A 125,532-nucleotide genomic window follows, 5' to 3' on the forward strand; every position below is an offset into this window, starting at 1 on the left:
GCAGGCAGATTTTTTACCTGGGAAGCCCAGTTCCCCTAAACTAGTCTCCCACTGGAAGACCTCATCTCTCGGCTCACAGTCCTCGGAGAAATCCATCAGAATTTGCTCCCCGACGGGGGTAGATTCCGGAAGACCCCACGGGTGCCCACTTCTCACGCGAGAGACTCAGGATTCCGGGGGCTGATTCTAATGCTGTACCGAGCTCCAGGTCCCACCCCCGGACGGTACCACGACTCTACACCCTCCCACAGGATTGGCCCCTTCTCAAGGCCCTGTGTTTCAGGGGTTCCAGGCTTGATAAACAATAGCTTGTTCCTAGGAAGGTTGTAGCCTCTGCCTCTCACAGGACCATGGCTGGGCCCCTAATTCACAGACTCCGCTTCCTTTCTAGAGGGCTCCCCCTGGCTCTGCTCCCCTATTTGCACCCCTGTCCACTCCCCCTCAGAGGGTACCACACCCACTTCCCTGACTGAATTTTTTAAAACTAAATTTTTCTCAGCTTTAAAAATTCTCAGCCCACTTCCAGAATTGCAGACTTTTTCTCCTTAAAGAATTCTAGTCCCGGGACTTCCCTGGTGGCTCAGTGGTAAAGAATTTGCCTGCCAAAGCAGGAGACACGGATTTGATCCCTGATCCAGGAAAATCCCACACGCCTCGGAGCAGTGAAGCCCGTGCAGCACAACTATTGAGCCTGTGCTCTAGAGTCTGGGAGCTGCAGCACTGTGTCCATATGCTGCAACCACTGAAGGTCGCAGGTATAGATCCCGTGCCTCACTAGAGAAAAGCCCATGCAGCAATGAAGACCCAGCACAGTCAAAACTAACTGAAATTAGAAGAAACAAAAGAGTTCCAGTCCCCTCCCTTCCTAGGGACCTCTACCGCCGGGAGCACCAAGCCACAAGGGGCCTTAGGTCCCACCTGCTCCCACTTTAGTGGGTTTAGGGGACTCCAAGCCCTGATCACAACCCTCCAACTCAGAGGGCCCAGCCCAGTCCTTTCATTATAAATCCAAGGCTCCACTTTTCTTGGAATTAAAAACCCTCTCTTCTCCCAAAGGCATCAGCGCTTTAGAGCCTGAACCCCAGTTCCCCATCCCTTCTCCTCTGAGTTTCAGACCAAATCCTTTCCCACAAGAATTAGGCTGAGGCCCCACACTTAGGGTGCCAAACCCTACCCACTTCTTGTTGCCCCTCCAGGGATTCCAAACCCTAAGCTTTCCAGTTCTGTAGCCTTAGCCCCACCCTGAGTAGATCCCTGGCTCCACCCACACAGGGTACCAGGCCTGACCAAAGGGCTGACGCCAGACTAAAAGCAATCAATTCAGCTTCGACCTCATCCCCAACTCCTGCTCCTTCTTCCAGGGGGTATGCAAGGGGGACAAGGGGTCTCTTCACCCTCCCTCCTTACCTTGAGGCATACAGGCTGACTCACACAGCCACACGCACACCGTCACCGCCACCCACAGTCTCCACCCAACACTGCCACCCAGAAGTCTGGGCTCACACACTGTCCAGGACACACAGCCTTTTGGAGCAGTAATGATGGCACTAAGGCCCCATTCAGGGACGTCCGTGGGCTGTCCCTGCTCAATGGTGGAGTGCCCGGCTCTGCCCACTGAACGTGCTGTGTCCCTGTCTTCGTGTGGCTCCCATGATCCCTGCTAACATGGCCCTGCAGGACGATGTGGCCCTGCTCCCGTTGCCCCCTCCCCATCTCCTACCCTGTAGCTGGAGCATTTGCTGGGGGCGCTGCCGAAATTTCTCCCTTCTGCTTGGGATTCAGGGCATCTTCAATGCTCGTTGCTAGGCAACAGCCTCTGGCTCACCACTGCAACTTCCGGGGATGGCTTTGGCTTCCCCTCCCCCCAGAATTTGGAGTTCCCAGCTCCCAGTCCCTCCCTATCAGCGCTACTACCCCCCAGGATTGTTTCTATGTCACCCCTAGATCCTAATCTGATCTCAATCCTTCAGAATCTCTCAGAGTTCTAGAGTCCTGGCATTCCAGAAGCTTCCTCCATTGTATGTGCTCACACACAGGGTTTTACCTTGGTATTAAAAACAAAAATAAACAAATCTCTTTAGTATTCTAGATTTTCTGACATTCTCACCCTCAGTTCTAGAATCACTAGTATCCCAAAACAGTGTTCTGGATTCCCTGACATGGAAAAAACTATCTCAATATTCCAGCTCTATGAGCATCACAAAATACTCGCATATTCTAGAGCACAGACATTCCAGAACACTCATGTTTTAGACTCACTCATCTTTTAGGGCTCCTCTTCATGTTCTAGATCCTCTGGCAATCCAGAGCCCATTGACATTATGGATTTCTTAGAATGCAAAGCAATCCTCTAGTGATCCAAAAGGGTTGACATTCCAGAATACCGCTATGCTCTATATTTCCTAGTAATCCAGATTCTTTTCTGTGTCCTACAATTCTCAGCATTCTAGAATCTCTGGCTTGTAAAACATCCCTACTGGGATAGGCATTCTAGAACACTCTTCTGTTCTAGAATCATCAAATTCCCAGGTTGTTTCTCAGAAACTTCTGCAGTCTGCATTCTTTGATAGGCAGGGGAGAAGCCTATTATTGTTCATCCACTAACACTACAGAATATTCCTGTGTTCTAGATCTCCTAACATTCTGCCAAGTTACAGTTCTGGCATCCCAGAAACTCTGGAATTCTAGAACTAGCACACTCTAAAATCCCTTGTTCTTAGTTGACCCACTTTCTCTTTTTTTCATTGACCCAAGGAAAAGATGCAGAAAACAGGAAATTTCCTGAGGAGCTAGCTGCCAGAGGAATAGGTATTATCTAGAGGAAAACCTCAAGGCTGAGGCGAGCTGATGCCATCCTACACACCTTCTCTGTTGTGAGCAAGAGAGGGGCAAAAACTGGGCAGCCGGGGATATGGATGGGCAAGGTGTTTGCAGCGGTGAGATTTGGGGCACAAATGTCACCTAGCCGACAGCTGTGTTTCTGCCAGCCTGTACCTATTCATCCCCGTATGTGGTAATAGTATCCTGATTCACCTTTAAGGAACTCTTCCTTCACTCTGTCAGCATGGGGCTGACCTCACTGCCTGGCTTGTGAGGGTACATGATCCCTGGAAGGACACAATGATTGCTTCAGGAATGGCCAGCCGATTCAGTTTAAGCCAGTGAGGATCAATCCTGTGATTTTGCTGCTACAAAGAGACATGACAGTCATCATGTATGGATATGAGAGCTGGATCACAACGAAGGTTGAGTGCTGCAGAATTGATGGTTTTGAACTGTGGTGCTGGAGAAGACTCTTGAGAGTCCCTTGGATAGCAAGGACATCCAACCAGTCAATCTTAAAGGAAATCAACCTTGAATACTCACTGGAAGGACTGATGCTGAAGCTGAAACCCCAATACTTTGGCCACTTGATGTGAACAGCGAACTCATTGGAAAAGACCCTGATGCTGGGAAAGATTGAAGGCAGAAGGAGAAGAGGGTGACACAGGATGAGATGGTTGGATAGCATCACAGATTCAATGGACATGAGCTTGGGCACACTCTGGGAGATGCTGAGGGACAGGGAAGCCTGGCGTGCTGCGGTCCATGGGGTCATGAAGAGCTGGACATGTCTTGGAGACTGAACAACAGAGAGAAAAAGTTGCTAAGGAGCTATGCGGAGTCATCTTGGCACAGAGCAGGGAAAAGCTGACTGAGAATGATCTCAGAGGAGAACAGAGCCAAAGGATGGAAAGACATTCTGGATGAGTATCTGAGCCCTGGATCCAGCCATGCCTGAAGCCAGAGAGCAAACCATTTCCCCTTCTTCACTTAAACTGAGAGGGACAGATGTCCCTGAATCTACAGCCAGGGACCTGATGGGGTACTGCATCTCTCTCACCCTTTCCCTAGGGGTCCCCAAGCCCTCTAAGAATGCAACCAAAGCATTGGCAGTGAGAACTTTATTAAGGAAGGGTAACTCTGGCTCCAGACAAGGGAGATGGTGGGGGGTCTTGTAACAGTAGGAGGCCCTGGCCCTCAACCCAGGGCTCTGACAGGAAGTGAGGGAGGCACCCGAGTCCCCCAGGACCTGGATATCCCAAGGCACCATGGCAGCTGTGTTCAGAAGGAAGTTTCATTGAGCTTCTTCTTGGGGGGTGCGAGGGGAGCTCCGAGACCCGAGGAGGGCCGGGGAGCTGGTGTTGGTGGCCGCCGGGGCTCTGGTCCGCTCCGCACCAGTTCCTGGCAGCGCTCCACAAAGCTGCCTCCCCCGCGGCGCCGGGCCTCGGCCTGTGGGGGGCTTGGGCTCCCCCGACGGCTGGACAGGGAGGTGTTGCTGAAGGCTGAGTGGAGACTGAGGGGGTGATGAGGGTCAATGAAGGGAGTCAGGGTGGAGCTGGGTCCCCCTCCCCTAGGGCCACCATGTTCTGCCCTCTCCCCCCTTGGTCATGCCTACCTGGTGAGAGAGGTCCGGGGTGAAGGGCTGGGGAGAGAGCCCCTGGAGGAAGCCAGCGGGGCTAGGTCACACTGCTCCAGCTGTTCCATCAGCTCTTCCTCTGTCAGGCCCCCTGCTGGGGGGCAAGGAAGCAGGGTCAGGGGCAAGACAGGGGTCATAGGCCAAAGGACAAAGGTCATGTGCAAAGACAGGTCAGGATAGGAAAAAAGGTGCAGAGGTTAAGGAACAAGGGTCAGAAGCTAAGAGAGACAGCTTAGAAAGCAAGGACAGGGGGGCTTCCCTGGTGGCTCAGAATCCGCCTGCCAACGAAGGAGACACAGGTTCGATCCCTGTTTTGGGAAGATCCCACACGCCACGGAGCAACTAAGCCCCTGCACCACAACTATTCAGCCTGTGCTCTAGAGCCCAAGGGGCTCAACAGCTGGAACCAGTAAACCCTAGAGCCTGTGCTCTGCAACAAGAGAAGCCACCGCGATGAGAAGCCTGAGCACCGCAGCTAGAGAGCAGCCCCGGCTCATCAAAACTAGAGAAAGCTTGCTCGAAGCAACAAAGACCCAGCACAGCTGAAACTAACTAACTAAAATTACATTTAAAAAGCAAGGGTAAGGAAGGGTTCAGGGTAAGGGGTCAGAGGGTCAGGGCTTGGAGAGGGCAGGCATGGCGAAGGAGGTTGTGGAGAGGGGTTCAGGGTGGGAGTGTGCGGTGGGAGTACCAGGGGCCTGGCCGAGGCCGTCCATGGCGGTGGTCAGGTCCCACATGGCCAGGCTGCCATTGGCCTGGCCGGTGAGCAGGTAGCGCCGGGGCCGCGAGCCAAGCCTCCGGGAGCCCTCACACTCTAGCACTGTGAAGGCGGTGGTGGGTGAGCCGTCCACGGAGCGCACGGAGCACACCCTGAGAGGGGAGGGTGCAGGGGTACCTTGGTCATACCAGAGCCTGGCCTGCTCCTTCTTCTCGTCCTTTACCCTTCTCAGACCTCGGTCCCCACCATTATGACTTCCCTTCCTGCCTCTCTGATGAGCACCCAAGCTTCTCCGTCACTCCCAGACCTTGGGTTCCAGCCCTGCGGGTCCAGTGGCCTCCTGGAAGTCCCCAGCCCCACACACCCATCATGGGGCCTAAATGGGACTCTCCCCAGACCTGTTGCCCCCCCCTGCTCCTGATTCAGGAGAATGGTGCTCCCTCACTTCCTGGTGCCCCTCACTTGCCAGCATTACCTACGGTGGGTCCACTCAGCCTCCTGCCTCTCTCCCTGGGCTCCTTCCCCTCTCCCCATCTGGCCCTGGTCAAGCCCTACCCTCTCCAGCCAGCCATCTGTCCCAGCCTCCTCTCTTCCAACCTCCAATCCATCCCCCTGAGCACAGCCTTGGCTCCCAGAACATGCAGGACAGTCTTGTTTGTTCCATACGATCGGCAAGGCTCCGCCCTGCTGCAGCCTCAACGCTCACCTCTAGTTCTGTGCTCCAGCCCCCAGAGACCACAAGCACGTCTCTGGTTACCTCTTTGGCCGTTCCAGCCTTGGCACATGCTGCCCATTCAGCCAGGCACACCTGTCCCCTTCCTCCTTTCTTCTCTTTGCCCCTATTTATCCTCAAGGTCTTTGTTCAGAGGCCCCTCTTCAAGAGACCCCTGTTCCCAGGCTGACGCAAGCACCGCCTCTGGGTTCCCATGGTTTCCCATCCTTCCCCCATCCCAGCCCTCACCGCCACCGGCCCCCATCCAGGCCACAACTACACAGGTACCTGGGGTTGTTCCAGCTTCACTCCCATTCACACCTGTCACACTTTTGATACCCCCAGGCCCTACACCTAGGACCAGGCTTGCGCTCCTTCCCAGCCTCAGCTCCTGTAGTGCCCCCTTGGCTAAGATACCCTTCTGACCCCTGTGACCTGGCTGACATCCTGCCTCTGCACTGACCACCCTCCCTGTTTGACGGGATGGTCCTCACCGCTGACCAGTGGATGAAAGACGCACGAAAAGCTGGCTGGCACTTGGCACCACCTTCTGAATGAACACTTGCTGCTCATCTCGCTCACCGTAGGGGCCTAGGCCAGGTAGAGGGGGGCTGTCAGGGCCAGCTGGGATCTCTGGGACCTCTAGACCCTAAGACTCTGCCCCTTTCCCCACAGTTGAATCTCCCAACCCAGGACTAGGTCTCCATCCCCAGGATGCTGGAGCTGGGCAAGGTCAGAGAGGGTTGAGGGTCAGCAATAGTCAGTGGAGTTCAGGCACATCAGGGGGAATGTCCTGGATCGGCAGGGATCAGTGGGGGTAACAGAATCCAAGTGGGGCAGCTGGGAGTAAGTGGCGGTCAGGAGGGGTCAGGTGGTGGTCGGTGGAGGTCAACTCCATCAGTTGGGTGGGTCAAGAGAGGCCTTCAGGGGTGAGGAAAGGGATCAGTGGAGGTGGGTGGAGGTCATGCAGGGTCTGTGGGGATGGGGGCCAGGGGCTAGGAAGCACCAATATCATTGCCAGCACTGCAGCCGCCATGTCCGTCGGCCGACTCCAACGCCAGGATCTTGAACGAAGCGAGCGGAGTGGAGCCGGGCTGGGTGGAAATCATGCCGCGGAAGCGAGTCACGGACCATGTCCGCACGTGGTTGCTGTCGGCACAAACTGGGGAGCCAGAGGGCAGCAGCAGGTCAGGCCTGGCTGGGGAATGGCCACTGCCTGACCTTCCTGAGCCCTGAGATGATCTCCTTTCCAAGGTTTCGGGATCCCAGCCCCTCTGAACTCTTCCCTTTATTTATCCTCTCTTCCCCAGAATTCTAAAGAGTTACCAATCCTGTTGGCTCTGCCTCCAAGTCATTCCAGAGGCTGATCTTGCCTTTCCCTGCCCACTGACCCCAACCCGCCCCCACCCCGGTCCTGTCTGCCTCATTTTCTGCCTGGACCACCGCAACAGCCTCCTCCCTGGCCTTTCTGCCCCCCAGTCTGTCCCCATGTGCAGTCAGAGGGACCCTGTGAGCACCTGCATCAGGCCACAGCCCTCCTCTGCTGGGAGCCCTCCTGCGGTGCCATCTCACTCAGGCTTAAGGACCAAGTCTTCTGCAGGGGTTACAAGGTCCCCCTGACCTACCCCATCACCTCCCACCCTCGTCCTCGCCCACTCTACTCTGGGCTTCCTTAGGTATGTCAATCGTCCTCGTGTCTGACAGCCTTCACAGTGCCTGTTCCCTTTGCCGGGAATGCTTGTCCCCGTTGATCTGCGCTGCTCATTTCTGTTCAAAGCACTTCATCAGGAAGGAATTCCCGAACCACGCACTCTCACAACCCTGGTGCTCTCTAGTCTCTCACACAGCCTTGTTTTTATTCACGGCCCCCATCACTGTCAGTGATTTATATTTGTATTGATTTATCATCTGATGCCCCAACTAGGGGGTTTCCCTGGTGGCTTAGAGGGTAAAGCGTCTGCCTGCAGTGCGGGAGACCTGGGTTTGATCCCTGGGTCGGGAAGATCCCCTGGAGAAGGAAATGGCAACCCACTCCAGTACTCTTGCCTGTCACCTCCACAGGGTAGGGACTTGGCCTGTCTTGCTTATCACAGTATCCCGTGCCTGGCAATGGTGAAATTGATGAATTCTCCCCTCTCCTGGCAATTCACTCTCCCCACAGACCGCTCCCCTTCACGGAATTCTCTGGAGGCCACTCCCCACACCACGTCCCTCCCCAGTGGAGACCCTCATCTGCCTGGCCTCATGCTCCCAGTGGAGCCATCCCTCTTGCAGGGAGAAAGAGGCCCGGGGCAGCGGGGTGAGACTCACCCGAGATGAGGTGCTTCTCCGAGAGCATGATCTTGGTGACAGGGCTGCGGTGCACGGTGAAGGTCTGGAAGAGCTGAGGCCCCGAACCCACCGTCTCGGGGTGCTGCACGATGACCCGCACGCCCCCTGAGCTGGTCCCGTAGGCGATCTCAATCCAGTTTCCACTGTCACCTGGCGAGGAGCCGGGGAGGAAGAGAGGGACAGGGTCACAGACAGACAGAAACTGGGGCAGGGAGAGTCAGCAAGGAAGACACGGAGTCAGAAAGTAAAAGGGAGGGGAGAGAACAAGGCGATGGAAGAGAGAGGGATGGAGCAGACAAAGAGAACCAGAGACGGAGATGAAGACACAGAGACAGAGCTAAGAGAAGTCGGGGGAGAGAGAGAGAAACAGAGAAAGTGGTAGAAAAGCAGAAACAGGGAGGTTTATAGAAACAGAGACTGACAGAGAGAAAGACGGAATTTGAGAAAAACAGGAAAACATGGAAAGGGACATACAGACAGATAGCAGTGACAATTCCCTGGCAATTCAGTGGTTAGGACTCAGCACTTTCACTACCGTGGCCAGGGTTCCATCCTTGGTCAGGGAACTAAGATCCTACAAGCTGCACAGTGGGGAAAAAAGTTTAAAAAAAAAAAAGGCAGCAAGACAAGAAAATGCAACCCTGTATGCCTGAGGGACTCCTTCCTCATTGTCAACTTTCCACAGGGGAAAAGGTATGTTGTAATGTCACACACTTAATGGACCATCCTAAGGAATGTGGGTAAAAGGTGGTTTTAATATTTTGTGCATGAGTTAAAAGCAATGAATTCAGGCGATGCGTAGCAACATGGATAGACATTTAATTTAAGGCGGGATAAGTGAAGTGAATGGCACCCCACTCCAGTACTTCCACATCCATGGAAAACCCCATGGATGGAGGAGCCTGGTGGGCTGCAGTCCATGGGGTCGCTAAGAGTCAGACATGACTGAGCGACTTCGCTTTCACTTTTCACTTTCATGCATTGGAGAAGGAAATGGCAACCCATTCCAGTGTTCTTGCCTGGAGAATCCCAGGGACCAGGGAGCCTGGTGGGCTCCCGGCTATGGGGTCGTATAGAGTCGGACACGACTGAAGCGACTTAGCAAAGTGAAGTGAAAATCGCTCAGTCGTGTCCAACTCTTTGCGACCACATGGACTATACAGTCCATGGAATTCTCCAGGCCAGAATACTGGAGTGGATAGCCTTTCCCTTCTCTAGGGGATCTTCCCAATCCAGGGATCGAACCCAGGTCTCCGGCATTGCAGGTGGATTCTTTACCAGTTGAGCCACAAGGGAAGCTTAGGCAGGATGGATCAAAGTAAAGTATAGAAACTGAGATATATACTCAATACTGTTTATGCAAATTAAAAAACATGTCCATAATACGCATTTTTTAAGAGCACATATAAATGAAAAGATAAATATTATTATTATTATTATTTTAATTTATTTGGCTGTACCAGGTCTTGGTTGCAGCATATGGGATCTAGTTCCCTGACCAGGGATTGAACCCAGGCCCCCTGCTTCAGGAGCGTGGAGTCTTAGCCACTGGACCACCAGGGAAGCCCAAATGAAAAGATAAATATTAAACATGCATGACAGAACAGTGGCATGTGGTGAGGAGAAAAGGAGTAAGTCAGTGAAATAAGAAAAAGGCCCTTGGGAATTCCCTGGCAGTCCAGTGGTTGGTGCTCCGAATGCTCCCTGCCAAGGACCTGGGTTTGATCCCTGGTTGGGAATTAAGATCCCACAAGTTGTGAGAGTTTAAAAAGAAACTTTTTAAAGTTTAAAAAGAAAGAAAGAAAGGGGATTTATGTGATGACAGGCTGTGAAGTTAAATGTTATTAGTTTACTCCTGCTAGAAAAAATGTACTGTGACCTCTACCTCACACCGCACACCAAAGTTAATCTGAAATGGAACAGAGACCTATGTGTAAAAGCAAAATATGCAAAGCTTCTAGAAGAAAATATAGGAAAAAAGTCTTTGCAACTTGCAAGTAGGGAAAGACATCTCAAACTCCAGAAAGCACTAATCATAAAATAAAATTAATCACTATGCAAAGTGAAAAAAGCCAGACACAAAAAGCCACATACTGTATGATTTCCTTTACATGAAACATCTAGAACAGGCAAATCCATAGAGACAGAAGGCGGGTTAGAGGTGCCCGGGGCAGTCAGGAGTGGGGACAGGCGTGACTGCCAATGAGCATGGGGTTTCTCTTTCAGTGCTGAGAACATTCTGGAGTTAGATAGTGGTGATGGTGGCACAGCTTTGTGAATCTGCTAAAAATCACTGAATTGTGGACTTTATGGGATGGAGATTGTATCTCAATAAAAACAAATAAAAAATTAATCTATTTCTCTGCATTTGCGATCAAGAAAACAAAACACAAAGACTGTTCCAAGTTGGAGAACTCGGCTTCACCCCATGTAAGACACACATCCTCTTTTTGTTTGTTTTTATTTCAGATTTTTTTTTTTTTTTTCTGATGGGGGCAGTATAGTTTGGCCACACCCTGAGGCTAATGAGATTTTAGTTCCCTGCCCAGCACTCAAACCCAGACCCTCCGCAGTGAGAGCACGGAGTCCTAACAACTGGAGGGCTAGGGAATTCTCAAGTCACACATCCTCTTTGTTTTAGCAGCGTGCAAGCATCATGCCCTAATCACAGAGATGGGAAAGAAACACAGTGAAGAGCTACAAGAGGTCAGCTTTGCCCTTGGTGGAGAAGCCTGCCATGGCTAGCACCTAGCACAGTGCTTACGTATAAGTTGTGCTCAGTAACCGTGGAATGACTGAATGAGTCGAATGTGTCTCCCTCTCAATATATCTCACTGGCCCATGCTACGCAAGTGTCAAGTGGTGGGGAGACTGCCATGGGCTGGGGCTGGCTGCTCCTGGCAGAGGGGCAAGGCTGAGCCATAGCTTACTGGTCTTGGGGGTGAGGTAGACGCTCAGGGCTGTGACCCCATCCTCCGCTGGGTCCCGGTAGAGCTCGCTGACCAGGAGGTCATTGTCCTTCATGCGCAGGGGGAATTTCTGCACATCTGGGGGCGGCAAGGCACAGAGGATAAGCGGGTCAGTTCAAGGTAGCCCAGCCTTTCCCCTCCTCTCCCACCTCCGAGGGGAGGCTCTCGGATAGCTGGGGTGTTGGCCGCTGCTCACCCACATAGTAGATGGAGCCATTGTTGCAGCCCAGGAGCAGGAAGGAGCCGGCAGCGTCGTAACTGGTGATGGGTTGCACCTCCTGGACCTGGGGGTGGGGAGGGCTGTGGCCAGGGTGGCCCTCGCTGCGGCGCCCCTCGCGGTGGGCCTTCGCCTCTCTGCTCCAGCGCCACCCACCAGGCAGGGTTTCTAGGCTCACTCCTCCCTAGCCTTGCCTGGCCCAGGTCTGCATCTCTGACGTCTGTCTCTGAACGACTCTTGCTGGGCGCTATTTCTTAGTCTCTCCTTGACTTTGTACTTCTGACATCCCAACACTTCTTCTTTTTTTTTTTTTGGTCAGGCCATGCAGCTTGCAGGATCGTAGTTCCCCAACCAGGAACTGAACTTGGACCAGGGCACTGAAAGCGCACAGTCCTAACCACTGCACCACCAGGGAATTCCCTGACATTTCTTTTTTTTTTGTTTGGTTGTTTTCTCTTTTATTTATTATCCCTGACATTTCTTTATTCATCTCCATCTATCTCTCTGTGGTCCCTTCATCTAACACAATCATTTAGTCCCGGTCTCTCTCCATCCACCCTCTTTCTCGCTCTCTCTCTTGCCTCTGACTTCCTGTTTCTATTTATTTCTCTCCATTTCTGTTTCTTTCTCTCTTCTTTCTTTGCTTGTCCATCTCTCTCACCCAAACTCACACTTTAGAAAACAACGCTGTAAGTGTATATATATGTTGAACACACACATATTTTACGTGCTGGACAGAGCTTGGGGTGAGTGCAAAGAGAATGACAGACGTTTGCACATATGTCTTGGTTTCAGCCTCCTACACCATCTCCCCTTACCTGCTTGGCCACCCCAGTGCCTGAAGATCCCTCTCTTCCTTTCCAAAGCCACCACCCATCCTTCATGTCAGCTCAGCAGCCCCTCTTCCAGGAAAGCCTCCCAGATCCTCATTAGGCCTTTATCATACCCCACCTCACCCTGACACTGCATCTGGCCCACTACCAGATTCTTTGGTTCTTTCCTGGATAGGTGGGCCAGAAAGGAACCCCTCCTTAGGTCTGGCTTGCCTGGACGACTGGGAAAGAGGCAGCCAGGCTGGCCAGCTCCCTGACCTGCCAGTGCTTGGTGACAGCGTTCCACACGCCAATACGCCCTGTGTGGCTTGTGGCGATGAGCTGGTTCCCAACGAAGAACAAGGCTTCCACAGGCACCCCCAGGTGGAAGACTCCTGCAGAGGGTGAGAAGGGCTCTGCCAGGACCCCCTCTCACAGTGGGAGAAGTGGGGTGGCAGGGAGAACTCCAAGGGCCAGAGGATTCAATTCAGTCATGGAGTCTTTACAGACTAGAGGATTCCAGCAGGAATTACAGAGGATTACGATGGGCTAGATTCCTGCTGGGGTGTGGGACTCTAACGGGGCGTGGAATTCAGCTGAGATTTTCAACAAAGGGAAAAAACCCTACAGGGGGCAGAGGATTCTCACGAGGATTAAGATTGGTCAGGGAACAGATTAGTCTAAGGAGTCAGATTTCTTCTAATGGGAACAGATTCTAACAGGTTTGGGGATTCTACTGGCATGGAGAATTCGACCAAAGCAAAGAGATCTAACAGGGCCCTGAATTCTGACAGAGGAGAGAACTGTATGTGGGTGGATTTTTCTACCAGACCAAGGAATGCTAATGGGATACAGAATTTCAAAGGGTTGGCACATCGTAACAACACAAAGTCTTACAGGTATGAGAATTGTGTAGGGTGGCTGTTTTAACAAACCACAGGTTGGAGCAGAATTATAAAGGGTGAAAGGGTTCTAGAAAAAGCTTGGGGTCATACCTATCTCAGAGAGAAAGTCAAAGTGTTAGTCGCTCAGTTGTGCCCGACTCTTTGGGACCCCACCGACTGTAGCCGGCCAGGCTCCTCTGTTCATGAAATTCTCCAGGCAAGAATACTGGAGTGGGTTGCCCTTCCCTGCCCTGGGGGATCTTCCCAACCCAACGATCGAATCCGGGTCTCCTGCACTGCAGGCAGATTCTCTACCACTGAGCCACCAGGGAAGCCCAGGCTCCCTCTCTTACCTATCTCAGAGCCACCACCTTCTGGCTGCAGAGCCCACAGCAGGATCTCGCTGCCTGTGGCTACTGCCACCATCTTGTCATGCTCTCCCAAGGCCCCACCAAGCACCCGGGCTGTGAGTGCCAGGCGCTCAATGGGCCAGTCCAGGCGGGGACTGGAGAATACCATCTGCCAGCCGGAGGCTTCCTTCAGCCTGGAGGATTGGGGGACATCACCAACCTTCACCCTGAGCATCCCCTACCCGCATCAACAGGGCTCAAGGCCTCCTCCCACCACCCTCCCTGAGCACCTATAGCAGACAAGAAACTGGGTATAGGCCACGGCAATCCAGTTGTGGTGTCCACACACCAGGCGCACCATCCCCGGCTCCTCGGGTAGCCCTTAGGGGGAAAGGCAGGGATCAGGGCAGGGTCACAGGGCCCACTGGCTACCCCGATCTCCCATGAGACAGAAACGTACCTGACGGGGAGGGAGGGGATTTCTCATCCAGCATTCGGCCCAGCAGCCCTGCATTGCCCAGGTGGGGGGGCATCGTGTTGCTCCGTCGGACAGGGGCTGGGCGACCCCCTGCTTGCTGGGGCCCCACCAGGCTGTGCCGGTTGCGCCGCTTCACCGGGAACACTATGGCAGAAAGAAGGGGCAGAGCAACAATCATTGTGATAACTGTAAAAACTGTCACAGAGCAAACACTTAAAACGTGCCAGATACTGATTTTCCCACACAGGTAGCATCGTCTCCTAGAGAGAAGATTTTTGGTGGTGCAGAGACATGGCATTAAGTGACACTGAATCACAGTGAGCTGCTCCCTTATCAGTTCCTTTGAGCCCATCACAAAGAATCAGTTTGGGGCTGCGATGATAATGATATCTTTCCTTTTAAGAAATGGAAGCCTGTTCCCTTGGCAGGCAACAGCATCTACCCAGAGTTTACTTACACTGTTATGTTTAAGGATTATTTCACATCCACTTATTTATGGCATGAAAAGCAGTGATATAAAGCTTCTACTTAAAATAATAATAATAAAAATACAGGAACATAGTAAGAGAACAGTAAGTCTTCGTATTTGGCAAACTTCAAGAAGGTGACAGGTACTGACTGAAGTTAGGGAAATAAAGTCATAAACTGAACTCCCCAACTCTGTACTTTCTACCAATCAGCAAAGCATAGTAGACTACAGTTCCCAATAACCACTGGGGCATATTTTTCATGACCAGTGGGCTGGCTGCTCCTTGGGGATTACAGTCAATAACTCTCCTTTAATATTTCTCCCCTCCATGCAAAGGACACCAGTTCTCCCTAAGACTCTCTACAAGGAAATCAAAACTGGACTACAACTTCCATCAGGCTCCAAGGCAAGCTTGAGCCTCAAGGGGACTAGATTGGCCCATTGCCTCATTGGAAATGCAGTTTCCTACTTCCTCTCCAAGCATTAGTCAAAGCATCTGATGTAGAACTACAACTCCCATAGTGTCTCAGGGATCACAGCTGAGGCAGGCAAGGGCTGCAGCCTTATGGGAAATGTAGTCTTTAACCCCCCCACCCTCCATTCCCACCCTGTATTCCTTAGTAGTTCCCACCTGGTGGAGGCAGGTAACCAGTAAAGAGGACGTTTCCACAAGAAGATCGATCCAACTCTTCAAGAAGCTGTAGACGACGAACTGAGGCAGAAGGACTCACAGGCTGGGACTTGGAGAAGGCTGAGGCAGAACCTTTCCCCCTCCCCTATCTCCTTCTCCACAGAATACCACCACTCCCCTGAGACTCAGGACACTAAATCCAGTGCCCTCAGCTCTAACCCCACCTTCTTTCAGAAGTGAGAAGAAACAGAGGGTATCATTAGAGGGCTAGTTTTCTATGAGGATGCTAAGGGGGTGGGCCCACTTACCCAGAGGAGTCAGCCCATAGAACTGGGCTTCATGGAGGAGACTGGAACCGTGGACACCCCTGGGTAGTAGAATTGACTAGGTGTCAGGGTCTGGGGAGTGGGAGTGGGCAGAGAATTCTGAGGACCAAGATTCTGAAACTGCACAGAGAATCTCAAGAGGTAGCAAATGTTGATGGTATCAAGATTCTAAAGAAGAAATGATCTGGGTGGTGCAAACGTGTGTATGTGTGTGTGTGTGTGTGTTGGGGAGGGATATTCTAAAGAACTTAAGTGAACATTCTGAAGGGAAGAAGAGACTTCTCAAGGGGTAAAGACGTGGGGGACTCCCCATTATCTTCTATGCCCACCTAGGGTCCAACTCTTTGGTGCGCAGGAAGTTGAGGATGGGAGCAAAGACGGTGGGGTCCCTGTCGATGAAGATCTGCGGGGAAGGGAGGCAGAGAATAGATGGGGCAAAGAGCGGGGCCGAGTGGGGCTCCTGTCCCTCCTCCTACCAGCCGCCCCGTTTCAGCTCTCGCTCTACTCACGGCTCCGGTCTCATCTTTCAGTGTCGAGATGCGTCCGCTCAGAAGACTGCAGGGAGGGGACGCAGAGGTGTCACGGGCCGGAGTGTGTGTGACGGGGAGATGAGGTCTCCCCATACCCAACCCTCCCGTCCCCAACGCTAAACTCGCTTCCCCAATCACCTGGAGAAGAAGGAGTCTGGGATCCAGGTGAGAGTCTGGCGAGAGGTACTGAATCTGTGCGGGGACGGCGAGCGGACACGAGATGATGGAGGAGGATGAATGCGGCCCCCAGTCTCAGCACCGGGTAAGCTTCCCTCCCTCCCCCAGCATCCATCCAGGCTCCCGCGCCTCCAGCAGGGGGCGGAGCAATCCTTGATGGACAGAATTCCCCCCGCGGGAGAGGCGGGTATTCCCAGCCGGGTCCCCGGCCCCGAGAGTAATGACTCAAGGAACTCTTACACTCACCTCTTGCCTCCCACATTCAGATGAATCACCTCTCCAGGAGGCCCTCGACCCGGGACCCCGTCGACTGCAGGGGCCGCGGCCGCCATGGCCCGCGGGCTAGCCGGCCGGCCTGCACCCGCTTCCGGGTGTGTATCCCGCCCCCGCCCCCACCGCGTGCTCATTGGGCTTCAGACTCCCAGAGCAGCTGGCGATTGGGCAAAACCCTCGCCCATCGCGGTTCTCTTCTCCGCCTCCTTAAAGGGCCCCGCCTTTCCTGTCCTGGACGGGGCGGACCGAGCGGCTCCTTTGGGGAAGTTGAGTTACCACGGATAGCAGACTGTTCCTCATCCCTCTGGGATTCCCAATTTAGGAGTGGCATCTAGGTGCTTAATCGGGAACACGAGTTTGGACCTCGAAACTAGTCCACACCAAGAGGGACATCTAAATGTCCTCCGTAAAGCAGTTTCTTCCTGTCGCTCCACCCAATCCTCCTGGGCGCAGCCCATGAAACGCGAAGAAACCAGCATAGACCGTCAAAGCCAAAAGATTTATTATAGGTACATAGAGTGTGCGCCTGCCACACCTCTCCTCACCCCTGGACCCCAGCGGCTTCTCCAGGTGGCCATGGGGGCTGCCCACAACCCAGTTCCCCCGCTCCCCAGGGAGGTGCTCCAGCCAGAAGCATGCAGGGGGGAGGGCTTCCCCTCGCCCCTCCCCTCACGATGTCGTATTTACAACTGGAGGGGGGAGGAGAGAGGAAGAAAGTTTTGAGCTTTGACGCCCCTCCCATTAAAAGCCTTCGCGGATGCGGGGCGGGGGAGGAGGAGGTCGACGTTTTGCAAAAATAAACTAAGGAATTACCGCATGGCTCTGAGACAGCGGAGTGCGGAGGCTAGGGCCCCTTTCACGCCTCCTTCCCAGACAGAGATCAAGGCAGCATTGGAAGTGAGGTAAAGGCGGGGAGGGGGCGTCCCCTCCCCACCCCCTAGCACCCTGGATGGTCCAGGGGACCTCACCAGCGCCCCCATGCCCGTCCCTAGGGCGGAGGGGGGGGACGGGAATTATCGCCCCTACCACCCCAGCTTCGTGGGGCAGGGGGCTGGCTCAGCTGGCCCCTTACCCGCCCCCCGCCCCCCCAAGCTCAGTTATTGCATAAAAATAATAGAGCCCCAGCACCTGGGGTGGGGGTGGCGAGCGGGAAGGGGCCGAGATATGGCTATAGGGGCAGCAATCCCCCCACCACTTCTTGGGGTGCAGGAGAAGTCCCCTCCTTTCCAGTGCCAGTCATGGCGCGTCCTCAGTGTTGGTGGGACTAGGGGCTCCCGCCCCTGCGGAAGAGAAAGTGTCTTTGTGCCCACGGTGCAGGGAGGAGGGTCGAGAAGGTGGGAAGTCACTTCCGGCGCCCGCTGGCCCTGCGCTCCCCGGCCTCCCGCTTGGGGTTGCCCTCGTCTGTGGACGACGTTGTGGGTTGTGTCTGGCCCCAGCGGGCGATTTCGGCGTGTTCACCAACCGAGGCGGCCACAGCCTCCAGCCAGCCGTTCATCTCCTCCTGGAGAGAGAAATAGCGCACATAGTCGATATTTGGAAGAGAGGAGACTGAGTAATATATGAGTCTGGAATCTGACTGCCCACTCTGAACCTCAGCTTCCTCATCTATTAAACGGGGTAATAATAAAAATAACAACAACGATGATGATGATGTAAATAGTTACTTAGTTACTTAGTACTTATTTTGTGCCTAGCTCTTCCTTAGTGGCTCAGACAGTAAAGAATCCCTCTGCAATGGAGGAGACCTGGGTTCGATCCCTTGGGTTGGGAAGATCCCCTGGAGAAGGGAATGGCAACCCACTCCAATATTCTTGCCTGGAGAATTTCATGGACAGAACAGCCTGGCAGGGGGCAGTCAGTCCATGGGGTCACAAAAGAGTCGGATACGAGGGAGTGACTAACACACACACACTGTTCTAAGCACTTCTATGGATCAACTGACTTAATCCAATGCAATTGGATTATATCTAACTCCCACTATAGAGATAAACAACAAGAAACAATAATATCAGCAGACACTGTATTTTCCCAGCTCAGTAAGTATTCTACTTGTATCAACTTATTTAATTCTCACAATAACCCTATGATGGAAATCTATTTTTACTTCCATTTTAAAGATAAGTAAAAGAGAATAAAGGCCTACTTCATAGCTTCTTGGGAAGAAGATGAATGGGTAGCAAGTGTTACTATTTTTAACATCTCTTCAAACCACCTCTGTGCCTGCTCCTCCTCCCCTTACCTTTCCCCTTAGCCCCAGTCCCAAGGTCCACTCACATTCCTTTCTCTCATCTACCTCCTCGACCCCTCCCCACAGGCCTGTCCTGGTCCAGCCTTGTGCTCTCCCACCTAGGTCCCTGCCTTGGCCACCTCCTGTGCTTCCCTCTTCCATTCTTGCCCTCTCCAATCCACCCTGCACACTGGTAGCCAAAGGCAGGTAGCACACTGGTAGCCTTTCTTATGCAGCACTGTAACCTTCCCTTGCTCGAAGCTCTTCCACGGATTCCTCATGCCCTTAGAATTGCTTTTTTGTTTGTTGTTCTGTTTTTGCAGCTTGTGGGATCTTAGCTCCCTGACCAGGGATTGAACCCCAGCCAGCCCTCAGCAGTGAAAGCGGAGTTCTAACCACTTGACTGCCAGGGAAGTCCCCCCCTAGTGTACTTAGAATAAATGCTAGCCTCCTCTGAATGACCCACAGTGTCCTTAGAGATCCAGCCTCAGGGAATCTTTCTAAGAAATTTCTTCCTTGAACTGTCCTTCAGCACAGTTAACCCTTTGCAATTCTGTACCTCTGTTTCCTTGCACTTGCAGTTCATTGTTTTTTTATTTTTTAAAGCTAATGGCCTCCTAACTTTTCAGTCTCATCTCAGAAGCCAAGGCAAAGAAGTTGGACTTTATCCTGGGGCCTCCAGGCAGCCCTTCTGATCCTCCATCTTCCACAGTTTGGCTAGGAACTTCTGAACTCTCATTGCCATGGGCTTGCCCATTCAGCCCAGGTAACTCTGGCTTGCACTTTCCCTCTTCATAGCCCCATCACTCAGGGCCAGGAGCCAGCCAGCCAGCCAGTTGGTTCCTGAGGTTGGAATAGGGAGAGAAAGGAACGGATCTCACCTCATCTTTAGCCTGGAGCAAAAACTCACTGCCGTCCTGGGTCCTGTGGGAGAGGACACAAGACTTGGGGGCTCCAGGACCAGGGGCCCAGCCCACCCATCCACCCATCTACCAACTGTCCTCCAGGGGAGCACGGTATTGTTGGGAGGGGGAAGCTGGGTCTGGGAACCTCCCGCCCACCCATTGAGGGGGCTCACTGGAGCTTGAAGACATGCTTCTTTTTCTTGTAGTCACTAGCCACCTCGCTGGTGGCCTTGTGCAGGCTGAGCAGTGGCTCCCCGCCGTGTGTGCCCCCAGATGCCGGGCCCTTGGCGTCCTTGTAGAAACCCAGCTCCCCCTTGCTGAGCACGCAGTACAGGCTCACCCATGACCTGGGGCGATGAGATGGGGCTCAAGGCAGAGTCGAAGCACTCTGCTTGGGTATTCTTTATTGATACCCTTCGGGGGCCGAATATGCCTGAGCCTTCCTCCCTCTGGGCCTTTGCCCTAGTTGAGCCACACGCCGGGAGTACTCCTCCTTATGGCAGTTGTGGAGCTGAGAGGAGTGTCTGTCTCTGGGAACCAAGCCTTTGCCCAGACTGGCCCCTGCTGGAACTGCTCTTCCTTATCCCCTCCCACACTGAAATTCCTGAAGGCAACACTTAAGCTGTCTCCTCCACAAGCCTTTGCTTGGGCATGTTCCTTGTTACTCCACCCCTGCTCACCCTCATCCCCAGAAGGGCTGATCTACTGGCCTACGCCTGAAAAGAGGAATTCTTATTTCCCCATTCAACCAAAGCCCCAACCGAAGAGGAAGTCTCCCACAAGCAAAATACTCTTAAAGTGCCCCTTGGTCTCAGTACAAGGAGGAAAGGCTAACTCCAGACCCCACAGACAAAACCTCAATCTGTCCCGCCCAACTCATTCTGCTTGTTCAACTCTTCCCTTTTGGATTCCACCTCTCCCTAGATTCTGACTCCCAGTTGGACAATCCCGAGCTGGACTCCCAAGACTAGACACATCACTGTTAGGCCCCCCATCCAGGAGGAAACCTATATGAGGTGCCCCCCACTCGTCAGTTTCGGATCAGTCTCTCATCAGACCCTTCCGCAATCTGAAACTGAAATAAATTCACCCACCCTACTCATTGGCTGAAGGACCTCTCCAGGCTCCACCTCACAGATCTTGAGAACCCTCTAGACTAGATCCCATATCTAGTTTGCTGTTAGCTCTAGTTTACTCCTGGGTTGGTTGATCTGAGACTTGAGTGGCAATAACGCCTTCTTCAGGTCTCGTCCCATCTAAGCTCCACCGGCTCACCCATTGGACACACTAACCTTAAGCCCCGCTTCTCAGGTTCATTGCTTGACTCTGAAGTTAAGGCCCCCTTCTCAGGCCCCGCCTACCCCACCACGGGTTGGGCGCCCAGAGTTTTGCCCCACCCCTTCTCCAGGTCCACCTATTCATTCATTGGACACTGAGCTTGGAACCCGCCTTCCAAAACCCCGCCCACACGCTCACCGGTTGGACGACTTGCGGTTAGCGTCGAGCTCGCGCTTGCGCAGCAGGAAGCCCTCGTGCTGCACTGTGTGAGTGGGCGGTGGTGGAGGCGCGGGGGCGGAGCCGCCCTGGGCCGGGGCGGAGCGCGAGCGCCGGCTTCCCCCGCCCTCACCACCCTCTCGGGGCCGAGGCCGCCGTCTCGGCTTGGGCCGGTCCCGAGCCCGCGGCCGGTCCGGCCGAGGTGTCCGCTCGGGCAGCTCAAGCCCGTTGGGCAGGCGGCCGGGGGGAAGTTCGCGAGGCTGAGGCAGCGAAGGCTGTGTGAAGGGAGGGGGAAGAGGGGTGCTGTCCATAGTGGGGCGTGGGGAGCCATCTGTCTGGGGGAACTCACGGGCCTGGGGGGTCCCATCTGTCTGCAGGGTTATCTGTCTTGGAGGCGAGTCTGGGAGGACCTCAGGGTTGGAGTCCCAACGCTTAAGGGCTCCCCGGATCTTGGGAGTGGGCCTGTCAGGGCTCATGTTTGGAATCCCTCTAGATCTTGGGGGTATGGGGTCTGGTCCTATGGAGGTGGGGATACGGGCAGGTGGGTGTCCCATCTATCTGGAGGATGAGGAATCTGGGGCTTTCTCTGTTTGTGTATAGTTGTCAGGCAGGACTATTGAGACCCCTGCTGTGCTTAGAGGAAAGGGTCTAGGACAAATGTGGGAAGTCTGGAGAGTGTGTGTGTGTGTGTGTGTGTGTGTGTGACTGCTGTCCATCCCAAGAGTCTCTGCACAGTTCAGATAGGGGGCAGGGCTAGGCTCCTGTGTTTCTGGAATCCTAATTCCTGCTCTGAGAGGGGCCCCCATACCCCCACCCATGCCGAGGCTCAACTTACCCCAACAGGGAGCCCTGGGCCTGCCTCTTTCTCCTGCAGTTGCTCCACAATGTCAGCCAGGGTGGCCTTCCTGGGGGCAGGGGCGCAGAAAGATTCACTGGGACTGGGATGCCTTCTCCCAGAGACCAGCCTGGGTGGCCGGAGGAGCCTCCACATCTTAGCCTGAGAGGCCAGGTCCCCGTCCACTTCCGCAGCTGCCTGTCTTGGCTGTCTGCCTTACACACCACAGGTGCTCAGCACTGTCTGCGAAGTGGACGATGGAACCTCTCTGCCCTCTTGAGTTTTAAGCAACACAAAGACCAAAATGCAAACCGGTGCCCTCAAGCCTTTGAACACACCGTTGCCTTTTCCACCCATCCCCTAAGCTCTCAGGCTCCCTGGATTTGCCCCCTCCCAGCCCCTGATGACTCTGCATCATACTCTCCAGTGACAAGTCTGTTTCTTCCCCTGGACTGAGCCACATGAAAGCAGGGCTGGAGCTGGTTGGGTCGTTGCTCTCCCTAGCACACATCACACACAGAGTGGGCGCTCGACCAGTGTTCGTGAAATACAAAACTTAAAAGCGGTCTGGAAATCGCTGTCACTGAAACGTCTTTGACCAAAGGCCTCTTTCTGGGGACACGGCTGATTGAAGTGATCGACATAACACATTCTCATTAGTTCTGGATTCTGAAAGGTCTGGGTTCCAGTCTTGTTTCACCCAAACTGAGTGACTTGCCCTCTCTGAGCCTCAGTTGCTCCATCCATAAAATGTGTGATTACAGCCCCCAGTTTATAAAGTGGAGATGGTGGTGAAGGATCTTAACTTCAATCAGAGAGGTCATGGTTCCACTGTTAGCCCAGTGGAGAAACTGAGATGCAGAGAGGATGAAATCCTTGCTCAGGGTCACCCAGGGGATTTGAAGCAGGGGTCAGGACCCGGTACCTGACAACCTTCACCTGAAGGAAGCCACTGCCACTGTGGGTTATTGAGCGCGACTCCTACCCTCTTTCAGCTTCTTTCCACACCCCTGTACAACGGGTACCACGAATGTATCTAGGGAGCTAAGCCATCCTGAGCCTGGGAACCCTCGCCTCTGGGCCTGCGCGAGCCCAGGAGCGCCCCTTGTCCCCCTTCCTTCGCTCCCTAGGCCTCACCCCTTGGCCAGGTCTCCTCTGATGGGCATCTCCTGCTCGCTGGACTCCTGCCGCTCCAGCCGCCGCTCCCGCCGCTCCCGCCGCCTCTCCATCTGCTCGTAGCGGCCCAGAGTAAGGCTGTGTGCCACCTCGTGCTCCGTTGACTCCTGCCGGTCGGGCCGCCGCCTCCGCGCAGCCTCCTCGGATTGATCGGCCGATTCCTGCCGCTCGGGCCGCCGCCTCCTGGTCAGCTCCTCCGCGCGATCAGCTGACTCCTGCCGCTCGGGCCGCGGCCTGACCTGCTCCGCTGCGACTACCGCAGGGGCCCCCGGGGACTCAACGGCTTCTTCTGGTGCCGCCGGCTGGGCCGTAGGCTCCACCCTCCCCGGGACCTCGGGCAGCCGGTCGATGCGCGGCTGGAGGCGCTCCGGCTTGAGCTCCTGCCGCACGTACCCCACCCGGGTCCGCACCTCAGCCGAGAGCGTGTCTGAGGCCCGGCGGGCCAGCGGCTCCAAGCCCCTCTCAGAGCCCCCTGGCCGCAGCAGGGGCGCGGCCTTGGCCGCCAGTTCCGTAGGGTCTCCAAAGAACTTGCGCCCCAGGAGAGGGGTGGGCGGCTGCTTGCTCTGTTCTGCCTTGAGTTTCTCAATCTGGGGACAGAGGGGCCAGGCTCCAGTGGAGGGGCAGGGTGGAGGTGGGGGCTGGGAAGGTGGCTCTGGGTCGTCTGCCTCACCGCCCAGTTTATTGGTTCTTAACAGTGAAAAAGCAGGGTTGGCCAGAAGCTTAATTCCTATTTTCTCCAGCAAACACCTAGCGCTCATTTAATAACGGGTTAAATCATCACTTTCTGTAGGTGCCTTTCCATTCCCACCCATTGCCTCCTTCCTTCAGGATCTTGAGACTTTTTATTACAATGATCTCATCATTCTTCAAGTATCAGATCAGACTCCTCTCAGGCCAGGACAAGTGCTTCTGGGCTCTCACGTTCCCCTGTGCTTCCCCCAGCCTAGCCCTGGACTGTCACTGGTGTCTGTGACAGTCTGTCCCCTCTCCCTTCAGAGCTCCCCTCGCCCCCAGGACTGGAAACACAGTGATGGTCTGTCTCAGCCCTCATTCAGCACAGCGTGGAGGCTGTGTATTGGCCTGTGTGTTGGTCTCATATAGAGAGATGGACGTGGGGCTGTGGGGGGTGGGGTCTGGGGCAGGAAATGGGGTGCTGACCGTGGTCAGGCGCCGCAGAGAGCTGAACCTTTCTTCCCAGGCTGCAGCGGCTTTGCGGAAGGCCTCGTGCCGCCGGATAAGCTGTTCCACTTCGTCCACACTGCTGCCCAGCTCCCGGCTCTGCAAAAGCGGCTCCTGGGCCGTCAGCCAGGCATCGGCCACCACTGCCTCTTGGGCAAACTGGTGCACTTCCAGCACTGAGGAGAGACATTCAGGCGAAGGGTGCTGGGGGCACCCGGGGGCCCTACCTGGGGGCTGTTTTCTCTGGCCTTCCACACCCCCTCTGGCTTCCTCCATCCCAGCCCTGGCCACTGTGGGCTTTGCAGGAAGGTGAAGGGCTGGGCTATTTCTGAGGACACCAGCTTCTCCCCTAGGTGCTGGGAGTCAGTGCCAGGGCAGCCCCCTTGTCCACTCGCCCAGGCCTTCATGTTTGGGGATCCGGGGGTATGCAAGCATGACTCTGTCACCCTCTGGGCACTTCCTGACATGCTGGGGCGTGATGTCCTTGTGCCCTGGGCCCCGTGTGTCTGGGCCCACACTCACTCTGCTGCAGCCACTCCCAGTGGCGGTCCCACTTATCCGACACTTCCTCCTTCCTGGTCCCCAGCTTGTCCAACTGCGCCTGGATCTGGGAGTGGCAGGTGGTTGGGAGAGGCATCAGGGCTGGCCCCCCACCCCGATGGGCACAGAGGACAAAGGGGAACCCCCAGCCCCCCTCCCACCTCATCAGCCATGGCACTCTTGTTGAGCAGCAGAGAGCGCCCCAGCTCCTGGCAGGCTGTCAGCTCTGGCATCCGTGCCTCCAGTTCAGTCTTCAGGCCCTGGTGGTAGTTCATGAGCACCTCCACCGATGACACGTCCCTACAGTGGGTGGTGGGTAGGGATCTGAGCCACGGGCCACCTCCCTCAACCCACCCCATATACACTTGTGATGAGCCCAGATCCCTCAGGCTGGCGCTCTCCCCGTCCACCTCCCACAACCAGGTTCTGAGGGGCCAACCTTCTTCACTGATTCAATGATTCCGACTTCTCCCAGAGTGCTGAAATGTCCCACTTCAGTGATTCTGAGAATTTCAAGATCCAATTTTTCTAATCCTCTAAAGCTATACTTCTGAAGCTTCCACTAACCTATGATTCTAAGTCTATGCTGTCCCAGAGGGTAACCACCAGACATGCGGCAGTCAAGCACTTGAAATGTGGCTACTTTGATTTGAGATGTGTTCAAGGGTCAAGCAGACACCATACTTTGAAGATTTAGTATAAAAAAAGAATGAAAAATAACTCAATAATTTTAATATTCACTTCATGCGGAAGTAATCATATTTGGAGTATCCTTGGTTAAGTAAAGGGCTTCCCAGGTTGGGCTAGTGGTAAAGAATCTGCCTGCTGATGCAGGAAACTTAAGAAACACGGGTGATCCCTGGGTCAGGAAAATCCCCTGGAGGAGGGCATGGCAACCCACCCCAGTATTCTTGCCTGGAGAATCCCATGGACAGAGGAGGCTGGCAGGCTACAGTCCATAGGATCACAAAGAGTCGGACATGACTGAAGCAACTTAGCACACACGCACACACGAATGGGTTAAATAAAATGAATTACTAAAATGAATTTTCACTTGCTTCTTTTTACTTTTTCTAATGTGGTTACAAGAAAATTTTAAATTATATATGTGGCTCACATTTGTGGCCTGTGTTGTATAATTATTGGACAGTGCCGTTCTAAACTATCATATGGCCAAAACAAATTCCAAATTTCTGAAGGTTCCATCAGTCAACAAGTATAGCCCAATAAGACTTAATATGTCCAGGGACTTTCCTGGCAGCCCAGTGGTTAAGATTCCACACTCTCACTGCTGAGGAACTGTGTTCAATCCCTGGTCAGGGAACTAGGATCCCAGAAGCCAAGCAGTGTGACAAAAAAAAAAAAAAAAGATTTAATGTTGAATATGTTCAAATTTATTTCTGATCACTCACATTGTAACAATTCTTACCTAAGACTTAGTATGCCTAGAACAGTCTCCCTGATTCTCCCCTGTCCCCCAAACATACCCTCCCTGAAATTCTCCACCTCAATAAATTCACCCATCATTCATCTATAACTCCTCTTTTTTTCCCTCAGCTCAGGAACCTAATCCATCAGTCAAGACTGGACATTTATAACTTTAAAACATACTCTGTGAAATGGGCTTCCCTGATGGTCCAGTGGTGAAGAATCTGCCTGCCAATGCAGGGGACACAGGTTCAATCCTCAGTCCAGGAAGATCTCACGTGCCTTGGGGCAAATAATCCTGTGTGCCACAACTACTGAGCCAGAGTTCTAGAGCTCATGAGCTGCAGCTACAAAACCATGTGCCTAGAGCCCGTGCTCTGCAACGAGAGGAGCCTCTGCAATGAGAAGCCTGCACACTGCAGCTAGAGGGTAGCCCCTGCTCGCCACAACTAGAAAGGCTGCAGCAACGAAGACCCAGTGCAGCCATAAATCAATTTGTTTTAAAATAACTCAGCTTAGGGTAGAGGGGGTGGAGGGGAGTACATACATGAAGACTGGCTGGGTATCCACTGTACACATGTGGGTTCTCTCTGTTACTGCTACTTCAGTGGAGAGTTGAAATTTCTTATAATAAAAAGATTTTTTAAAATCATTTTTTTCTAAAATTGGTCACTTTTTCCCATTTCTTCAGCCACCACCCTGAGTCAAGCCAACGTCACCTTGTGCCCTGGATGATGGCAGGAGCCTCCTGAGCAGCCTGCCTGCTTCTACCCTGGCTCTCCACACTCTCTCATTTTCCACAAGCACCTGGATTTATCTTTCTCAAATATACATCATATCACATCACCCCCTCCTCCTGCTCTAAACTCTCTGGTGGCTCCCATTTCACTCCAAAAAAGGCAAACTTCTCACCACACCCAGCACTCAGTCATGTCTGACTCTTGGAGGCCCCATGGACTGCTGCCTGCCAGGCTCCTCTGCCCACGGAATTTTCCAGGCCAGAATACTGGAATGGGGTGCCATCTCCTACTCCAGAGATCTTCCTGACCCAGGGATCCAGCCCATGTCTCCTGCATCTCTTGCTCTGGCAGGTGGATTCTTTAACACTACCACCATATGGGAAGCCCTCACCATGCTATTTCCCCCCTAACCTCATTTCCTACCACTTTCCACTCTCCCACTCACTCACTCTGTCCAGCCACAATGATCATCTAGCTTCTCTGCAAACATATTTAACCACAACCTACCTCAGGGCCTTTGCTGATCCTTTCACCTGGAAGACCCTTCCCCCAAAACTTTACCCAACTCAACATCACTGCACTCAGGTCCCCTTACATTGCTTTATTTTTCTTTTATTACTATCTGGAATAATATTAAGTGTTTGTTTACTGACTTATCTGTTGCCTGATTCCTCCCTCAGAATGTCAGCTGCACCGGTCAGGGGCTTGACCTTACACACATACAGTGCGTGCGTGTGCGTGCTAAATTGCTTCTGTCGTGTCTGACTCTGTGACCCTATGGACTGTAGCCCACCTGGCTCCTCTGTCCATGGGATTCTCCAGGCAAGAATACTGGAGTGGGTTGTCACGCTCTCCTCCAGGGGATCTTCCTAGCCCAGGGATCAAACCTACATCTCTTACGTCTCCAGAGTTGGCAGGCGGGTTCTTTTACCACTAGCACCACCTGGGAAGCCCTCTGGCATACGGTAGGCATCAATAAATATTTGCTGAGTAAATGAATGCAGACTCAAGCGCTCACAGTCACAGAGACAATGCTGTGTATCCACTACTCTCCACCTCCTTGTTTTCCTGGACACACTGCTGGACTACATTTCCCACAGTCCCTAGCAGACAGGTTTGGCCCACTGAGCCAAAGGGATGCGAGTGCAGGTTTAGTCTCTACAACCTCCGGTTGTATCCTCAGCTCTCTTTTCCTCATCTGTAGCTGGATGTAGAAGGCCCAGCCACTCATGTCAGGGCTGATGACAGAAGAACACTGGTCCCCAGCCACTGTGGGAGAGGTTTCTGCTGCCTACTCACATCAAACCAGGATGTGAGCAGTCAGTGCCTACTAGGTCAAGCCCCATATACACCTCCCCATCCCTATCCTGGCTTTAATCCATCCCAGGCTGTGACACCCCTACAGAGGCAGAGAATGCCCTGTGCTCTGAGCTCGATGCCAGGCGTGACACGGGGTCTTCACACACGAGGAGCCTGTAGAACAAGGCATGGCAGGCGGTGGAGCCACGCAGGTATTGGCTATGGTGATTTTTTTTTTTTTTTTTATGGGAAGGGGACTGTGGAGGGGCTGAGAGTGGCTGCCCGGAGGCAGGGAGGAAACCCGAGGTGGGAAGAGGGGCACCTGGGCTTGTCAGCTGCCCCAATCTGGCCGGCGATGCCATCCATCCAGGAGAGCAGGTCTCGGGCCTGGTTGTGGAATCGCAGGGCGTCGGCCGTGGAGCTCACGTGCAGGCGGGCGTCCTCGCAGGCTGCCAGCAGCTCCTTCCAGCCTTGCAGCACCTCCTGCTCCCGGCTGGCGATGGCCTCCGCGTGCTCGCCCGCGTACACCGTCCGCAGCTGGGCTGCCCCCTCCTGCAGCTGCCGTACCTGAGGGTGACACGGGGTCGAGCACCAGCCCTCCATGGGGATCCAGGCTCCACCTCTCCCCCACCTCCCATTTGCAGACTGGGTGCAGAGCCTGAAGAAGTAAGGAGCCTACACCCTTGAGATTCCAGTGGGATCTATTCCTAGCCACTGCCCGCTTTCTTTTTGACCTTCGCACTCTCTGACTTCTTTTCGACCCACTACCGTATTTCTCTCACGTCTGCTGCCTAATGTTTCTGTGACTGACCTGCATTGTGACTTCTTTTACACCTACCGTCAGGTTTCTTTCAGCCCACTGTCTGACTTCTAGTCTGAGAGCTCTGTTTCAATTGGGGCTGCCACCTCACTTTTTCAGGCCCACCTCTGTCTTGGTTCAGACCCACGTGATTTCTTTCAGGAAACCGTTCCTCACCCTGACATCTATTAGACGTGCTGTCCAATTTTTTCAAGCCACTCCGTATCACCCAATTTCCTTCAGAATTGCTATTCGATCACTAGCAGGTCTCCCATCCAATTTCCACTAGCTCTGCTGTGTGAGTTAGAGTCACTGCTCACTCTCCATGGTTTCAGCCACTTGTCTTCTTTCAGAGGACCATCATCTCTGCGTCAGATCCACCCCATAATCACTATCAATCTCTCTACTTGACTTCTCATGGTCTTTCATATCATATATATAAAACAATTGTCCAATTTCTACCTTCCACTACACCTACAACCCTATTTCCTTCAGTTCTGTGGCTTGCTTCCCGTGAGGCACACAGCTTCATTTTCATCTGGTTTCTCAGATCTACCTCTTAATTCCTATCAAACCCACTCCCTGATTCCTATTAGCCCTGATTTCCATCCATGAGATCCAACCCCATCAAATTTCTTCAGGGGAAATCGTGTGATTTCTATCAGAGACCTGCGCTCTAATTTCTATTTGCTTTGCAGCCAAATTTCTCTCAACTTCCTTGCAGTTCTTTTTTAGACTCTCCATCAGGCTTTGGGTAAGATTCACTTTGCAGTTTTCAAGGGAACCCCTGCCCAACCTCCACTGGAAACACTGTCTGATTTCTATTAGGCATTCTATACCCTCTTTTTTCCCTGTCATTGTTTGATTCTACGCACCATGCAACCAGTCCATTTTCTACCTGCCCCATCATATAACTTCTCTCTGTTCTGTGGTCTGTTTTCTGTCTATTCCACTGTCTAATTTCAACGTGGTCCACAACCTGATTTTTGCCAGCGCTGCCGCCCCCGTCCTCTGGCCACACTGCCAGGCCCTCCCACCAGCCCCTCCTGGCCACCAGCCCCCTACCTGGGACACAAGGAGCTGCAGGTCATGTTCAAAGGCGCGCAGGGTCCGCTGCATGGAGCTGGCACTGGGTCTCGGCTCCGGCGGGGTGGTCAGGCGAGGCAGTCGCCTCCGCTTCTCCTCAATCTGTCCTTGGAGTTCTCGGGCATCACTGAAGAACTTATGCAGCTCCCGAGAGGCAGCCAGCAGTTGGGCCCGCGTGCCCATAAGCTCCAGCAACTCGGCCCAGGCCTCATTCAGCCCGTCCTTCCACTCGGCCATGGTGGCCGCCGCTGTGTGGCCACACTCGATCAGCTCATCCACCATCTGGTTCACGGCCGCCAGCCGCTCCCGCCCTGCCGTGCCAGTCTCGCTGGCGAATTCTGAGAATTTCTCCTGTAGCACCTGCCACCAGGGAGTGTGGGGGGGTGTGCCATCATGGCAAAGTGCTGTAGACACGAGCCCCCTCCAACCCACCATCTGTGGCAGAATAACAACACTAATGGTGACCATCAGAACAAAACAGAACATCCCACACTTACTGAGAACTCACTCTGTAGCAATAATAGTAACAGTAATAATAAAACAAGGCAGTTCAGATGGTAAAGAATCTGCCTGCAATGCAGGAGATCCAGGTTCAATCCCTGGGTCAGAGACTCCTTAGAGAAGGAGATGGCAATCCACTCCAGTATTCTTGCCTGGGAAATCCCATGGACAGAGGAACCTGGCACGCTATAGTCTCTGGGGTCGTAAAAAGTCGGACCTGACTGAGCAACTAACAAGACCCTAAGCATAGTAACTAACACTGTGTTAGGCTCCGTGGGTGTTCAGTACTGCCCTAAGTGCTTTTTTGGGGTCCCTAACCTCTGGAATCTAACGCCTGATGATCTGAGGTGGATCTGATGTAATAAAAATAAAGTATACGATAAATGAAATGCGCTTGAAACATCCTGAAACCATCCCCATCCATGGAAAAATCATCTCTCATGAAACTGAACCCTGGTGCCAAAAAGGGTGGAGCCACGGCTCTACATTATATTTATCCATCAGTGACTCAACAGAGCCATGAGGTGGTGCTATTACAATCGCCCTATTATGGGTGGGGAAACTGAGGCCCGAAGAACCTTAGTAGCAGACACAGTGGCCCCTGGATTGCTGTTTATTCCTAATGCTGCTCACCGTGACGTGCTCAAAGTCCTGGCCGAGCTCAGGGGAGCCGGCCACCACCTCCTTCTCTGCGATCCAGTGCTCGAGCTCGTCCACCTGGCGACTGAGCTGGTACAGCCAGTACTGCTGCTCCAAGCCCACCCGGCGCTCCTCGCCCAGCTCCTTGAGCGCCACGTAGAGGCGGTCCACCTGAGACTGCCGCCGGCTGATCTGCTCGCTAAAGGGGGACAGGGAGGGGACAGGGAAGGGCAGGGATGGCGCCTCCCCGCCCAGACTTCCAGGACAGAGCTCTGAGCCCCTGCCACCCCCCTCAGGGCAGGGCTGTGTTTCTCTGAACCTTCAGGCAGAACTGAGTCCCCCCCTGAGACTCCTTCATGCAGGGCTCTGTTTTCTACAAGTCTTGGATGCAGCCAACTCAGCACTTGCATCTCAGGGCTCAAGGAAAATTCTGCTTCCCTAAGCTTGATAACCTCATCACTCCCTCTCACCCCCTTGGGTGCGCCCAGCTTTCCAGGCTGTGGTCCCACACCTGGCCCTTCTAGGGACTCCAGACCCCTTACTTGGTTCCCCAGCCAACCCACCTAACCCCCACTCAGGATCTCCAGGCTCAGAAGGACAGAGGTCGAGCCTTGCGCCTCTGTCTCAGATCTCACCCCTGGGCCAAGCCTCCTAGATGTGGCCCCTACACTTCACCTCAGAGAGGCCACATGACCTGCAGTCCAGGAGGTCTCAGGCCACACCCATTCACTGTGCTCCAGGCTTTTCTGTCCTCCCAGAGCGGCCCAGACATTGGGTAGGAAGAGAATCCTTCCTGCCCTGAGCTCGCTCTTCTTCCCTCAGTCCTAGACAACTCCTCCCACACACTCAAATCCTAGTGCTCCTGGCCCCACCCGTTCAAACATCCTTGCACACTGCTCCTCCATGCGGGGACACCAACCACTTGCCAAAATCCTAAAGCACCAGCACGGGGCCAAGAGGGACCCAACCCTCCCACCCCAACATCCAGTCCTGGCCCTGCCCCAATTTCCAACCGCGAAGCTCCAGATCCTGCCGGACCATCCCCTAAGAACTGGCCCCGCCCACCTGTCTGGGTGCCCCATCTCCAGCAGCGCCCGGCACTGGCGCGACAGCTGCGCGATGCTCTCCTCGTAGTTCTCCACGCCCTGCTCCAGCTGCACGTGCTTCTTGAGCAGCTGCAGGGTGCTCTGTTCGTCCTGGGGACACACGGCGCCCGCGATGAGGCGCCAGCGGCCGACCCCGGGCTCCAGCGCTCCGTCACCCCGCTCCCCCCCCCCCGCCCCGCCCCGGCCCCCCGCACCGCCAGCCCGGGCGCACCTTGCCCTTGTCCTCACTCATCATGAGCAGCTCCTGCTCGCCCAGCCACGCCTCCACCTCGGCCACGTCGAAGTAGTACTGTTCCACCTGGAAGGCGGCGTCGAGCACCTGCTGCCGCCGCTCGGCCGCCTCCCGCAGCCCGGCCCAGGCGCCCTGCAGTTGCTCCTGGCCGCGGCGCACGGCCTCAGCCTCGGGGCTGCGCAGCGACGCCAGGGCGCCCGCGCGCTCCAGCACCTCCTCCAGGCGCGGCCCGTGCGCCTGGATCTCCCGCCGCAGGCCCTGCGGGTGGGAGAGGAGAGGGGCGTTCAGAGGCTCGGCGCCTGCACGACTGGCACCGCCCAGGAGAGAGTGACAAACAGCCGCAGATCGCTGACGACGAGCCCGATACCACATGTCTCCTCAGTCATCCTCCCCTTGTTGCAGGTGGGAAAATAGGCCGCAGAGGTGAAGTGCATTAGAACAAGCAGCTAGGAAGGGCTGACAGGGTTTGAACACAAGAAGCTGGATCCAGAGACTCTGCTTTCAAACAAGATCCCTGGTGATCCATGATGCCCGCCTAAGGATCCTGACACAGGCCTAAACACAAGTTGGGGTATAATTTACCTACAGTGCAGTGCACACATCTTAGGAATACAGCTGGACACATTTTACATATTATTAAGCCTGTGTACCCAGACAGGGATACAGAATACTTCCATCACCCCCAGAAGGTTCTCTCAACCAGCTCTGTACTTGCTGAGTTCTTTAGTTAACCTCTCCTTTGCCTCTGTTTCCCCACCTGGTAAATGGAGATATTAAATAATAACACAATAACGAGTCAACACCCAGAGCCTGCCAGGCACTTTGCTAAGTTAAGGGCTTTGCATAATGTAGTCACTTTCTTTTTCTTTTTGCCACACTGCGTGGCATGTGGGACCTTAGTTCCTCAACCAGGGGTGGAACCTGTGGCCTCTACAGTGCAAGGGCAGAGTCCTGACCACTGGACTGCCAGGGAGGTCCCTGTAGCCACTCATTTAGTCCTCACTCCAACTCCAGGAGCCAAGCATCACTCTCATTTTACAGATGGGGAAACTGAGGCATGGGGAGGTTGAAGAACTTGCCAAAGGCACATGGCCAGTGGTGGCCCCCTAATATTTACCTTGCAGGACTGCTGTACCGTGGCACACTGACAACTATGCCTGGCATGCAGCAGGTGCTCAATCAACATTAGCTGCTATTATTTGTTTCACAGCCTCTGTGTGTCTAGCAATCTCTCTCACACACAGCTTGAGCATCTCCAATTTTAAATATTAAATGCGCTTGACTGATTTCCTCAACTGTGAAAATGATGGGCCAGTTTTGTTTCTTCCTAGCGTGGTCTACCACCAGGAGTATTTTCATCAAGATAGAAAAACAAAAGCCTCTTAAAGAACTTAAAGCCTCCTAAATAACTTCACCTAGTAGAGTATGATCACGAATCTTTCCAAAATAATTTTTGTGCCCACCTCCCCACCATTCTTCAGTGCCCTATTCTCCCAAACTATATATATATTTTTATAAAAGGAGGTGATGACAATACCTACATCACAGAGTTAATGCAGAGATTAAATATCTGACATAAGCCCCTACGACAGTATTTGGTACATAGTAAGTCTTTAATCAATGTATTATTATTATTATTACTATTATATTATTTGCCAGCTGCACTGCATGCAGTATCTTAGTTCCCTGACCAGGGATCAAACCCATGACCCCTGCAGTGGAAGCATGGAGTCTTAACCATCAGACCACCAGAAAAGTCCCTGGAGTTCTTGTTTGTCTGATGTTTTCTTTTTTCCTGGCCCAATAGCCATTTTCCTTACTTCCAGTCACCGGGCCCTGATTTTCTTTTGGGGAACTGCCTTGCCTCCATCTCAGCCCAGATAATTAAGGCTGATCTCACCTGCAGGTTCCAAGGCTGAGCCCTCAGCCCAGACCAGGCCATTCAGAGCAGTCTAAATCCCTGCCGTCACAATTAGTTCAGAGTGGACATGTGACTCAAGTTGAGCCAAAAAGAGTTATGCCTGGGACTAGTACTGAAATTACTGAGAGAAAGTCTCTTTAGTTTTCCTTGTGGGATGTAAACTTGAATCTGTTGCGAGTTCTTTTACCAGCAGGAGAGGCGAGCTGGCCTGAGAAAAAAGCTAATAGGAAGAAAAAAAAATGGAAATGAGAGATTCATGACCTCTTGGAAGCACCTGGACACATCTGTATCTGCTGTTCACAGATCTCCTCAATTACAAGAGCCTATAAATTCCCCTCTTCGGCTTTAACCACCTCAAGCGTTTCCTGTCATTTGTATCCAAATGTGTCCAGACCCACTCCCTTGCCTTGGCTCTGCTCACCTGGTTCTTTTTGATGTACTGCTGGACGGCCTGCAAACCACTGCCTCGCTCTGTCTGCATGGCCAGTGGCAGTCGCTCCTGGACCCATGCCTGGAAAGGAATCAGGGAACAGGTCAAGGGAAGGACACAGGGAGCAGGGCAAGGACCCCTCCATCTCAACAAAACTGCAAGCATCCAAGCCTCCATAGCAACCAAGGGCCTCCCTCAACTAAACGCCTGCTCACGTCTTCCACTTCCTCTCTGGACACACTCTAACTGGCTCTCTGCACTTGAGTCAGCTTCCTGTTTACCTCTGGCCTTTGCACAGGCAGGTCGTGTTTCCTGGAAAATTCCCTTCGCAACCCGTCAGCAGGCTCAGCTCTTGTTTGATGTCTCAGCTTAGATATTCCCTTCTCCAGGGAAGTCTCGCTGACTTCGAAACTTGGCCAGTTGCCTCCTCTGGGCTCCCACAGTCCCCTAGCTTCCCCCATCACATTCCTAACCATCTTGAGCTGTCCCTGACTTAGGATAAGTCTGTTTTCCCCTTTGGAGGAACGGGATTTGCTGTGGTCACTCCTGCGACCCTAGCATCATGTAAGAAGGGGCCGGGACCAGAACGATCAAGTGAATGAGCAAATTAGTGAATGACTGAATGAGGAACTGAATGGATGGGTGATAAATGAAAAATAAATGCGTGAAGGAAGGAATAAAGAATGAGGGGCTGAATAAATCAATGACTTCATGAATAAATCAACGAGTCAAAGTGTTAATGAAATGTGAGAGTGAATGAATGAATGAATAAGAGCGAGTAAATGAAAAACTTAAGGATCGAATGAGTCTATCAGCGTATCCGTGGATAGTCATTCCGCCATCTCCACCTTTGAACCCTCCTAAGAGCTATGTCCCCGCCCCCACCCGTCTCCACCCCCTTTGCCCGCTGACCCCGCCCCACCTTCGCATGCCCCTCCTCTCATCTGGGCCCCGCCCCAGATCCCCGCGCCAATCCTCACCAGCTCGTCCTCGAGGTCGTGCGCCACCTGGTGCAGCTCCTTAGAGGCGAGCAGCAGGCGGCGGCGCTCCTGCAGCGGCTCGAGCAGGCGCACCAGGCGCTCGCCCACCGCGTTCTGCCGCTCGCCCACCAGCTCCTTGCTAGCCGGCTCCAGGGGCAGCGCTGCCGTCTGCGCCTGCAACTCCCCCACCTCGCGGTACCACTCCTCCACCTGCGACTCCATCGACTGAAGGGAGAAGGGCAGGGTCACCAGGCCCCGGCCTCCCTCCCGATCCCGCTGTGGCTCCCCAGTACCTTTATGATGACAGCCAACCCCCTGGTTGAGGCCCACTATTCCACTCTCCCATTGCTCAATTCCTTCCAGAAGCTCTGTCCTCCTCTCTGATCCCTGCAACCCACTAAGCTAGTTCGCGCCTCAGGGCCTCTTCTGTTCCTATTTCCTCTGCCAGACATGCTCTTCCCTGTCAATCAGATTTCAGTTCAACTACTTATTACCTTTTCAGTGAGGCTTGCCTGAGTCCCTGGACTAAAGCAGCCCATCACTTCTCACAAAAGCCCTTCAAGGTTGGTGGTATCCCTGTTTTACAGAGGAGCAAACTGAGGCCCAGAAAAGTTAGCTAATTTGTCCAAAGAGTCAATCTTTTCAAATATCAAAAATAAATACAGGGACTTTCCTGGTGGTCCAGTGGCTAAGCCTTCAATCTCCCAATGCAGGGGGCCGGGGTTCAATCCCTGGTCAGGGAACTAGATCCCACATGCCGCAACTCAAGAGTTGACATGCCACAAATAAAGATCTCACATGTATAACTAAGACCTGGAGAAACCAAATAAATAAATAATTTAAAATAAATACAAGCTATAGTGATTTAAATGGTTGCTGGGCCACAGGGAGAGACAGAAAGTACAAAAACAGACCCAAATACACAGGAGAATTCATATAGTTTATAGATGCCATTTCCAATCTCCAAGGAGATGGATTATTCAATGAATGGTCAATGGGCCAAGTTGCTGACCAATTTCACTGGATCCCTTCCTCACTGTTTATGCTGAAAACAATTCCAGATGGATTAAAAACTTAAGTGGAATAAGTAAATCCATAAGGCATACCAAGGAAATCTGCGCAAATGTTTTTACAATCTTGGGATGGAGAAAATGTTTCCAAGCATATAAACTGTAAAGGGAAAGATTTATAAACTTGGCCACAAAGAATAGTTTTGTGTCAACCAAAGTTTCTAGATTTGAAGGCAAATGACAAACTGGAAAAACATTTAATATGTATTAAGAGCAAAGAACTAGTTTCTTTAACAGTAAAAGAATTCTTTTAACAGTAAAAGAATTCTTTTAACAGTAAAAGAATTCCTTTTATCCTGCTCCCTTTGTCTCCTCGGCACTTAAACACCATCGGATAACTGTCTTTACTCATGAGGCTTCTGTTTATTGGTCTGCTTCTAGACTATAAGCTTCATGAGGGCAGAGGCTGTGTCTCTCTTCACCTATGTATTCCCCGGTGTCTAGAACCATGTCTGGCATGTAATAGACCTTCTACTGTGGTTTGTCCAATGCACAAATGAATGACATTAGCAAAGGGAGATTGCCTGAAAGAGAAATGGGCAACAGATGTGAACAGGCAACACAAAGAAGAAAAAACGAGCACAGGAAATGATGCCCAATCTAACAAATCATTGCAATAATACATACTAAAAGAAGGTATTCTTTTCTATTTATCAGATTGGCAAAATTGTGAAAGATGGATAATATCTAGTGTTGGCAAAAATACAGGGAGACGGGCACACTCAGCTTTTGTCAGTGGTGGTGTAAATTAGCAAGAGCCTTTTTGGAAGGCAGTTTGGCAGGTACTATCAAAATGCGGTATGTGTCAAAATGCTTTGACCAGCACTTGCACTTCCAGGAATGTATTTAAAGAAACAGTGGCATGTATGCACAAAGATGTTCGTCCAAAGATTTTCATCATAGCAGAGATGTTTGTCCAGAGATCTCATCATGGGGACGTCCCTGGTGGTCCAGTGGTTAAGAATCTACCTTGCAAGGCAGCAGACATGGTTCAATCCCTGACTGGGGGACTAAGATCCCAAGTGCAACTAAAGTCCTCATGCCACTACTAGAGAGCCCTTGAGCCACAAGAAAAGATGCCGCATGGTGTAACAAAGATCCCACATGACACAGTCAAGACCCAACACAGCCAAATCAATAAATAAAACAAAGATCTCATCATAGCAGAGTTTATAGTGGGAAAAAAATGGAAAAACTAACCTCCATGTCCATCAAGAGTGAAATGATTAAACTAGTCCACATCAATATGGAATAATACCCAAGACTTACTGTTAAGAGGGAAAAAAATTAGAACATACTTATTAATAGATATTTGTACTTATGAATACTATATGAATACTATGAATAGATATTTGCAGTGAATTGCACATGCATAAAACTTCCCTAGAATAAAGAAGAAATTAATCACAGATGGTACCTACTGGGGGCATGAGAATTTAGTGAATGGGGACAGGGATGAAGGAGAGACTTTTCACATAGTTTTTTTAATACAGTTTTTGATGTCTGAATCATTATATTTATTTATTCAAGAATTTCAATTAGGACTTCCCTGGTGGTCCGGTGGTTAAGAATCTGCCTGCCAATGCAGGGGACATGGGTTTGATTCCACATGCTGAGGGGCAATGAAGCCCATGCATTACAACTACTAAGCCATGTGCTGCAACTACTGAAGCCGGAGCCCCATAGAACCCATGCTCTGCAACAGGAATAGACGCCCCCACTCCCCGCTCACAGTAATGAAAATCCAGTGCAGCCAATAAATAAATTAAAAAGGAATTGAAACCTGAAGAAAATAAAACCATTAATAATCCATATAGGTACCTCTATTAACACATAAAGAGAGGTCTAGAAGGATGCATACCAAATAATAATTGGGGTTCTCTTTGGAGTGTGGGATTCGGAGGCATGTTGAAGGGAGACTATGTTTTACTAAAGATCTCTAAGATAACAGTAGCTTTTAACAAAATAATATATTTATGTATTACTTGTGTGATTCTAAACAGATGGGGGAACTACAGAAAACAACATAACAGGGATGAAATTAAGTGGTAACAGATTAAAGCAAAAGACTGCAACCCAAAGCTGGAATCTTAAGAACAAAGTCAAGACTTTTGCTGCAAGATTCTGTAGTGCAGAGCTGTTGCTTTTGCCTGCCCCAAACTGGTCCTTTTTCTCCTAGCACCTCAAATCCCACTCTCAGATCCTGAACTTCTTGTTGTGTAGTAGCTAAGTCCAGCCCAACTCTTTGTGACCCCAAGGACTGTAGCCCTCCAGGCTCTTCTGTCCATGGAATTTCCCAGGCAAGAATACTGGAGTGGGTTGCCATTTCCTTCTCCAGGGGATCTTCCCTACCCAGGAGTCAAACCCGCATCTCTTATGTCTCCTGCACTGGCAAGCAGATTCTTTACTGCTGTGCCACCAGAGAAACTGAGCTCCTTGAGCGGTCTTCTACTAAAACCTAGAGGGCCAAAGGGGGCCACGTGATCCAAACCTGGCCAATCAAAACACAGAAACCACTGTGGCCACTAGGATTGATCAGCTCAGTTCAGTTCAGTTCAGTCGCTCAATCGTGTCCGACTCTTCGAGAGGTCTTATTACCTAAGCTGGGCCAATGAAAACTCTTTCAGCTTCCTGAGGGGCTGATGAAACCCATCAGTCCAAGAATGGCCATGTGACTCAGGCCTGGCCAATAAGAACACTGAATCACCCTGGCCACAAGGATTGGGTAAGAGATGGCATGTGACCTAAGATCAGCTAATGAAAACTCTTCACACTTTTTCTGGAAAAGCATGTGAGCTGAAAAGGGGTGGTCTCCTTCTCAACCTGTTTCTAAAGCTGGAAGAACACAGGCCTGGGATAATAGGGACAATTTTGCCACCAACAGAGAACAGGTTCCCCAATGATGAGGCCAACACAGAGGAAAGCAGGGTGCAGAAACAAAGAGAAACTCCAAAGGTCAGAATTTGTGGGACCGATACAGCCATGCCCCAAGCTCCTACCCCTGGTTCTTCCAGCTATATGAGCCAACAACTTCCAGCTCCTTTTAGCCTAAGTCCTAAGAACCACATCTCAAAGAGTCCCAGTTGATACAGTTCACAATCTGTAGGAGTCGGAAAAATGGATAAAAAATCAAACCTTATGACAAATCCAAGTCATGCCCAATGGAAATTTTTTAGACACACGAGTGGCAGAAATCAAAGAAAAATGAAATAGTCATTCCCCAAAACTTTATTAAGAAAATCATTGTAGTGAAATGTAGAAAATAAAAACACATTAGGATTGAGGAAACTTGCGAATATAGTCTGAAATATTAAGGTTATAAGTTCCAGTTCCCCATTAAATGAAAACCCCTTCCTCCCTCTGGAGCAAGTGGCCATGTGGCCTGGGAGGGAATTATTCCAGGGACTGCCATGTTTCTACTTCTAGAAAAATGCCCAGTATTTCAAACACCGATGTAATATGTAACCTCTCTTGCAAACATGGGCAAAGGATACAGAAGTACCTGGTCATTAAACATGTGAAAAGATGTTCAGTCTCCTTCAGTGTCTTGTCATTTAGTCGCTCAATCGTGTCTGACTCTTTGCCACCCCAAGGACTATAGCCCACCAGGCTCCTCTGTCCATGGAATTTTCCAGGCAAGAATAGCAGAGTGGGTTGCCATTTCCTTCGCCAGGGGATCTTCCCGACCCAGGGATTGAACCTGTGTCTCCTGCATTGGCAGGAGGATTCTTTATCACTGAGCCACCTAGGAAGCCCCCCCTTCAATGTTTAGGAAAATACAAATTAACATAGCACAAATCAATTATCTTTCAATTCTCAGGTTAGCAGAGATAAAAGGCTTGCTAACAGCTGATGAAGGTGGCCATGTGGGGAGATGGATGGCTGTCATTCTGTAAGTGTGCCCACTGCCTTTTCAGGAGGATATTTGGTAATATTTATCAAAAAGTTTAGAGAATTCCCTGGAGGTCCAACAGTTAGGACTCTTCGTTTTCACTGTAGAGGGCATAGGTTGGGGAACTAAGATTTTGTAAGCTGCGTGGCCAAAAAAAAAGGAAAAGAAGCAAAGAAATGAGGGGAAAAGTTTAATGCATAAATCTTCTGGTACCAAAATTTTACTTTGAGAATTATTTTCTAATATATATTTCTTATAATACACATATAAATATACATATATAAGAAAAGAATATATATTTATATACATATATAAATGTGTATATATAAAACCATCCATCTCCCCACATGGCCACCATCATTAGGTATTTGCAAGCTTTTTATCTCCACTAATCTGAGAAGTGAGAGATACTGTATTGTAGTTATTTTAATTTGCATTTTCCTAAACACTGAAGGGGGGCTGCCCAGGTGGTTCAGGGGTAAATATATATATCTTTATCTGGCTGTGCTGTGTCTCACTTGCAGCATGTGAGATCTTCACTTTTCGGCATGTAAATCTTTAGTTGTGGCATGCAGGATCTAGCTCCCTGAGCAGGGACTGAACCCAGGCGCCCTGCATTGGGAGCATGGAGTCTTAGCCACCGGACCAACAGGGAAGTCCTGAGGATTAATTCTAAAATATTTGTACACAGGCTTAAATACACACAGACAGGGATGTCTGTTGTGACATTATTTATACTAGCAGAAGTTCAGAAATTGCCTTAAAGGTTTCTCAACAGAAGGCTGGTCAATGACATTGTCCAACTATCCCTTGGAACATCAGGCAACAGTTTAAAAGGACTGGGTATGTCCTACAAGGAGGGATGCCTAGGGTGTTCGGCCAAGGGAAAAGGCAAGCTTCACTGTGGTCTGCATGTCATGTGTACGTGTGGGGGTATGCATAGAATATTTCTAGAAGGATAGAGAAGACACAGTTGAGAGCACTTACACCCCTGGGGAGGGGGACTTGCATGTGGAGGAGAAAGGTGTTTCACTTTTCACATCATACCCTTCCGTTTGAACTTCTTACCATAACAGCAATAATGGGTAACACACCCATGTTGGCTCTCAGCACTTGACAAGAATGAATTACGTTAATCTTCACAACAGCCCATGAGGTCGGGGAAGATGGGGATGTTCGTATTGCTCACAACTGGAGCCCAGCTCCTGGCTCCATAAATGTGTGTTGCTTTTTATGTTGTTGTTGTTTTTGTGTGTGTGTTGCTTGTGTGTGTGTGTGTGTGTGTGTTGCTTTTGTTTGCTGGATTGGCCACCATGTTCTTCTCCTTCTCTTGGTATTAAAGGTTAACATTAAAAAAAAAAAAATTAAACCAGCTTGAAATGTTACAACCAAAGGAACGACATGGAGGACTCTTGAAAACTTTAAGTGAAAGAAGCCAGAAAACAACGAGAGCCATATATTGTATGATTCCATTTATGTGAACTGTCTAATACGGGCAAATGTGTAGAGACAGAAAGCAGACTGGTAGAGAGAGTGAGTAAGGATGGGGTTTCTCATTGCGTGCTCAATCACTTGGTCATGTCCGACCCTTTTGTGACTCTATGGACTATAGCCCACCAGGGTCCTCTGTCCCTGGGATTTCCCAAGCAAGAATACTGGAGTGGGTTGCCATTTCCTCCTCCAGGGCACCTTCCCGACCCAAGGATCCATCCCACATCTCTTGAGTCTCCTGCACTGGCAGGCAGATTTATACCACTGAACCACCTGGGAAGCCCCGCAGGGTTTCTCTTCAGGGTGATGAAACTGGAATTAATGGTGAGAGTTGCTTGACTTTGCAAATACACTAAAAACCACTGAACTATACACTTTAAAAAAGTGCATTTTGTGGTATGGAATCATATCTCATTTTTTAAAAGACATTCAAATTCAAGGCAAAAACCAAACCAAATCAACAAAATACAGAGCCACCTATTTCCAAAAGAACCTCAGGTGCTTTGCCACCTGGTGACAGGCAAACCCAGATCCCCCATAACAACCTGACTGCTACTCAGACCCACCTGCTGCCTTGAAAGTGAAAGTGACAACCACTCAGTCATGTCTGACTCTTCGGGACCACATGGACTACACAGTCCATTGGATTCTCCAGGCCAGAATGCTGGAGTGGGTAGTCTTTCCCTTCTCCAGGGGATCTTCCCAACCCAGGGATCGAACCCAGGTCTCCCGGATTGCAGGCAGATTCTGCACCAGCTGAGCCACAAGGGAAGCCCAAGAATACTGGAGTGGGTAGCCTATCCCTTCTCCAATGGATCTTTCCAACCCAGGAATCGAACCCGAATCTCCTGCATCGCCGGCAGATTCTTTACCAACAGAGCTATCAGTAAGCCTTCCCATACTCCAAATGGGGAAACTGAGACTCAGAGAAGATCAGTGCCTGGTCTAGAGTGAAAACTGCCAGGACCAGAATTTGAAGCCAGGACCAGGTGACCAAAAACCCTCATGGCTCTCAGTCACTCTCCTTCTCTGCAATCCGGGATGATGCGGTCCAGAAAGGTGGGGTTAGTCTCCTGCAGTCACACAGCAGTAGAATGGGAGTTCAAACCCCAGACAGTGTGGCTCCTGACTCTGGGCCATGCTGAGCTAGATGAAGAAATGTGGGACAAAGACTGAAAAGGGGCAAAGAGGGTGTTTTCTTTCTTTTTTTTCAATTAATTTTAATTGGAGGATAATTACAATATTGTGATTTTTTTTTGCCAGACATCAACATGAATTAGCCACAGGTATACATATGTCTGTCCCCCCCATCCTAAACCTCCCTCCCACCTCCCTCTCCACCCTATCCCTCTCGGTTAAAGAGGGTGTTTCCTTGGCCAGAGTGTTTTCTGGCTCAGGGTGGGTTGGGTAAGAAGTCTCTGGGGACTCAGCCCAGCAGCTGCAAAGCCTCCAGTGCCTTTTCCCCTGGCTGGTCCCCCTCAGATGGCAGGAGACCAGCTCCCCCCTTCCCTCCTGGAGCGAGAGCCCAAGGTTGAGCCAGACCAGCTGGCCTGGCCCCTGGGGACTGGGAAAGCAGGGGCTTGGGACTCCACCATATGGCCCCTCAGTTGGGAAGGACAATTGGAGGAGGCCCTAAAGGAGGACTGGGGGGAGGGTGTCGTGTGGCCTTGACCTGGGAACTGGGGTTCCAGAAAGGCTGCTGCAGAGGCTGGGATGGAGGGACACGGGAAGGACGCGAGGAGGACGCAGGGACGAGGAGAGGTCAAGGGAGAGGGGCAGAGAGGGGGGACGGAAGTGAAGAGTGAGCGAGCAAGATGGAGAGGCAGAGAAAGACAGGTGAGAAAGAGACAGAAGAGAGGGGAAAAAACTAAGAGAAACGGAGACACGGAGGAACTGGGGGAGCAGGGCTGGGAAACAGGCCCAGAGCGAGGCAGAGAAGGGAGACAGAACTCAGGTATCCACGCCCCTCGGACCCGGGCCCCCACCTCCCCCAGCCCAGCCGGGCTCGGGTGCCCTGAGGGGTGGGGCAGCCGGGAAATGTGCCCCATTGGACCGCCCCCCTTCCCTCCTGCACAAGCCCAGTGTCTGGGATCTCAGGCGGGCCCCAGCGGTCAGCAGGGGCCACGGGAGTTCCCTCCCCCAGGGGCAGCTCCTGAGGCCCAGCTGGACTCCGTCTGGGAGCCTCGGCCCACTGAGTCACTCCCCGCCTCGGGCGCCCTCTGCTGGAGAAAGGGCCCAGGAGTCCCGCGCTGGAGCCTGCTCACCGCCAGGTGACCCTCCCAGCCAGGCCCTCATCTCCGCCAGGTCCCAGTCTCTCCCTTAAACAATGGGGACCCCACATCACGCTCTCCAGGGTGTGGGGGACTGAACCCGCCGCCCTATGAACCCACCGCCCTGTGGAGGGTCAAGCCAAGTCCTCACTTGTCCAGGGCAGGGGCCCCAAACCCTCCCTCTGAAAGGGAGACGGGGGCTCGAGGTCGCCAGTTCCCCCCTCTAATTGCAAATGCAAATCCCACAGTGAGAAATGCTTCCCATCCCCCAGACTGGGGAAAAATCTAGAAAGTCTGACAACACCAAGCGCTGGCAACTATGGCTGGAAAAAGGAGCTCTCATTTAATGCATCAAACAGCATCAGGACTTAGGCAAGCTATCTGTCACAACCGGGTGAACTGCAAATGCCTCTAACTTCTCACATTATATCAATGTTTCATATAGTACATCCCCATCCAAAGACATGATTTTTCTAACTGAATTTTCTTTTTTGGATGCACTACCGGGCTTGTGAAGTCTTAGTTCCCCGACCAGGGATTGAACCCAGGCCCTCGGCAATGAGAGCCTGGAATCCTAGCTCCTGGACCACCAGGAAGTAACCCCTGCCGGACCCCTGCCAAATACATTTTTTAAAAGCTACATGGATGGGGGAGTGGGGAAATGCCTAAATGGACTATAATCAGAAACAAATGAAACAACTATTTCACATAGACAACATCATCTATGGAAGGCAGAGAAATAACCCAACTTTCTAACACAGCAGAGTGATAATGTACCCTTTGGTTGAAGACAATTAAAAATTTTAAACCTGTAAACAAGTATTGTCTCTTATATTTGTCGGGTCAGCAATTCTGAAACTAAATCATTTTTTAATCTGTACATTGTTCACATGAAGTTGCTAATATTATCATGTCCATTTTACTGAAGAAGAAACTGATGCACAAAAAGAGAAATAATGCCAGATCACGCACTTAATAAATCACAGAGCTGGGCTCGACCCCAGGCAGCCAGGCTCCAGCATACCCGGCCTTGACCTTGGCATGTACTGCCTCTCATAGTCCTGTTGTCACCGAGTGGCTTAGTATTAGGGTTCTCTCCGTTGGACAGAAGAGGTACCAGAGCCTCAGACCAGAGGTCAAGCCACACACCTAACATCACACACCTATTTAGTGGCAGAGCTTTGATTCAAACCCATACCACCGAGTGCCGAGTCTGTGCTTTTATCCACTGCAATAAGCTGCCAGGAGAGAGCCAACATTGTAAGACAATGAATAATCCTAGCCATAGTTGTTACTGTGCTGGAGGTCTTGGTTTGCCCCTCCTGACCACAGTCTAAAATTCTCCATCCTGCTCTGTGCCCTGGGTGGGTGGGGTGCCCTGTAAGGATCACAGCAATCAGCTCCCCTGCCTTCTGGCTTCCAGCTGGGCTGGGCTTAGGACCAGATACGTAATTTGCAGGGCCCAGTGCAAAATTAAAATGCAGGTCCTTTGATTCAAATGTTAAGAATTTCAAAATCAGTAGAGGTTAAGATTCTGTGCTTCCACTGCAAGGGGCGAGGGTTCGATACCGGGTCGGGGAACTAAGATCTGACATGCCCTGCATCATGGGCAAAAAAAAAAAATGAATTTCAAAACTAAGGGGGGGCAGATGTATTATTTCCCAGCTCCTCCCTTCAGTAGCAGCCATTTTGTGTGTGTTTTTTATTTTCTTTTTTGTAGTCATTCATATATATATACATACATATATATAATTTTATTGATTGACTTTTATTTTTGGCTATGCCAGGTTTTCATTGCTATATGGGCTTTTCTGTAGTTGCGGTGAGCAAGGGCTATTCTCCAGGTGGGTGCACGGGCTTCAGTAGTTGCACCTCCCAGGCTCCAGAGCACAGGCTCGACAGTTGTGGCACACAGGCTGAGCTGCTCCTTGGCACGTGGAATCTTCCCGGATCAGGGATCGAACCTGTGTCACCTGGGAAGTCTCTGTAGCCATTCTTGACTAAGAGTCCCTGCTCTTGTCTGGAGACTCCATGCCCCCTTCCCCCTCACCCCCAGAAGTGAAGGCTCCCTGCTGCTGGCCTCAGTGGAGGGTGCCTTCTGTTTCCGGTTGGGACCCCAACAGTCACAGATCCCCATCTCTTGGGAACTCACCACACCCTGGTGCACAACTTTCACTTGGGAGGCCTTGTTAAGGCAGAGATGGGATGACAGAGGCTCAGAGCAGGACACTGGGATTTGAACCCAGGCCTGTCTGCCTCCCCTGCCCAGGCTTTCATCACTTGGCCCCTGGCTGCTTGTGCTTCTTGCTCTCTCTTCTGTCTGACCATCCAGGCCACCACTTGTCTCTGCCAGTACTCTGGACGATCTCAGAGCAGACCTGGGGCTAGGCCATCACTGCCTGCCCAGCCAACGCAGTGTGGGCCTCAGATAGTGATGGATTTTTCAGAGACCAGTGAGGGGGTCACTTTCCCTCCCTGTGGTCTGGGAGTATCGAGGGAGGAAGGCGACTGGGAACTGAATGTGGCCCTGAATGGCCACTGTGTGACTTTGGGAGAGCCACAGACCTTTCCTGTGCTGTGGTCTCCTCACATGTCCAGTGAGGATGGCCACGGCCCCTCCTTGTAGGGCTGCTGGAGAGGAGGGATGGGTTATCTGTGGCAGACACAGAGCACAGATCAGTGGTTCTCAAAGTGTGGTCTGAGGACTCTTGGGGATTCCCAAGATCTTTTCAAGGTGTCTGCAAGGTTTCAACTATTTTTAAAAACTATTTGTTTATTTGGCTGTGCCAGGTCTTAGTCATGGCACGTGGGATCTTCAGTGTTCGCTACGGCACACAGAATCTCTAATTGTGGCGTGCAAACTCTTAGTTGCACCATGCGGGATCTAGTTCCCTGACTAGGGATGGAACCCAGGCCCCCTACACTGGGAGCATGAAGTCTTAACCACTGGACCACCAGGGAAGTCCCTAGGTTACAACTATTATTTTTTTTAAAATACCTAAGGTGTTATTTGCCTCTCTCATTCCCTCCCAGGTGCACAGCAGGGTTCTGCAGGAACTGTAGGACGTGTGCTATTGGAAGCAGTGAGAATCCAGTGCCTTTCATGGCATGCAAGATCTTAATTCTCCACCCAGGGATCAAACCCATGCCCCCTGCAGTGGAAGCACAGAGCTGCTGGACCGCCAGACAAGTCCCTCCAGTGCTCTTTTAAGCCAGGCATGAAAGGAGGCTGCAACACTGAGAATGAAGCCACCCTTCTGCCTCCATTGTTCTGGAAATTATAGCTGTTCTTCGAAAAAGAATGCTTTGGGGATAATATGTGATTGACTGATTCCTTACTGTTTTTCAAAACAAACCGATCATTTAAATATGTCTCAGTTTTAGGGACTTAGATCAGCTGGTAAAGAACCTGCCTGCAATGAGGAGACCCCGATTTGATTCCTGGGTCAGGAAGATCTCCTGGAGAAGAGAACAGTTACCCACTCCAGTATTCTGGCCTGAAGAATTCCATGGCCAGAGGAGCCTGGCGGGCTATATTCCATGGGGTCGCAAAGAGTTGGACATGACTGAGCGACTTTCACTTTCACTGGTGGTCCAGTAGCTAAGATTCTGTGCTCCCAATGCAGGGAGCCCAGGTTCGATCCCTGTTCAGGTAGATCCCGTATGTTACAACTAAGAGCGTGCATGCCACAACTAAAGATGCTGCAACTAACACCTGTACAGCCAAATAAATAAAAATATATTTTTAAAATATGTCTCAGTTTTAATTTTTAATATAGTAAACATTGGCAGATATAATCCACACAAACCAGTTCTTTGGGATTCTCAGGGATTTGTAAGAGGTAAAGGGATCCTGGAGACGAGGCAGTTGAGAGCCACTGGGGTAGAGAAAGCGGTGACGACCCTGGCATCTCACGCAGGTCTGTGCTTCTCTTTGCTCCTTTGCCCATCTCTTCACCAGAATGGGAGCCTCACGGGGGCTGTGATTTTCCATCTGTTTTGCTTACTGCTGTATTCTAGAAAAGCGCCTGGCGTGCTGACATAACTGCTCAATAAAGATTTGCTGCATAGATAACTGAATAAATACTAACTGGTGTCATGGGCTTTTATTATCAATTGACTTTTTTTTTTTTTGCCAGACACCATGTCAAGCACTCTAGATGCATAATTATACAGGAGTAGTGAAGAAGTGAGGGACCTGGATTTGAATCCAGGCTCGGCCACTTGCTACCCTGGGCCATATGTTCACCCCCCAGAGCCTCAGGCATCATTCCTAAGATGTATGGGCAGGAGGTGTCACACCTTGGGTGGGTGAGACGGACTCAACACCCACATTCAAACCTTCAGTCAGCACATCAGTCAGATACTGAGCATCCACTGGCTGCTGGGCTAGAAGCAGAGATAAAGCAGATGTGGTCTGTCTTCTAAGAGCCCCTGCTTTGTGACGGAGACGCTGACTGGCTGTGTGTCCCTGGGCCAGGCGTTCTACCTTCTGTGTCTCAGTTTCCTTGTTTGTCAAATGGCAGATAATAATAGTACTGCTCTTTCAGGATTGCTGGCAGGAGTCAGTAAGAGCTCAGCAAGGAGGCTTCCTCAGTAAGAGGAAGCACTCCAGGAATGCCAGTTCTTCTTGTTGTTTGTTTGCCACATGGCATGAATGATCTTAGTTTCATTACCAGCGATCTAACCCATGCCCTCTGCACTGGGAGCACGGAGCTGTAACCACTGGACCGCCAGGTAAGTCCCATGAATATTGTTATTATTCTGTATAAAGCCATCCCCCTACCCCTGGGCCTTGGTTTCTCGATCCAGGGAAACAGATGTCAGGGTTCTGAGAAACCCTCAGTGTGCTTGTTATCTACCTTCTCGGCTCTAAATCTTTCTTCTCCCTTTTCTCTCCTGCCCTAGGGGCGGCGGCTGCTTCCAGTAACTAACTAGCTGGACTGCCTCATATTCCCTTTCCGCTTCCAGCCCTTCTAACACATTTGAACTAAACCCCTATCTTAAATATCCTCTGAAATACCTCCAGTGGGGTCTGACTCTGGCTGGGACCCTACTGTGTTTAGAAAGCCCCCATCTGCATCAGTCAGGCCATACCTGCAGCTTCTTCAGCTGGCTATTGACAGTGGCCAGGTCCCCACCAGGATCCACGTCTTGCAGCTGGCTTTCCATGTGAAGGAGCTTCTTGTCCAGCTCCGCAAAGCTCTGCACCAGCTGGTCGGCCTTGCTGGCCTCAAAGAGCTGCCTCGCCTTGGCCTGGGTGGTGCTCTCCAGCTCTGCCCAGCACTGCCGGATCTCACCCAGCTTCTTCCGCACCGAGGCCGCCAGCTCTGGTTTCTCCTGCATCAGTTGCTGGCCCTCCTGCCCCAGACAATGGTGGGTAGGAAGTCAGAGTGAGGGAGCGGATGGTGGGGAGGGACAGAGAAATACGGGGGCAGCAGATCATAGGGAGAGATATGGAGAGAGAGAGACGGAAGCAAGGAGTTGAGGGCACACAGAGAAACAAAGACATGGGGGGGTCAATGCAGAGAAAGCACCAAGCATGGGAGGAGAGACGAGGAGAGATGGACAGACAGACAGTGGTGTCGGGAGGGAGGCAGAGAGACACACAGAGGCATGGGAAGGAGGCAGAGAAAACAAAGAGATGGACACAGATATGTAGCAAGTCACAAACATAGCGAGAGGATCATAAGACGGAGAGACGCAGAAGGAAGAAAGAGACAGAGGGGGAGAGAGGCAGAGAGAACAAACCTCTGTTACATTCAAAGTCAAGAAGCATGGCTTTGCCTCATGCCACTATTTATGGGGCACCAGGGACCATTTAAGGGTTTAAGATCCACCTCGGTGTCTCCATTTGAGTTAGAATGGTGGGGGGATACAAGGCTGCAGGTCTAGGGGCAGTTTTGGGGGTTGATGTTTACAGCAAAAATCTACCTGGGTCCCCCCAAGACTGAAGTCAAGCTCCCATATATGTTGGCCTAGAGCCACATATATCATATTACATATTAAAAATAACAACATCATAGCAATGACAGCTCCTAGGTGCCTGGCCTTGTATTAAGTACTTTAAATACACAAGAGCCCAGGGAAGTTATTATGTCCTTAATTTCAAGGTAGAGCATATATGGCTGAGCCCCTTCACTGTTCACCTGAAACTATCACAATATTGTTAATTGGCTATACCCCAATACAGAATGTTTCCAGTGTTAAAAAATAAAATTAAAAAAATAAAGTAGAGCAAGGTCTATTGGATAGAACAGGGTACTATATTCAGTATCCCATAATAAACCGTAAGAAAAAAATATATACATCTATATATGTATATACATATACATATACATAACTGAATCACCTTGCTGTACACCAAAAACTAACACAATATTGTAAATCTACTACAGTTCGGTAAAATATTAAAAGTAAAAAATAATAAAAAATGAAAATACAGCAGAGCAAACTGAGGCTCAAAGAAGTTAACACAATTCCCTCAAGGCCTCAGAGCTGGTAACAGGCATAGACAGAATGAGAACCCTGGGTTGTCCCTGGAAGTCCAGTGCTCACTTTAACCCTCGCTTCCTGGGGCTGCCTCACCCTGACTACCTGACTTCCTACTGCAAATGTTCCAAATGGTGTGGAAGGAAGCCTGGCAAAGAGATTATAGGAAGGGGTAAAATATTTAACAGCCATTCAGAAGAGATGCTGGCCATTTTACAGACAGGCAAACTGAGGCTCAAAGAGGTTACATGAATTACTCAAGGCCACAGAGCTAGGAATAGGCATGGAAATGACCTGAAGCAGTTCAAAGGCATGAGAAATGCAAGCTGGCAGTGGAGTGTGAAGGAGGTGAGACGTGAGTTCCCTGGAGGCTCCTGACCCTGGGCAGAGGCAGAGAGGCTTTCTGAATCCTCACCCTCTCAATCTTCTCCAGCCACTCCTTATTCTGAGCCAGCTCGGCCATGAATGCCTGGTGCCGGAGCCATCTCTTATGCAGCTTGTGGCCGTCTTCCCGTGTGCCGTCCCGCGCCATCAGCATCTTCTCATGGATCCAGCCATCCAGCTGTGCAGGACAGGGGGAGGGGCTCAGCCAATTCTCCACAACCTAGCATAGCCCCCATTCCCACCACGATGTCCCCAGTTTTGGTAGGGCTAGGCTTCTAGAACTGGGGAGGGAGAAAAGGGTAGGATGAAGAACCTTTGCAAGTAAGGCCTTCATGGCGGGGGTGGCGGGGTGGTGGTGGTGAGGGCAGCTTAAGGCCTCTTCTAGGGAGTAGAGGATGGATGAAAGGCTCTCCAGAATGCCTCATCCCTTAGCCCCTGTCCTCAGGACAGCCCTTCTCAACTTCCTATAAGCCCTAAGCTCCTAGGCAGGGTTCCTGGACCAGTTTTCCTACCCATAGCCAAATCAAACCTCCAAAACAAGCCCTCCAACCTAAGTCAGCCTTGGCACCCCACCCCCAGAAATACTTAGATCCTTCGATTCCTCGCACCACCTCTAATAAGGACCAATTCAAGATATCCAAATCATTCCCAAAGGTATCAAGTGAAGGCCCCATATCTAAACCCAGACCCCCGATATGGCTAGATGAACCCCTAAAAAAACTCCCAACTAGCGCCAAGTCTGTGTGCATGCTCAGTCGTGTCTGACTCTTTATGGCCCCCATAGACTGTAGCCTGCCAGGCTCCTCTGGCCGTGGGATCTCCCAGGCGAGAATACTGGTGTTGCCACTTCCTGCTCCAGGGGATCTTCCCAACCCAGAGATGGAACCTGTGTCTCTGGCATCTCCTGCACTGGCAGGCGGATTCTTTCCCAGTAGTACCACCTGGGAAGCCCCAGTGCCAAGTCTAGTTCCCTCCAAATCATCCCTCCCATCTGGGGTAGACCTGTGCCCTGCAACCCAGATCCAGCCTCACTAATTAGCCCACAGGACACCCAGATCTAGCCTTGAGGATTCAGGCCAAGACTACAGTTTCCCAAGACCATGATGAGCTCTAACCCCCAACCAAAGCCAACCCCCCAAATGCAAGCATCAGGGCTACTTTCTGGCTCCCCAAATGAGTCTGCCCCAAAGGAGACACTCCAAATCTAGGATCAGACTCTCCAACATGGACCAGAGAGAACTTCTGTAACCAACCCCCCTCCCAAACCAAAGCCAGTTCTAGTGCCCCCACTTCCCAACAAAATCACTCATCCAAACGCAAGCAACAGGAGTGGGCCCTTCTCACTACCCTCAGCAGGACCAATCACAAGGCTGCTTTCTGAGCCACCCTTCCCTTCCAATAAGACTTGTCCCTCAAGCAGGAACCTCCCCACTCATGACCAAACCTGGCACCTGGACAGTTCGCTCCTCCTCTTTCTCCTCCCCCCTCAGTCACAAGATCCTCCTCCTCCCTCTTGGAAAAAAAAAAAAAAAAACCCATGGACTCTAGCTTGCAGTCATAGCCAAGGACAAATTCCCAGTCGGCCAAACACCACTCTATCCCCTGGGCATGTGCTCCCCAGGGGTCCAAAACAGTTTCAGACTCCTTCATACATACATAGACACACACACACACACACACACACACACACACACAAGCCAAGTCAAATGCTGAATCCTCCAACGCTATTCACAAATTCCCCACATAAGCAGGGAAGAGTTTGCCAATGGCAGTCACAGCTCACAGGGAAAGCAAAGACCCTGAAGGAGAGGTACTCCGTCATCTAAGTAAAGCCCCCCCAAAGTGACTGACCCCCCATCACTGAAGGCAAAGCCAGAGTCCCGAATAACTTGGGGGAAAAGCCCCCAAAGTCGGAGCACTCCAAACCCAGAGCAAGTCCAAGACCCTCATCGCCCAAGGCAGATTCCGGCAAAAGTGACTCGCCCCCATCGTCTAAGACTAATTCAGATTCCGCAAGAACCAGGGAAGACTCCCTTCAAAGGTTGCGAGTCCCCCAACCTCAGCGCAAATTTCAGATGCCCCTCTACCCAGAGAAGAGGCCCCTAGAGACGTTGGGACCCCCTTAATCCCCAGGGCAAACCCACACTATCCCAGGAGTAGCCTTAGAAGTCCCCTGTCTCCAATACTATCCGTTGGGACCCGGCCCTTCAGTCCCACCCGCAGCAGCACCGCGGACAGCTCCCGGCATCTGGGCCCCTCCCCGGGGCTGGGGTCCCAGCGCCCGGCCGACCCACCCCCGCGCCGCCGACGCCCCTCCCTCCCTCCCGCGGCGGGCGGACGAGCACGCGCCCAAGCCCCCTACCCCCCCGCCCGCCTCAGCGAGGGCGCGCATCAGCCCCCTCCCCTGGGCGCCCCCGAGACCTGAAGTGGCGGAGGCGTTGATGGGGCGTCCCTGCGGCGGGCGGGCGGGTTCTCGCCCCTCCACTGCGACGGCGGCGGCAGCGGTGGTGACGGCTGAGTCTCCGGCGGACGCGCGCCCCCTCCCCCGCCCCCGCGCCGCGGCCGCGCGCCCGCCCGCGCGCGCCCCCTGCCTGCCCCGGTGCCTGCCTCCCTGCCGGGCCCATATGCGGGTGGAGAAGAAATCATCACCCTCCCTAAAGCGTGGGGTGGGGGGCGGGGGTTCTGCGCCATCTCAGATGATTGGGCTTGGTCCAGAACAATCTAACGAGAGGGGGAAGGGACCCCAGGACCAAACAGCGGCGGAGAGGGGCTGAGGGGTAGGCTGGAGCCTGGCCTACCCCAGCGATGTGAGGGGGGGAGGTGGGGTGGGCTTCTGAATCATCTCTGATGGGAAGGGGCTCATATTCCTGGCTACCTCAACTATACAGGAGTGGAAAATGTGGGAGGGGGCCTGGACTCTTTAAGACTTCAGTCCAGAATAATCTCCCAGTGGGAAAAAGGCAGGGGACAGGGGTACCTGAACCTATCTCTAGTGGGTTAGAGTCCCAGACCCATCTCTAATGAACTTGAGTTGGGAGGAGAGGACGGAAGCCCTTAACCATTTCATGGAGGGCCGGGGGGATTGGAACACGGAGGTTCACCATGGCGGGAATCAAATCATCTTTGACTGGGGAGACTGGGACCTGGTTCCTGAACCATCTTTGGTTGCAGAAAACTTGTACTGTGTCTTCGTGGAGGGGTTGCTAATTATCCCGGGTCAGGTAGATAGGTGAGACCAGGATCATCTCTGTTTGGGATTAGGAAAATGTTCACTGGGCCATCTCTCATGGGGCCATCTCTTATGGGGTCAGAATCCAGCATAGTTTCTATAAAATGCAAGGGAAGGAGAGAAAGGCAACATTATCTCGAGTCGTCTCTAACGAAGAAGGGGCTCTAGACCACCCCTGTTTTGGGGAGATCCTAACGGGTGTGCAGGTCATCTCCAAAGGGGCGGAGCTTGATTCCTGGACACTTTTAAAGGGGTGAAGTCTTGGTCCTGGACCACCTCTGACCGAAGCTGCGCTCTGGATTTCTGGTCCACCCGCGCCTCCCCGCATACCCCTCTCCTTGTCTCTGGTTCCTCTCCCCAGCATAGCACTTCTCACGAATCTCCTGCGGGTAAGGTGAGATCAGCGCGCGTCCCCGCGGGACCCTTAGGCGCGGACGCGCGCCGTTGCCAGGGGCGCCCAAGGCCCCTCCCTCCATCCCCCCGTCCCCGCGCCCGCGTGGGTGGAGGGACTTGAGGAGCATGCGCACTGAGGCCAGGATGCGCACGCCTCCTGGCGGTGCCAGGTGAACATCGCTGCGCGACCCACTTAGATGGGGCGTCCCTGCCCCCACCACGCCTCTGCCCTGGAGCACTTCCCTCCTTAGCGAAGAAGTCCGTGCCCAGCACAGCTGGAGTTCAGCTAGAGTTCCTACCTCGTGGCAGTCTCGGAGGAAGTGCTGCAGCCCAAGCTGATCGTGTAGCTTCTGCAGCCATTGCTGGGCCCGTAGTTGATTTTCTTGGCTCCTGGGGATGAGGAGATAGGAGTTGGGGGAAGCCTGAGTTTGGGGGCGCTAGCAGTAAGCCTGTGAGGACATCGAACTTGGCAGGGCTAGGAACCTGGGACATATGTACGAGCGAGGCAGAGGAGAGAGCAATGTGGGGATGCGAGGAAAGGCAAAGAAACATCAGTGAAGGCAAAGCCAGAGACAGCTGGAGAGGACAGAGGGGAGGGAGAGAGGGACAGAGACGGTAGATATCTGGAAAGAAAGAAATACAGACACTTAGAGAGACACAACCCCACAGAGAGAGAGAACAGAGAGCTACGGACAGAGTAAGAGATACCGAGGGAGACAAAAACTTAGAGAAGAAGAAACTCCTGGAGAGAAAGACAGACCAGGAGGGAGAGGCAGATTGACTCAGAGACAGAGGAGGATGCAAGGACCTAGAGAGATAAACAGAAGCACACGCAAGAATAGAGACAGAGAGACAGAGACCTCGAGAAACAGTGACTGACAGAGACTCGGGAGAGACCGAGAAAGAGGCCCAGAGACAGAGGAAATAGGAAAGACAGAGAAAAAGAAAGGAAGCGGGGTAGTGCCAGAGGCAGAGATGAAGAGACCACCACAGACAGGGAAGCAGAGGGAAAGGAAGGGGCTGAGGGAGTCTTGGGAGGGAGAGTCCAGAAAGGGACAGGTAGAGAAGTGGCAAGATGCCACCCATTAAGACACAGCCAGCCACACAGAAGGCTGCAACGGAGCTGGAAAGAGGGATGAAAGCAGGGCATGGGTAGAGCAGGGCTGGAGCCACAGGGAGGCAAAGAGAGGCAGGCCCCGCCAACCTGGAGCCGGCAGGCATCACAGCCCCAGGCAGCCTGGCCTCCTGCCTGCAGTGCAGGCAAAGTGCCCAAGAGGCCTGGCAGAGAGGGCTGAAAGGGTCCCACTTTACTGTGCCTTGAACAAACAACTCCCAGCTCAGAGCGTTGGCTGGCATTGGCTGTTTCCTCTGCCTGGAACGCTCCTCCCCTCAAAGTGTACTTAAATGTCACCTTCTTAGCAAGACCCCTCCTGCCCGCTGACCAACACTTTCTGGCTTTCTTTTCTTCTTTAACGTTCTCCTTTGCACTTAACACTATCCAGCACACTGTATATATCCCATATTTATCCTGTCTGTCTTCCCCATAGGATGTCATTCCACGAGGGCAGGAATTTTTATCTGTTTTGCTCACCCCTGTATTCCGCAATACCTAAAAAAAGGGGCCTGGCACACAGTAGGTGCTCAATACGTATTTGATGAGTGAAAGAAAGCAAGAGAGACACAGAGGGGACTTCTCTCGTGGCCCACAGGTTAAGAATCTGCCTGCTAATGCAGAGGGCATAGCTTTGATCCCTGGGCTGGGAAGATTCCACGTACCACGGAGCAACTAAGCCCATGCGCCGAAACTACTGAGCTCTCTCTCTAGAGCTCCTGCTCTGCAACAAGAGAAGCCCATGAGCAGCAATGAAGACTTGGCACAACCCAAAATTAATTTTAAAAGAGAGAGAAAGAGAGACAGGCAGAGAGAAAGAGGGAGGTCAGAAACAGAAGTAAAATGTCTGAGAAAAAGAGAGAGGCAGCAGAAAAGACAGATGTAGATCTAAGGAGAAAAAACAGGGAGCGAGAAGGAGACAGAGATACATAGATTACAGAGAGATGGAGGCAAAGAGATGGAGTGTGCGAGAGGAAGTTACAAAGATAACCGAGCACACCACTGGATGGAGGAATGTGAAGGGCCAGAGACAAACCGAATATGGACTCCCTCCTGCTCAGATTCAGCTCAGGAAACGAGAAATGCCTCTGAAATGGAACTAAACTCAGTCCCTCCAGGCCTTCACCAGCCAACTTGTCCCAGGGATGAGAGAAACCCTTTGTCTCCTGGAGGGTGAGAAAACAGCCGTGACCTCTGGCCAGTCTGTTCCCCTCTCTGAGCCTCATGTGCCAAATGCAGACAAAACGCAAGAACATCTTTTCACGCAGGGCAGGGCCAGGTTCCAGGCGAGGTGAGCCCCATGGGGAGAGAGAAGTGACTTGCCCTGAATCTCACAGGTTGACAGGCAGAGCTGGGACTGGGACCCGGCCCTGTCTGACCCCAGGGCTCCCTCAGATCCCTGCACCTCTTCCATCCTGGACCTGCCCATTCTGCCCGTGCTTCCCCCAGCCCGGCCCTGACCATTCTTGGGCATCCTTGCCAGATGGCATGAGAGCTCTGTGAGGGATGGAACCGTGTTCTGACCCGATTACTAGGGGATGCCTGGCACTACCCCACATGGAGCCGGGAACACAGCATGGACTCAGTCCCTGTTCAATTGGCTAAAGAATAAATGAATAAACACTAGAACGAAAGAAGCAAGTAATGACTTCAAAGGAAGAAAGGCACGACTCAAAAGAACAGCCCTCCAGGCTCCTCCTCCTCCTGATTCTGCAAAGCCTGGCAGAGAGTAGATACTCAAGAAAGGTGAAGGACTTCCCTGGTGGTCCAGCAGTTAAGAGTCTGCCCTGCAATGCAGGGGATTTGAGTTCGATTCATGGTTAGGGAACTAAGATTCCCACATGCCTTGAAGCATCTAAGCCCGTGTGCCGCAACTAGAGAGTCCGTGGCATGCAGTGAAGATCCCGTGTGTGGCAACAAAGACCCGATATGGCCAAATAAATAAATAAAGCCAATACAATTTAAAAAAAAAAAAAAAAAAAGGAAACATGGAGTAAAAGAAGGTGCCAGGCCTGGAGTTGGGGACTCTAGATCATGAATTTGTTTCCTCAGGATGAGAATCCCCATACAAGTTTCCTTTAGAAAACTCCACCATCCATTTCCCAAATGAATTTAGGGGGAAAGGATGCCAGAGCCAGACAGATGAGGGGCTGGGGTCTCAGGACTCTGGACAGTGGTGGAGGGATGGGGTATGATTTCCGTCAGGAGACAAAAGGCAGAGCAGTATTAGGCTCTCCTCCTGCCTCACTCATGCCAGAGAGGAGAAAGCTCTCCTCACGAGGACGAGCAGAAACAGTGACGACAGAAAGAAGCAGGCCTGAAGGAAATCCTGTAAGGACTGTGGTGCTGCTGTTCAGTGGCTAAGTGGTGTCCCATTCTTTGCAACCCCACAGACTGCAGCACGCCAGGCTTCCCTGTCACTGCTTGAGGGCTGGACTATTTCTTAGGAAGGGAGGGGTTGCTGTTTTGCCCAGGGCCTAGAATAGTGCTTGACACACAGTAGATGTTAACATTGTAACAACCAGTCCTGCCATTTCAGGCTGAGGGCAGGCTTGGGAAGAGAAACTTTTCACAGTATATATACTTCTGCAGCTTTGGGGTTATCAACCACAAGTTACCTTTTCACCAACATCAGTTTAAATCAAATCTAAAGCAATATGGAATTAAATAGAAATCAGAGAGAGACAGAGTATTTCCTGGAGGTCCAGTGGTTAGGACTCAGCTCTTCCATTCCAGGGAGCATGGGTTTGATCCCTGGTCAGGGAACCAAGATCCCACAAGCCTCATGGCTCGGCCAAAAAAACAGAGACAGAGAAGCAGCAATGTGATGGAAGGAAAGGGAATTCTGGCCTCGTCACCCCTCCTCTGCTGAATCCCAGCCCCTGGGCCCCTGGGGTCTGAGGGACCTACTTCTCCAGCAGCCGCGTCACAGCCTCCTGGGCCTGCTCCCCGTAGGCGTTGCCCTGTCTCAGCAGGCCGTCGGCGGCCTGCACGGCCAGCTGCATCTTCTGCTGGTTCAGCTCCATCGTGGTGAGGAAATCGCGGTGCCGTTTCAGCGCCTCCTCCGCCGACTCCACGGTGCCCGGCAGCTCCTGAGCTGACAGTGCCATCTCCTGGGGACGGGGGGGGCGGGGGAGGCTCTGCTCGGCCCTGCTCCATCCAGGACCTGAGGGACTCCGGGCCTGCCCAGCCACCCCTTTGCTCTCCCCTGCTCACTAGGCTCTAGCCCTGAACGTGCCAGGCGTGGCCCCACGTGAGGTCCTTGTCCCAGGCTGTTCCCTCCAGATACCCCATGCTGCCTCTTTCACTTTCCTCAGGTCTCTGACCTTCTGTGAAAAATATCATCCTCTCCACGCCTCCCGCCCCAGCTATCCCTTTACTCCACTTTATTATTTTTCACAGCATTTGTTGTTGTTCTTTAATCCCTAAATTGTGTCTGACTCTTTGCGACCCCATGGACTGTAGCCCGCCAGGCTCTTCTGTCCATGGGATTTTCCAGGCAAGAATTCTGGAGTGGGCTGCTATTCTCTTCTCCAGGGGATCTTCCCGACTCAGGGAGTGAACACAAGTCTCCTGCTTGGCAGGTGGATTCTTTCCCACTGAGCCACCTGGGAAATCCCTTCATAGCGTATATCTGACATGATATTATATATGCAGTTACTTTATCATCTCCTCCATCTCCTCCACAGACACACACACACACACGAATGCCAGCCACATGAAGATGGGATTTTGTGTTCTGTTTCTTCTGTGCTCAGCTCCAGAAAAGTACCTGATATAGCGTAGGCACTCAGTATTTGATTAATTGAAGACTTAGCAGGCGCCATGTGACTTCAAGGAAGCTCCTTCCCTCTCTGGGTTTAGTTTTTCAACTGGTAACATGGGTGGGTCAGAATGAGCGTCTCAAGGCCACCTCAACTGCAGTGTTTAGGAACCTCATGATTCCAGGGGCCTGCTGTCTGCTCCTCCAGCTCATCCTCTGTCTAAGCCAGCTTTCTCTTGACACCAGCACAGGCTGTCATGCTTTCCAACAGATGCTCCTGCTCAGTTCTGTCTGACTCTGTGTGACCCCACTGACTGTAGCCAGCCCGGTTCCTCTGTCCATGGGATTTCCCAGACAAGAACACTGGAGTGGGTTGCCATGTTCTCTTCCAGGGGATCTTCCCAACCCAGGGATTGAACCCTCATCTCTTGCATCTCCTGCATTGGCAGGCAGATTCTTTACCAGTAGCCCTACCTGGGAAGCCCATGTTTTCTAAAATGATTCCTAAAAGCTGGTATCTACTCTTGGACAATCTGAAAACTAGGTGTTTTTATCTTGTCCAAATCCTCAAACTTGGTCCCCATCTCAGAAAGATCCTTGAATTGGATCAGCTGTTCCCAGATAACCATGGCACTTGATTCCTCACGCCATAATAAACGCAGTGACGCTGTGCAGACAATCTGCCATTCCCAAGAAGAAGATAGCCTGCTAACTTAGGCTCCCACAGCCGCATAATCCACAATCATTTACTGACCACAAGAATCCCTCAACCTGAACCTTCCTGCCTTAACCTTCATCCTCTCTTATCCACCCCAAGAGCTTCTTTAAACCCCATTAACCATCACCAATCAAACTCATACTCTTATTTCCTTCCAGATAACCCACAAACCCAGGAAGTCGCTCCAAAGAACGTCCAAGTGCATTACTCACTCAGAACAGTCCACAAACTCTTAGTCACCTCTAACAGAGTAAGACACCCTCCTCCCCATCGTAATACTCAAATTCTGTTATACACACACCCACACTTGTTCACACCGGATTATTCACAAACCCAGCTATTCATACTAGATACCCGCGCCCCCCTCTCCCCCGCAGCATGAGATACGCCAGGAACCCAGTGGTCCCCGCAAACACACTCCTCCATACAGTTTTCTGTTCCTGAAATCCCCTGCGGCCTCAGACCCCCACACGTGCCAACCCCCGAGGCGGGCACCTGGTTGCGTAGCACCGCTCGTGCCTGGCGAAGGTCGCGCAGAAAGAGCTGGTAGACGTGCGCCTGGACCAGCGCCTCCCTGCGCGCCTCCCACAAGCCGAGCAGCTTGTGCCAACCAAGTTCGAGGTGTGGCAGCCACTCGTCGAGTGCCAGGCCCGGGCCCAGCTCCGCGCCGTCGCCCGCCAGCAGCGCCTCGCTGGCCGCCACGATGCGCGCGTAGTCCTCCTCTCTCTGGTCCACTTCCTCCTTGAGCGCCGCGTGGCGCGCCAGCAGGGCGTCCGCCTCTTCCAGGTTGCGGGGCAGGGGCCCCTCGCCGCCGCCCGCCGTCTCTTGGGCGCGCACCAGCCAGTCCAGGAAGGCGTCTAGGTCGTGCAGAAAGCGCTGCAGGCGTCCGGCCGCCGCCACCGCCTCGCCACAGGCCTGAGCCGCGCCGGCCAGAGCGCCCCACTCGGCGCCCAGTTCCTCCGCACCCTGATGCAGCCGCGCAGCCTGAGCCGGGAAGCGCACAGCCAGCAGGGCCGCCTCCTCCAGGAGGGCCGCCTGGCGCGGCTCTAGCGCTTGCAAAGCCGCCTCCAGGCCGCTAAGGCGCCACTGCAGGGCGCCGCCCGCCCGGGGCGCGCTCTCCACAGCCCTCCGCTTCTCGCGCACCTGGGCGCGCACCTCCGCCACCTCCAGCACGTGGTTCTCCACCAGCAGCACCGCGCTCACCTCTTCTTTTCGCTGTTCCACCAGCTCCACGATGCGGTTCCACCTACCGAGGAGAAGCAGGGCAGCGTAAGGAAGACGGAGACGCCCCCCTCCCCGCCCCGCCCTGGCTGCGGAGGGCCCATGACCCTGGGTGGAACCCAGCCACTGTGTGTGTGACCTTGGAATGGCATCCTTATCTCCCCAAGCCCCAGTTCCTCCCTGTGTAAAATGGACTCTGCCGGGCACATTTGCTTAGAACAGCGGTTCTCAAAATGTAACCTGAGCGAGGGCAAAGCTATCTTCATCAAAATGCTAAGACGCTATTTGCCTTTTCACTTTCATTCTGTGCCGAGTGTACTGTGGAGATTTCCAGAAGCTACAGGAAAAAGACTGATTGCAGAAGCAGACCTGAGTACTCAGCTGCCTTCTCTTAAACCAGACATTAAAGAGATGTGCAAAAATGCAAAACAGGGACTTTCCTGCTGGTCCAATGGATAAGACTCCAATGGATAAGACTCCAATGGATAAGACCCCCTGCATTGGGGGCTGGGTTCTATCCCTGGTGGGGGAACTAAGATCCCACATAGGCAACCAGAGAAGCTCTCACCTCAACAAAGACTCAGCACGGCCAAAGTAAATAATAATTTTTTTAAATGCAAAACAACACCATTTTTCTTGCTACATTTTTTTTTGTTTTGAAAAATAGTCACTTTTTCATTTAAAAAGTTACGTTACCATAGTAAGTTTATTATTATTTTAATGACTTACTATTTTACATTACTCAGTATTAATTTCTAATATAGTAAATACTGACAGATATAACCCATTAATCAAGCTCTTTGGGGATCCTTAAATTGCTTTTAAGCGTGCAAAGGGTTCTGGAACCAAAGAATGTGAAATCTGTCGGCTTATGACGTCAGATAATATGTTGGATGCAATAAATAGTAGTTGAGCATGTTCTATAAGCCAGGTGCTGAGTCAAACTTATTTTATCCTAAAATAAATTTATGGGACTTCCCTCACACTGCCAATGCAGTGAGCACAGGTTTGATCCCTGGTCAGGGAACTAAGATCTGTAGGCACCGTGAAAAGATTTTTTTTTTTAAATTTGCTCTGTGCCCTCAAGCAAGTGATGATACTGCCGGACAGTGTCAAGCTCCAAGTCAGGTCTGAGCTGTATACCCTTTGGTTGGCAACATTCTCTGTGCTTCATTTCCCCACCAGTAAAATGCACACAATCATAGCACAATACCGACCTCACAGGGGTGCAGTGAGAGTCAAATGAGTTACTGATATGATTCGTGAAGCACTTCAAACAATACATGTTAGCTAGGAGTGGGGATACACTCCAGGACCACATTAAGCCCCTTTATGCCTCAGGGCCTTTGCCTTGGCTGTGCTCCTGGCCTGGGATGCTTTGCACCCTCCCTCCCCTCCCCCATATATACTCTTCCTGTGGCTAGATCCTTTTCATCCCCTTTGAGGGCCCAGTTCACAATGTCATGACAAGACCGAAAATCACCCCCAAGTCCCAGTTATGCCCTACCAGATCACTCTATTTTCTGCATTGTTTTGTTGTTCAGTGGCTCAGTCAGGTCCGACTCTTTGTGACCCCCTGGACCACACAACACGCTAGGCTTCCCTGTCCTTCACTATCTCCTAGAGTTTGCTCAAACTCATGTCCATCGAGTCGGTGATGCCAGCCAACCATCTCATCCTCTGTCATCCCCTTCTCCTCCTGCCCCCAATCTTTCCCAGCATCAGGGTCTTTTCCAGTGAGTTGGCTCTTTGCATCATGTGGCCAAAGCACTGGAGCTTCAGCTTCAGTCCTTCCAATGAATATTCAGGGTTGACTTCCTTTAGGTTTGACTGGTTTGGTTTCCTAGCATGAATCTTTACAATTCTCCAAATATCTTGTTCTTCTCTTGTTTATTTCTTAACTCTCTCTCTGTCCCCTCTAGAATGGACATTGCACAAGGGCAGAGATTAGGACTCTGAAATCAGAAGGGCTCAAGTTCAAATTCTGCTCTGGCCAGATTCACCATGTGAACTTGGGCAAATCATTTTCGTTTCTCTTTTCTCATTTGAGAAAAGGCAGATAATTATGTCCACTTCACTGGGTGTTTAATGAGTTCTTGTGGCTAAAGCAGAGGCGCATCATCTCACTAACTGCCATAAATCACTAGCTGTCATTATCTTTTTAGGCCCTGGTGCCCTGGGATTGTTGAGGATACAGACGCTTGGAAATCGCTGGATATTGGGATCTTACAGCACAGCAGTTAAGGGCACAGTCTGGAGTCAGACAAATTCAACTTCAAATTCAGGCTTGATCCCCACCTAATTTCCCATGGGACCTTAGGCCACCTTTACCTCTCTGAGCTCCTGTTTCCTCCTTTCTTATATGGGTATTTACACCCCCACAGAGTTGCTGGGAAGACTGCAATATGTGGTCAAGGGCCTCAGCTCTGGATTCAGGCAGAACTGGGTTTGAGTCCTGCTTACTAGATTGACTAATCCTGGATAAGGAATTCACTTCTCTGGATCTGTGTGTTCATCTATGAATCCTACCTTGCAAGAACTACTTGTAGTGTTCTAGGGGGAAAGATTTAATTGGTTACTATTCTTAAAGAGTTCTGAGTGCTGGAAACTTTACTATGGCAATTGGGATATTGGGAGGTTAAAAAAAAAAGTGCTTGGAAAAATTCCTGGCAGCTAGTGGATTCTCAATAAATCATTTCTGAACAAGTAAATTAAGAGCCCATTGAAATGTATTCTATCCTCAATTTACCACATCATCGCTAACATTGGGCATTATCATTTTTTCTCAAGATTTTGCTAATTTACTAGGCAGCCGGCAGCCCTTATTCACTAGAAGGACTCATGCTGAAGCCAAAGTTCCAACACTTTAGCCACCTGATTCGAAGAGCTGACTCACTGGAAAAGACTCTGATACTGGGAAAGATGGAGGGCAGGAGAGGAAAGGGGCAACAGAGGATGAGCTGGTTGGACAGCATCACCAACTCAATGGACATGAGTCTGAGCAAACTCTGGGAGACAGTGAAGGATGGGGAAGCCTAGGGTGCTGTGATCCAGGGGGTCGAATGAAAAACAACCTTATCATCTCAGGAATTTGAAAGGGCACATTCTTGACCTCTATAGTTGAGTGACTGAGGAAAAGAATGATAGGAAGAACTGGCCTGGGACTCAGAAGGACTTCCAGCCCCAGGCTTCACTTACCTGCTGTTGAGGTGGTCCTGGCAGGAACGCACCTCATCTGAGCTGGGGTGACCTCCTTCTACCAGTTCCTGAACCGTGTGGTTCACATCCAGGACACGGCCCATCAGACTGTTCATCTCCTGGTCCAGACTCTCAAATCTGCGGAAGAAGGATGGACACGATCAGTGAGGCCTGGACCCTGGGGACCTGTTCACTGGCTTCTGTGAAACTGCCTTCTCCTGGTTCTCCTCTGAACTCTCAACCTCATCTCCTCAGGCTCCTCTGCTGGCTCCTCTTCTTCTACCTGCCACTTAAGTGTTAGGTTCCTCAGGGCTCTGCCCTGGGCCCTCTCAGCTTTCCCTCACATCCTGCCTGGTCCATCTCACCCAACCCCACAGCTTCCGCCCTTGCCCCCGAGCCCATCAGTCCCACATCTGCCTCCAGCCTCAACATTATCCCTTTTGAGCCTGTCCCCCACTTTAAAGCCTGCTGTGCTCTTTGTCTGGGCTCTTTGCTGTGACTCACACTCGCTTCAACACCTCCCCTAGTTTGTTCTTCCTCTGGGTCTCCATCCCAGGGACAGCTCCCCTCCATCCCTTCCCCCTCCCCACAACCCCGGCCATTCCCTAGGCCAGAGCCCTAAGCCTGTCTGCCCCCACGGCCTGTCCTCTTGGGTTCCTGTCCTGGTCCAGTCCTGTCCTCTCCTGTCTGAGCCCCCACCCTAGCTGCCTCTCTAGGCTCCCAGCCACCATTCTCACCCCCTCCAGCCCACTCTCTATGTGGCAGCCAGAGAGAACCGTTTTAAGCTGGCTATGGTCTTCCCTTGTTTAAAACAATGTCCAAGGCTGTGGCTTGGGTAACTGTGGGCACAGTAACAGAGGGGACCAGGCCTGTGTTTCCAGCAACGCCCAGCCCAAGGCCTGGAACAGAGCAAGGGCTGAATAAGTATCCACTGAATGAGTGGATGGATGAATATGCTCAGAGAGAGGGGCGCAGAGGGTCCATCCACTGACTTAATGACCCATCTCTAAGTCTGCCAACAGATAAATCAGTATCTAATATGTCCCAGGGAGGTAATTGCTATGAAGAAATGTAAAGTGAGGTGAGGGAAGAGAAAGTGACAAGGGTCAGAGCAGTTTTATTAGCTGGGGAGGTAACATCTATGCAAGGGGTAACATCCTTCCCATCTAGGGATGGGAGTCCCAAGGGAGGGATCATGCTGAGCCATCTCTGGAGGTTACTATAGCCAAGTGACTATAAGTCTCACAGGAATAGCAGTAAACGCCCCTGGAATGCTCCCTGGACCCAGGCATTTGCTAATTACTTTGCACATTTACTGTTCTCCAGGAGCCCATGAGGTTGGGACCAGTAAATATCATTCCCATTTTGCTGGGAAGATCCCCTGGAGAAGGGAATTGCAACCCCATCCCAGTATTTCGGCCTGGGAAACCGCATGGACAGAGGAGCCTGGTGGGCTGTAGTCCAATGGGGTCGCAAAGAGTCGGACCCGACTGAGCGACTAAGCACACACACTGGTCCCAAGTGTGTGAACATGGGGAAATTGTTGATTCAAGGAAATGGAGACTGCGTGCGGGACGAAGGGGACCAGGAGTCCCACCGGTGCGCGCTCACCGGTGCTGCACCACCTCGACGTCGTCCAATGAATCGGGCACGCGCATGGCCAGCAGCCACTGCTCCTTCTCCCCAATCCACAGCTCGCACGCGTGCACCTCGCCGAACATGCGGTAGACAGCGAGGGCATCGCGCAGCCACTGGCGCCGCAGCGCAGCCACCTCGGTCACCTCGGCGAACAGCTGCTCGGCCTCCACCACGCGCACCTGCAGTGCCACCACCAGGGGCCCGGCGCCGCTGGCGCCCCCCAGTGTCGCCAGCTGGCGCCGCAGGCCGCCCACGGACCCGCGATGCGCCTCCACCTCCCCTGTGAGCGCGCGGTGCTGGCGGGCCAGGCGGCGGCTAGATGCTTCGTCGTGGCCGAAGTCGCCCGCGGCTGCCAGGCGGTAGGCGTCGCGAAGCCAGTCCAGGAGCCCGTCGAGGTCCGCGCCGAACTGGTGCAGCGCCCGCGCCTCCTGCAACCGCCGCTCGCGCCTCGCCGCCGCCTCCTCCAGCCGCTGCCAGCGCCGCCGCGCACTCGCCGCTCGCTCCGCCAGGCCCGCCAGGTGCATCGTCTCGGCGCCCGGGCCCACGGCGCCACCAGCCGCGGCCAGCTCCTCGCCCCGCCGCAGGGCCTGCTGCAGCAGCGCCCGCCGCCCGCCCAGCTCGCCCTGCAGGATCTTGTGCTGCGCCAGGAGGCGCGCGGTGCTGGACAGGTCGTGTGCGCCGCCCGCCGCGCCCGCCGCGCCCGCCGCGCCCGCCGCGCCGCCGCCGCCCGCCGCCTCCAGGAGGCGCTCCTTGTCGCGGGCCCAGCTCTCGGCTTCCTCCAGCTCCTGCAGCAGCGCCCACAGGCTCCGCGAGGCCTCCAGCTCCGCGCGCCGCCCGGCCGCCTGCTCCTGCAACTCCGCCAGACAGCCGTGCACGTGGTTCACGCGGTTGCAGATGACCTGCGGATCGCAGGGCTGGTAACCTGCGCCACGGAAAAGGGGAGATCCCAGGCTGGGCACGGACCAGGAGCCGCCCAAAAGAGGGGGCTGGAGTCCTTGGCCCAACTTTACCAGAGGTCAGATTATGCGTCCCCTCCTCCTGGCAGCCTTCCCCAACACCTCAAATCTGGAGCAGGCACCTTACCAGGCTCTCGCAGGCTTCTTTGTTTCCCCCATCCCAGCGCGGACCACTCTGCCTGTCACTCCCTCATCCCACCTCTGACCCCTCTGGGCTGTTGCGAACGTTCTGTGTCTCCCATTGGGGTGGGAGCCCCATAAGGACAAGACCTGGGGCTGTCTCCATCAGACCATGTTCCCACCACTGCCCAGCACATGGTGGAGCCCAGGGCAGTCGCTTAGTGAAAACGGTGACTTACTGACTGAATGAGGGATGGAATCGGAGAATTAGAGAATCCTAGAATCTTTATATGTTAGTGTAAGTGCAGTGTTTTTCCTTCAGAAATGGACAAAATGAAACCTCTCTATTCTTAACCTATGTTTTGACTCTCCTCTCTCATCCTCTGTCATCTTATCTCTGAACCCAGTGATCACCTAAACTCCTTTTTATCTTCAAATATTTCACCTTCCTCCTGGACCTCTTAAAGAACTGCCTGCTTGGAGGAGCGCCAGGAGACGTGGTTTCAGTCCCTGGGTTGGGAAGATCTGCTGGAGGAGGGCATGGCAACCCACTCCAGCATTCTTGCCTAGAGAGTCCCATGGACAGAGGAGCCTGGCAGGCTACAGTCCATGGGGTCGTAAAGAGTCGGACACGACTGAAGTGACTTAGCACGCAGGCACACACCTGGATCTCTGGTTTGAGAACTGTGAGATTAACTTAATGGGTGACCGTCAGCATTTCTCTAATGGAATAGAGTAGAAAGAATAGAAAATATGAGAAGTACGGGGAAGCGTTGTTTTCCAAAGGCTTTGTGTCTCTGGGTGTCTGCACGTGTGCCTGTGAACTGTGGGTCATGAGGTAAATGTATTTCTTACTGGGTCAAAACAGTGGGAGAGACACTGCCCTAGATGGCACGTGAGGTTTATGCATTGCTGGACATTCACTGAAATTGACCCAAATTCCAAGGCACCCAACTGAATAATAAACATCAGTGGCGTCCATGTATCTAGCGCTTACTCTGACCCAATGTCACTGAGTTCTCACAACCATCCTATAAGGCCAGTATCCTCCTTAGCTCCATCTTGCCGATGAAGAAACTCACACTCAGGGAGGGAAGCTGCTTGCTCAGGATCAGCTAAGAAGTGGTACATCAGGAGGCCAACTCTGGACCACTTCGCAGGCAGAGCTGCTTCCTGTCACCATGACAACACACACACTGCTGTCTCCCGTCACCATGACAACACACACCCTACACTAGCCTCTTTGCTGTTTCCATGGCACTGGTGATGCATTATCACTGGGAGCTGAGATCTCACAAGGAAAAGACAGGGAGAGCCTCCTGGACAAACATGCATAAGAATGAAGGGTGAAGGATGATGAATGAATGATGTCTCTTGGGGTTGTGAGGCTGGTGATGGGCTGAGCTAGGCTGGGGATGCCTGCACTGGGGCTTGGAAGGAGACCTCAACATTTGCTCTTAGGACATATCCCAGCCCATGAGCATGAGAAACTCCCCCGACCATCCTGCAAGCTGGAGTGTGTGTGCATGCTGGGCTCCTCTGTCTGTGGAAATTTCAAAGCAAAAATATTGGAGTGGATTGCCATTTCCTCCTCCAGGAGATCTGCCCAACCCAGGGATCGAACCCACATGTCCAGCAGTGGCAGGAGGATTCTTAGCCACTACACCACCTGGGTAGCCCCTGAAACTGGAGAGCCTCTTCATTTTCTAACAATGCACCAGGATTCCCAAGGGCCTTAGCTCCAGATAAAGCAGTGAGATAGATCAGCCTCCAAACCCTCTTATCAGTTCTGCACCTCTGAACCTCAGTTTCCTCATCAGTAAGAAAGAAAAAAGCAGTCTTGATGCTGTCAGCACTCATACACAGTTGTACAAGGCAAAACATCAGAAAAGACCACTCAGGAGGGCTTCCCTGGTGGCTCAGTGGTAGAGGATCCACCTGTCAATCCAGGAGACACCGGTTTGATCCCTGCTCTGGGAAGATCCCACATGCCACAGGACAGCTAAGCCCATGGGGCACAACTATTTAGCCTGTGCTCCAGAGCCAGGAAACTACAACTAATGAAGCCCATGCCCCCTAGAGCCCATGCTCAGCAACAAGAGAAGCCACCGCAATGAGATGCCCATGCACCACAACGAGAGAGTTGCCCCCATTCGCCACAACTAAAGAAAAGCCCGCACAGCAACAAAGACCCAGTACAACCAAAAAATAAATAGATAAAATTATTTTTAAAAAAAAGACCACTCGGCAATCATGATGGAGACGAAGACGAGACCATTCCACAATCATGTCTGCGTGCACACAAAACAAGGTCACTGTGCAAACCACAAAACAGTCACCTGCCTGCCACCCATGCCTGGCCAAGGTGAACCACTCCTGCCAGCCATGTTCCTCCCACCACCTGGTTTAAAATTATTAAGACGCACAATCATCTAATTACCCCCACTTCCTGATAGCATCCAACCTGCAGCAAAATACACTACATTAAATCATCCCAATTCACCTGACCCAAGCCCACGTCCTACAATAAGCCCCTCTTAACATCCTCTTACTAAGATGCCCCACGGTCCCCACACTCCCATGCATGCAAATCAAGCTTGATTTGACTACAGCAGGGCTCCTGGTGGTCTTTAGCTGGAGGGTGTTGACACCACGAAAATGAGAACCTTTCTAGAGTCAGTCTAAGTTTTTGCCTGTCGACATCCATGCCCCTGCTTCTGCTAATGGCATCCCATCCCTGCCCCCTTCTCAGTTCGTGTCTTTGGAGACAGCTGACCCCACTCAGCTGACTCCACTCTTGGTCCTGGGTGAGCATGTCACATAGATGTGGCCAATTAGATCACGTATGTAGCCCCAGGCCATAATGCTTGGCTGAGTGGTGGGAATGGAACCCACCATGGGCTAATGAAAGCTTTCCTTGGGCCTTTTGCCAGAATATTGGGAGAAAGGGGCCTGTCTCTTGCTGGATCTGTGAAGCTGCTGGGATGTAAATGTGGGCTGGATGGTCCCAGATTTACACCACAAGGGGAGGGACTGCTCAATAGTGACACAAACATAAACATTAGAGGTGGGGACAGGTGGAGTCTTAAAAGCATCATTGAACTATCCCTGGATCCAGCCATACCTGAAGCAAAACTCAACCCTTCTTACACATTTAGTTACATCAGCCAATACCTTCCCTTGTTCTCCTTCAGTTAATTGAAATTGAGTTTCTATCACTTGATGCTGAACAGGCCTTGACTGCCGTACCCAGTCTTTTTATGATATTCACTGAGACCCCGCTGTGAAAGGCTTAACACATAACAAATGCTCAAAAAATGTGAACTATTACTGCAGGATCTCAAAGCAGGAAGAAGTCATGTGGGCCAGCCTCGCACCCAAGGCACTAATTTCCCTTGTGATATCCCTGATGGAGTGTGATCCTAGTTGGTGTTTGGATACCTCCAAAGACGGGGAGCTCACTTCTTCATCTGTATCTCAGGAGACATTCTGCTTCTTCTTCTTCTTTTTTTTTTTTTGACATTCTGCTTCTATTAGCACAAGCCCTGAAAGTCTCCACCCCAGTCCTCAGCCCCAGACTCACCCTGCAGCTGTGAGAAACGCAGGGCAGCAGCGTTGAGGGCCTCCACCCGCTCACTCTGGGCTGCGATGTCCCCCTCGAGCAGTCCATGCTTCTGCAACAGGTCCTCCGCCTCCACCAGGTGCTGCCCACACTCCCGGGACAGCAGCTGAGCCTGCAAGTAAGAGCTGCCCTGAGTGTAGCTTGGGCATCAGCCCTCAGGCCACTCCCCCTTCCACCCACCACCCACACCAGCCTTCGCTCCTCTACTCCATCACCTGAACTCTGATCTCTGTCTCAGACCTCATGTCTCAGTCATCACCTCTCTCCATCTCTGTCTCTCTGGATGCTCCGTCTCTCATCACCTCCGTAGTTCTGGGCTCTGTCTCTCTCTCTCTGCCTTCATCCCTTTCTTGTTTATATTTCTCTGCCTCCATCTCAATTCCTACCACTTTCCCTCCATGTCTTGTGTCTGTATCCCTCTCTCTCTGCTTCCATCATCTTATCTCCATCTCGCTCTTTATCCAACTCTCTCTCTCCCATAGGTCTCTCTCTCTTTCTCAAACGGATTCCATCTTCCTGTGTGTCCTCTGTAGCCAACTTTTAATAGATTTCTGGTGATACCTTTGGGTCTGCTTCTCTAGTTTTTTCTCTGATTTCTTTCTCTGAAACTGTTTCAGTCTTCCTCTGACTTAATCTCTGTCTCTGTCTGTCCCTGATTGTCTCTGTACTACTGTGTCTTTTTATCTATTTCTCCGGGTATTTTTCTGTCTCTCATACATTCTTCCTCTGCCTGTGTCTCTCTGTATCTTTCACTCTTTTTGTCTCCCTTTCTCGTTACCTCTTTCTGTCTCTCTTCTCTTCTCTCTCCATCTTTGACAACTCTTTCAGGATAAGGACCCCTCCCATCCCTCCAGGTATGCCACCCCCATCACTGGTGCCCGATCTGGCCCCTACCTGCATCTCCTCCATCCAGTCCACCATGTACACCATCTCCTGGAAGACCTTCTGCAGAGCCAGGTTCTGCTCGAGCCGTGTCCGCCGGGCACCAACCAGGCCGGTCAGCAGGGCCCACTGGCGCAGGACACTGTCACGCTGGGCTGCCACCCGGCGGGCATCATAGTAACCTTCAGTTGCCAAGGCCTGGGCCAGCTCTGCCACGCCCTGCACCCGCTCCTCATAGGCTGCTATGTCTGCCTCGATGGCTTCGTGCTTCTTCATGGCTGCCTCCACCGCCGGCAGCTCATACCCAAAATTGTCCTGGGGCAGGGCAGGCCACAGATGCTCATCCATAATGATTCAGCAGTTAACCTGTTACCTTGACACTGTGTGACCCTGGAAACTCCCCTACCTGCTCTTGTTACCCTGGAGACCAGTCCCATCCTTCCCCGTTACCCTGGAGATCAACCCCATCACCCCAAGGTACTTTGGAGACCATCTCCAACCTTCCCTATCACCCTGGAGACCAGCCCCACTATCCCCAGTTACCCTAGAGACCAGTCTCATCATCCCCCCCAGTTACCCTGGAGACCAGCCCCACCATTCCCTGTTACATCTCTAACCCTAAATTTGTTACCTAGGAAACAAGCCCCATCCTTCCATTTCCTTAGAGACTGAGGACCAGGCCTACCCTATCCTGTTGTTTAGGAGACCAATTCTATTCTTCTGAGTTACACTGGACAACTGATAACAACCTCCTTTGTCACTTAAGAGATAATTAACTACTCTCCCTATTTCTAAAGAGACTAATTCTGTCCTCTCTAGTTACCCTGGAGACCAGTCTCACTCTCCTATTACCCTGGAGAGCAAGCCCACATCCCTCCCCGACCAGTCACTTAGGAAACCAATTCTCCCATTCTACCTTCATTTTTCACCTAGAAGACTAATCCAACACTTCTCTGTTGCTTAGGAAATCGAGAAATCTCCCTTTCTGGTCCCAAGGCCGTCAGCCTCACCCTTTCTCCCTTTCCCCCGGAGCCAAGCCCTTCGCCCTGTACCTGGGAGACCAGGCGCTGGTTCTCATTCAGCCAGCTCTCGCGCATGGCCACCTTGTGGTCAAACCTCTGGGCCAGCAGTTCCAGCTTCTCCTGCCGGATCAGCTCAGCCCGGAGGGCAGCCTCTCGCTCATGTTCTGCCTTCTCCAGTTGTCCCCATGCCTAGAGAGGCAGTCAGATTCCAACAGCTCAGAACTTCCCTGGTAGTCCAGCGACTAAGACTGCGCTCCCAATGCAGGGACCCTGGGTTCCACCCCTGGTCAGGGAACTAGATCCCACATACCGAAACTGAGTTCACATGCCACAACCAAGATCCCACATGCTGCAATGAAGACCTGGGGCAGCCAAATAAATAAATAAGATTCCAATAATTCCCCACAGTAATGGCCTTGGCTTCTCTGTCTGAGGTCATGCTCAGCATTTTGGCACCTTTGCACACACTGGAAAAAAAATCTTGCTTCCTCATGACCCTTTACTGTTGGAAAAACCATCAGAATGGATGTCAGATGCATGACATCTGCAATGTGAAGAGCTCCCTTGAGCAGTGCACAACCTATACAACCTCACAGGGCAATCCTTTCTCTGCCCTACATCCTCAGCCTCACCTTGTCAATATCCCAGATGCCACAGCCCTCCCGGGGCACGTAGAGACGACGGTTGCAGGCCCGCAGTTTGCTCTGGATGCTGAAGAGCAGCACCTCCAGGTTTCCCTTCTCCTGAAACCTGAAGGGGCCTGAGCTCAGGAGCCCTGCCTCCACACCTCCCCCTGCCACCCTCCCTGCTGAGCCAGGCCTCACTTGACAGGCTTCTCCAGCGTGCAGTAGGCCGTGAAAGCCTGAAGCTGCTGCTGCACCCCACTTAATGAGTTGGCAAACTTCTGGTTGCTGATGAGGCCCACGGTGCGGTGGATCCAGGCCAGCAGCTCGGTTGCCAGCTCCTCGTAGCGCTCAATGATCTTCCCCACCTCCAGCACCTGGTCCAGGACCTGACCCCGCAGAGGGAGGGAGGGGGGTCAGTCTCCTCCCAGATGCAGCCCCTATGGTTCCCAGGCTCCCACCTATCCCATTCCTGGGCTCCGTGTACCTTTCCAATCCGTTTCCCCTCCACAGCCAGAGCTTTCATCTTGGAGAAATAATGGTAGAAAGAGACCACATAGGTGATGATGGATTTCTCATCAGGAGCCTCCATGTTCACATCTGAGGGGTAAAGAAGAGAGAGCATGATGACGAGCACTCTGGCAGAGAGATCATACTGAGTGTAGGTTAGGAGAACTCAGTCTTCCTAGCTGTGTGACCTTGGACAAGATAACTAACCTCTCTGTTCCTTTGTCTTTTTTTTTGGACCACACCAAGTGGCATGCAGGATCTTAGTTCCCTGACCAGGGGCTCAAACCTGTAATCCTGCAGCAGAAGTGTGGAGTCCTAACCACTGGACCACCAGGGAAGCCCGTGTTGTTCCTCAGTTTCTTTATCTGCCCCATGAGGATCTACTTCATGGATTAAATAGTGCCTGACACATATACACCACCATGAAGAAATTATCTACAGTGATTTCTTGGACACACCATTCATTCTACTGTCCACCTCAGGACCTTTGCACTTGCTCTTCTCACTGTCTGGAACACTGTTCCCTTTTCCATGGGCCAAACTCCCACTCACCCTCCAGGGCTCCACTCAAGTTTCCTCAAATAAGCCTTCCTGTTCCTCCTGTCTAGACATGATCTCTTCCTGTTATTCTTCCTCGTGCCCTCTTATCATTTCCTCCTAGAATATATCACAATTTAGAACTGTGTGTGTGTGTTAGTAGCTCAGTTGTATCTGACTCTTTGCAACTCACTAGGCTCCTCTATCCAAGGTATTCTCCAGGCAAGAATACTGGAGTGAGTTCCCTTCTTTAGAGGATCGAACCCAGGTCTCCCGCATTGCAGGCAAATTCTTTACCGTCTGAACCATGAGGGACGTCTAGTTTCTAATTACATATTGCCTTGTGTGATTGTGTCTTTATCAAGTTTGAGCTCCAGGAGCACAAGTGCTATGCCTGTCTTTTACCACTGTCCCTGCCATGCCCAGCAGACAGCAGAAGCTCAAAAAATACATAAACTAAGTCTATGAAGGGTATATGAAGTTTGAGGTCAAGGACATGGGCTTTGAAGGCAGCCTGAGCTTGAATCCTAACTCAACCACTTACTCAATCAATATCCTAATAAAATAGGTCGAACTGCTCTGAGTTCAGTTTCCGCATTGTTACAGTAAGGATAGTCACAGTGCCTGCCACCTAAGAACACTATGAGTATGAGAGAGAATACTCATAGTGGAGAATACTCATAGTGGCATAGAGGAGAAGCTCAATAAATCCTGATTATCATTTCAGTTTACCCACAGAATGCATAGCATCATACTTGGCCCTGATTCTTCTTCACCTCACAAAACTGACATCCAATAAACACCCACTCTGTACCAGGCACTGTAAGAGGCAGGGCAGAGGAGTGATTAAGTCCCTGAATTCTGGAATCAGAGAGTACTGTTTACTGGGTTTTCAGAGTGATGCTAGACGAGTGACTCCACATCTCTGAGCCTTCCTTTCCATCAGTTTAAGACAGGATTGATGACTTCTATCCAACTGAATCGGTGTGAGGATGAAAGGGAACAGTGTTGATACAATTTCCAGCCATGTGCCTGGCACACCGTAGGGGCTCAGAAAAAGGAAGCAATCATTATTCCAGATACAGGGGATTGGTGGGGTATGATCATGGCCATTACCCTAGAGATGGGGGGGTTGGTATTGGGTGTGATCATGAATTTGGAATGAGGTTGAAGTCAGGGGTGGGGCTGGGGACAGACGGAAAATGGGAAGGGGTTGGGGATGAGGGCAGAGCTGTGGATGCAGGCAGAAATAGGGATGGGCTGGGGATGGGAATGAAGATAGTGTTGGAGATTGGGTTGGGGGTGGTGTTGGCTTTAGGGATGGGGCTGGGGTTGGGGGCGTTGGGTTTGGCAGGGAGGTGATTAAGGATGGGGTTGAAAGTGAAAGTCGCTCAGTCATGTCCAACTCTTTGGGATCCCATGGACTATACAGTCCATGGAATTCTCCAGGCCAGAATACTGAAGTGGAGAGCCTTTCCTTTCTCCAGGGGATCTTCCCAGCTCAGGGACCAAACCCAGGTCTCCCGCATTGCAGGTGGATTCTTTACCAGCTGAGCCACAAGGGAAGCCCAAGGATGGGGCTGGGACTGCTATATTTAAAATAGATAACCAACAAAGACCTACTGTATAGCACATGGGACTCCACTCAACGTTTGTGGCAGCCTGTATGGGAGTGGAGTTCGGGGGAGAATGGATACGTGTATTTGTATGGCTGAGTCCCTTCCCTGTTCACCTGAAACTATTACTATCCCAGCATTGTTAATTCCCTATACCCCAATACTAAAGTAAAAAGGTTTTTTTTTTTTTTTTTAAAAAGGAAAGAGTTGGGGAAGGAGGGTTAAGTTGAACTCAGGAACGGAGATAGGGTTGGGTTTGAGACAGAGATGAACAGGAATTCCCTGGCAGTCCAGCAGTTAGGACTACAGGCTTTCACTGCCAAGGACACAGGTTCAATCCCTGATTGGGGAACTAAGATCCAGTGAATCTCAGAGTGGGCAAAAAAAAAAAAAAAAAAAAAGGTAGAGAAGGAGAAAGTAGCAGATATGGAGCCTGGAAGCGGTGAGGAAGAGGTGGGGACTGGGAGGGAGTTAAATTTGAAATGATCTTGGGCTTTGGGCTGGTGTTGCAGTTGAGTTTGGGGGCAGCACTGGATTTGGGAGTCCCCCAGGAGGAAACCCGGGCTGGCGCCGTGCAGGGCTCACCCTCAGGGTCCAGGAGACGTGCCAGCCCCAAGTGCTGCTCAGCCGTGCGGAACGCTCTCTGCAGGTTGTAGTTGGCGTTGGACTTGGTGAGCTTGCTGAAGTCCACGAGATCGGGCCTGGGCAGGGGCACAGAGCGGGCAGGCAGCAGGCAGGCTCCAAAGCCGGTGGGCAAATGGGTGAAAAGACATCCTTGTCTGAGTCCCACCCAGGGCGAGGGCAGGAGGCGCACAACCCAGCCAAGGGGAAAGCCGTGTGTACTGGTGCGTGTCTGTGCACCATGTAGCTGTGGGGCGAGCTCTGCGTGAGGGCTTGTGTAAAGAAAAGTGAAGTCGCTCAGTCGTGTCCAACTCTTTGCAATCCCATGGACTGTACCCTACCAGGTTCCTTCGCCCATGGAATTTTCCAGGCAAGAGTACTGGAGTGGGTTGCCATTTCCTTCTCCAGGGGCTCTTCCTGACCCAGGGATCCAACCCAGATCTCCCACATTGCAGGCAGACGCTTTCCCCTCTGAGCCACCAGGGAAGCTCACGTGTATGTCTGACTATGACGCTCACGTGTCTATGTGGGTGGGTTCTGTACTGTATTGTATAGCGCTTGGAAGTGTGAGGTCCGGAGCCCACCCTCTTGACTCAAACCCCAGCTCAGCCTTCTCCTGGCTGTCACTCTGCGTGAGTTACTGTCTTGTCCTGTGCCTCCATTTCCTCCTTTGTAAAACGGGGAGAATAATAGGCTCTGCCTACAGGCTCACTGAATAGTAAACGACTTATTGGAAAGCACTTAGAACATGCCGGGTACACACAGTGATGTTCCCATTGTTAGCAGGACTCCAGTTAGAGCTTGTGGGTTGATGGGCATGTAGGTGGGGCTGGGTCTCCCCGTATACACGAGTGTGTACACGTGGGTTCTGGCTTCCTTCACACCAGAAGCAAGTCCCTTCCAGCCTCAGGCCTCAGTTTCCCCCATCTGTCATACGAACAGACCGTTATTATGGATCACGTGTGTGTGCTCAGTCGCTTTAGTCATGTCCGACTCTTTGCAATGCCATGGGCTGTAGCTGGCCAGGCTTCTCTGTGCATGAGATTCTCCAGGCAAAAATCCTGGAGTGGGTTGCCACGCCCTCCTCCAGGTTATGGATCATGGTGTGGGTGTAATTTATCTGGGAACCCTTCCTCAGCCAGCTTGGCACCAGACCCTAAAGCAGGAATAGGTGGGTGTGCAGGGAGCCAGAAGGGGGACTTGGGGGCTCACTGTGAGGAAGAACTTTCTGAGAGGAGGAGGCGCTGTGCACACACCAGATTCGACCGACCATAGCAAGTGAGCGGCCCATCCTGGGAACACCCAAGCAGCATGTCCGTGTAGAAGCTGTATATGTGAATGAGTATATGCAGGTGTGCTCACATCTATGGGAGGGCATAAAGGTCTCCATGTGTGCATAGGGTCTGTGTGTGTGTGTGCATCTCTGTGTAAATGTGTAACAGCATGTGTGTGAATGGAAATGTGTGTGGAAGCAGAGAGGTGAAGGGAGTAGGTCCTGTGTCCGTGAGGAGCATCTGTACACATCCATGTACAGGTGAGTATCCGAGGGACAGGGTGGGGGTAGGGTGCAGGGCAGAGCTGCTCCAGGCCAGCTGGTACCTGTGCCGATGAATGAGGGCATTGAAGGCCAAGCCGTCACGCCAGCTGGTGGTGAAATTCTGGATGTTTACCTCGGGGTAACTGGCAGTGTGGAAAGGAGAGACAGAGGCAGAGATGGAGAAAGTCCAGAGGAAAGAGAGAAGGAGGAAGAGACAGAGATGGATTGATGGATGGATAGATAGATGATAAAAGATAAATGATAGAAAAGTAGGTAGGTAGACAGATGGGTAGATAGACACAGGTGATACATAGGTATATGAGGAAAGAAAGGAAGGACGGAGGGAACACGGAGATGGAGACAGCATGGGGAGAAGGAGGGGGAGAGAGATTGAGAGGGATGGGGGATGAGCAGGAGAGAGAGAAACAGAGGGAAGAAAGAAAGGGGAGGGACAGAGAGAGAGAGAGAGATACAGAGGTGGGGAAAGGAAGAAGGGAGGAAAGAGAAGAGAAGGGGGAGAGAGTGATCAGAACAAGGAAAAGCAGATACAGAGGTAAAGACAGACACACGGAAGAACAGATAGCATTGCAAGACAGACAGGGAGCCCCAGGAGGACGAGAGACAGAGAACGCCCAGTCTCCATCCATGCCTGCCCCTACCTCCTTCCTCCCCAGGCTGCTCTCCAGAGGGCACTTGAGTTTCAGGCCAGGCCCTTCCCAGCAGGACAGAGAGTTGCGGGACCAGGGGGCATGCCCAGCGGTGTCTGTGTGCCCCTCTTCTCAAACCCACTGAAGATACCAGGACCCTGAACTTCCCACCCCAGCTGCCTGAGCCCTGGGTGTGCCCTCCTAGGCTGAGGGGGCTACTTTCAAGGGTGTAGGGTGGGGGACAGCTCAAGAATCGGGCCCAGGTGTCCCACACAGGTGCACTTGAGGCCTCTAGAGGTGCAGGACCAAGTGGGAGGAGAGAAGGGAGCAGGCTGGGGACACACCCCACCTCCTGGCATTATTCCCCTGAGGAGTCCAAGTTCTTCCAGATTGTGATACAGGTTACACTGTGACCCGGGATTGTGATACATCAAGGTTGAAAGAGTTTGGTAACTTCAGATGTAACTTTTGACGCTGAGGACTTGAGCCGCCCCTTGCACCCCTGTCCCAGAGGGAAGCCCAGAGGTGAGGGCCTGGCTCCCCTGAGGACGGGGGACTTACCCAGCTGTTTTCATCTGACACCACAAGAGCAGTGCATCCTTGGCTGAGCGTGTCTCTCTGTTGTCCTCAGTCTCAATCTTGATGACTTGAATCTGTAAGGATACAAAACATGGCTGCTGGGGTCTGGAGGGCTTGAGGCTGGGAGACACCCCACCCACACCCTGGGGGGACAGAGGATATGGGAGAGGCAGCTTCAGGCTCAGGGTGGGGGCACCAACTCTCTCCCCGTCCCCTTCGCCTATGGCATGTCCACTCCCCACTGCCCTACCTGGCCCCTTCTTCACCTGCCTATGCCCCACCCCGGTCCAGCTCCAGCCTCTTCCTTGGGCTTCCAGCTCCCAATTTTGGTGATAACCCCCAATCCAGAGGGATATATCTAAGTCTGATGATGCCTTTTCTCTTGATAAAACTCTAATTTCTCCCCATCTCAGACAGAATAAGATCAAATTGTTAATCACAGATCACCTAGGCCCTGCCGAGACTTCTGACTCATCTCCTCCCTGTCTCCCCCTTGCCTCCTAGTCTCAAGTCATACTGGTCTTTCTGTTCCTGCAACAAGCCAAGTTCATTCCCACCCCAGGGACTTTGCATCTGCTGTGCCCTCTGCCTGGAATGCTTTTCCCTTTCATCTTCGTAATCATTCAGCCACCAGGCTCTCCCCAAGCACTTCTCTGGTCCATACGATCCCTATTACTGCTTTATCATAATCTATTCTTTTCTGCATGGCTCTTTTTTTCCTTCTCTGCTTAGAATTGGTCCTTTTCCCACACATGTCTTGTTTACATATTGATGGGCTTATTTATTATGTCTACTGCTGCCCCCCATGTCTTGCTCCATAAAGACAGAAAATTTGTCTATTTTGTTTCTGAACTGGAGCAAGACTGCCTGGATTCCCATTCCAGTTCCACTACCCAGCTGTGTGACCTTGAGCATATTACTTCACCTCTCTGGGCTTCAGTTTCCTTGTTGGTAAAATGGGATAATGAATAATATATAATTTACGGGGTTATTGTGCATATTAAATGCCAAGTGCTTAGAACACAGTAAAATCTATATACACGATGATTGTAATGATGGTGTTGTGTCCTGGAGCATATTAGGAATATTTCTGGAATGACTGGATGAGTGGGTGAGGGACTTCTTAAGGCCTCCCTCCGGGGTGGGGGGGGCCTGGGCGGGGCTGGGGTCACTTGGGATCACCTGGAAGCGAAGGATGATGGTCCAGACCAGCCCCAAGGTCAGTCGGTGGTTCCCGTCCACGATGTCATGTGAGCCCACGTTCTCCAGGTGCACACGCTGCTCCTTCAGGAACTGCAGGGCCTTGTCTACGTTTTCCAGTGAGTGGATCCTCATGCGACCACGCGTGGGCCTTGGCTAGGGCGGCAGGGGTATTAGGAGCGCCAGGGCCTGGCCATGAGCACGTGCCCTCAATCCCACATCTTTCAAAGAAGGTCATCTACATAACTAGGCCCCTCTACCCCTGGTCCAGGCCACGCCCCCTCAGCCTGATCAAAGACCCAGGATCCAGTCCTTCTAAAGAAGCTCTGCACCACTCATAGCCAGACCCCTTCTAAGTCGTGTCCTTTCAGGGTTTATTCTAGTTCCTGGCCCCGCCCCTTCAAGTTAAGCTCCACCTCTAAACTGATAGCCACACCTTTTCTCATGAAGCCCCGCCCCTTTCTCGTAGTCTTACTCCCGCCCCTTTCATTGGATCTCCGTCCCAGGCCACCACTGTTTTGCCGCTAGTCCCATGACCACACCCCTCACTTCCTCCTCTTCAGATTTCTGCCTAGGGCCACGCCCACTCCTTTCAAGCCCCGCCCCACTCCAGGAGTCTCCTCTTGTTTATGCTGCTGTTCAGTTGCTCTATTCCTTCCAAGGGCGCTCCTGTTCTATACCATGTGCTCCTCATGACTTCCAGAGCTTCAGGCTCTGGTCCTTTCATCAATCTCTAGCTCCATCATAACCCCACCCTTTGCAATGAAGTCCCATCCAAGCTCAGAAATACAACTGCAGCCCATACAATAAGCGGTATCCATACAAGAGTTCCATTTAATCCCCAGACTCCCGCAACCTCGGCCTCACTTTTCCGATGACAACCACACCCTCAACCATAGACCCCTGCAACAGAGTTCTGCCCCAATTTTATAGCCATGCCTCCTGCTACGCATATCCAAGCCAAGCCCTTCTAATAAAGCTCCACCCTTCTCCATTAGCCGCCCCCTCCAACTTCCAGTGGAGCCCCACCCAAGCCCAGAGTTCCTCCCTGAAGGACAGCCCTCTCCTTAGACAGAATCCCACCTCTGTTCCAAGCCAGATCCCAGGCTCTTCCCAACTAAGCTCAACCCTGTGCCATGGCCCCACCCACCCGAATGAGGGGCCTCTAACCCACTCAGTCTTTCTAGTAAGCTCCATCCATCCATTAGCCTGGCCCTGTATACAGTAGCCCAGCCCGAGACTCCAGGGAGGCCCCCGTTCCCCACCCCTTCTGGCCCCCTCACCAGCTGCTCCCCAGACAGCACTTCCAGCAGCCGCGTGAGCACGAAGCCGTCCCTGAGGTCTGTATAGAGGTCCCCGATGTGGCAGCCAACACGGGCGAGGTGCGAGTTCACCCACTTGGTGAAGGTTTTCTTCTGCACGGCCTCCCGCTCATCTGAAGGACAGGTCCTGATGAGCCCCCAGCTCCTCCAGGAACCCCGCCTTCCAGTTTCACCCCAGCCCTCCAAGGCCCAGGCAGTTCTTGCCCAGGCCCAGCTCTCTGCAACGATCAGGTCTTTTGCAGGTGCTTCCTCCTATCTGGGATGCCCTTCCCTCACCCCCCCTCTGCTGTCCTTTAAAATTTTCCTGAGATATCAGTTCCATAGGAAAACTGTCTTGTGTCTTAGCCTAGTCAGCTCTGTTCCTTTGTTCAGTAAGTATTCAAGCATCCACTATGTGCCTGGCACTGTTCTGGGCTCTGAATTCAGTCAGAGCCCTTTCCTGGCAGAGTTCAGTTTAGTGGGGGCACAGATCATAAGCTGGGGCTTCCCCAGTGGTTCCACGGTAAAGAATCCGCCTGCCAATGCAGGAGACGCACGTTTGATCCCTGGGTCGAGAAAATCCCTTGGAGGAGGAAATGGCAACACACTCCAGTATACTTGCCTGGGAAAATCCCATGAACAAAGGCGCCTGGTGGGCTACAGTCCTTGGGGTTGCAAAGAGTTGGACACGACTGAGTGACTAAGCACACAGGTAATAGTCTAGGGAGTCACAGAGGGTTAAGGAGGGAGGAGAGGATGAGGGTTGGGTCTCAGGAATATCCCTGGCTGCTGTGGGGAGGGTACCTCTGAGAAGGCAAGAATGGCAGCCTGGAGCCCAGGGAGGAGATTGGGGAAAGGACTCAGGAGAGAGGCTGGACCAGGGCAGACACTGAGGGGATGGGGGAGGGGGCATCTTGGAGTTATTTAGAGATGAAAAAGTAAGGGTTAGCCACTGACAGGCTGTGGGGGAATGAAGAGGAGGGACTATGCTAGACTGCATGTTCCCTGAGGGCAGGAACCACATCTTCCCCTCTGCAGCAGCTGGATCGCTAGGTTTCCCCCATCCCTGGGGCAAGAAGTGGGCTTGGGATGACTTAAGGGGGAGGTGCAAGGTGGGAAGGATGTATGCAACTTCTCCTCTCTGCTTACCAAGAAATTGTTTGGGACCTCTCTTCCTGTCATTTCTTTTTTAAATAACAGTTTTGGTATGAGCTATACTTCCCATACTATAGAATTTGTCCTTCTAAGTTGTAAATTCAGTAGTTTTTAGCATATTCACAGAGTTATACGACCATCACCTCTATCTAATATCAGAACACTTTGATCACCCCAGAAAAGAAACCCCATACCTGTTAACTCCCCATTCCACCTTTTCCTAACCCTAGGCAACCATTCATCCATTTTCTGTCTCTAAGGATTTTCCTACTCTGGATATGGGATCGTGCAACATGTGGCCTTTTGTGTCCGACTTCTTTCACTCAGCATAATGTTTTCAAGGTTCATCCATGTTGTGGTATGTAGCAGTTTTTTATTCCTTTTTACAGCTAAGTAATATTACATGCATGCGGGGTGCTGAGTCACTCAGGTGTGTCCCAGTCTGTGTGACCCTACGGACTGTAGCTCCCCAGGCTCCTCTGTCCATGGAGATTCTTCAGGCAAGAATCCTGGAGTGGGTTGCCTTGCCTTCCTCCAGCTGATCTTCCCCACCCAGGGATCAAACCCACGTCTCTTATGTCTCCTGCGTTGGCAGGTGGGTTCTTTACCACTAGCACCGCCTGGGAGGCCCTAGTGGTCCATTGTAAGGATATACCATATACTACCTGGTCAGGGAACTAGATCTCACATAACTAAGGCCAAGCTCAGCCAAATAAATAATAGATAAAATTTAAAAATAAATGTTTTTTGAATATACAGAAACAACCCAGTGAATCCGAATGGCATACCTTGTTTGCTTGAATGTGGGTTGTGTGCTTTTGGATGGGATGGGGGACCTGTGTGAACACATGATCCCTCATCACACATAAGGAAGTGATGACGGGAAATATGTAAATAGAGTGTTTGCTTATCCTGCCTCTGACAGCCAATGCCCAGAGCAGATTGCAGTTCATGCTGAGGCCCGAGTGGAACTTGAGTGCATCCCCTGAGAGGGGCAGAATGAGGGCAACCGGATTTAGCTCTGCCTTTACTAGCGACAGGCTATGTTGGGAAAAGCCCAAAGCCCATCCCTCCTCTTTGGGCCTCTGTTTTCCCATTTCCAAAATGAGGGGTTTAGACTAGGTCAGGGTTACTTCAGTGGGCTCTGGGGGACCCTGGGTGTTTGGGAATGCATGCTTGGAAAACAAGGACTCGGGAGAATAGTTTTTAATTTTGTAACTTCATTTCTGTGATCTGCAAAGAAAATTAATAGTAACACATCCTGGATGGACTTCCCTGGTAATCCAACAGAGGCGACATGGGTTTGCTCCTTGGTCTGAGAAGTTTCCACATGCTGCAGGGCACCTAAGCCCACGAGCTGCCACTAAGGAATCCCCCTCTCCTAGAGCCTGTGCTGTGCAATAAGAGGCCATTCCAGTGAGAAGCTTGTGCACCAAAGTAACCTCCGCTCACCGCAACTAGAGAAAGCCTGAGCTCAGCAACTAAGACGCAGCAGCGCAGCCAATAAATAAATCCTCTTTTAAAAAGGAAGAAACACATCCTGGACTGTCTAGATGGTGACTTTATAGAGAACTATGCAGTGAGATTTGGGAGTTTGTGATTACAGTCTCTTTAGCATGGAGCTGGGGCCCAGAACTGAAATGCCCACCGGGGCCAGGCAGGCTCACAAGGGAGAATGAGGCCCTGGTAAAAGCGAGCAGCAGCCACACAGCCCCGCACGACTGGAGCCTCACAGGAGTGAAGGTCCAGTGCTGCCGTACCACGTGATAGCCCACGAGGTGCCAAAAATCTGGAGACAAGAATCTCCCTATTTTTAAATGCTGGCAACCGATTTACGTTTTTATAAAACACAGTGGGGTTGAAACCAAATGTGTCCTAGAGTGCCAGTTCTGGCCTAAGTTGACACTGAATGTTGACTGTGCTGGTGAGTGCGTGCAGCTACCTCCTCATGGAAGTGGGTGCCTTCCATCTGCCCCTCTGGCGCCACCTCCTCTCTGGGGCACCTGCCGTGAGCCCAGGGAGGCTGGCCAGTGTGGACCGTGGGAATGGGCTCTTCGGCCATTAGAGGTCTGGCTAGCAAGAGATGAGGGGAGACAAAAAGGGCTGAGGGGTTCATTTCCTCCCCAGGGTTCCCCAGTGGTAAAGAACCCGCCTGCCAGTGCAGGAGACATAAGAGACATTGGTTCGATCCCTGGATCAGAAAGATCCCCTGGAGGAGGGCATGGCTTCCCCAGTGGCTCAGAGTGTAAAGAATCTACCTGCAATGCAGGAGACCTGGGTTTGATCCCTAGGTCGAGAAGATCCCCTGGAGAAGGAAATGGCAACCCACTCCAGTATTCTTGCCTGGGAAATCCCATGGACAGAGGAGCCTGGTGGGCTACAGTCCACAGAGTCTCAAAGAGTTGGACATGACTGAACAATGGCAAACACTTTCACTTTCCTTGCTTGACCAGGCTTCCCCCAGAGCCTGGTGGCGCTCCCTACAGCCCCCACTCCTGCCGGGGATGCCTCGCTCCCCTCTCAGCACTCCCTGCCCTGTCCCAGTCCCCGGGGTCTCCACACGTCTGTAAACAGTCCCTTCATTAAATTCTCCTTTTTGAGGAGCCCATTAACTTCCTCCTGGTCCTCTAGCTGCCACACACATCTTTGGGTTGTCAAGACTCTAAGTCAAATTACAGTTGTTCTTTGTCTGCCATTGTGTTCATACTATTTTGCCATTTATGTAGTCTTCCCCACTGTGGTAGTCACCGATTACAAGCGAAATGCAAGCCTGGGACTTCCCTGACAGTCCCGTGGTTAAGACTCTGCACTTCCAAGGCAGGGGACGAGGGTTCCATCCCTGGTCAGGGAACTAGGTCCCACATGCTGTGCAGTGTGGGCAAAAACGATTTTTCTAAGTGAAACTCATTTCCTTAGAATAAGACTTTAATTTTTTCACATATTTACTACATCAAGATTTTCACAGAGCAGGGACTAATCTATATTGGTTTCCAAGAAAGGATAGAGACAATATGTAAATGATACATTGGATATTAGTCTGGGAAAAGTGAGGAAATTGGAGATACCAGGTATTGATGGAAACGTGGGAATATCATAACCCTCGTGCCAGCTGGTGGGCAGCCATTGTGATAGTCACTCAGTCATGTCCAACTCTTTGGGACCCCATGGGCTGTCACCCACCAGGCTCCTCTGTCCATGGAATTCTCCAGGCAACAATACTAGAGTGGGTAGCCATTCTCTTCTCCAGGGGAATTTTCCAGACCCAGGAATCAAACCTAGGTCTCCTGCATTGCAGGCAGATTCTTTACCATCTCAGCCACCAGGGAAACCCACTCTGAAGACAATCTGAGTCAAATTAGTGCGCTCCTTCTGTGAGCCAACAATTCTTTCCCTATGTATATGTTCTATAAACGTTCCCACATGTTTTTTTTTTTTAATGTTTATTATTTATTTATTTGGCTTCACCAGGTCTTAGTTGCAGCGTGTAGGATCTAGTTTCCTGACCAGGGACTGAACCCAGGTCCCCTGCATTGGGAGGGTAGGGTCTCAGCCACTGGACCACCAGGGAAGTCCCTCCACTCTGGTTTATAAGGAGCACACACGATGATGCCTCAGCGCAGTGCTGTTTGCTGGGAGGGGGCAGGGACAGGTTGAGGGCTGGAGAGAGCCTGGTTGTCCATCACTGGGAAAGTGGAGCATGGCGGATACACACCATCAGCTCCAGGCAGCAGTTAGACTAGAGGCACACAGAGCCACACGGATGAGTCTTGAGGCTCGAAGCCACAGCGCTGAATGAGAACATAATGCCAAAAATGCAATCGAGACTATGATAAAACATGCATCGATTAGCCATACCTGTATGTACAAACCCACACATGTAGGGCTCCCAGATTTACAACAAAGTGAAATGGCAGTTCCGTAGGGAAAGGAAAGTCTCTGCAATAAGTGGAGCTGAGTCAACCAGACATTCATGCGGTGGGGCAGGGCGGGGGAGAAAAGAACTTTGACCCCCACTGTACACAATAATAAATATACTAAATACCATTGGGCTTATAAACCTAAATGTGAAATGAATGCAATGATGCTTTCAGAGGAAAACATCAAAGAATATCTCCATGACCTTGGTGCAGGCAGTTTCTTACACAAGACACAGAGTGTGAGCCATATAGGAAATCATGATTAAATAATTATCAAATTAAACTACTTTTAAATTAAGAAACACTGTTCATCAAAAGGCAACATTAAGGGCTTCCCTGGTGGCTCAGTGGTAAAGAATCTACCTGCCAATACAAGAGACACGGGCTCGACCCCTGAAGTGGGGAGATCCCACGTGCTGTGGAGCAACTAAACGCCACAACTACTGAGCCCACACGTGCTAGAGTCCAGGCTCCACAATAAGAGAAGCCATCGCAACGAGAAGCCCGAGCACCGCAAGGAAGAGTAGCCCCTGCTCACAACTAGAGAGCCCTTGACACAACGAAGAGCCAGCACAGCCAAAAATAATAAATATAATTATTTTTTAAAGGCAACATTAAGAGAATGAAAAGACAAGCCACATAGTGGGAGAAAATATTCAGAACACATATATCAGACAAAGGATTTGCACCCAAAGTATATAAGAATACCCACAAAACAGAAAAAAGGCAGGAAGGGATTTCTGTGGCTGTCAAGTGGTTAGGACTCTGTGCTTTGAATGGAGGGGGTGAGGGTTTGATTCCTGGTTGGCTGCCTGCAGTGCAGCCAAAAAAAAAAAAAAAGGCAAAAAATTAATAAGAAAGTAGACAAAAGACTTGAATGGGCACGTCACAGGAGCATATCCGAAGAGTAGATCTTTGAAGAGGCGCTCCACTTTGTTAGCTGCTTCTAGTCATCAGGGAAATGCAAGTTAAAACCACAATAGAATGCACATCCATCAGAATGGTTAAAATTACAAAGACTGGCCACACCAAGGGTTGGATGTACAGCCACTGAATCATTCATACACTGCTGGTGCGAATGTAAAATGATCCAAACCAGAAGTTTCTTCTAAAGTTTAGATATACACATACCAAGTGACACAACAATTTCATTCCTGGGTGGGTATAAGCTATCAGAAATGAGTGCCTGTATCCTACACAGTTTAGAACAGCAATAATCTGTAACAGCTTGTGATACCACTAGTTACTAGTTTGTAATCTTCTGGTTTGTGATAGTCCCAAAGTAGAAGGAACTCAAATGCTCATCTAGATGAATGGATAAGCTATGCCATAATCACATTGTGGAATACTATACAGCAATGAAAAGGAACAACCTACAAGTACAGGTAGATATGGATGAATCTTATGAGCCGAGCGCTGAGTGACTCAAACCAAACACAGAGGGGTACCCATTACATGATCCTATTTATATAAAGTTCAAGTGCCAGCAAACTGAATGTATGCTGTTAGAAGCTAAGACAGTGTTTATTCCCAGGATGATATAGAGGCAGCCTGAGGGGGGCTTCTCTGGGGCTGTCAGAGTCTGTTTCCCAATCTAGTTATAAGGGGGTACTCATTGTGGAAATGCTGGCCATACAATATATTTGAGTTTCTCTGTGGATGTGATATTTTAATAAAGAGTTTAAAAATATGGATCCATGCACAGGAATTAGCAATGCATGTTGCAGTTATCCACATGCAGAGAAAAAGATTTGCATTAAAACAATCAGAATGATTGCCTATAAGAGAGAAAGCATTGATGTGAGATTTGGGAATAAAAGAGAATAAAAGAGTAGATCAAGAGAATAGGGACCTCGGGGCCTTCCCTGGCAATCCAGTGGCTAAGACTCTGAACTCCCAATGCAGGGGTCCCCGGTTTGATCCCTGGTCAGGGAACTAGGTCCCACATGTTGCAACTAGGAGTTCAAATGCCACAACTAAAAGACCCTGCATGCTGCAACTAAGACCCAAAGCAGACAAATAAATACATACATTTTTTTTTTTAAGAGAGAGAAAGAATGGGGCCTCACACAGACACATGGAACCAGCGAACCACAAATTCCCTGAGCACAGGATCCAGACAATTTTTAAAATAAATTCATGCAAAAACATTTACAGAGGACTCTGCTCAAAGATTTAGCTTTAGTTTGAATAAAGAAAACCATGAGAGAAGTGGGCAAAGGGATGCAAAAGAAAATGCATGGTAGCTGTCTATGTCATAATAATATTTTGCGCAGTAGGATAGCAGCATCTTGACGTCATTGTTAAGCTGAAGTTACTGGTTTTGTGGTTTGAGTCTCAATCCAATTTATGTGTTTTAGTTGCAGAACAAGCATAAGAGATATAAACAGAGCTGTGTGTTTTTGTACATTTTAGAAAATCATAGTTCAATGATAATAGTTACATGTGGAATCTAAAATATGACACAAATGAAACAGAAACAGACTCACAGACACAGAGAATGTGGGGGTGGGAACTGGGAGTTTGGGATTAGCAGATGTAAACCATTATAAATATATAGAATGGATAAACAACAGGGCCCTACTGTATAGCACAAGGAGCTATATTCAATATCCTGTAATAAACCATAATGGAAAAGAAAAAAGACAACAGAAAACCACAGTTGTGATAATTTAAGTAGATACAGGGAGTATATGAGAAAGCTTTTTTCCTTAAAGGGGGTCCCTACATTTCTCTGGACTAGATGCTGTCTGAAGTGTCTGGGGCTGGTGTTCTCGAATCAGTGGTTCTTAAAGTTGTAGAGTCCTTGATCCTCACATTGCCACACCCCACCTCTGCATAAAATCTCCCCATAGTCCCAGGTGCCCTCAGACTCTTCAGAATGGCCAAAAAGGCCCCCCAAGATCTGGCTGCCACTGCCTCCTTTCCCATCATCATTTACTCACCACCTCACTCCAGCTATTCTCAACTTCTGGAGGTCTTGCCTATGCTGTTCCCTCCCTCTGGAATATTCTTCCACTCTCTTCCCCAGCATTCACTCCTGTTTGTCCTTTGGAGCTCAGCTTAGCCATCTTCTCCTCCATGAAGCACTCTGATCCTCTCTCCTGAATCAGGCCCCTCAGCTGGGCTCCTACAGCTCTGAGCTTCCCCATCTGGCCTCTGCCTGTGCCTCCCCTGTCTCCGCTCTGATTCCTGTGGTTCATCACAGCCAGGCTGGATCTAACTTTCCCAGTGGACTGGATCTAACTTTCCCACTGGACTGGGAGCCCTGGAGAAGCAGGACCTGGGCTGCCTCAGTCACCACTATGTCCCCCCTTTGTCCAAGCACAGCACAGGCACTGCCTAAATATTTTGTGGATGAAATAATAAATTCTAGAATTCTAAGTGGATACATTCCCAGGGATTTAAATCTAAGAGTCTAAAAATACATTTTGGGGACATTCCTGGTGATCTTGTGGTTAAGACTGCACTTTCAATGCAGGGGACGTGGGTTCAATCCCTGGTCGGAGACCTAAGATCCCATATGCTGTGAGGTATGACCAAGAAAATGAAAAAATAAAATACAGTTTTAAGTTTTCATGAGTATGTGTTTATATCCTTCGAGGTGTCGAAACCAGAGGAAGCCAGGAATCCATGGGTTGAATCTGGTTCAGACTTTGTGCACTTATTTACAGTTTGCTTTTTTAAATTGGGAAATGGCAGATAAACATCAGAGCTAACAGCTCTGGGCCCACATTTCCTAGGGTTTAGAGCTGGTGACCAGTTGACCACAGCCCCCAGGCCACTCACTTGTGTATGTCACTTGCTTCTGCAGAGGCCCAGGAGTTTAACGAGATGCTCAACATCTTATAAAGTTCCAAGAATCTCAGTATTGAAGATCCCACGATTGTCAAATGCTGAGTTACTAACATTCTGAGATTCTGAGGGAACTGATACTGACTTTGGGATTTTAAGATTTCACGACTCTGAAAATATATATTTTATGTGCATAACATGCCACATTTCTGAGATATTAATATTCCAAGGGTCAACGTGCTAAGGGTCTAATGTTTTAAAGGCTTATGATTATGGAATTGTGTGTCTGAGAAGGGTCTTTGCTCATAAAACTTTAGTATTGATGATTAAACACTTCTGAGGTTCTAAAACTTCATGAATACAAAGTCCAAAGGATCAAGAACTTAAAGTTCCAAAGGTTTAAGTTCCCAAGATTCTATACAGTTCTCTTGTCTTTGCTTATATTGTCCTAAAACATCAACGTAGAGTGACCAACAATTCTAGTTGTCCCAAGACTGAGGGTTTCAGTGCAAAAAAAACATGAAGGTGTGGTCATTCTTTCTCAAAGTGCTCAGCATCCACATTTCTAATCTGAAATCCTAAAGCTTTAGGATTATAAAGCCCTAAGGACCTATGTATATTACAGTCTAGATTTCTGAGGCTTTAAGATTCTAAGACCCAACAATTAAAATGTTTAAGATCAGTGATTACAAAATTCTGTTTAGAAGAGTCTCCATTTCTAAAGGTCTTGGATTCAAAGAATCTCTGAGTATGACATTCCATGGTCCTAAGATGCTAGATGTCAGCATTTTGGGATTCTAAGGAAGCACACTCAGAAAGTCCCACGTTTCTGGGATTGTACATTTCTAAGGCTCTATGAGAGGTTTCCCAGGTGGCTCAGTGGTAAGAATCTGCCTGCTAATGCAGGAGACACGGGTTCGATCCCTGGGTCAGGAAGATCCCCTGGAGAAGGAAATGGCAACCCACTCCAGTATTTTTGCCTGAAGAATCCCATGGACAGAGGAGCCTGGTGGGCTAACAGTCTTTGGGGTCACAAAGGAGTTGGACATGCTTAGCAACTAAACAACAACAATACTGGACATCACAGATAGAGAACAATTTTCCATTATCATGGAAAAGTTCTACTGGAGAGTGCTGGTCTAAAGACTCGAGTTCCAAGTGTCTGTAACCCTCTTCCCATCCTCCAGGTCATCAAGGTATACAGATACCACCCCAGCAGTGCCTTCCCTTCCTTCTCTCCCACCCCCAACCCCAGCCCTCTTCCAGGTACCTGCCAAGGCCTTGATCCGGGAGCACTCAAAGAGCGAAGCTGCTGCAGTGGAGGCGGCTGGTTGCTCTCGCTCCCAGCCCCGATCGGGACTGTCCCAGCGGGCTGCAGGGTTGTTATTATTGGGGGCTGGCAGCCCCTCCATGTTGTCCACTTCCCCTGGTACCTGCGCCATTGGGGGAGATGAGGCCTGGGGATGAGGAGAGGCAGGTTAGGGATAGGGGCTGAGTTTGGAAGTCCCACTTTTTAAAAAATTTGGCACAGCCAAATAAATAGTTGCAGCATGCAGGATCTTCAATCTTCATTGTGGCCAGCGGGATATCTCCTTGTGGCACATGGGCTCTGTTTCCCTGACCAGGGATCGAACCCAGGCCCCCTTCATCGGGAGCATGGAGTCTCAGCCACTGGACCACCAGTAAAGTCTAGAGATCCTACCTCTAACAGGGACTGACTGTGAGTTCTGTCCCCTCTCTCACCTTCAGTTTCTCTGTCTTTAGAAGGGAGTGAGATGCTAATAATGACAATAACTTTCACCCTAACCACATCATAGGGCTCTGGTCAAACACCCACCTTAACACCTAGCAGAGGGTAAAAGGCTCAGCAAATTGTCACTGTTAGGACTCCACGGTGATGCAGTGGTTAAGACTCAGCACTTCCACTGCAGGGGTCATAGGTTCAACTAGAGATTGAACCTATAAGATCCTGCATACCACGTGGCCTCCCCCGTAAAAAACTGTCACTGTTATTGTTAGAATTGTAGCATTGTTATCAGTAGAACTCTATAAGGCAGTGACAACAATAATTAACATTTATTGAGCACTTGCACTGTGCTCAGTACTTTATATGCATTATATCTTATTTAATTCCCACAAATTTAACAATCTAAAGAAAGGTATTATTAGGCCTGTTTTACAGAGGAGGAAGCTGAGGCACAGAAGGGTTAATTCACTTGCCCAAAATCACACAGCTAGTGAGTAACCAGGATTGAAACTTAGTCACTGTGATTGAATAACTGCATTAACTGTCTCAATTCTTCATCCGTATAGCCACATCCTCTGCCATATAGCTCCTCAGTGTTCTCCCACTCTGAGGATGGGAGGAATGAAAGAGCGGGGTTGAGTGGGGGGAAGCCCTACCCCCTGACTCTGGACTTGGCCATATGACTTGCTTGGACCAACAGAATTAGGTAGAAGCATGAGAGAGTTCTGAGCCCAGGACTCAGGAGATCTTGCATGTTTTTGCTTGTGTTTAACTATGGCCATGAGAAAAACATAGCAAGGCTAGTCCAAGTCCAAGGCCCTCATCACAGCCAAAGCCAGCCTCAACAACCAGCAGTCAATATCCCCCCACCCATCCTAATGGGGAAATAAGCTCAGAGGAGCCCAAGTCACTGACCTCAGATTAACTCAAGGCTAAATAAATGCCTAGTGTTTTATGACACTGAGTCTGGGGGTGGTTTTCTTATGTAGCATTATTGTGGCACTAGCTGACTGACATATTGTCTGGCTCTAGGGCAATGTTCTAGAACACTGCCAGATTGTAAATATGAAATTTAAGGGTGTGGGAGATGTTAGATACATCTCCATTCTCTAGAACCCCAGGACTGATTCTAAGACTAAGAAAAGAGGGAGCTGGGAGGAGCTCAATATCCCCATTCTCAAAATATTCAGACAGTAGCCAACAAACCAGATTTTAGGAAGGCAGGGTCTAAGTCTTGGTCAATGTAGTAGAGACTGTCCCTTTCCATAGACACTCAAAAATCCATTATTATCTTTCCCTTTTTCCATGGAAAGCTTTAAGTGGGCACCTGTGTGACCTTGGCCAAGTTGCCTTTTCTAGGGCTCAGTTTGTTCATCTGTAAGATGGTAACAATAATAATAGTGCCCATTTCCTAGGGGTGTTTGAAGATGAGAGAATTAATGATGTGGGGAACATGGTATCTAGTACACAGTAAGCCCTCAATACACGGGCCTTGCTATTACTATTCATCCTCCAGTCATATATCTTAGCAAATCTAAGTGCCTGTGCTGAAGTCAGACAAAAATGAGTTCAAGTCTTGCTGTATCTTTAAACCCCATTACCTTTAACTTGGCTTCTCCGTGCCTCGGTGTCCCTCCCTGTTAAACGGTGAACACAACTGTTTCCTCAATGGAGGATACTTGGAGATGGAAAGGCACTTAGCACTTGGTGAGCTCTCGGTCAGGCTGGCGGTGGAACAGCCCTGTCTATTACGTGATTCAACCGGGAAGGAAGGGAGAAGGCGGTGGGGGAGGTGAAAAGGGGTGTCCTGAGGGCCCCAGGAAAGGTTGATCGGGCGAGGCTGGGGATAGGAGCTGACAGCCGATGCTTTAACCCTTCCAAGGCCGCGCCTCTCTCTCCCTACAGTCTAGTCACCGTTCCCAAGGAGGGAGGCCTGGGAAGGACAAGGCTTAGGTGGAAGACCCACGTATGGCGCCGAGGTTGGACTGGGGTTAGGGACTGGGGACTCATTCTGCCTTCGACCCTCTGCCTCCCCTAGCCAGGGAGACCCTCGGGGCTCAGGCCATGCCCACGGGGCGCGGGGGAGGGATGCTCAGGCAGGTGGGAAGATGCTGGAGGGAGGGGCTATCCGCCCCCACGCCGCTCACCTGACCCCGCGGCCGCCGGTGCCGCTGTCCCCGCTGCTCGCCGTGGCCGACCGCCCTCCCTGTCTGTGTCCACGGCCCGGCCCGGCCCGGCCCAGCGGGCTCGGCTCGGCCCCACCGGCTCCGCCGCTCGGCCAGATCCGCATGCGCCGCTACCGCCGGCGCGCCTCCTCCCGATCGCGTGGCCGCCGCGCTCGGCGCGCCCCCGGGACCCTCTCCCGCCCGCGGGTCCCCCGCCAACCCCCGCCGCCTGCAGCGCCTGCCCACGCGCGGCCACAAACCCGGCCACGGAGTGCGATACACAGCTGCAGCGCCCTGAGGCAGCGTCACACACAGTGCACACTCCCACGGGGTCACACACTCCCGCACTGCCACACACACTCGGGGGCTCATACAGCGTCACAAGGACTATCCACATCCACACGCTCACATAGTCGCCCCCTTATACGGGGTCACGCAGGGTCGAATATTCAAAGTGTGTCACGCAGTCACAAGCTTGCACCAGGTCCCGCGCTGAAACGGTGCCCGACAGCGTCAAACACTGTAAAACACTCAAGTCGTGTCACCACCATTCACGTGGAGTCATATACGAGCACACATGTGCCACACGCTGTGGCACACTTCCATGGGATCACAGAGTATCATCGACTCACACATCACACACGGCTTCACCATCACACAGCGTCACACACTTTTACACACTCAAACTTGTTACACACTCACATGGGAGTCATACATCCTGCACAGTCACACACACGTTACACAGTCACAGGTCACAAATAACATCACAATAACAGTAACACCCACAGCCACACTCAAATGATGTCACAGAGTCACACACTCCCGTATATCACAACTCACACGTCCCACACTCACACCATTTCCCCCAGCGTCATGGATGCATATAGGATCACAAACGGTCCCACTATCCTCCGGTGTCTCCACCGGTCACAGAGGAAGAGCATCAGTGCCTTCCACACGTGGTGTCACACATAGACTCACACTGTAATACGGTGTTTTACACAGAGGGCACAAGTGTCTTCCACAATCATGCTCTCCTTGGGGTTATTCGCAGAGTCACATGGGGTCAACACGGGCACATAGACACGCAGCTACACAGTGTCTCCCTTACGCACCCACACTGTTCTGCCAAACTTTCTCCCCTTGTGGCCTTGGGAAGGCCGTGGGGCCTTATGTGAGCCCCAGATCAGACTCACGGCCGTGAAAAAGGAGGCGTGAACGAGGAGAGGACTGTGGGCGGGGCCCGCACTCGCCCCGCCCCACCCCGGGAGGCTAGAGCGCGGAGGCGGTGCTCTGCGTCCACCTTCGCGGGCCGCCAGACACGCCTTCCAGGCTAAGAGGCGGGCGGAGGGGGCGGTGCTGGGCCTCAGGCGAGCTGACTCCAGCTCCGCCCACTCTGTACTCAGCTAGAGGCGTGGCCTTTGGCCCCTCCCCTCGACCGAATCGTGGGGCGGCCCCGCCCCGTCCCTCCCTCTAGGAAAGGACGCGAGGGGGAATCAGCAGCCAGTCGGTTGCCGCGTGTCCTGCAACTCCACGGCCTCGCGCCCCCACGATCCCGCAGCATGGTCGTCAAGAAGATTGCCCTTTTCGGCGCCACCGGCAACACCGGGCTCACCACGCTGGCGCAGGCGGTGCAAGCAGGCATGAGCTGGGACGGGCAGGGAATGTCGCGGGGTGCACAGCTAGAACTGTAGGCATCGTGGGATTGGGCCCAGGGAGGTTGGAGCCATCGTGCCTTGGTGTGCGAGGACCTAGAGAGCAAAGCTGGTGGCCACGGGGGCAGAAATGGGGGACGCTATGAGGTCCAACTTGATCTGAGTCCCAAGGGAAACGAAATGGCCCTGGGAGGCTGGGGGACTGTAGCGATCCAATGCTCTTATGAAAGACAGTTGGTGTGCTGGTGGCAGTGTGGTGGGTGGTTGCACACCCAGCAAGGGCTTCACAACGCCAGGGAGGCATCTTCCCAGCAGTGCCCTCTCGCCATTTGCGTTGAATCCTCATAGCACTCCTGTGAGGTGGGAACTAGTATCACCTCACCTGATAAATGAGAGAAAGCCGAGTCTCCCTGAGTGATTTGCCCAGTGTCACGTAACTGGAAAGGGGCAGTGCTGAAATTGGTTACCTGGCACTTGCTCTTAACCACTGAGAGCCCGCCAGCACTTGGTTTGAGCACCAAGGATTTTAAAATTGAAAAACTGAGGGGTAAGCCACTATGAGTACCTAATGGAAAGATCATGGAGACAAGGGTGAAGACTTGGGGACACAGGTCCCAGGAAAGTCAATGAGGGCTGAAAATTCAGAGTTGCCCCCAGGAAAGGGGGCAGGAAAGGGGATAAGTATCATGCAGCAGGACCCAGCCCGCACCACCCCAACTTCACCAACTCCCAGCAGAGTCTGGCCTGTCCTGATATATGGCCCCACCCTTGCTGGCCTGAGTGACTCTGAAGATATTGACTATCTGGGTGTCCCCAAAGGGTGGAGGCCACCAGGATCCCACTCTCAGCTGCCTCCTAGCCCAACTTTCCCTGGGAGGGATTGTGACTCAAAGTTCCCCTTTAGCCCCACTTCTCTCCACCTCCCCAGGGAAGACCTAGTGAGGATGTTGACTTGTGGGGACAGGAGAAACAAATTTGCTGATAAGTATTTCTTGGGGAGGAAGTAAGAGGGAGAAGTTGAAAGATGCTGAGTCACTGTGAGTTTTGGATTACCAGATTACTACCTTAATCTTAGATTCTATAAAATTTCACTTAGCCTCCCTGCTGGTCACAGCTGGGACTGCACCTGGAAGTATGGGCTGTACCTGAGGCCTAGGGGAGTCCTTGCCTTCTTATGGTGGCTCTAACAGGTCTCTTCAGAGCTAGTGAGCCTGAGCCTCCCTGTCCCCATCAGAAAAAGGAGGGGCTTGAATGAACCAGACTTTTATTGACCTCAGTGGCTCTGTAGGCCTGAGTCCTGAAGGCACAGACTCTGGTGCCCATGTGGTGTGCTGTGCTTAGTCGCTCAGTCGTGTCTGACGCTTTGCAACCCCATGGACTGTAGTCTGCCAGGCTCCTCTGTCCATGGGATTTCCCAGACGAGGATACTGGAGTGGGTTGCTATTGCCTTCTCCAGGGGATCATCCCTACCCAGGGACTGAACCTGCATCTCCTGCATTAGCAGGCAGATTCTTTATCCCTGAGCCACCTGGGAGGCCCGTCCAGCATATAGCTGGTGCTCAGTAGACACTCCTTGGCTGAGTAATTATAGATTATAGCTGTGTGGTCCTGGCCCAGTTACCTAAACTTGCCTTACTTTCCCCAGACTCAAAATGGGCATATAATGCAACCTACTTTGTGAGGTTGTTGCAGTCTGAGGGCCGTTTTCAAACTGCGGGTCATAGAGAGTTCTGAAATATAGTCAATGGGTCGTAACAGTGTCGGAATGGATCATATGTTGAATACTGGTTTTATGAAACTATTGTCTCAGTTATACATGTATAAGTTTGTGTATACAGGGTTAGACAGTGAAATCTACTTTGAATGGAGGGCTGAGATCAAAAAAGCTTAAAAGGGGCATGATTTCTACAACTTATTCTCATATAGTTAGGAAAAAACTTTATACCTATACATATAATTATACATGTTACATGTATGTGTTGTGTATACACAGAGAGAAAGATAAAGCAAATATGAGAATATAGGTCTTGCAACTTTCCTATAGGTCTGAATTTATTTCAAAATAAAATTTAATGGAAAAAAGATAAAGTAAGAGATTTGTTTTAAACAAAAAAGGAAGAAAGAAAGAAAGAAAAATTTTTTTAAGTTTGGAAATAACCTTACAAATGCTTGTGTTCTTTGTAAAGGGCAAAATCTGAGAATTCTAAAACTATAGTTTGACATAGTAGCCGTTAGCCACTTGTGGCTATTTAAATTTAAATGTGAGTTGTGTTTAAAAAAAATTTTTTTTTAAGTCACTCATCAGTGGAAAGAGCTTAGTACAGCACTTGGCACATAAGAGGCTTTTTTTGGCGGGGGGCGGCTGGTTCCTGCAGCTTGTGGGATCTTAGTTCCCCAACCAGGGGTTGAACCTGTGCCTTCAGCAGTGAGAGCATGCAGTCCTAAACACTGGACCGCCAGCGAATGCTCTAGGAGGCTCTCAGTAAATGTCTCTAATCACCAATAGGCTTCCCATGTGGCTCTATAGTGATAAAGAACCCACTTACCAATGCAGGAAACAGAAGAGACACCGGGTCGATCCCTGGGTTGGGAAGATCCGCTGCAGGAGGGCAGGGCAACCCACTTCAGTGTTCTTGCCTAGAAAATCCTTGGACAGAGGAGCCTGGCAGACTACAGTCCATAGAGTCACAAAGAGTCGGATACGACTGAAGCGACTTGGCACCAGCACAATTACCAACAATGTCGCGCTGATGGGCACTCTTGTGCTGGGCCTGTGTCAGAGCTCTTATGTTGGTGAGAATGTTTCTCCTCCAAAATGCCCACAATTTTCTAGGGTCCATTTTACTAATACGGTGGTAGTTAACCAGTGACTACATTGACACCCTGAAAGCCCCTGTTGCTCCCCAATGTGTCTGAGGCCAGCATTCCATATGATAGGTGATCACACACAGGATAGGCATGCTAGAGACTACTACTACTACTACTAAGTCGCTTCAGTCGTGTCCGACTCTATGCGACCCCATAGACGGCAGCCCACCAGGCTCCCCCGTCCCTGGGATTCTCCAGGCAAGAACACTGGAGTGAGTTGCCATTTCCTTCTCCAATGTATGAAAGTGAAAAGTGAAAGTGAAGTCGCTCAGTCGTGTCCGACTCTTAGCGACCCCATGGACTGCAGCCCACCAGGCTCCTCCATCCATGGGATTTCCCAGGCAAGAGCATTTTAGTTTTCATTTTTTAAATTATTTATTTATTTTTGGCTGCACAGGGTCTTCATCGCTGCTTTCTCTAGTTGGGGCCAGCAGGGGCTACTCTCTAGTTTCAGGGCACGTGCTTCTCATTGCGGTGGCTTCTCTTGCTGTGGAGCACAGAGGAAAATCCACTGCAGGAGGGCACGGCAAGGGTCTAGGGCGCTCTAGGGCGCTCCGGCTTCAGTGGCTGCGACACCTGGGCTCAGTAGTTGGGGCTCCCGGGCTCTAGAGCACAGGCTCAACAGTTGTGGCTCGAGGCCTTAGCTGCTCTGAGGCACGTGGGAGTCTTCCCAGACCAGGGATCGAACCCATGTCTCCTGCATTAGCAGTTGGGTTCTTTACCACTGAGCCACCAGGAGAGCCCCGATCTTCACTTTAGAGAAGAGACTGAGGACCAATCAGGGAAGGTGTTTTCTGAGGTTCCTCTGCCAGTGAGAGGTGGAGCCGAGAAATGCCTTGGGAGTCCAGTGGTTAAAACTGTGAGCTTCTCCTGCGAGTGGCTTGAGGTTCCCCTTGGTCAGGGAACTAAAATCCTATAGGCCTTGCGGTGCAGTCAAAAAAAAAAAAAAAAAAGGAGAGGTGGAGCTGGAGTCTGAACTCAAGTCTCTGGCACAGTATGGCCTGTGCTTTTGTGTTGATATAAAAGTCAGGGGAGGGACTTCCCTGATGATCCACTGGTTAAGACTCCGCACTTCCACTGCCAAGGGCATAAGTTCGATTCCTGGTCGGGGAACTCAGATCCCACATGTTACCTGGCAGGGCCATTAAAAAATAATAATAATAAATCCAGGAGATGGTGTTGAGTATGTCATAGCCCCTGCACCCACAGGGCCTTTGGTTGGTCAGCATAAGTAGGGCCATGACAGAGGAAGCACGATTGGCTGGAGAAAGAGGGTAAGGGTACTCCAGGCAGAGGAGCATGTGCAAAGGCCAGGAGGCAGGAGAGAGCATGGTGCATTTGAGAAACTGAAAGAAGCGCAGTGAGTGAAGAGGGCTTTGACTCCAGCACAGTCTGGAGAGGAGAGGCCACATGGAGGGGGCGTGTAGAGGGGAGGCTTGAAGGCTATCATAAGGAACATGACTATCTTAAGGCACTGGGGTGGAGGGTGGATAGGGAGAGATCTGAGGCAAGGGCACTTTTTTTTTTTAAATTAATTAATTAATTTATGTTGGCTGCACCGGGTCTTAATTGCAACAGGCAGGATCTTTAGGTGCAGCATGTGGGATCTAATTTCCTGAACAGGGGTCAAACCTGGGCCCCTTGCCCTGGCAGTATGGAGTCTTAGCTCCTGGACCCCCGGGGAAGTCCTAGGGCACTTTGATATAACTGTGGAAAGCTCTATCTGGCTACAATGTGCAGTGTGGGTTGGAGGGGTTGAGACACGCCAGGAGCCCAGGGAGGACTAGACCAGGCCAGGAAATACAATTGTGAGATGATGAAAAGGCCTGGTCACAGCCAACACCCATAGAGCCCTCTTTTCTGTGCCAGACACTCCTCTAAGCTTTTCATTTGTTTTCATTTTCATTTTGCATCTTTTCAGTAGCAACTTTAAGTTATCATTCACATACCATACCCCATTCACCCATTTAAAGAATATAATTCAGTGGGGTTTTAGCATATTCACAGACTCATGCAAGCATCATCACAATCAATTTAGAACATTTCATCACTACAAAAAGAAACCCCTAGAAATCACTCCCCATTTTCCTGCTCAACCACTTCCCCAGCCTTAGGCAATCATTCATCTACTTTTTGTTTATATGGATTTGCCTGTTCCAGACCTTTCTTATAAATGGAGACATACATCATGTGACTATTTATGACTGGCTTCTTTCCCGTAGGAAAAGGAATTTTTTCAAGGTTCATCTATATTGTAGCATATGTGTCATCTCTTTTTATTGTTGAAATACCATTGTGTTGGGCTTCCCTGGTAGCTTAGATGGTAAAGAATCTGCCTGCAATGCAGGAGACCCTGGTTTGATTCCTGGGTTGGGAAGATCTCCTGGAGAAGAGTATTCACCAGTATTCACCAGTATTCACAGGCCTCCCTGGTGGCTCAGACGGTAAAGAATTTGCCTGCAATGCAGGAGACCTGGGTTCGATCCCTGGGAAGATCCTCTGGAGGAGGGCATGCATGGCAACCCACTCCAGTCTTCTTGCCTGGAGAATCCCCATGGACAAAAGATCCTGGTGGGCCATGGGGTTGTGAAGAGTCAGACACGACTGAACAACTAACCACAGCACAGTGCCATTACATTATTTATCTACACCACTTTTCTTTCTTTCTTTCTTACTTTTTGGCTGTGCCGTGTGGCATGTGGGATCCTAGTTCCCTGACCAGGGATCAAACCTGCACCCCCTGCACTGGAAGTGTGAAGTCTTAACCACTGGACTGCCAAGGAATTCCCTATACCACTTTTTAAAATTTTTATTTATTTATTTATTTGGCTGTGCTGGGTCTTAGCTGAGGCATGTGGGATCTAATTCCCTGACCAGAATCAAACCCAGGCCCCTCACATTGGGATCACAGAGTCTTAGCCACTGGACCACTAGAGAAGTTCCCTCTATACCACTTTTATTTATCCATTCACTTGATGGGAATTTGGGTTGTTTCCACTTTGAAGCTTTGATGAGTAATGACTCTATAAACATTCATGTACAGGTTTTGTGTGAACATACGTTTCCATTTCTCTTGGCATATACCTAGGAGTCAAATTGCTGGGTCGTTGGGGTAACAACGGCTTCCCAGGTGGTGTAGTAGTAAAGAATCCGTCTGCCAGTGCATGAGACACACAGGGGATGTGGGTTCCATCCCTGGGTCAGGAAGACCCCCTGGAAAAGGGAATGGCAACACACTTCAGTATTCTTACTTGGAAAATCCTATGGACAGAGGAGCCTGGCGGGCTACAGTCCATGGGGTCACAAAGAGTTGGACACAACTGATCACAGGGCTAACAATACGCTTAACCTGAGGAACTGCCAGATTGTCTTCCAAAGCAACCTCATCATTCAACATCATCAGCAGTGTATGAAGATTCCAATTTCCCTACAGGCACGCCAACAGTCATTGTGTCTTTTTGATTATAGTCCTCCTCAGTTCAGTTCAGTTCAGTCGCTCAGTCGTGTCCGACTCTTTGCGACCCCATGAATCGCAGCACGCCAGGCCTCCCTGTCCATCACCAACTCCCGGAGTTCACTCAGACTCATGTCCATCAAATCAGTGATGCCATCCAGCCATCTCATCCTCTCTTGTACCTTCTCCTCCTGCCCCCAATCCCTCCCAGCATTAGAGTCTTCAACTCTTCGCATGAGGTGGCCAAAGTACTGGAGTTTCAGCTTTAGCATCATTCCTTCCAAAGAAATCCCAGGGCCGATCTTCAGAATGGACTGGTTGGACTCTCAAGGGACTCTCAAGAGTCTTCTCCAACATCATGGTTCAAAAGCATCAATTCTTTGGTGCTCAGCCTTCTTCACAGTCCAACTCTCGCATCCATACATGACCACAGGAAAAACCATACCCTTGACTGGACGGACCTTAGTCGGCAAAGTAATGTCTCTGCTTTTGAATATACTATCTAGGTTGCTCATAACTTTTCTTCCAAGGAGTAAGTGTCTTTTAATTTCATGGCTGCAGTCACCATCTGCAGTGATTTTGGAGCCCAAAAAATAAAGTCTGACACTGTTTCCACTGTTTCCCCTTCTATTTCCCATGAAGTGATGGGACCGGATGCCATGATCTTTGTTTTCTGAATGTTGAGCTTTAGGCCAACTTTTTCACTCTCCTCTTTCACTTTCATCAAGAGGCTTTTTAGTTCCTCTTCACTTTCTGCCATAAGGGTGGTGTCACCTGCATATCTGAGGTTATTGATATTTCTCCCGGCAATCTTGATTCCAGCTTGTGTTTCTTCCAGTACTCTGCATATAAGTTAAATAAGCAGGGTGACAATATACAGCCTTGACGTACTCCTTTTCCTATTTGGAACCAGTCTGTTGTTCCATGTCCAGTTCTAACTGTTGCTTCCTGACCTGCATACAGATTTCTCAAGAGGCAGGTCAGGTGGTCTGGTATTCCCATCTCTTTCAGAATTTTCCACAGTTTATTGTGATCCACACAAAGGCTTTGGCATAGTCAAGAAAGCAGAAATAGATGTTTTTCTGGAACTCTCTTGCTTTTTCCATGATCCAGCGGATGTTGGCAATTTGATCTCTGGTTCCTCTGCCTTTTCTAAAACCAGCTTGAACATCAGGAAGTTCATGGTTCACGTATTGCTAAAGTCTTGTGATTGTGAAGTTGCTCAGTCGTGCCCGACTCTTTGCGACCCCATGGACAGTGGCCTGCACCAAGCTCCACTGTCCATGAGATTTTCCAGGCAAGAGTACTGGAGTGGGTTGCCATTTCCTTCTCCAGGGAATCTTCCCAACCCAGGGATCGAACCCAGGTCTCCCGCATTGTAGACAGACGCTTTACCGTCTGAGCCACCAGGGAAGTCTTGGAGAATTTTGAGCATTACTTTACTAGCATGTGAGATGAGTGCAATTGTGTGGTAGTTTGAGCATTCTTTGGCATTGCCTTTCTTTGGAATTGGAATGAAAACTGACCTTTTCCAGTCCTGTGGCCACTGCTGAGTTATTTGCTGGCATATTGAGTGCAGTACTTTCACAGCATCATCTTTCAGGATTTGAAATAGCTCAGCTGGAATTCCATGACCTCCACTAGCTTTGTTCGTAGCGATGCTTTCCAAGGCCCACTTGACTTCACATTCTAGGATGTCTGGCTCTAGATTAGTGATCACACCATCATGATTATCTGGGTCGTGAAGATCTTTTTTGTACAGTTCTTCTGTGTATTCTTGCCATCTCTTCTTAATATCTTTTGCTTCTATTAGGTCCAGACCATTAGTGGGTATGAAATAGTATCTCACTATGGTTTTGATTTGTATTTCTCTGATGATTAATGATATTGTGTATCTTTTCATACATTTATTGGCCATTTGTCTATCTTCTTTGGAGAAATGTCTATTCAGATCTTTTGCTCAGTTTTTAATGTTCATCTTTTACTATCAAGTTGTAAGAGTTCTTTATATATTCTAAATACAAGTCTCTCATCAGATATATGATTTGCAAAAGTTTTCTCCCATTCTGTGGGTTGTCTTTTCACTTTCTTGATAGTGTCCTTGGAAGCTTTTTTTTTTCATGTCAGTTTTCATTTCTTCACCAATTTTTATTTTTCATTTTGATGATGTCCAGTGAATCTGTTTTCCCTTTTGTTGCTTGTGCTTTTGGTGTCACTGCTAGGAAACCACTGCCTAATCGAATGGCACAAAGATTTATGCTTATGTTTCCTTCTAGGAAAAGGAAAAGAAAATGGCAACCCACTCCAGTACTCTTGCCTAGAAAATTCCATGGATGGAGGAGCCTGGTGGGCTGCCGTCTATGGGGTCACCCAGAGTCAGACATGACTGAAGCGACATAGCAGTTCCTTCCAGGAAAAGGAAGTAGCAACCCACTCCAGTACTCTTGCCTAGAAAATTCCATGGATGGAGGAGCCTGGTGGACTACAGTCCATGGGGTTGCAAAGAGTCCAACATGACTGAGCGACTTCACTTTCCTTCTAGGATTTTTATAGTTTTCAGTTCAGTTCAGTTCAGTTGCTCAGTTGTGTCCGACTCTTCGCGACCCCATGGACTGCAGTTTTAGCTCCTACATTTAGATCTTTGATAGTTTTGAGTTCATTTTCATATATGATGTGAGGTAGGGAATCCATCTTTATTCTTTTACATATGTATATCCAGTTGTCCCCGAACCATTTGTTGAAAAGATTCTTCTTTTCCCATTGAATTAATTGTCTTGGCACCCTTGTCAAAAATCAACCAACCACCTTAAACTTTTAGGAATACTATTCAAACCTACATCAACCCTGTAAGGCAGAGACTATTATTGGTGTCATTTTACAAATGAAGGTTCTAAGGCCAGACAAGTTAAGTGGCCTGCCTAGTGTCACACAGCTAGCTAGTGGTAGGGACAGATAGAATTCAAAATCCGGGTTGCTTTGACAATTAGATAAGCTAATAAATGTAAAGAACTTAGCACCTGGCATCTAGTGAGTGCTCTATAAATACTATGTATCTTTATTTCTTAATTCTATTTATTTTTGACTGCACTGGATCCTCGTTGCTCCAACGACTTTTTTCCCCCTCTCGTTGTGGCAAGAGGGGGCTACTCTCTAGCTGCTGTGAGTGGGCTTCTCGTGGAGGTGGCTTCTCTTGTTGCAGAGCACAGGCTCTAGAGCTCGCAGCCTTCAGTCACTGCGGCACCAGGGCTCAGCAGTTGTGGCTCCCTGGCTCTGGAGCCCAGGCTCAGTAGTTGTGGCACATGGGCTTGGTTGCTTCAGAGCATGTGGCATCTTCCTGGATCAGGGATCAAACCCATGTCTCCTGCACTGGCAGACGGATTCTTTACCACTGAGCCACCAGGGAAGCCACTAAGTGTCACTATTATCCTCGTTGCCCCAGAGTATACAGATTTTTAATTATTTGTTTTTTAAATATATGATGACAAGTATCAAGGAAACTGGGACAGTTTTGTTGTTTTGCTTTTCCTTTATCATTTTCAGAACAACAGATTAATCCTCTGACAGGTACCAGTGATGACCAATGAAATTTCTTAGTTATCATTATGAATTCACATATTTTTATATATTTGATGTGCTTCCGTTCTTTGCCATCCGTATTCTTTGGGACAAATCAAATTGCCCCTGATTTGTCCTGAGAACCCCTTCAAGTGGCTTCTGTGCCGTCTTGACCTTACTTCATCATTCTTTAAACATCACGTAGCTGGTGGTACAAGGTGTTCCAGGTTCATCTGGTCCTCTCCCTGCCCCGGCCCAGCAACCAGCCATTCCTTCAAGGAGCTCTGGTTCATTTTTCACGAGAATGCTGTTTAGAGGCTGTCTTAATCAGCTCAGGCTGCTATAACAAAAATACCACAGACCAAGTGGCTTAATCAGCACTCATTTCTCACAGTTCCAGAGACTGGGAAGGTCAAGATCAAGGTACCAGCTGGTGTGGTTTCTAGTGAGGGCCTGCTTCCTGGCTTGCAGAGGCTGCCTTCATGCTGTGTCCTTACACTGTAGAGAGAGAGTGCCTTGGTCTTCCTCTTGCGTGCAAGCATGCTAAGTTGCTTCAGTCATCTCTGACTCTCTGCGACCCCATGAACTGCAGCTTGCCAGGCTCCTCTGTCCATGGGATTCTCCAGGTGAGAATACTGGAGGCGGTTGCCATGCCCTCCTCCAGGGGATCTTCCCGACCCAGGGATCGAACCTGTGGCTCCTGCATTGCAGGCAGATTCTTTACCACTGAGCCACCAGGGAAGCCCCTTCCTCTTCTTAGAAGGACACTAATTTCATTATGGGGACCCTACTCTCTACCTTCATGACCTCATCTAAACCTAATTACCTCCCAAAGGCTGCATCTCCAAATACCATCCCATTGGGAGTCAGAGCTTCAGCATATGAATTCAGCGTATGACAAAAGCATTCAGTCCATGACAGAGACTACAAACTACTGGTTTTTTCTTTTTTTGCAATATGCATAAACATTAATATATTTTGCCATTGTCTAAAACAAAGAAAGAAATATGTTGCTGGTAAACTTGATTTATATATATATATATATTTATTTATTTATTTATTTGATTGTACCAAGTCTTAGCTGGGGTATGTGAACTCTTAGTTGCCTCACGTGGGATCTAGTTCCTCGACCAGGAACTGAACCCAGGTGCCTGCAGTGGGAGCACGGAGTCTTAGCCACTGGGCCACTAGGGAAGTCCCTGTTGGTTATAAACTTTAAAAAGGAATATTTGTGTGTGTGATGGTGGGGCCAAGGGACACAGAGTTATCCAAAATTCTTTTGGGGGGTGATATGCCAAAGAAATATTCAAAATAAATGACCACTAAGACAGGACCCAGGGCTTCTCAGGTGGCACTAGTTGTGAAGAACTTACCTGCCAGTGCGGGAGATGTAAGAGATGCAGGTTCGATCCCTAGGTCGGGAAGATCCCCTGGAGGAGGGCATGGAAACTCACTCCAGTATTATTGCCTGGAGAATCCCATAGACAGAGGAGCCTCGTGGGCTATAGTCCACGGGGTCACAAAGAGTTGGACATGACTTAACAACTTGGCACATACACATACACGAAAGACAGGACCCAACCCTTCAGAAGTAAGGCCTGGGGGACCAAAGCCAATGATGAACATACTTGGCAGTACCTCAGCTTCCTCCAGGACCATGGACGGGGGACATAGACCAGTGTGATGATGAGCATTAACCCTTTAGTTGTTGGGGGGAGGAGGGAGTAGAGAAGTCAAGGGGATGAGAGGCAGAGAAAGGCATCGGCAGATTATTTATGAACTGGCAGGGAGGTATCACCCTATTTTAACAATCAACTGTATGTATATCAACTGTGAGTATGCCAGCAAAAATGTTTGAAGATCGTGGTCTCAGAACAGGGGATTTGGGGGATGGATTTGGGGGTTCATGGGACCCTCCAGGACCCAGCCTCTGGAGCCTAGGAGTGCCAGCCTGCAAGCCGACTGACCTGCCTCTCTGCCCTTCTTTTCAGGCTATGAGGTGACGGTGCTGGTGCGGGACCCCTCCAGGCTGCCCTCAGAGGGGCCCCAGCCGGCCCATGTGGTGGTGGGCGACGTCCGGCAGCCGGCCGATGTGGACAAGACTGTGGCTGGGCAGGACGCTGTCGTCGTGCTGCTGGGCACCCGCAATGACCTCAGTACTGAGCCCCCCCTCTGCCCGCGGCCCACCCCTGCACCTCGGCCCCCAGCGCCGCCCCCGCCCCCAGCCCCTCCCCTGCCACCCCTGCCACCGCCGCCGCCCACCAGTGACAGCCACTCTCTGTCTCCTCTAAGGTCCTACCACAGTGATGTCCGAGGGTGCCCAGAACATTGTGGCGGCCATGAAGGCCCATGGCGTGGACAAGGTCGTGGCCTGCACCTCGGGTGGGTGGCAGGGTCGTAGGGGTTGGGGCTGAAAAGTGGGGGCTAGGTACTGGACAGGCAGCCCAGGGGTTTCTACAAGATGGCATTGGAGCTACTCCAAGTTACTGTGTATTTATTGAGCACCAATTCTGCATCTGAACCTTGCTGAATGGTACCTGGGCCCTGCACTCATGGGTCTCATGAACAGAAAGGAAGTGGTAACAGCATGATCATCAAACCGTGACAGGCGGGAGTAGTCAGGGCCAGGATGGAGGGTGAGACACAGGCAGAGGGGTCAAGGCCAGGATCTGGAGGGAGCATGGGGAAAGGGATCAGAGCTGGGATGGGGGAAGGCCAGAGGACTCCGGGGGTTCAGAGGAGGTGTCTGACCCAGCCTAAGAAGGGGTCAGGGAGAGAATGCAAGAGGAAGTGACAGAGCCTTGGATACATGGGCCAGCTCTTTACTCTCAAAGAGCTCCCAATTTACAAAGAGATGTCCTTCCTGAATAATCTGAAAAGAAGGCTGCAGGGTGTGTGACAGGAGCAGTTAATGCTAGCAGTGTTTATTGAGCACTTACTGTATGCTTGGCACCATCTGAGCACTTCACAGATGCATGCCACTGAATCCTCTCAAAATTCCTTTGATAGTACTTCCTTCATGGCAGCACATCCTAGGTGCCCAGTGAACTGTAGCTGTTCTTACCATCTCCCGTCTATAGCTAAGGGAGTGGAGGCACAGAGAGGCCCATCGCCTTACCTGAGATCACACAGCCTGTAGCTGGCAGAGCGGGGGTGTGGAACCAGGCTGTCTCTCTCCACTACCCACATGCCTCACCGCTGTTCCATTACACCTGTTGTCTCCCAGGGAAGGGAGATGACATGAGGGGGGAGTGAGGAGAGGAAGGGACTGTGAGGCAGGGGCGTGGCTGCAACAGAGTGAGTGAAGGGGAGAGTGTTGGGCGGTGAGGCCAGGGGGCTGATGCTATCAGATCAAGTGGGGCCCTGGGGCCCTGATGGGGCCTCTGCTGTCCCCCTGAGTGAGATGGGGTCCGGGTAGGGTCCCAGATGTGCAAGGGTAGGGTCAGGAGAACAGGGAGGAGGCTCTGCCTTGGTCTAGGCAGGAGGTAACACCAGACAGGAGCAGGTGGGGTGAGAAGCCTGGAACAACTGAAGGGCAGTAATGAGTCCCTGCAGGGAGATGTTCTGGCAGGAGACCGGCGGGCTATGGGCCTGGCCAGCCTGTCCTCAGGTCTCGTCTGATCCTGCCCTGTGTCCCCCCAGCCTTCCTACTGTGGGACCCTTCCAAGGTGCCCCCAAGACTGAAGGATGTGACCGATGACCACGTCCGGATGCACAAGGTACTGCAGCAGTCGGGCCTGAAGTACGTGGCCGTGATGCCACCACATATAGGTGAGTGGACAGAGAGCCAACTGCAGGGTCATCACCAGCCTGCTCCCTCCAGTCCTCGGGACATTTGCTGGGCCTTCCTTGTTGTTCAGTCGCTCAGTGGTGTCCAACTCTTTGTGACCCCATGGACTGCACACACCAGGCTTCCCTGTCCTTCAAACTCATGTGCTCAAGCTCATGTGATGTCACCCAACCATCTCATCCTCTGTTGCCCCCTTCTCCTCCTGCCTTCAATCTTTCCCAGCATCAGGGTCTTTTCCATGAGTCAGCTCTTCACATCAGGTGGCCAAAGTATTGGCAGTTCAGCTTCAGCATCAGTCCTCCCAGTGAATATTCAGAGCTGATTTCCTTTAGGATTGACTGGTTCGATCTCCTTGCAGTCCAAGAGACTCTCAAGAGTCTTCTCCAAAACCAGAGTTCAAAAGTATCAATCAATTCTTTGGCGCTCAGCCTTCTTTATGGTCCATCTCTCACATCTGTACGTGACTACTGGTAAAACCATAGTTTTGACTATACAGCTTTGTTGACAAAGTGATGTCTCTGCTTTTTAATATGCTGTCTAGGTTTGTTGAATTTTCAGTCTCTCAGGACTTCTTCCACTCTTTATTAGAAGGAAATTATACTGAGGCTCCCCCACATTCAAGGGATGGGGACTTATGCTTCATATTGGTTCTTTGTTTTTAAAACCCATGTATTTATTTGGCCGCACCGCACATCATGTGGGATCTTAGTTACTCTGAAAGTGAAAGAAAGTGTTAATGCTCAGTCATGTCCGACTCTTTGCGACCCCATGGACTGTAGCCTGCCAGGCTCCCCTGTCCATAGAATTCTCCAGGCAGGAATGCTGGAGTGGGTTGCCATTCCCTTCTCCAGGGGGATCTTCCCGACCCAGGGATCGAAACCAGGTCTCCTGCATTGCAGGCAGATTCTTTACTGTTTGAGCCTCTGCCAGAGATCAAAACCCTGCCCTCTGCAGTGGAAATGCGAAGTGGTCACCCTGGACCACCAGGGAATTCCCTTGTTTTTTAATCTTATTTAGTGTGTGTCTCCCTCACTAGAATTGTGAAGTATGAAGCTTTGTTTGAAGGTACGGATTTTGTCTTGTTTTGATTACTGCTGTGTTCCTAGTGCCTAGATAGGGCTTCGCTCAGTTGCTCAGTCCTATCCTACTCTTGGCTCAGTCTGTCTGACTCTTGGGACCCCATGGACTGTAGCCCGCCAGTCTCCTCTGTCCATGAGATTCTCCAGCCAAGAACACTGGAGTGGGTTGCCATGCCCTCCTCCAGGGGATCTTTCCAACCCAGTGGTCGAACCCGCATCTCCTGTGTTTCTGGCATAGCAGGCGGATTCTTTTCCACTGAGCCATTGGAGAAGCCTTTGGTTTGTAATAAGTGCTCAGTAAATATTTGTCGAATGAACTAATACCAGGGGAGATGCCTTGCTTCCAGGTGGTGCTGTGGAGGGAACCACACCCTCTTTACCCGTCCCGAGTGTGGAATTCACATTGAGAGACCCAAAGTCAGAGGGAGAAATTCGTTCACTTACAAATGTCTCTTGCACAGGAGGTGTGCACCTGGCCAGCATTACAAGTACCAGTGGGAATTCCCGGGGAGCCCAGTGGTTAGGACTCCAGGCTTTCATTGGCTTTGACTACCCAGGGCCCAGAGTTTGATCCCTGGTTGGGGAACGAAGATCCCACAAGCTGCGTGATGAGGCCAAAAAAATAAAACAAGTATCACTGACATAGTCTCTGATCTCATGAGGCTTACATTTCTAGCAGGGGAGACAAAAGAACTATGTGAAAGAGCAAGTGTTAGTCGCTCAGTCACATCCGACTTTGGAACCACATGGACTGTAGCCCACCAGGCTCCTCTGTCCATGGAATTCTCCAGGCAAGAATACGGGAGTGGATAGCCCCTCCCTTCTCCAGGGGACCTGCTCAATCCTGGGAGTGAACCCAGGTCTCCTGCATTGCAGGCAGATTCTTTACCATCTGAGCCACCAGGGAGGCCCAAACGAAAGAGAGATGATCCACGTTACTGTTGAGTGGTGCTCTGCTGAATGAAGAAACGTACGTTAATAGTCCAGTGAAGAGTAATGGCGTGCTGCTTAGAGCAGAGGCTTTCTAAGGACATGGCTTCATGCCTAGAGGGAGGGAACCAGGTGAGTGTCTAAGGGGAGGGGGGACATTCTGGGATAAGGGAACAGCAGTGCCCAGGCCTGAGTCGGGAACTGTTATCTCCTTCCTGTTTGCCTGCCTGCTGGATGAGCAGTTCTGTGCCCGGTGCCTTTTGCCTGGAGGAGGCTTGTATACCACCCTCCAGAGGTTCAGGTAAGCTTCGATGTTGAGGTTCAGTTCAGGGACCCTGTTGGATGAGAATCCTAAGGTGTGAATCAGTGGTGAGGCTGCATGGTGGAGAAAGCCAAAGAGAGCTCCAGCTCCAGTGCTGTGCGGACTTCAGGCCTGTGACCTCTGAGCCTCAGTTTCCTCATCTCCAAACGGGCTCATATTACTTCTTGACCTCCCTAAAAATTACTTAACACGAAGTTGTGTGGGGGTTTTTTAGTTCTTTTTTTGTGTGAATATGAAAACTTTGAAACCTCCAGAAAAGTTCAAGAAATTCAAGGTTTAAGAATTACCCATAAACCCTTCATCTGGGTTCACTTGTTGACATTTTGGGTTGTTTCTTTTCCCCATCTATCTGTTTATCATTTATGCATGCAGCTAACGTGTATGTGTGTTTATGTGGATACATGTGTATGGGCTTCCCAGGTGGTGCCAGTCGTAAATAATCCACCTGCCAACGCAGGCAGATGTAAAGAGACATGAGTTTGATCCCTGGGTTGGGAAGATTCCCCTGAAAGAGGGTATGGCAACCCACTCCAGCATTCTTGCCTGGAGAATTCCATGGACAGAGGAGTCTGGTGGGCTACAATCCACAGGGCTGCAAAGAACTGGACACGACTTAAATGACTTAGCACACAGTGTACATGTGTGATTATGTGAATATATATGTAGTGTATATACATACATTTTTTTAAATGTGTGTGTCTACACTGGCACACTCTACTCCTAGAACCTCTTCGTAGGCATCTTCCAAGAAGAAGTATTTGGAAACAAACCCCAATACGGTTATTGCACTAAGGGAATTAACATTCACTCTATCACAACATTTAGCATCCACTCCATACTCAGACATACCCAACTGCCAAAAAATGTCTTCCAACCTTCCCCTCCCCTCAAAATCAGGATCCAATCCAGGATCATGTGTTGCGTTTAGTTGTCATGTCACCTTCAGTCTGGAACAATCCTCCATATCATTTTTTTTAAATTATTTTTTAACATGAGACATAGCAGGCAAGGTGTCTTTTCTTTTTACATATATATCCATTCTTTTATTTTTAACTTTATTTTTAATTGAAGGATAATTGCTTTACCATATTGGTTTGATTTCTGCCATACATCAACATGAATTAGCCATGGGCGTACATATGTCCCCTCCCTCTTGAATCCATTCTTTTTAATATTATTTTCTATTATGGTTTATCCCAGGACACTGAATGTAGTTCCCTGTGCTAAACAGTAGGATCTTGTTGTCTCAGATATCTTTTGAAATATTCCACATTCTGGATTTCTGTCATTACAGAAGTTTCTGTCTTACAGACTCAGATTGAATATTTTTGGCGGGAATGTCGTGACAGTGTATGATTCTTTCCTCTTTTTTTTTTTTTCCCTTCATTTATTTATTTGGCTGCTCTGGACCTTCCTTTCTGTGACCTGGCTTTCTCTAGTTGCAGCAGGGGGAGGTACTCTTCAGTGCTTGCGCTTCTCACTGCAGTGGCTTCTCTTGTTGTGGACCACAGGCTCTAGGCTTTCGGGCTCCGTAGTTGTGCCCATGGGCTTAGTTGCTCTGAGACGTATGGGATGTTCCCGGATCAGGGATTGAACCCGAGTTCCCTGCATTGACAAGCAGATTCTGAACCAGTGGACAACCAGGGAAGCCCAGCTCTTATACCATCTTCTACCATCTGGTCTAGGCACTCTGTAGACACCCTGGGGTATCACTGGCGTGATCACAAGTTGGGGGAGAGGAAAGGTCATCCGCTTTACCTGGCCCCTCTGTCTTTACCTCGCAGGAGACCACCCGTTGACTGGGGCCTACACAGTGACCCTGGATGGACGAGGGCCCTCGAGGGTCATCTCCAAACACGACCTGGGCCACTTCATGCTGCGCTGCCTCACCACCGATGAGTACGACGGGCACACCACCTACCCCTCCCATGTGTATGAGTAGGGCTCTGGCCCTGTCCCGGGAAGACAGCATCCTGTGAAACAGAACAAAGGAAGGGGGCAATAAATCTAGAGCCAAGAGCTTCAGATTACTCTAGAGGATCCACATCTATCTGAGTGTCTCAGTGTGTCTGTCTGCCTCTGTGAGATTTTCTGGGTATTCATTCATTCATTTCCTCTCTTTGTTCTGTGCCAGGGACCCTTTGGTGACTGTGTGGACCTAGCGGTGACGCTGCCCGCACATATCTCACAGTCCAGGGGGGAGGACAGTCCTGCCCCTGACAGCAACAACACAGAACGGCCAGAACTCTGATGGAGGAAGCACACAGGGCCAAGGGACCCAGCTGGAGGTGCAGACAATGTTCTATGGAAGAGCAGATGTCCTGCCTGAAACCTGATTTAGTGAGAATGAGCCGGGAGAAGGTTCTAAGACATTGACATTCTAGGTAGAAGATACCACTTGAGCCAGGCAACTGAATAGCACATGGCGCCTTTGAAGAACTCAGATCTATCCCCTACAGTTAATAACACTTTGCTTGGAGGAGAGGGCTTTCTTGGTGGCTTAGACAATAAAGAATCCACCTGCAATGCAGGAGACCCAGGTTCCATCCCTGGCTTGGGAAGATCCCCTGGAGAAGGGAATGGCAACCCGCTCTGGTATTGTCTGGAGAATCCCAAGGACAGAGGAGCCTGGTGGGCTACAGTCCATGGGGTTGCAAAGAGTCGGACACCACTGAGTGACAAACACTTTCATTTTCACTTGGAGGAGAAGAGCGATCAGCCCCAAGAGGGGCTGGGTTCAAAGGACACGAAGCTGTTCAGAATCATTGTAAAAAGTCTAAATTTCAGTCTAAGGTGTTGTGCAATGAGTGGAGCAGGGGAGATGTAGGGAGGGGGGCACATTCAGCTTTGTATTTTATAAAGCTTTCCTTGGCAACTGTATGAAGATGGATCAGAGGATGAAAGAGCAGAGGCTGGGAACCCAGGTGCCCAGAGGTAGAGAAGGGAGAGTGGGTGGGAGAGAGTCTTGAGTGGACAGTTCTCTGGCGAGGGGAAGGATACATCTAGGAAGAAGCCTGGGGCTATATGCTGGAGATGGGGTTCTAGCAGTGTCACCCTGTGAAGAGAACCCTGGAGGGGCAAGTTTGAGAGGAGAAAGGGGAAGAATTGTCCCCCCCCTTTCCTAAACATGTCCCTCTTTGGAATCTACTCTCCCCAACCTTTTTTCCCCAGAGACACCTCTCCCAGGCCTGAGCAAGACACTCCTCTCTCCCTACCTCCAGCCCCTTCCCACCTAACTCCCAAATCCCTCTCCGTCCATACCCCATCCCCAATCCATTCCAATCCTGCACTCTGAAAACAGATGGACAACTTGGCTAACAAATTCCAGCCGGCGAGAGAACTGGCCTGAGGAGACTTAAACCGTCCTTCCCAGGGGTGGCCTGGAGAACACTTCCCTTGGTGAGAACGCGTAGGGGTGGGGCAAGGCTGGGTCAGGCTTTCGCAGCACCAGCACCGTTCTATTTCTGCCCTCTTATCTCTTTCAATCACATTGTCCAGGCATTTTACAAACTTTCACTGGGCACCTGCTTTGTGTCCAGCTTTGTGGGAGGTGATGCTGTGGCCCAAACAGCGGGAGCCTGAGATAACCTTGGTATATCAGAGGGTCCACAGTCTAGATAGTGACAGCCCAGGGCCAAGATGCAGTGGCAGGAGTAGAAGAGTCAGAGCCGGGATGGGGAAAACAACACAGGAGCCCAGGGAGCCCAGAAAAGGCCTCAACCCATCCTGGAGCTTCAAGGAGGGCTTCTGAGGGAAGGAATCCTTTGGAATGAGTTTCTGATGAGAATTTTGGGTTCTGGGGAATGAGGGTGTGTTTTCAGAATGGGGACGCAAGTTTAAAGATCCAGAGGCCTCTTTTCTCCCCTTCCATTTTTGCGTACTTGCTATGTATCAGCGGAGAAGGCAATGGCACCCCACTCCAGTACTCTTGCTTGGAAAATCCCATGGATGGAGGAGCCTGGTAGGCTGCAGTCTATGGGGTCGAAAAGGCCGGACACGACTAAGCGACTTCACTTTCCCTTTTCACTTTCATGCATTGGAGAAGGAAATGGCAACCCACTCCAGTGTTCTTGCCTGGAGGATCCCAGGGACGGCGGAGCCTGGTGGGCTGCCGTCTATGGGGTCGCACAAACTCGGACACGACTGATGCGACTTAGCAGCAGCTGCTGCTATGTATCTGGGATTGTTGTAGGCACTGTGGATAAAGCAGGGAAGAAAACAGAATCTCTGTGTTCTTGGTAGTGGAGTGCACTTGGAGCCATTTTAGAAATACAGAAAGTCAAAGAGTGTGGCAGGATTTTAGCGAGCAAGCAGGAGTTTGTATCTGGCCAGACCTGAAGGGCTTTGAGACAAAAATGAGATTGAACTTTGTCCCCAAGACAGTGGAGAGCCATAGGCCAGTCTCCAGCAGCAGACGTGCCACCCTGAGAGCGGAAAGACGGGGCATTAGGAAGACGTATGAGGCGCCACCAGAAGACAGGCCGGAGAAGTCCTTATAAGAAGAAGGCTTCGGGTAAAGTGTGAGGGGCAGGACAGGGGAGGCGAGGGGCGGGGCTGCGATCGCCCAGGCAACATAGGCCGCGCCAAACTATTGGCTGATCGTCAACGCGTCATCCTCCCCGGGGCTTCCGCCCTCTTGAATCCAATGGGCGCGGCCTCAGAGAGACGGTCAGCCCCTCTCGCCCCGAAAGCGGGGTGGAGTGGGGAATGCCAGCCAGTTCTTGCTTAGCGACGCGGTCCTGGCCTGGGATAAAGGGATAGCAGAGAGCAAAGATGACAATGTTGGAGTGAAGATAATAGCTAAGTTAAAGGAAAGTGCGTTGATGTGCCCTCCACTCTGTAGAGACGTGGCCCCGGCCGGCTAGTCGGAATCCTTTAATTGGTCCGCGAAGCAAAGGAGGGGAGAGCGGGTGGGGCGTCTCCTGGCGACTAGCGGGTGGCCCCGCCCAGCAATCCGCGCCCCGCGGCCGGCAGGACTCCAGCCAATCGTGACTCGCGGCTCGGCTCCCGGGCGGAGCTGGGTGGGCCTGAGACCAGGGTGAGAGGCCCGGGGGAGGTGAACGAGGCCCCTACCCAACGCTGGAGGGTCGCTAAGCCGCGGGCGTTCCCGGAGGTGGTGGTTGCGAACCTGGCAGCTGAGGTGAGGTGTGGCTACCTGGTTTGGGATCTGCCTTAAATTGAGGGAGGTGGAGGCGCCCCCTCGAGAGTTGCGGAGGCGGGGTATGAGCCAGAGTAGGGGGCGCAGATTCAGGGTGATAATAGGGGTTGGAGAGAGGATTTAGGGACCGGGGTTTCAAGATCCTTGCACGGAAGGCAGAGTTTTGGGGGTGGGGGCAAAATCTTCCAAGTGGAGGAAGTTTGAAGCTGGGAGATAGTGTGTTTGGAGAAGCGAGAAAACTAGAGAAGGAAATTTTGGGGTAGGAAACTAAACATTAGGACAGTCTGGGACAGGTTGTATTCGGGGCTCTAGTGTTTAGGGAAAGGTGTGAGGGGCTGGGCTGGGATCCTGGACCTTTGGAGAAGCGAGAGAAGTAGGGGCAAGGACTCTGGGTCTCCCAGACGCAGAGTCGGAGAGTGGGTTCTGGGGAGAGTTCCCTGTCGGGTCTTGGAAGTCACAGTGGGAGACTGGAGGTGAAGTCGAAAAGCGTTTGAAAGACGGGAGAATAGAGGAACGTTGACGGGAGACGGTCTCGTAACTGAGATACTTAGTGTCCCGAACGGAGTGAATCGGAGCGCATTTGTTTGAGCGTTGTGGCTGGGGTCCTGGGTCTCTGGGCCCGAGAGCAGCCTGAGTGAAGAATCCAGGACCTTCGGCGATTCCAAAGGACCGGGAGAAAGCAGTTTTAGAGCCAAAGTCTGGAGTGGGGGAGGGGTGTTCAGGGCGTGGAGCTCAGACCCGCAGCCGCGGAGGCAGCGGAGGGCGGGGCTTGGCAATCGCCAGGCAGCTGGACGTCCGGGTTCCCTTCCCCCACGTACGCTGGGCCACTGTGCGCATGCCCCTGGTGGCGGGGGCAGGGCGGGGAAGGCTAGTCCCTGCGGCATGCGGAGCCCTCCGGGGGTTGTAGTGCTTGCTCAACGTCAGTTCGTGTACCTGATGGCTATTGGCCCACATTTCCCAGAAGCCCCTGGGGCAAATTGGTGCGTGTCTGAATGCTGAAAGGGGAAACGTAGAGGGGGCGGGGCCTGTAGAGGGCCGAGATCTGGTTGGATGGACTGGTGGGGGCGGGGCTTGGCGTGAATCGGTTCTAGCAAGTTTTCCTGTGAGGCTCGCCCAGGGGGAACCTGAAGTCCTCCGCAGAGGGAATGAGGGAGGCCCCATACCTTGTCGTTGCGCACGCTCCCAGTCAGTTAGGATGAGGGCTTGGACAGAAGTAGCTTCCATGTGGAAAGAAGCGTCTTCACAGATAGGTGCCTTAACAGGGCTCCAGGTGGCTGGAATGTAGGCACTCAAAAATATTTCATAAATAGCAGTTAACTCTCGATCATTAAAGTGCGTGATGTCACATTACTTCCCAAGATCACACAACTGAGCAGTGTGAAAAGCAGAATTCAGACCCAGGATTCTCTGCTTCAAGGCCATAGCTCTGTGCTCAACACCTGTCTTGTATCTGTCACACTTGAAGAAAAGAGTATTGTCGAAAGAACAGCTTTAAGATTTAGGGGGACTTGAGTTAGGATCCTCATCTTGCATATGAGGAAATTTGAGTCTCAAGGAGTTAAACTCACTCAGACAACACGGGCAAGTAAGTGGGATTCAAACCCTTTAAGTCCAGATTTTTTTTTTTAATATTTTTATCTGTTTATTTGGCTGCATTGGGTCTTGGTTGAGGCATGTGGATCTTCTGTCTTCCTTGCGGCATGTAAACTTTTAGTTGCGACATTGGGATCTAGTTGCCTGACCAGGGATCAAACCTGGGCCCCCTACATTGGAAACGTAAAGTCTTAGCCACTGGACCATCAGGGAAGTCCTGAGATCTAATTTTCTTAATCACATACATTGACTCTTCTTCTTAGCCTTGTGGGACTCATACTATCTTCATTTTTAGATGCAGAAACTGAAGTTTGGATTATTAAAATCAACAATAGTCGTACTAGAGATTCGGGATTTGAATTAGCCCTGCTCTGTCTTATTTGCCCCTCTTCTCTGCATAGGGCATCATGGTAGGAGGCTTGAAGAGGAAGCACTCAGATCTGGAGGAAGAAGAAGAGGATGAGAAGTGGGACTGGAGTCCAGCAGGCCTGCGGAGCTACCAGCAAGCCCTGCTCCGCATCTCCCTAGACAAAGTCCAGCGAAGCCTAGGCCCCCGAGCACCCAGCCTTCGCAGGCACGTGCTCATCCACAACACCCTCCAGCAGCTCCAAGCGGCGCTTTGCCTGACTCCTGCACCTGCCCTGCCCCCGGAGCCCCTCTTCCTGGGCGAGGAGGACTTCTCGCTGTCGGCAACCATTGGCTCTATTCTCCGGGAGCTGGAGACCTCCATGGATGAGACCGAGCCACCTCAGAATCCAGCAGCTCCCCCAAGCCCCCAGAATGAAGTGGTTCCCCAGCCCGATCCAGTCTTCTTAGAAGCTCTGAGCTCCCGGTACCTGGGGGACTCAGGCCTGGATGACTTCTTCCTGGACATTGACACATCCGCAGTGGAGAAGGAGCCTGCAGTGGCCCCACCAGAACCTCCTCACAACCTTTTCTGTGCCCCAGGGTCCTGGGAATGGAATGAACTAGATCACATCATGGAAATCATTCTGGGATCCTAAAACTTTGATGGGGGGGCAGGGGAGGGCTCCTTCCTCATCCCAGTCTTGGTGGGATGACTCCCTGGATGCAATTCTGTGTGTGTGTGTGTGTGTGTGTGTGTGTGTGTGTGTGTGTGTTTTGATGGGGCCTCTAAGCAGTGGCCTCCTCTCCTCCCACTTCAGGGTTCCACAAATTGTCTTGCATGTGTGTGTGTGTCTGGTTATCTCAGCCTTCTGTGAAGGTGGGTCTTCCTGAATTAATTTATCTGTTCCAAATGCCTTAATGAGACTCTGTTTCCGGGAGTCTGATTTCCCACTTCCACATTTCTTCTGCCTTTTCCTCTAGTTCTGATTCCCCTTGTGTCACTGGGGCCTCAGGGAAGATAAGCTGGGCCTGTCAAAGGATGACAGGGATGTGCTACCTGGTTGCTATGGAAACCCAGCCTCTGCCTCGTGGCACCTCCAGGTAGTGGGAGAGGCTGGCCTCCTCCCCTAGGCTGAACCCCACCTCCTTCGCAGGACCCCAGTCCCAGCAGCCTCCTGATTCATGACCAGGCCGGACCACGTGCAATAGGGTGGAAACCAAACTGCTCCATGCCGCATTATTTAAAAGAAAAGCGGGTTTTGTGGTGTTTTTGTTTGTTTGTTTTTTTGATTGTTTGTAATGATTTTTTTTTTTAATAAAAGTATTTTGGAAGGGGTGATGTTGCCTAAAGTTTCTTTGTAGGTCAGTGGGAGGGACCTGGTATCCTTAGGGGCATGTACCCCTTCCCAGTCAAAGTTGGGCAGGTATATTATTAGATACAATATTTATTGAGTGTTAAGACCACTAACATTATTGAACGCTAAGAGCACTGTTCTACCTACTTTATTTGAATTAAGTCATCTCGTCCTCATGATTATACTGAAATAGATACTGTTACCACATTTTTTTACATAAGAGGAGATTAAGGTTCAGAGAGGTCAAGTCACTTGCTCAGGAAGAGTGAGGACCAAACTAGGAAGAGTAAGGACCAAGGAGCTAGAACTCAAATCCAGGCTACCTCCAGAGCCGCCTTAACTATTATATTCATTGCTTCTTTGTAGATCTAGACTCCCGGCCACATGGTGGACACAGGAAGGAGAAATTGGGTCACATGAATTAACATGTCAAAGGATAGGGCTCTCTGACACTTAAAAGTCAGCCCTTTGAGACTTCCCTGCCTGTCCAGTGGCTAAGACTGTGCATGCAAGGCAGGGGACTCAGGTTCAAGACCAGATCAGAGAACTAGATCCCACATACCACAACTAAGAGTTCAGTGCTGTAAGTACAGATGCTGCATGCTGCAACTGACTTGTCACAGCCAGACAGATAAACATAAAAATGTTTTCATGAAAAAATTAAAAATCAGCCCTTTTATTTTGTAGGAAATGTGCTACAGAGGCCCAGAGGAGAAAGAAAATGCTCAGAGATCCCCAGCACTAACAGTAGATCTTTCTACAAAACTGTTGGCTAGGAAGTGCAGTCCAGGCTAAAGTTAATGGTTCCAATGATTTATTTAGGAGGTGCAAGCCCAGGCTGGCAAGAGTAGGGGAAAAAAAGGGAGGCCAGGGAAGATGTATACTGCTGCACTGGCTAGGCCTCCACAGAGACCTTTGAAAACATGACAACAGGTAAGTTTATGCTGCATTTAGGGACTTTTCTGAAAAGGATACAAGGAGGAACCACTTGTGGGTGTAACATGCAGGGAAAGGAAGGGGATTTTGCCTTTGCTTTCTGGCTCAAAGCCAGATTCTCACCTTGAGAGAGGCATTGCATCTAACTGAAAACAGCTGGGTAACTGACAGGTGGGTGCCAATCCAGAGGAAGAATGGAGGTGGTCAAGGGGGATCTCCAGAAGGCACATGCCTGTGTCTGACTCCGACTTAAACCTCTAGGTGACGTCTTGCTCACTCAGTTGTGTCCTACTCTGCCACCCCACGGACGCAGTCCTCCAGGCTGCTCTGTCCATGGGATTATCCCAACAAGAATATTGGAGTGGGTTGCCATTTCCTCTTCCAGGGGATCTTCCTGACCCAGCGACCAAACGCAATGGCAGCCAGGTTCTTTACCACTGAGCCATCGGGGAAACCCACACTCGGAATAAAACCCCAACCCATGCAAGGCCTGACAATCTTCCACCTAGCTTCCCTAGTTTTAGCTCTGATTCTCCTCCACTCACACAACTCCAGTTGACCCCAGGGCTTTGCTGTTAACTGCCCAGAGGACACTTCCTGCCCAGAGGACACTTCCTGAATAAGTTCACCCCGCCCTTCCTAGCTTAACCTGTCCAGGTGCACCCCCACCCCAACCCCATTTCACATTGTTTGAGTTTGTTAGTAGTACCTTATGTTCAGTCACTCAGTCGTGTCTGACTCTTTGTGACCCTTTGGACTGTAGCCTGCCAGGCTCCTCTGTCCATGGGGTTTTCCAGGCAAGAATACTGGAGTGGGTTGCCATTTTCTACTCCAGGGGATCTTCCCAACCCAGGGATGGAACCAGAGCCTTTTGCATCTCCTGCATTGCAGACAGATTCTTTACCACTGAGCCATCGAGGAAGCCCTAGTAGTACCTATCCAATCTCAAGTTATTTATGACCTTTTTATGGTTAGGCTCCTGGTCTGTTGAAGATATCTCTCAGAGGAAGGGGTTGGGTACTGCACAGAACTACCCTTGGCACATGTGGGCACTCAAATTTTTTCTTTTTTCTTTGTTGACAAGATGAACTCTCAATCTTGAGATAGCCAAAGTCCCTGCCACCTCTCTCGACTCACCTCCCCCACACCATTTTCTGATGCTCTTCAAACACACCATGTCCACCCTCAACACCTGGAGTAGTATCTGCCTCACTGAGCGATCATGCAAAGTGTGTAAGAGGGCGCTTGCTGCACACGAAAGATTCCAATAATTGCTCAAATTTACTGAGTGCCTATGTGGACCTGGCACTCTTCCAAAAACATGAATGAAATGGAGTTCCTACTCTCATAAAACATCATCTGTGGGAGAGGCTGAAATATACACTGAAATAAACAGTAAAATGTAGTCTGTCAAGTAGTGACAAATGTTACAAAGAAAAAGCAAGAAAGTGATGGGGGTGTTGCTATTTTAGATGGGAGGCCAAAGAAGGCCTCACTGACAGGATGAAATTTGAGAGGGACCTGAAAGACGCGAGACGTGATCTTTGTGAACCTGTGGGGATACAATCCCTATAGCAGGAACAGCCAGTGCAAAGGCCCTGTGGTCAGAGCATTAGTTGAGTGTTTAAAGGACCATTTGGAGGTCAGTGGGATTTCCCAGGTGGAGCTAGTGGTAAAGAACCCATCTGCCAATGTAGGATATGAAAGAGACTCCGATTCAATCCCTGAGTTGGGAAGATCCCCTGGAGAAGGGCATGGCAACCCACTCCAGTATTCTTGCCTGGAGAATCCCATGGACAGAGGAGCTTGGTGGGCTACAGTGCCTGGGGTAGCAAGGAGTCAGACACGACTGAATAACTTAGCAAGCATCCAGGTGGCTGGAGTAGAGAGAGCAAGGAGGCGAGTACTAGGAGACAGGATGATAGAGTTTGAGGAGGCAAGTCCTGTAGGGTGTTGTAGAGTCCCATAGGGAGGGCTAGAGCTTTACCCTGAGTGAAATGGAAGGCATGGCAGGGTATTGAGCTGTGCAGGAAGGAGATTCACTTTCCGCCCCCCCCAATATTTATTTATTTAATTTATTAATTTGGCTGGGCATGTAGAGTCTTTAGTTGTGACACACCAGATCTTTTAGCTGCACCATGGGAACTCTTGATTCCAGCATGTTGGATCTAATTCCCTGACCAGGGATCGAACCCTGGCCACATGCATTGTGAGCAGGATGTCTTAGCTAGGAATCACCAGGAAGTCCCCGGACTCACTTTTACATGGACTCTCTTTGCCCTAAACATACAGGTGTATGCTTAGTCGCTCAGTCTTGTCTGACTCTGCGACCCCTTGGACTGTTGCCCGCCAGGCTCCTCTGTCCATGGGATCCTCCAGGCAAGAATATTGGAGTGGGTTGCTATACCCTCCTCCAGGGTATCTTTCCAAACCAAGGATTGATCCCAGGTCTCTGGCATTGTGGGCGGATTCTTTATTGTCTGAGCCACCAGGAAAGGCCAAAATCCCGCGTTGCAGGCGGATTCTTTATCGTCTGAGCCTCCAGGGAAGCCCCAAAATACAGGAGTGATGAGGAATCATGGAGTTTGTTAGGACCACGGTGAGGCCAGTATGAGGAGCACCTCCACTTTCCAGATGATCAAACTGAGGCTCAGAGAGGCCCAGCTACAGCCGTCAGAAAACTGGCGAGAGAACTGGAAGGGCTGGCCCCGTAGAGGGAATCGGGTCCCTGAGGGCAGAGTCCGCGTTCCGCAACCTGCCCTCCCGCCTGGGTCCCGCGTTGGGGGATGGGCCTCGGGCACCTTGGTCCCTCCCACCTGCCCACTCTGCCTGGGAGCCGGGCCGGGGCCTCCTCTCTCCCCAGGGGCGGGGTGGAGCGGCGGGCCGGAGGCGGGGCGTTCCCGCGAACCCCCCAGCCCCTCTCCCTCCCCTGCTGGCGGAGGCTCCTCCCCAGGCCTGCCGGGACGGTGGCTCCGCTTCTGGTTTCATTTCCCGAGGCCCGGCCTCTGTCTGTTTCCCTCCCCCTAGCCCTTTGAATTTCTTCTCCACTTTCTGATTTCAGCTCTTCTGTCACCTTCTCAGGGAGGCTCTCCCGGACTACCCAGGCTGCAGGTACCTCTCTCCTAGCCTATTATCCCGTCCTATTTGTGTGTGTGTGTGTTTTTAAGTCACTGAACAGAAGCAGAAAGTATCTTCCTCATTTAGTGATTTTCCA

At 51.1% G+C, this 125,532-nt stretch overlaps 4 protein-coding genes across 5 annotated transcripts; 2 read left to right on the forward strand and 2 right to left on the reverse strand.

Annotated features, from left to right (window-relative positions):
• Nucleotides 1–3,927: 3,927 nt before the first annotated feature.
• On the reverse strand, nucleotides 3,928–16,434 carry SHKBP1 (SH3KBP1 binding protein 1). Of its 2 annotated transcripts, none has more exons than XM_040252694.1 (18): nucleotides 16,310–16,434; nucleotides 16,025–16,078; nucleotides 15,866–15,911; nucleotides 15,686–15,759; nucleotides 15,339–15,397; nucleotides 15,031–15,111; nucleotides 13,913–14,074; nucleotides 13,743–13,833; nucleotides 13,456–13,646; nucleotides 12,498–12,613; nucleotides 11,386–11,473; nucleotides 11,151–11,267; nucleotides 8,200–8,370; nucleotides 6,896–7,051; nucleotides 6,384–6,480; nucleotides 5,151–5,329; nucleotides 4,439–4,550; nucleotides 3,928–4,336 (listed from the first exon to the last, which is right to left on the reverse strand). In XM_040252694.1, exons 1-18 carry the CDS (start codon nucleotides 16,393–16,395, stop codon nucleotides 4,105–4,107), a joined length of 2,112 nt encoding a protein of 703 aa, XP_040108628.1. In that variant the 5' UTR covers nucleotides 16,396–16,434; the 3' UTR covers nucleotides 3,928–4,104. The 2 variants fall into 2 exon arrangements, with proteins under 2 accessions (XP_040108628.1, XP_040108627.1); XM_040252693.1 differs by having other exon boundaries at nucleotides 4,439–4,553.
• A 382-nt stretch (nucleotides 16,435–16,816) lies between these two features.
• On the reverse strand, nucleotides 16,817–92,805 carry SPTBN4 (spectrin beta, non-erythrocytic 4). The gene is made up of 35 exons (XM_040252645.1): nucleotides 92,634–92,805; nucleotides 82,479–82,630; nucleotides 81,178–81,351; nucleotides 79,978–80,069; nucleotides 78,832–78,912; nucleotides 77,197–77,312; nucleotides 74,436–74,548; nucleotides 74,150–74,337; nucleotides 73,958–74,075; nucleotides 73,356–73,514; nucleotides 72,316–72,618; nucleotides 71,383–71,533; nucleotides 66,697–67,645; nucleotides 65,086–65,223; nucleotides 61,162–61,912; nucleotides 59,096–59,298; nucleotides 55,374–55,464; nucleotides 51,484–51,630; nucleotides 49,674–49,937; nucleotides 35,854–36,078; nucleotides 34,865–34,954; nucleotides 32,502–32,780; nucleotides 32,250–32,380; nucleotides 31,179–31,383; nucleotides 30,024–30,404; nucleotides 28,482–28,726; nucleotides 24,854–24,992; nucleotides 24,675–24,759; nucleotides 24,132–24,328; nucleotides 22,935–23,560; nucleotides 21,798–21,867; nucleotides 20,945–21,237; nucleotides 19,642–19,815; nucleotides 19,445–19,487; nucleotides 16,817–17,837 (listed from the first exon to the last, which is right to left on the reverse strand). Exons 1-35 carry the CDS (start codon nucleotides 92,803–92,805, stop codon nucleotides 17,679–17,681), a joined length of 7,704 nt encoding a protein of 2,567 aa, XP_040108579.1. The 3' UTR covers nucleotides 16,817–17,678.
• A 3,771-nt stretch (nucleotides 92,806–96,576) lies between these two features.
• On the forward strand, nucleotides 96,577–114,974 carry BLVRB (biliverdin reductase B). Its single transcript, XM_040252828.1, has 5 exons — nucleotides 96,577–96,916; nucleotides 108,799–108,963; nucleotides 109,100–109,189; nucleotides 110,450–110,578; nucleotides 114,713–114,974. Exons 1-5 carry the CDS (start codon nucleotides 96,838–96,840, stop codon nucleotides 114,868–114,870), a joined length of 621 nt encoding a protein of 206 aa, XP_040108762.1. The 5' UTR covers nucleotides 96,577–96,837; the 3' UTR covers nucleotides 114,871–114,974.
• Nucleotides 114,975–117,897: 2,923 nt separating this feature from the next.
• On the forward strand, nucleotides 117,898–121,340 carry SERTAD3 (SERTA domain containing 3). Its single transcript, XM_040252830.1, has 2 exons — nucleotides 117,898–118,068; nucleotides 120,081–121,340. Exon 2 carries the CDS (start codon nucleotides 120,087–120,089, stop codon nucleotides 120,681–120,683), a length of 597 nt encoding a protein of 198 aa, XP_040108764.1. The 5' UTR covers nucleotides 117,898–118,068; nucleotides 120,081–120,086; the 3' UTR covers nucleotides 120,684–121,340.
• The last annotated feature ends 4,192 nt before the right edge of the window (nucleotides 121,341–125,532 follow it).

The sequence above is a fragment of the Oryx dammah genome, unplaced genomic scaffold (genome assembly GCF_014754425.2).
Source record: "Oryx dammah isolate SB20612 unplaced genomic scaffold, SCBI_Odam_1.1 HiC_scaffold_13, whole genome shotgun sequence".
Lineage (NCBI taxonomy): Eukaryota > Metazoa > Chordata > Mammalia > Artiodactyla > Bovidae > Oryx > Oryx dammah.

Excerpts from the sequence above, each read along its gene's own strand:
- SHKBP1 (XM_040252693.1), bottom strand. The coding sequence starts at position 16,395 with ATGGCGGCCGCGGCCCCTGCAGTCGACGGGGTCCCGGGTCGAGGGCCT. Across the intron at positions 13,647-13,742 it reads CAGTTTCTTGTCTGCTATAG|GCTGAAGGAAGCCTCCGGCT; the intron begins GTGCTCAGGGAG and ends CCAATCCTCCAG. Across the intron at positions 4,337-4,438 it reads CCCCGGACCTCTCTCACCAG|TCTCCACTCAGCCTTCAGCA; the intron begins GTAGGCATGACC and ends TCACCCCCTCAG.
- SPTBN4 (XM_040252645.1), bottom strand. The coding sequence starts at position 92,805 with ATGGCGCAGGTACCAGGGGAAGTGGACAACATGGAGGGGCTGCCAGCC. Across the intron at positions 72,619-73,355 it reads ACCAGCGCCTGGTCTCCCAG|GACAATTTTGGGTATGAGCT; the intron begins GTACAGGGCGAA and ends GCCCTGCCCCAG. Across the intron at positions 67,646-71,382 it reads GCGTTTCTCACAGCTGCAGG|GTTACCAGCCCTGCGATCCG; the intron begins GTGAGTCTGGGG and ends TCCGTGGCGCAG.
- SERTAD3 (XM_040252830.1), top strand. The coding sequence starts at position 120,087 with ATGGTAGGAGGCTTGAAGAGGAAGCACTCAGATCTGGAGGAAGAAGAA.
- BLVRB (XM_040252828.1), top strand. The coding sequence starts at position 96,838 with ATGGTCGTCAAGAAGATTGCCCTTTTCGGCGCCACCGGCAACACCGGG. Across the intron at positions 108,964-109,099 it reads GGGCACCCGCAATGACCTCA|GTCCTACCACAGTGATGTCC; the intron begins GTACTGAGCCCC and ends GTCTCCTCTAAG. Across the intron at positions 110,579-114,712 it reads CGTGATGCCACCACATATAG|GAGACCACCCGTTGACTGGG; the intron begins GTGAGTGGACAG and ends TTTACCTCGCAG.